Below are 121,896 nucleotides of genomic sequence, written 5' to 3' on the forward strand. Positions count from 1 at the left end.
GTACTTTTTGAGAATTGTCAATTTAAAATTTGTTAAGCTATACCTGAATTTTCCCACAGCGAATCAAGTCGTGCCAATAGCCAGCCGTTTGAAACAGCGGCGACCTTGAACGTTGAATTTAGCTAAACTTTTGTGCTACTCATTCACGATGATGGATTTACTGAGCTCACGCGCTAGCAGAAAATAAATTATGAGCCATTTTTCCGGCAGTAACAAAGGCTATTTTTTTCCATTGCCCATTCATGCAAGTCAGTGTGAAACAAATCAATGAAAAAAGTCAAAGTTGAGGCGGTGAACGCCTTACTATTGACTGAATAGACTAGTACGGCTTTTTTTAATCTCAACTCCACAACAAAATGTTAATATGTAATTGTTATGCAAAAAGGATATACAGCGCTGAAAAAAATAAATAAATTAATTAAGCTAAAATAAAACTGAAAATAAAGAAATCAATTGATTTAAGCTTTTTAAGTCGAGTCAGGCCAGGTATGTAGCGATAACCTCAGCAGCCAAACGGCAAAGCAAATGCGGTAAGTTCGAAAAAAAGTACGCCATGATTCAATAGCAGAAAAACACAGTAATAACAAGTCGAACGTGCACCTTAGCCACAGCGACTCCGCTTGAGCTGGGGTACCACCGTTTGCGTTCGCGTTTGTGTTTGTGTTTGTTTGGCGTTGGCGTTGGCGTACTCAGCCTCCTATGGCCAGCTTCGTTGGCTTGCTGTTTCGTTGCTTGGGTGGCTGTTTAACTGCCTGTGACTTTAAAGGTTGTTTGCCTTCCATATTTTTTATTTTCATTTGTCCCGTTTGTTGTTAGTATTACGTGCTAGCTTCTTGTCTTGTTGTACGACTACGTTTGCTTTAGCCAAAGCGGTTGTCACAGTAAATGTTGGGCACTGTGGCAGTGGGTTTTCATGCCATATGCCATGCCATGCACTTCGTGTCGCTTATTTGATTTATAAGAAGCGATTACAAACAACAAGCAAATGCTCAAATGCATCACAACAACGAAGTTACAGTAAAAAGATTAAAAAAATTTCAACTACATGGACAGTTTAGATTGGTCACAAAATTTTTTAAAGAAAATCGAAGTATATTTTCGTCACTTAGCTAAAGAATCGAGTAAAGGGCTGAGGAAATGTGCTGGTGCTTTTCTTGATATCTGAATATTCTTTTTTATTATTGCATCAGTTTCATATATTTCTTAATTATAAATCGATAAACGCAAGATCATACAAAAAAAATTAGATTTTTCTAATAATTTACTTCAGGTACAAAATATTACTTATAACTAAACCTAATTTGAATGAATCGACTCTTCCAGACCCACCAATTAAGCAACTGTGTAGCTCACAAATTATGGCGAAAGTCATAAGAAATGGCTGACAAGTGCGCGAAACATTTTTAAACAATTTCTAAAAAATATTAATAATAAGAGAACAAACATTGTTTTTTAATTAAAGCAAATTAAACCTAAATCACAATGGAACAAAATAAAAAAAAATTACAATTTGCATTCTACTCATCGCTAGTTTTAGGAAATTTTTCTAAAATCTTTTTCACGAAGGGAGTTTGAGTCTCCCAGTAATTTAATTATCTTCTTTTCCGAATGGTTGTTTTAAATTCAAATATATTTCTTATCTTTGAAAGTGATACGATTTGATTAACTTGATTAAGACCACAGAGGCAAACATTATGGTAAAAATACGTTTTGTTTGTAGGACTAAAATGTTTTTTGTTTTATTTAGTAATTTGTGTGACCATTATTCTTTATACTTATTTAATTGAATTTCATAAGAAGGCGCTGACCATTTCGCTATACATCTTCAAAAAGTCCTTAAGAGCAATTTTTCGCGTTTTCTTTGAATGAAGTTGGATATGAAATATCGAATTATATTAAAGCGTTGATTTTGAGTTAATGTATGTAGAATAAAATATAGACTCACTCTCAGTTATCAGTAAAAAATCGCAAACAAAATATGTTAAGAGAAAAGTAAATGTATGATTCCAGCTCTCATTCCGTTGAAGATCAATTTAGTATAACAAACGTAGTCGTAAACATTCGACTTAGAGAGCCGTTTGGTACAGTGGCGAAATTTCGCTAGAGGGACCTTCAGGCAGATCATCTTCAATGTGGTTTTTCTTTCCTCTTGGCGCATTGTCTTCAGAAGTGCTAGAAAATGCTTTGAAACAAATGCCCATAATTACTCTAATAACAAGAAAAATATGGGGTAAATATGAACACTCTTCCGTGAATCTGGCAAAAGTTAATCCTGATAGTGCATTAATAACCGAATGTGAAATTGTTGAGAACAACATCATGCCGGGATTTTCTGTGATGAGGCAGTCACAAAATTGAACACACAACGAAATTATTTTTACCTTTCGCAGATATGAACTTTGATAATAACTGGAGGGGCGTAAGTAGTGTTATTAAACTGACAGAAAACAGCTGTTAGTTTTCAGTCGAGTGATGCACCATCACGTTTTAATACTTTTTGGTTTCGCTCATAGGAGCGATAACGGCGTTTGCTCGGAATTACCCAATGTCCATATTTACGACAGCTGATCCTACCCATCTGGGTTTCTGGCTTTCATAAGTCGAAGAGAAACCTGTGGCAGTTACAGAGAACCCAGTGTGTAGTTGCAGCAGGTGTATTAATATAGGCACCTACAAGACATCGATTATCCTTTGCTCAACTTTCGACCAGTGTGCTTCTTTTCCAAGAACGCAAAACAAGCGAGAATTTAGCAGCCCTTACAATAATTCCAAATTAATAAATGTTAACTATGCTTTGGTTATCATTGTCTACTTCGCGAGATAAGAGCAAAACAATCCAGTTAGCATTACTGTTTCTTAATAGAGCATTTAGCTAGGATATACAAACTGTGTTGAGGTTTTGTCAATCGAAAGAAGCACAACTTAAATGCCTTAATGAGTATTTTTATTATTTTAAAATCTTCTATTTCTCGACACTCGATAAGTTTTTTGAAGAATTCACATACCATTGATTAACTATCGATATTCAAATTACATTAAAATTAATTCACAAATTGAATTGAATCCCCTCAGTACCGCAAGTTTGTGCCATAAGTCTTTTGTTTAGCACGAAATTACCATAATTGGCATTTAAAACGGTCAGTTAAGCACCGCCAATTAAGCAAATCAGCAATAACAAGACGTGACCATCACATTTCGCTCACAGTATCAAAAGTGTTCCAAAGGAAACCCTAAGCACCGCCCACGGCTGACGCCCCAGCTTTTGGCCACACCAACAACAAGCGCAACCTTCAAATCACAAAATGATTTAAGTAAAACAACAGATTACATACATATAAACAAATGTATATATTTGTAAGCTATAATACAAGAGCACGTAATTTGTAAATCAACAATAATTGCCATTGATTATGGCTAATTTCGCTTTCGCAGAGGCACCGGTGGGCATGGTCGCCACACTACTTACCAGCGAAGGCAATGGTGGGGGCAAAGGTGCAGACATAAATACCAGTAAGTTATGGTGTATTGGCTGGCGGTTTGTTATGGCTTATTATTTAACAGGTAATGATTTGTGGATATTGCAAAATATAGCAAAATGTAACAAATTCCGTCTGGTGTTAGATTTGTATCCGGCACTGGGTTGAACGGCAATGTATCAGTTGAACGGTGTTAAGTGTTCGCCAGAGTGTGTGGTTGAATGGTTGAAGTTATAGAATAGCAGAAAAGTTGTGCTTTAAATTTAATCGTTGGTTTTTTCGTTCAACCAATTATGCAATTTTTATATTCTGCGCAGGCTGCTTGAGGACAAATTACGGAGCATTCAAGTTTTGATGGTGCTAGTAATTTTACATGGCTGCCAATGGCGAGGCTATTAAAAGCACGCACCAAGTACGATACAAGCGGCTGCTAGCAATACCTCAGTTATTGGTAAGCGCAAAGTAGCAGTAGCGGCGAATTTCTTTGAGTTGTATTTGAAAATAAAATAAATAAAAATCGTTAACTAAACCATGAAGTTAATGTGACTGCAACATGTAATTTGTGGATGGGATGTGTTGCAAATACTTATTTTTTAATAGGGCTTTTTACAAGTGAAAAGAATTTTTGGCGCCATACTTTGGAGACGGCATGAAATCGATACAAGAGTCCCGCATTGCCATACTGAGATCTAATTATGACGTTTAGCTGTAAATAATTTGGATTTGCTGCAAAATTCTTGCTAAATTTTGTACAGAGATCGGAAAATGCGTTTCAAGAAGAAAATTCGGCTGAGTTTTGTATTAAGATTTGTAAATCTTTACCGAAATGCACAAATGTACAGTAGATTATACCGAAAAACGAGAAATAAGTGCATTATAATACATGTTTCTATATAAAAAATTCACAAGAACTTAAATAATTACGAAGAAAGTATCATCAACATTTTCAAAATTTTAATGAGATTGTTTAGAAAACTACAACAAATTGTAAGTTTGAAGCCACTTAGAAATCGCTTTGATTTGTAACAAGTTTTTTTTCATACGATGCAAGAAAATGGTCACCCTACCAGATGAAAGTTTTATAAACACGTGCTTTGGTTGGATTTTAATTTGATTTTAATTTTTTTTAATTTGATACAATTTTGTGAATTTCGTATGTATTTAAAAAAAATGTACCAAAAAATTTATAAAAAAATTTTTGCACGAAAAATTCTGCGAATATTATGAAAAGATTAGGAAACTTAATTTAGTGACAAGTGCACTCGTAAGGACAGTTTATTCGTAGATCGAACAAAATTTTATGTGGACTTCTTGAAAGGAGAGTTGGTAAGAATATTCAGTATTCAGGTATCGATAATTCTGAGTATCGATAAAATAGAAACTGATTACTTGCGCATTACAATATACCATCTTATCTATCAAGAGTTGCGAATGAGTTTACGACAAAAAGGCAAACTTTTTCTTTACATCATTCGCTATATTCGCCTAATGTGGCATCTTGTGACTATTATCAATTCCTGCACTGTATTTGTCTGCGAAAGGAAAGTGTTATGAGTCGGTTGAAGGCATTCAAGTCGCTGTGTTCATTATCCCCATCCCCTAGAATATTAATTCTTAGGATAATATGTCTTTCCTGAAAAGCGTGTAAAAGTGGTAATCGAAGCAGAAAGTGAATTTTGTATTAACCGGAAATATTGAGAAATAAGTAGCAACACAAAATATATGTATAGAGGTTGTTTCTATTCGAAAAAGATGCATTTTTTGTAGAGAGGGTGAAAGTATTAAATATTTTGAAAAAATCTGGACGTGTTTGCTTCTAGTTTTCCGCCTTTACTTATGGAATTTGAGTAAAATATATGCTGTACAGAAATCAACCTAAGCACACAATTACAACAGGTAAATCAAATTGTAAAACATATAATACCGGAATGAAAGATCCCGAATTGCGGGGCTGCCACGCGTTTTTCCATTTTCTCAAGCTTAGAAGTTTTCTCAGGTTTATGTTATAGAATTTCAATTAGAGTGTTTTTTTATTGAATATTATTGATATAAATTACATTTTATGTTATTACACCTAGTTATATAACTAACAAGCAATTTTAGTTTGTGAATTTATGAATCTACTTATTAGTAACCACTAGGTCCAGTGGTTTCGTCCCTTCAGCCTCCTATGTAGTATATATTGCTTCATCGTAAAGAGATGAGGCTTCAGCATTGATGTGTTGCTCAATCCTATTGTCATGCTTGACAGCGTAGAGATTTATCATTTCATTGACTGGATGCAATTTTATGTCTCTATGTAGGTCGTCATTCCAGGAGGCTTTTACGATGTCCCGGATTACCTTGTTTTGAAAACGTTGAATGATTTCTACATTATTTTTTTGCGGTGCATTCTCACAGTTGAGCTCCATAAGTCCACACTGGCCTAAGGATTTGTTTGTAAATTAACAATTTATTTTCAATGCGTCATTTAGACGTTCTGCCGATAGCCAGTACAATTTTCTATATTTTAAATTGTAGTTCAGCGACTTTAGTTTTGACATGTTCCTTCCACCTGAGCTTAGTGTCTAATTTCATGCCCAAGTACTTTGCTGTACAAGCATACGGAACGTTTGCGGGGTTTGAATGGGTTTGTAGATCACTTTTTTGTTTGTAAAGTTTACGTGTACCAATTTAGTGTCGTTAAGTTTCACATTCCACAAACTAGTCCAGTTTGTTATTACAGTAATCGATTCCTGTAGCTTCGTAGTAGATTCATCCACGTTTTCGCCAACAGCGAGGATGCACGTATCGTCCGCAAACGTCGCTATTTTGCAAGATTTAGGAACAGGCAAATCGGAAGTATACAACAAGTACAATACAGGTCCAAGTATGCTGCCCTGCGGAACGCCTGCATTGATTTTTCTAAGGCTGGGATATATATGCCTGTCCATGTTTTCCGCAAAAATATCGATCTTCAATATAAGAAGTCAATAATTCGGTAAATTGCATCGGAAGTAACTTCTTAAATTTATAGATCAGCCCATCATGCCAGACTTTATCAAAAGCTTGAGCTACATCTAGGAAAATCGCAGATCAGATTACTTTTTTCCAGAGACTCTTTTATTGTGTGAACTTTTCGATGAACTTCGTCAAGTGTTTTTCTCTGAAGCCAAATTGATTTGTTGGAATTAATTGCTTGAGTGAAATTATTTCTTTTAGGCGCAAGACGAATAGTTTCTCGAAAAGTTTTCCCATGAGTGGTAATGAAATTGGGCGATATGAGGCTGCCTCGATTGCATTTTTTTCTGCTTTAGGAATCATTATGATCTCTGATATTTTCCAATGTAATGGGATATATTTCAGGCTGATGCACGCATTTATAATCGTTGCTAGTTTAATTAATGTCTTGTATGTTAGGTTTTTAAGAACAGCCGAAGGTACTCTTCTCTGGTTTCAATTTAGATACTTGTGATGATACTTTTTCTGGTGTAAATAGTTCAATTTCGCAAAATTCTTGAACCGCTGGAGGTGGGGTGAAGCTATCATATCATTTGGCAAAATTCTTGAACCAATTAGAGTGAGTTAAGTATATTTACCTTAAAATTAATGTACTTATGTTTAAAATATGCGATGCAAAAAACCATTCGCAATAAATTTTGATGTGTTTGTATTTTAGAATTTTTTTTAGCAAATTTTTAAAAGAATTTTACTTATTCGTAAAAAATGAAGCGCTGCAGTTTTAAAGATAATCTGTTAAAACTTTGCATAGGACTTATTTTTTTATACTTATAGATAACATCAGGTATTGGATTTAGAAGTCTCTCCACTTTTACCAAATAAGGGGTTGAAAATCCGAGTACAGTATGCGTATAATTTGGAAATTAAAAAAGAATAGTTATGCAAAGAATAGTGAAGTCAGTTATGCATGAAACATTTCGGTTTATTTAAAGTTTTTTTTTTTTTTTTTTGTTTTGCATTAAATTCAGATTACCCACACCTATTTTCAATTAAAATTGATGGCAAAAATATCCCGAAGACCGCGGAAAGTCCCGAAAAAATTTCGAACTTTCGGGACTTATATGTAAACGCTGCGATTTACTAAATGGTGCGAGTTAGGACGCAATCGCACGCAAACGCTGTAAAAACAGTAGTAATAGCAAATGAAAACCTAAATTTGTCACAATCAAATGATGTTGTAATGTAACCTTGTTGTATGTTGCAAAAATTTAGCGCAAAAAATAAACAACAACAAAAAAAGTATTTCTTTCATATTTAGTCATAAGCACTTTTAGTAGTTAATTAAATTAACTGTTAATGCTCATGTGGTTTTATAGCCACTCGAGTGCTTAACTACTTATAAAAAAGTGCATGGCTGCTAGCGCTGTTTTTGTTGTTTTACGCTCTCAATTGATGAATTGAGTTTGGTGGGTTTTATTTGGATGATAAGTAACTATGTAATACATTTCTTAAGCAACCAGTAAAATGCCCAATATAAGTAACATTTTTGCTCTTTAATGCAACGACATCAACCACAGGAGATTTATGAAATCTTGCCATTTTAAATATTAACTTTTACTAAGCAATTAACTTTATTTGAGTAATACTTTGACATTGAATTAGATAATTTACTTAACTATGATATAGTAATTTCATGGATTAAGCACATGAGGTGGCAGAAATCTTTGTTGAATGCTGCAGCATTCCACATCGGCGGTTACTCCCAAAAATGTTGGACCGACTTCTTTTCCATATACCAAAACTCACAAGTACACAGCCCGTGAAATAAGAGCACTTCAATATTTTGGCAACTTTTGACTATTTTATCTATTTTTGAATTTAAATAATTTTTTTATTCAAATGTAACTCCTTCTGTAACAAAAAACTCTATTCATTCAAATTGCAAGCTGTGCAACAGATTTGTAAAAATCGACATATGTTTTTAAAAATTTCCAAAAATGTGATCGGAATTAAAAAAAAATTGAGTACACAGTTCTACAGCAAATTTTAGTGTAATAAAGAGGAAGGTTGCAGAGGCTCAAAATTCTCATTGATTTTTGATAAGCCTTTTTCAATGACGCTGCTCCATATCAACAAAAAATATGTAAATTTTTATAGTTTATATATACAATTATAAACAATCAACAAAAATTTCTGAACAACTTTGAAATTGTAATTTATTATATTAGAATTGAATAGACTATAAAACTGAGTACTCGAGATTTTTTTAATCCTGAATGAAAAATTTGATGAAAACTTGCCTAATTTTTCACATTTTTTTATAAGTTTTGAAATTTCATTTCATGGGATTGGGATTTTGTTGGACACTGAGCTATGTATACTTAAAAAATTATTATAATATGTACTAATGGATCTTAGAAAAGTAATTAGTTATACTGGTTGTTGTGCCATATAGTTTTCACAGTTTGTTAATACATTTTTTTTTTCTGAAAGTAATTTCGCCATAGAAGAACCACTGAAAAAACTCTTCTTTTGAGTGAAGGCTGCATAATAAGACATTCTAAGATATTATATTGCTAGATAATATCGCCTAAGCTCCTGAAAGTTGCATGCGCCTACAAACTTTGTTGGATTCTTCAGGAGGTCATGGCCTCTGCGTAGATGTGACACTTTTTTCTGTTTTCTCTAGACGCTAGCCACGTTTCTAGCACTATTTAATTTTTAATTCATTAAGATACAATCAAAGTATAACAAGTTAATAGAATTAAAGAAAAAAAAAGATTTTCAAAGTTATAATTAGATAAAATGAATTTAAGGCGATACAGGCGTAGACGAGGCATTAAATAAAATTTTTTCCTCAGACATAAGCTACCACCATTCATTTGTTTAATTACTCGTGCAAGTTCTAAGTTGGTTGATTTTGAGTTGCTCGAGTTTTTAATTGGGATCTTCTAATATAGTTAAACAAAGTCTAACATTTTGTCAGATTGACTTCTGTTTTCGAGTTAGCGTAATTCAAAACGTTCATTGGGAGCGCTGAGATTCAAAAAATATTATCACACGGTAATCTCACCATTTAGGAATCGTTCCGTTTGAGCTTCTAGTGTAAGTGAACCTATTTAAATTTTTCAGGAATGACTGAGGTTATACTAAAAAAATCCTATGCAACATTTTTGCAGAAAAAGGCAAAATTTAATCAAATTTGCTAAATAAAAAAAATTAAATACTTAAAAATTTATTATAAATAGCTTTATTTTAATTTTATTATGTACACAATACGACTTAAACCGGTTTTCATTTGAAAATTGGTGATGCAAGTTTGCTTCGAAATGAGCTTTCAGCGACACTAAAGAAAATATTCAATTACCGTTCCATTAACAACTGAATTCAATCTGACAAAACATAGTATGCCTTTATGCCATGAAATAAGATTAACTATCAAAACTTTTTCTTCAAAATAAAAATAAAAATAAAATAGTAGTTGAAATCACAACATTACATTCCATTCTAAATATTAAATTTATACCCATTCCTTTGTTCAAAACTTTGTTAATTACCAAATATTTTATTTCTTCTCTCTTCTTTCAGATACTATGTCTCAACTATACTGCAATTCCAAATTTACCGTGGCATGTGTCGCGTTAGCGGCCAGTATGTACCCGGGGACCCTCGGAAGCCACTGCATCGTTGCGATATTTACCGACATCCTGAGGCAGGAAATCTACTGAAGTAAGAATAACTTAATTTAGATATATTTCTGAAATATATTTTCTTATTTATGTATTTATTTCACTCAATGAAAACGAAATTCTTATTGGCTATACACAGGTAGTACGCAGGTGCCCTTAGGTAGGTAGGCACTCTCCAAGTAGCATTAAAGCGCCGTTTTGATACCATTTTAAGACCTCCAACAGGCAGATATCTACAGTCAGCTAGAACTCTTGATAGACTGAAGATGAATGGTGGTATTTGGGTTGGCGTAGTGCCCCAGGCTGGCGAAAAAAGGCCCCCACAGCTTATGAAATGGAAGTTAAATCGTAAAACTAGTTTTTCCGCGTGTATGTCGATCAACCAATGATCCGGAAACACAGCTAAGAGCTTGGAAACTGAATGTCGTGGAGGACTTTCTGAGACCTCCGTCTATACTGAGATTAAAGGGTTTTCGAAATAACACAAGTAAAAATGGAGCTCCATATTTTCTGGGCTTTCCTGAGTAATAAGTTGTGCAATTCTCTTTCAACGACAGTTGGGGGGATACAAATGACCAGGTAGGAGGTCTTTAAGACCAATTTAGCCATCTTCCTGGCAAGCTCATCAGCAGTTTCATTTAACCTATGTTCCTATACCCTGCAGCTCGGATCAAAGGAATGTTACTTGCACACCCAAGAGATTTGATCTCCACCTTATAGGAGTAGACTAGTTTGGATTGGCGCAATCAGAGCCTTGATCGCGGTTTGACTATCGAAAAAATGGCAATATCTTCCTCGCGCTTACTTTTCCTAAGCATTTTGCATGCATAAAATTCGCAAAGACGTCTGCTTGAAAAACACTAGCAGTATTCCGCAGTTTAAAAGAGATAGATAAATTGGCTGATCTAGAGAAAGTCCTTGCTTCGACTCTCCATTCTATTTTTGAGCCGTCACTGAAGACAGAGGTACCAGCTTCGGTGCAGGTTTTCCCTCGTTCCAATTCTACATACTTAAAAAGATTGCCTTGACACAATCCTCAAACTCTAGTTTGCGGATAGTGAGATCTATCCGAATTTCAGAGAAATACGGTCTTAACTGCCTAAAAATGCTAAGATGTCCCTTCACTGACTTCAATCATAATTTTATGCTTGACGTCCATTGTAATATAGATTAAAGCCTACCATAGACGGCCTCGGTTTGGCTAAAGATTTTTGGTCAATCTCCCATCGAACTTTAACAAATTCACTAGCATCTTAGTATGATTACCACATATCCTCTGCTCCGTTAATACACCAAAGCACGAAGGATTAAAAGCTATGTCAGAATTCAGCGCTCTTGCTTTAATTGCCCGGAAAAGTATAATTCGCAACTGGTTTAAATTTTCAGATATCTCCATATATTTCTCACTTTACGATACGTAGGCGATAACCTCGCAATAAGTTGAAGACCCATAAAATCAAAAAGAATTTTGAGTCTCATAATTGTCCTGTATTTCTTAACCAAATAATAAAAATAGGAAAACAGATTTTAACTATTTAACAAATATTTGAAATATATATTTAAGTATAATATCCACTAAAACTTTTTTAAGCCTCAAAAGAATTTATTTCTGGTTTTATCTCTCTCTTATAGACGCATCATGGCCAAAGGTGCCTCCCAACCTTGGCAGCAAGTGCTTGAGGAAACACTAGGTGAGGGCCGCCTAGACGGCACAGCACTGCGGGAGTACTTCGCTCCATTGGAAGAGTGGTTGCGGCTGGAGTCATTGCGCACAAATGAATACGTGGGCTGGAACTACGACGGGGACTATTGCAAGCGAAGCATCGAAACAGCGAATCTGCAAGTCACAGGTGGCTTCTATAATGGAGCTCCTCGATCAGGTGCTACGAAATCGACAACACTTTTGCTAATGGGATGGCTTGTGGTTTTAATGCGGCGTCGAAACTGAAAAAATATTTGAAAAATATTGAGGGAAATATAAATTTAGTGTGACGACCATTCTTAGTTTTATTTAGGGTAAAAACAACATTTGTAAGAGAAATGTGTAAATATGCAATGAGAAATGCTTTTTTTTGGTGCAACTAACTGAGCGTCACTTGTTCCATGTACCATTTTATTAATTTTGTTTGAATCAGCAAATATCGGGATATCCATAAAATACTTGAGCAATTTCATGCCTGGTAATCCAAGTATTTTGGATATTGTCGTAAATTTTTACAAAAATTGGTTTATTTGTAGGATTCAGTATAATAAAAAGTGAGTTGAAAAAATTTCAATAAAAAATATATTGGGAGGTTGAATTAGTTTTAAAGGTTTTTTTCGAAGATTTGGGGCTTTATTGTGAAAAAACGGTACAAAATATTTTATTCGAAGTATTGGCCATCGCTAGCTACAACTTTCGCCCATCTTTCGGGCAATTTCCGGATGCCGTTTCTCCAAAATTCTGGCCGCTGCTTGGCTATCCATGACTCAACCCATATTTTGGTAGCCTCGTACGAGGAGAACCGCTGGTCCGCCAAATCGAGACTCATATGCCGGAACAAATGATAATCGGAGGGAGCTATGTCTGGACTATACGGCGGGTGGGGTAACACTTCCCAGCCAAGCGTTCCAAGGTATTTTTTGACAGGTTGAGCAACATGCGGCCGAGCGTTGTCATGTTGCAAAATAACCTTGTCGTGCCTTTTTACCGTTTTGGGTTATCGTAGTGGATCCACTTTTCGTCGCCAGTCACCACCCGATGCAAAAAACCCTTCCGATTTTGTCGCTCGATCAGCAATTCGCACGTAAAAAGTCGCCGTTCGACGTCGCGCAGCTTCAACTCGTACGGGACCCAATGTCCTTGCTTTTGGATCATTCCCATCGCTTTTAGACGCTTGCAAACGGTTGATTTATCAACGCCCAATGATTCAGCAAGCTCTTCTTGGGTTTGGCACGAGTCCTCGTTTACCAATTCCCCCAATTCCGCGTCCTCGAACTTTTTGGGCTGGCCAAGACGCTCCTTGTCTTCGGTGTGAAAATCACCACTTTTGAATCGTCGAAACCAGTACTCACATGTTGAAATCGACGGAGTATGGTCTGGGTAGGCCTCCTGCAGCAATTCACGGGCTTGGGCTGTATTTTTTTTCAAATTAAAGCAGAAAAGCAAAGCTTCCCGCAAATTGCGTTTCGACGGCACGAAAGTTGACATACTCGGAGCACGAAAACACTGCGTTGTTTATACTTCAGCGAAATGACAGATACTGATAAACTAAGCCTAGAGATGAGGCTTTGTCATGAATATATATTCAGTATTGCCAACGCGATAAAGTGATAAATAGCGCCATCTGTGTGTCACCTTCAAAACTAATTCAACCTCCCAATAATAATCCTTAAATTTATTCAATATAGAAAATTTTGATATAGATTTGCTTAAAATCAAAGAACTTTGATTGCTTTTAACACTAAACGTTTTTTTCAGAATAAAATACAATATAATTTGAAAGAAACTTTTTCAAATGACAAAAAAAAATTTCCAAAAATTTTTCTAAAACAAAATTCTTTAAAAGTATATTTTATCCTAAAAAATTAAAAAAAAAACATTTGCAAAATGTTGCATGTTTCGCTATGCAAAACTCTGCCAAAAGACTATACATTAAATAAATCTAAAATCTATTGAATTTTTTTATTTTTTTACTGCACATTACATTTTACTGCATATTGCAATCAACCCTACGACAATTTCCAAAATACTTGGATCGTTTGACATGGAAGCCATTATTTGTAGCACAAATTGAAGAATCTATTTTACGAACTCACTCACTTCCATATTTTATTCCACTTCTTTATGCAAATCACAAATGTTGTGAATACCCTTATTGTATATGTGTATATTTATTTTTTATACAGTTTTAATTACTAATTTTAAGTGTAAAATATATCATTTATGGATTGTTAGAAATAAATATTTACTTAATGTTAATTCACAATAAAGAGTTATTTTATTTCTCGGAGGGAAACAGGTGCGCCCAACTAGTTTTTGTAGGAAATGTTTGAGAGGACCGATTTTAGCCTTCAAATAAATACTTGTAGGAATACTATTTGAAACTAGGAGGATGTACTCGCTTGACATACTTAGACACATCTGCTGTATTGGATATTTTTCGATATCCTTCTCATGAAGTTTTTCAATTAACGCTCTCTCCGAGACACCAGAGCACTTTGCTGCTTATAAACCATTCATATGCCACTTGGTAGTAACTTGGGTACATAGGACCTTATTTTTTTTACCAAAGATCAACAAAGGTCTTACCACAAGGTGTAGTTCAGCATGTTTTTTACTATTAAACTCACAGCCATTAGGTGAACATAAGCCATTTTTACCTATTTCTACGCGTTAACAAATCGGTCCCTGAAAATAACGATGAAAAATACGATTAACGTTTGCGCAATGGCTATTCTGCACATTTTCAATTATTTCTTGATGCTGTTTTCGTCAGTGTTTTAGGAATTCTTATCAGCCTACAGGAGACAGCTCCCATGACGAAATATAGACCATAACGGCGATATGACTTACGGGGCGCTAATTCTCAACCACATTGTATAAGATGTGAATGGAGCACAAAAAGGCGATAAAAATGGTGTATAGAGAGTTATATTAAATAAATTCTTTATGGTCGTGTGTTTTTTGCAGCGGGACTATGCTAATTTTTCACAAAAAAAAACATCTTGTATGAAAACACATTTATCACATCATTGTCTGTTAATGTTTGCCATTTATTACTTATAAATATATGAAAATTCTCAAAATTTTTAAGAAAATTGCAAATCGGTAGTCAATACAAAGTAAATAGCAAAAATTAAGTTTCTTATGTTCACTCATTTGTAATAATTTTTTTAATATTTTTTCAATTTGCCTTCTTTTGATTTCGTTACATTTCCCACCACACATCGTTCTCAAACCCAAATGAACTACCAGCAAACAGAAAAAAATTAATAATCCACATGCCCACCCTGCATACATATATTCCAAACATGCGTGGTTGTTTAATGATCTGCGTGTACGCAAGCATTTTGCCTAGACCTAGACATTCGAGTTGCGCGTTCGTTCAAAAAAACAGAAACAGGGGAAAAAATGATTTCAGCGCATTTAACTTTGCTTCTACAAATGGGTTTCACATACGCACAGGTGGTCCCATTTGCGAACACACATGCAAACATAAACATGCCCACTCTCGAGATTGGCTCTGGGCCGGTACTGCGGCGACATGCCGCCTGCCGATTTGCTGTACCTCTGACAAATTGCCTAACTGGTTTCTGGCATTCGAATTGCAAAGTTTTTTCTACACTTTTCAGTGATTATTCGCACTTTTTTTATAAGCATTATTTTTTATTGTGAAAACAAAACATAAAATTGAGTTGTCTGTGAGCGGGTGCAGCCCGTCCATTTATTTGCCGTTGGCACGTGTGCATATGTGCGTGTATATCACTTCAAATCACCAAACGCCAGACGCCAATTGGCATTGACTCAAGTTCAATTGCAACTGTTTGTTATAATTTTTTATTTTTTTTCGAAATTCAATTTTTTTCAGCTGACTAAACCATTTCGTGCCGATAATCCACATATAGTTTTTATGTCTGTGGGTATAGGTACATGAGCATTTTCATATAACTTAGAATAGTATAAATTGTATTAATATTGACGGAAGTGGAAGTTGGAAACTTTTATTGCATTTAAATTACGGCAATAAATTATTTCATTAAATTAAGAAAACATTTACATAAATTATTGAATTATAAGGGAGTGTTGATTGGTAGGTGGCATATCAATGGCTTGTAAATTCATCATTATTGACAAAACGCAATTATACAGGGTGGCGCAAGTGCAAATATCTTTTTAAAAATGTATTTGTTTATTTATCAACAAATAATGTATTATACGTTGCTGGCAGCGAGGTCTTCAAAAACTAAATTTCTTTGGATTAAGGTATGTTAGCGATGTACAAGTACTACGTCGAGGTAATAAGAATCGCCTAACAGCAATTGTCATGAGCTTTTTACATAAATGTACGGTGGTTGTTTCATTTAAGATTAGGTTTTATTTTCAATAGAATTTTGCGCACCTCTTTTGAAATAAGTTTGAAATATTTCGAAAGGTTTTTCCAACGTAAAATTGTTTCGTTTCGTGAAGCTGTGTTACGGACTGGCACTTAAGATTCTGAGCGGTAACAAGATGTGAGTATAACGAATGAAATTTTTTATGGGAAAAATGTGCAAAACCATCAGGGGGCCAATTCGTATGTTAAAGTTGAATGGTCTAAAAAACTGCATATCAGTTTTTTGTTTTAAATTCAGATTTAAAATTTTTAGAGTTTGATGAAAATTTGTCGGGTTTTTACAAATCTTGTGCAAAGTTTATATCTTGGATTATTATATTTTGGTACAAATATGATATCCCTATCACCTAACGTGATTTTGTTATCATACTTTCTTCCTTCTTGTAACCCCTAAGTAGGTAGGTAGGTAGGTAAAGTGGCAAGAATGCCACAGTGCTTCCAGTGCTACTGATGTAGTGGAGGAGAGAAAAGGGATCTAGGCTGGAGAATTTCTTCAAGTCATCCGCCGCCAGAGCCGGACATTTGCAGAGAAAGTCTTCCACAGTCTCTTTCTCTGCAGGATCCCCACAGCTTCTGCAATAGGGGTTGTACGGATTTCCAAGTTTCTCCGCATGAGTACCGTTCATCCAGTGACCAGTGAACATCGCAATGAGTTCGGAAATAGAATGGCGGGGGATTCCCATCACCTTAAGCGTTCTGCTTCTGTCGTATTGGGGCCATAGTGTTTTCGAAGTAGCACACGATGAGCAGACCTCCATCTGTCTTGTGCTTTTTTAAGAAACAAATTGTGTAGTTTCCCTTTAACAACGGTCAAGGAGACACCGATGTTTGAGAGGTGGACAGATGAAACCGGTTCTGTCGACCCCTTCCTGGCAAGCTCGTCGGCAATTTCATTTCGAACGAAATTTTTGCCAGAAAAGGTCAATGGGAGTATGAAATCGCATTCTTTCCTCTGAATGATGCGTGATGCCTTTTATTAATTAATATCGATTTTGTAGATTTAACGGATTATATAATTGCAGTTTCTCACAAATTTTTGTACAATAAAGACACAACTACAATAAAATATTAACAGCTTTAAAATCACGAAGTTTTTCCTACATTATTTCGCAAGCAGAATTCGGTTTTTTGAACAGCCTAGCTAATAAAAGAAATATGAAGTGAGAGCTACGCATTAGCTTTTTATTTTATCGCTCTGATTTTTTTGTTGGCTGTCTTTTGTTTCCATGTAATAAGTTTTTAACCTTTTTATGTGGAAGAAACTTGAGTAACGACAGAAAATAAGGCACTTAAGACTTGCACTTTATTATATCGAAATTAAATGAGCTATACAACTTCGTATTCGAAATTTTTCAAAAAGATCTGATTGAAATGTGTAAACTTTTGATAAGAGTTTTTTGATTTTTTTAAAATAGTGTGACTTAGGTGCATACGGCTTTTGTAGGAGAATGATTTATATTTCCATGTACAATTATTTAAATTAAGTTTTTTTCTCATTACATAAATAGGCCGTACTTTTCAATAAGTCCCTATGATACGACTATTTAATGCATTGAATACTTGTATTTTTATGAAAAACGTAAACTTTGTGCACTGGTTCACTCAATCAAAAATGTATTGCATTTCCGCACATATTTGTCTAGTTATAAATTGTTTATGTCACATTTATCATACATTGGAATAGCAACCGCAGCAACGCAAAGTGGGGTATACCCTGCGGGAAAACCAGAACTAATTATTAGAAAAATCGATTGCAGAAACATTGAAGCTAACTGTAAGTCAAGGAATGTTTAGAATCGTATCCGTAAATTCAGGAATCATTCCCATCTCTACATATATTTTATGAATAAATTTATATTTTATATTATATTTATGCAATATAGAAATTTAATAGATTTTATGTAATATATATTAATATAATGAAACAAGAGCAAGTTTAAGGTAAAGCTGCACCAAAACAAACAAAATGCAAATGGTCTTTCGATGTTTTTAAAACTTTGGGAATTAATGAAATACTTTGAAATGTTGACAATCAGGGTTGCCTTTTGTTTCAAACATCGAAGTGGAATTTAACTCTTTCGAAAAGGTAAGATGGATTTTAATATATTGGGTATGAACTATGTAATTGCGTATTGTTTTTAGAAAATCAAAGACAACTTTTCCATGGAACTAAATAGCTCTGTTTTGTAATGTATTGCCCATTTTGATCAATAAAATTTTGCCATTTTTCAGGCGGCATCATAATCCCACGTTTATAAAACTTCTGGTTTTTATTAGCAAAAACCTGAATTAGGTACGATTTGACATCATCATCATTATTGAAATTTTTACCATTCAAGGAGATACTTTTTCGACTTATCAATTCAGGCCGCTTTTCTTGAACCGCCTTGTTTAATTTCCTTAGTGGTTCAATGTAGACATCAGAATTGATCGGTTACTTGGGTGGTAAGAGTTCAAAGTAGACAATTCCTTTGTAATGCATCCAAACTGATAACGAAACATTCTTTTGATGAATATCCACTCCAAGATCTTTTTCGTTTGATTTTGTTGTAAACAATCCATTTTTCATCGCAAGTTACCAGTCGTTTTCACTACGTTTCTTTAGCAAATTGCAGCTGTTAGTGCGTTGCGTTAAGTGCGTTTCTTTCAGTTCGTGAGGAACCCATGTATCGAGGCTTTGAACATAGCCAAGTGGTTTTAAGTGATTTTCAATGCATGTATGTGATTTTCAATGCATGTTTGTGATACATGAAGCTTCTCTGCAATCTCACGTGTTATACTTTGACGATCCGAGTCTATTATTGCTTTGATTAGGGCATCATGAACTGCAACTGGATGTCCAGAGCGTTTTTCATATTTGAACGAAAAATCACCAGAACGAAATTTGGCAAACCAATTTTGACACTGCCGTTCTTTTAAGGCGTCGTCACCATAAACAGCAAATAACTTTTCATGAGGTTGCGATGCGGTTTTCCCTTTGTGGAAATAAAAAGTAAAGTATGACGAAAATATTCCTTTTGATTTTCCATTTTTCAACGAACGCCAAACGAAAACTACGCAACCGATCAAAAAACCTTTTTACTGATTGGCAGCAGAACTGCCAACTCTCAAATAGCAAAATGAGTGTTACATTTGGACTACGTCTGCAAACCTAAAAATTCAACTGAAGCCATCTATGAGTGAAATCCGCAATTACTTAGTTGCCAACCCAATATATCATAAAATACTTAGTGAACTAAATTGTTGGAATCCCTTGCTGTTGTATGCGCTAAATATTGGGTTCATACCTACAAAATTATACGAGTATAGGTATGTCATGTCCAAAACTTTAAAGTAATCTAGCGTTTTTTCGCTACTCCAAGTTCCTTCGCTTTGTGCTCCAATCATTAAAATTTGAAGACCCACAGAAAAAGAATCACTAATGCTTCCTTATGCTTTCATAGCTAAATAAATCGACATGTACTCTCATTTCCTACAGGGAACTATTTCTCCATGCTAATCTGTAATGGTTTATAACTTTTAAAAGCGAAAACTACATCTCATTAGATTATTGAGTTGTCTAAATTTACTTATGCACTTTAGAATATGAAAGACAAGAAATAGTGACGTTAAATTCTGAATGTAAATTATATAACTACATGCGCCTGTATATAGTAGTGCGCATACTTTTTTTTGCGTTTTTGGGTGCGGAACAAAGCGTTCGATGTTAATAAATTAACGACGCTCTCCTGTGTGCCAAGACACTACTGGCACAAAGTGAAATACTCAGTACAAACACACTTACCCTAACATATAAATATTGAACTCTTTAGTGCGAATGAACGTTTGTATGTACAAGTGTTGTGTGAATTACTTTTATTGTGAGTATTTGCTTGAAGCCGCATTCAGAATAGTCTAAAGAAATATTTTTATTTTTCACTTTATTTGACTCGGGGGTTTGTAGGTAGTTGCTGATCTTGGGAAACAGTCGCAGAGACAAATGTAAAATTCTCCTTTTAATTTAATTACATAGACACACACACACATACATACTTACAAACGTATTGAATAAAGAAAACGCGACTTGTATGTATGCATGTGTGATGCTTGTAAAACACAAATGTGTGTTCGTATTGGTTAACGCCTTAATTTGATGAAATTTACGATCATTTGCTATGATCTACTGCCAGTGGGCGATGACTTTGCGAAAAACGACTTTATGGAAATTATAAGCAAATATATTTATTTAGTGGGATAATAAGATTATGAGCATTAAATGTTTTTGCGAATGCAGTGGCGTACAAACTTTAATTCTTACGAATAAAAAAATCGTAAAGCATAAAAAAAGCAATAAAAATCATTTAAAGAGCTAACAGTGTGGACTTAGAGAAGGCAAAAGTATGCTAACCCGTTTGGTGATATCACGAGTTATTATTTTTCCACAGCTCCTTTTTTAATTCCCTGTTTTATTACTCCTATTTTACTTCAAAACTGGCTGATGTTTAGATAAATTATATTTTTCTAATAGGAAGAAAATTATCCGATATCGTGAGTACTAGGCGCACCCGTCATCGATAAGGGTTTTAAGTGCTCTTCCAGTTTTTATCCACCATACGAAACATAACTTAAAATTCAACAAGTCAATCAGTTTTCCGTTGCTATGACAGTTTATTTTAACGCCGACTCATCGGCATGCATTTCATGTATTGTCGTGCTAATGGCATTTCCACCCATGCACGACATTTTCATGCTGAAAACCATCCAAATAGGTCCTAAACTTTCTGCAGAGCACAATGATTAATATTTTGGGTCACACTCCTTAGAATCGAAGGCAATATGGTTCCACCACAGTATACCAGCTCTTGTAATGATTTCCGAATTTATTTCTGCCACAGACACGCTCCTCATAAAAAAGCCTCAAAACTGTATACAAAAGTATAGTAGTTTCCAAATACCCATTTTCGGAAACATGCTTCAGTTAAAAATACTGCACGCCACTGTCATACTCCAAGTGGCATGGAAATTTGAGCACCAAGCCTTATTCTTCCGCCTCCACTTGACAAGAAGTAGCTGTCAAAAGTAATTTTATAATACAGGCTGAGTCTGCAACCGATCACGCTAAATTTGTATACACTCTTACGCACATACATACACATGTAAACACATTACAGGCAAGTAAATACGTGCTTAAAAAATGCGCATGCGGTCGTTGCCATATTATTCAAACAAACACACATTCTAACAACTTAATGAGGGTCAGCAATCGTAATGCAGGGTGCCGAATAGCATACAGTGCCAAGGGGGTGGGTGGAAAATAAAGTGTTTCTAGTTGTTGTAAAACAAAAACAGGTATAAACTAAACTCAGTCTTTAAATTGAGCGAAAAACACTCAAATAGGGTAGGAGTTCTGTGCAATTCACAACAAATCTTTATATGCTGCGACATAAACAATAACAACAAACGCAATAGTAAAAATACAGCTGGCGGAATAAAAATAGTATCTCAACCCTTTCACAAGTAAAAACTTGCTTATTTTACTTATTTTTTAATTCATTAAATTTTTTTAAAATAAAAATATAGTTCATTCTATAACAAGAATCATAACAGGTGGCGCTAAAGTAATCCTCTTATCAGAAAATGCTATTAATTTTGTGATTGGCCCCTAATGTCAGTTCTGTTTTGACATTTGTGTAGTAAATACATGCGAAATACACGTTAATAAACAATGTTATGCTACACTGTTCCAGAACGCGGAATATTGCTGACTATTTATTTGACCAATAATCGGTCGGTGACTTTGGCACAACGTGAATTTCGTCGCAGATTTCCTCGCCGTCCAACGCCTACTGGTGAAACACTGCAACGTTTAGCCGCTCGCCTCGAAGAGACTGGCACTACACGAGATGCTGCCAGGCGAGGCAGACCCCGGAATAGCCGTTCTGCAGAGAATATTGCTGCTGTAGCCGAGGATGTCATGGGAGCGCCGTCGACATCGACCACACGACGTGCCACGCAAATGGGTATCAGTCGACGGTCTTTACAGTGAATTTTGGTACAAGATTTGAAGATGTTTCCCTACAAAGTCCAGACGGTGCATCAGCTGTTAGCTGCTGACCGCCAATCGCGTCCAACATACGCTCAAGCCATCCTTAATCACCACCAAGAGGAAGATGATTTTTCATCAAAAATAATCATGAGTGGTGAGGCCCATTTCCATCTTAGCGGGTACGTAAATAAGCAAAATTTACGCTTCTGGGGCACTGAAAATCCGCGTGTAACCCACGAAGAGCCATTACACCCGCTCAAAGTCACTGTATGGTGTGCTGTTTTCGCTGAAGGAGTCATCGGACCTTTTTTCTTCGAAGACGTCGCGGACCAAACGGTTACTGTGAATGGTGAGCGCTACAGAGCAATGATCAACGAGTTCTTTTTGCCGCAACTTGATGAATTGGGATTGGAAAACATGTGGTTCCAACAGGACGGTGCAACGGCACACACTGCACGTGCCACAACCGATATGCTGAAGGATGCATTTCCCGGGCGCCTAGCCTCCCGTTTTGGCGATTTGCACTGGCCAGCAAGAGCGCCTCATTTGACCGCTCCAGACTTCTTTTGGTGGGGCTTTTTGAAGTCGCGGGTTTATGTCAACAAGCCTCAGACTCTTGCAGCTCTTAAAGACAATATCCGTCAATAATGCGAGGACCTTTCGCCGGAAGTTTTGGCCAAAGTGATGGAAAATGCCATAAAAAGGGCTCAAATGGCAATCAACTGTGGCGGCAGCCATTTACATGACATCATATTCTCGACTATGTAAAAAAAATTAAAAGACCAAATAAAAATAATCCACAAGAAGAATCAAAGTTTTTCATTTTTTTTCAAATTACAGCCAAAAAACATTGCAAGGTTACTTTTGCGCCACCTTGTATTAATCCAAACTTACAATTTTGCTTCAAGCTTTATGAAAATTTGGAAAAGAATTTATCAGAATTGAAGAAAACAAGTGGATACGCAGTTTTATAGCCCATTAAATTTTAGTACCACCAGTGATTATCTCGTTGATGTTTGATAAAATGTTTTCCTATCGTACTTCCTTCTATAAAAAAATATGTCGCGCCTTCGTTATACGGATAAAATGCCCAACACCATGAAGGAAAAAATTATAAAAAGTCAACTAGATTTTTTAGTAGCTTCAACCCTGCACTTTATTATGTTAGAATTGAAAGGCCTATAAAACTGTGTATCCAATATTTTTCTACAAATTATGAAAGTTTTTCGAATCTTTGTGAAATTTTTTGGAATTTTCATATAAAGTGTAAAATTTGGAACTATGTTATATTTCTAGTTAACAAAAAAAAGTTAAGCCTGATTAAAACGTGCTAAAGAGGTGCTATATTTTTTCGCCAGCTGTATGTGATGAATGAGTAGGTTTGTATGCATGTGACAGCGCACACACAAGCACAAAAACAAAGCGAGCTAAGGACATCATCAGTTCAATTAAATAATTTTCTACTGATTTATGTTGAGCATTTGTTGTTGTTGCTGGCTGACAATTTGACTTGTTGTTCGTCTGACGTTGTTGTTTGATTTCAGTGCGTTCGCAATGCGATAATTCAATTGCAATTTGTTTACGCAAGTGCGTGCGCCTGTGTGTGTGTGTGTATGCTTATGCACGGAGACTTTCAATTTAGTTGATGTTGGAGAATTCAACTTATTATTGTTTTTGCTTTATTTGTGAATTTCACCGTTTTGTACGATGTTACAATGAAATAATATTTTGTTTTTGTTGTTTTACATAAGCTTCTAGAATTATTTCCGTGCAAGTTGGCGACAGTCGTTACATCGCGTTTAGAACGAACACACCGAGTGTCTGCGAACGAAAAAGTGAGCGATATGGCAGTGAATTAAAATGAAAGTGCTGAAAGTGATAATATACGAATATAAGATGCAAGTGGAAAATTTCAAATATCTTTGAAAAAGTGCAAAAATAAGCCAGTAAAGACGCTACTTCTATATAAAAATTACCAAAACTTGAAAACAAAAAAGGTCGGCATAAAGTGAAAAAATCAGAAAAAATATTCAAAGAAAAAATAATAATAATAAATAAAAAATGCCACTAAAAAATTCTGTTTAGTTCGCACACGAAAAAATAAAGTGTATATAAATATTTTTATATCCACAACACACACCCTAATGCTTTGTGCGTGCGCCTAAACAAAAGACTAAGGCAATAAAATGAAGCGTGTGAAATTCAAAATACCGAAAACTAACATTTTATGTTGCAATCCTCTGCTCCTTTTCATTATTATTTCCATACACATCTGCGGCGGCGCACAAGAAAAGCTGCTGCGTATCAATACCGACTTAACGGCGTCCTCCACTGCATCTTGGCTGGGCAGTAGCGCTACTTCTTCCCCTTCTAGTGATGCGAGTAAACAAAGTTCCGTTTCGGATGGCGCTTCGCATATCTGTGTGCGTGAAGAAACGTATGTGGAACAGCTGAAGCTGCCCTCGATGCAGCCAGTGCGCGTACGCAGCTCTCAATGGTGTTTGGAATTTCCGCCACGCTGCTCCAACTACAAGACTGAAATGCGTGAGGTGGTGCAGATTAAGGTGAGTGAAGGCTGTCAAATAAATATGCATTTCGCTTAGACATATTTAATATAAGAATGCAAACAAATAAATAGAAAATATAGAGCGAATAGGTTGTTCATTATTAACGATTACCGAGTGACTACTCAGGAGCCAATCAATGTGTCGAGTCGCTAGTTTTTTGCACTTCTCATGGATAATACTCCACTTCTACTAACTTGAGGCTTGCTAGTCAAATTAACTTAAGTCATGCAGTTCAAAAATCAGGTTTGAGGTCTTTGGTGCTGATGTGTTAAGAAGCGACCACCTTGGCTCCTTGGCATCACAAGATCTACTCAGATTTCTTCGGAGATCGGGTAGATTTAAAGAAAATTAAAAGGGAATCCAAGTGTAGTAGGACTTAATGTCTGAAGGCTGCACTTGCTAGTTGTCCCGACAAAAAAAACAAAACGTATGTCATATCTCACCAAACTACGGACATTTGCAATGAAAATGCTGCTCAGTTTCCACAATATCACCCAGATAATAGCTGTGGAAAGTTTCCGCATTTTCCCAGCGTTCTTTACCTTGTTCCGTAATTTAGTTCTTACAATTTTAAGAGTGCCTGTATTTAGTGTAATTATTTTTTTATCCTTTACTAAGTTTATGATAACAAATATCTTGCTGACAAGACGTTACAGAAAGTTCCTAAAAGCTGAAGTAATCCTTGCAGCGAAAAGAGATCTTAGCATGGCAAAATCAAAATCTAGTTTTCTATAGATTTCATTAGTTAAAAAAATAAATAATTATATTTAACTGCTGAACAACATGAAAGGGGTAATGGAAAGTGATGATGGATAGTCAGTTAAGCCACTAATAACATCGAAATGTTAGTGTCTATAAAGCCTACTTGCAAGAGAGTTCTAATCTATCAGGAAGCAGCGAGCATTGTAAGATAGTTAGGGATCAACAAAATGAAGCGGTTGAAGACCTGTTGTTTTCATTCTGTTCTCAAACTGTTTTACACTTTTAGATGTCTGATCACCTCCTTTTTTATTTGTAATAGACACACTTCTGCCCTTACATGCCTTAGTGACTTGCAAATTGTATAAATATTTCTTTAAATTACGCTGTCCAAAAGTTAGTTCCTATCAATTATAAGTAAACACTTATATTGCCGGCATTTGTGCCGTCGAAAACCACCATTGAAAGTTTTGGCAAATATTTTCGTTGAATATCTTAGTCATCAATGTTCTGTTTGAAAGAACTTTCTAAGTTTTTCTTCTAAAAGTGCTGGAATTAACATAAAAGAAAGAAGCTAAAATAACATTAAACAATAAAACTTAAAAAGAAATCTAAAACAAACAAAAAAAATAAAATAAAATAAAGAAACACATTGGAAACTTTGGAATCTTTGGGCCACCGTATGAAAACTGGATATGCTGGACTAAAAATTTGTCCAACCAAGACTTACTTTAAGAAGTACGTCGCCTTTCAATAATAAACTTCAAATAGATGCGGCTTATGCGGATGTTTGCAAGGTTTTTGATAAAGTCTGCCACTCAACCTTAATCTCCAAACTAATAAGTTTTGAGTTTTACTCAACTCTCCATAAATGGATAAAGTTGTACTTTTTCAATCGTGAATGTGTAGTCGTTATCGGTAACGTGTCTTTTAATGGTGCCATTGTCTGCTGAGGGGCAACCGCCATTAAAAAACACTTTTTCTTCATTTTGGTGTTGGTTGGTTGGTGACTACCACTCAAAAATGCCCAGGTTCGAGTCTCCGAGTATGAAACATCAAACGAACCAACAGTTTATGTCGGGCCAAAAACAATAATAGCAAGTTATTAGATCAAAACGCCTTCTAAACAACACTACATAAACACCCTGAAGCGCGTTAGATGCTATGGTTTTTTTCGGGTTCTAGGGACAGTAGTCTAGCTCTGGATTGATAATGTATGCGGTGGCAGCCTATTTATCTTTCAGCAAGACTCTGCTCCTTCACACAAAGCGATGGCCACACAAGATTGGTTGGCTGAAAATTTCCATGACCACACAATACCGAAACCCAAAAAGCATCCTCATAACCTTCTCTAAAGATTGAAATTAATGCCGTTATGGTCAATATGGAGTATTTGATTGGGACATGCAACCGTTTCCGGACCCGGTTCGAGGAGGTTAAATTAGATTATATTAGATTTGTGGGTGGTTGGAGGTTATTGCAGCTAATGCAAATTTTATTAAAGGATTTTATAGGTATATAATAAGTTAATTCTTGAAGGTTCATTAAATTTTATTGAGAACAAAAGCTTATTAGTTTTAGTTTGAAGCCATCATCAAATACCGTACGCACTCTGTATGTATACATATACTGCATATCACTGCACTAATAATTGAATACAGCTCGAGATACCTATATTTTCTTACAATAAACACTTCTTTACAAAGAACTACTGTATTTCGCAAAAATAATTACTCGTTTCTTATTAAAAAGCTGAGAAAATTCATTCACGACGTAGCCCTGATTAAACTTAATATTTCCTACTGAGTGCAAACGGCAAATTCCCATTTCCCCGCGTAAATTTTACTCATATTCGTCATCGTTCAAAATGTTGAAAACAAAAATGAAATCTATTTGCGGCTGTAATAGTGGACGCACTTATTTCACGCGCTCCAAATGTAATTTTCTATTTTTTGTTTAATCGGCTGAACGAAAGTCAGGCGACTGCACAGATGCTTGGGCATTTCCTGCTTTCAATTGCGCTGCATTATTACATATGCACTTCATTTCGCACATATATACTTGTATGCTTGCATCTATATACATACAAATGTATGTATGTGTGTGCATGTGGACAAGCACATTCAATAAATATTAGCTGGGATCCGTGGAATTGGTTGCTGACCAGCACACACCCGTAGAACCAGTTTAATTTGTATTTTGTTGCAAAACTTGCTGAAAAATAGAAACACAAATAAAAAAGTCAAACATTTATGCGCATTTAATACGCGAAAACATTACAAGATTTATATTATATACGTAACATTTGTCTGCTAACAGCTAAGTTGTAAGACTTTTGGCAGTAGTAAAAGTGGCTGAAATGAAAATAAAAACGAAAATGAAAATGTTTTTAGAAAAACAAAAGCACAACTAAAAAAGCCAAATGCAACTCAATTGGTGCACCACAATCGAATTTGCGCATGCGCCGTTGATCAGCGTTGGCTGTGCAAAGCTGCTTCACTGGAGTAGAGCAAACTTTCAGGATGCCACGCAACGACGAACAAACTAAACCGTTTAAATGGGCAGTAGTTAATGCCTTGTCTATTTCTTCGTCTCTCTGTCTGTCCGTCTGTCTGTGTGTCTGTCAACGACGTTGTGCCATTATGACGTAAGCGCAAGGCGCTGCCTTCCATTGGCCGCCAGCTTCTTAGCAATCGCATGTGGCACAGTTTGCTTGCTAATCCAGTGCAATGTCCAGCAGCTGGTTGCGTCCAAAGACCAACTTCAAAAACAAAAACAATTGCATTTAGGCGTGCGCTGTTTATGTTTATGTATTTTATATGTGATGTGCGTGTGTGTGTGCATTGTTGTTATGCTAAAGACAATCTCCGGCTCGGGTTACATGCGCGCCCACCGCTGGGTTGGTTGAGGTTAATAACATCAGAAAGTGGAATTGTAGGTGAAAATTTGCAATAATGAAAATTTGATTGCTTTAGCTTTTACGGCATGGCTTTATTTTGGTGTGCGTTTGTGCATGTGTGTGTGTGCACTAAGACCGAGGGCGAATAAGTATGAATGAGATATGAACTAATTTCTGGTATTTTATGTTGCATAAACATTTTTAATTTGTGCTTTTGAATTCATAATTAATATTCAGTACGTAAACTGAAGTAACATAGATTCTGGGTAATTTATTTATTAGTTTGTTTTTTGATAATTTAATTAGTGGAATAAACTGTCTTTACTCGCGTGCTATAATCAGGGAATATGTCAACACTCAACGGTGCTAACAGATTTTCTGGGTGCATAAAATTGCACAGTTTACAAATTTTAAAGAAATTTCTGACCTGCAGCATTTTAGTGGCATTTCTTGTGTAACTGTCTCAAGTATGTTTTTCTGGTAATTTCTATTGTACTGAAAGAATCTGCTCTTTAGAGCTCTGAAAAAAATAAGCTATTGAGATTATTCTTTTTGGTGGACCGCAACCACCAAAATGTTATTTCTCACATAAACTCACTTCAACTCATCTCAATCCACCTCTCCTCAAGTTTCCATATAAAGGGTGGCGCAACATTAATCGGGTGGCGCAAAATTAACCATTCAAATTTAAAAAAAAAAAAAAATTATTTTGAATGACGGAAATCTTTATTTTGACACTTACGTTCTCCATTGCTTGTCTGTTTGTATGCTGCAGCTGTCTAGCTCACAAGTGTCAAATATGATTCCCGTAGGACGATATTTGCAAATATTATAAATCTTTCCATAATTGATTAATTTTTCGCCACCTATTATGTTTGCATGTACATAAAATGCGTTTTATGATTAGATCACATGAACTTATTGGTCAGCCTTATTTAGTTTATTTGTTTCTTATTCAACTTTAAAGACTTTTATATGGAAACATCGCTTATTCTACTACAAACACCATGTAACTCCAAGTTTCAAACTTTATGTAAATTAAAAACAATTAACCAATTCTAATAAATATTTCAAACTTTTTATTGGGGTTCTCAAAAGTTTTCAACTATGCAGTTTTATTGCCCATTGAAGTCTGGTATAATAAAGTGCAAGCTTGAAGGGCCTCAAAATCGTGTTAAATTTTGCTAATTTTGACGTGATAACGTCTTATAATTGGATGTAGCCGGCTGCACGCACCAAAAAATGCATCGTTGTCTTGCTCATGCGTTGTTATCTTGCTCATGCGTCGTTACCTTCCTTGAACTGCAGGCGAGAGCGCGGAACGAACGACAAAGAGGCCCAATCGGCCCAAGCGTTCGGGAATGTTCGACATCTGGCTCTCTCCTACTTGAGTGAGCATATATACGTATGTATATGTATGTATATGCGCATATGAATATAAATTCACTTATTTGTATTTGCATATGCCTTTTTCCTGTGCGCATGGTAATGAACCATTTCTCTGTTGAGAATAGGAGATGATAGGAAAAGTAGGAAATGAAAGGGAGTGTTTCGAGTGTAAAGTGTCTTGAAAAAGGCAAATCGATGATGGTGCCTCTTAGTGTTGTTGACTTATCAAGGTTTGATTCACAATCGAAATTGAAAATATCTTTCATGAATTTGATAAATGTTTCGTCATTTTTCACGTTTGTGTAAATGTAACTTGACCTATTCCATTGCGATTCCATTTCCAGGGAAGGGGCCCTATATCCATACAAAATATCTATCAAACAAATAAAATTAAAATTTTCTTTTGAAAAATGCAAGCATTCCATCAGTATTTTCTTATGACGTTGTCACGGTAAACTATCTTCAGTAAACCAACTTTACAGACAACCTGTTTGTTTTCGGGGTTTCGCTTTTCACACCATTAAAAAATGTGTTTTCTATGGACACTACTTTGCAAACTATTGCACAAACAAGTATGTCTCTTAAGGCACCTTTCTGGTCTAGAGACGTGAAAATTGAAGGCGTTGAAAATTGAAGAAAAACAATCGGTATCAATTGCAAATCGCTTTATTCATTAGATCAATTCTTTATTTACCAAAAACAAAAAATAGTTTTTCCAATGACAATAATAAAAAAATTGCTTCCCCTGACGTAACAAATGCCAATAGCGTAACTCATTGGGCTGCTCAGGTACGTCTGAAAAAAAAAATTCGGTGCATTATTCATCAGGAGATATGGCGCTATGGAGGGTAGCAGATTTACAAAAAAATATTGTTTCTAGATATTTTATCTGTTTATTGGAAAAACAAAAAAAAGGATTTTTTCACGTTCTCGCTCTTAAAAAAAATAGAAAAATAGATTATAAAATTATAATTCGCTACCCGCGAGAGTCACAAGTCTACTCAAGAACATATTAAAAATTCAAGTATAGTTTTGAAAGTATAAACTCTCATAGCGAAAATAAAATCGATTTTTTCTAGAATTTCGAAAGGTGCCTTAAGCAATTTAGGACGATCTTCCTAGAACCCATGTGTAGACGTCTAGAGAACGTCTTCTGATGAAAACAACCATTGCAGATGCTTCGGACATCACATAGTCAATATGTTTGCTGAGGAATAACACCAAGATCGTTCATTTCTCATTTCCAACTTAAGAAGTAATAGTTTAATCTGTAGCTTAGAGAAAAGAAATTTCACTTCCTGATAAATGTTAAAAATAAAAAAATTATTGACATTCAGAAATAAATGGTTTGATGAGCTCCAATTTTGAAAGACATCGGGAGTCGATTGAAAGTTTTGACTATCTGTTGTGTTATGCACCTCTTAAAGGAATTTTATTTGATGACTTAAAAGGGCTTAAGTCGTTTATTAAGAGTGTGAACGGCATTGCTGTGTTCCTTGCGGCATACCTATCTGACCATGCATTGACTAAGGTTTTAGACGCAATAGGCCCAATTTTCTCCAACCTTTTCAGAAACTGGCAAAAAACCTCAAGAGGTTTCCTCTAATCCCATGGTGTTCCAACTTATGCAAAAGTATTGAGTGGTCCACCTTGTCGAAGGCTTTCGAAAAGTCTGTATAAATTGCGTCTAATTAGGAACAGTTTTTAAACGCACATACTATTTGATTTGTAGTTAAAACGTAATTGGAGAAGGTCGACCTGTTGGGGGAAAATCGATGCTGGCAGTGAGGTATAACATTATTTATGCGATCGAATCATTTGTAGTGCTCTGCTTGTCAATAGGCCTATAGTTACAGACGTCGTTCCGATCACCTGATTTATAAAGTGGTTCAAAGTTTCCACGAATCTATGAAAATTCTGCTATTTGAATACATTTTGAAAATTAATCATAAAGGTCAGCGCAAATTTTGAAAACATGTGGTGAAAGCCCCTCACTGTCTGATTTAGCGCTGGGCTTAAGTTTAGAAATCGCTAGAGGCACACCCATCATGACGAAAATAAACGGATAGTTTGCACGGGTACAACGGTTAGGGTAGGAAATGTGTGGTTCCATGAAAAAATGGCCGACAAGATTTTGCGATTTGGCTGTATTGAGCTACTTCTTCTAGGACCACGTGAAAAATATTGTCTATGCCAATAAGTCTGAGATGATTCCAGAGCTGAGAAACAAAATTATATGGTGCGCGTTATAAATGGCTGAATGCAGGAACTATGCCAAAAAGTCTTGTACAAGTTTCATATGCGCGTGCGGTGTTGCTACAATAGTCTTGATGGCCACTTATTGGATACTGTATTTTACACAAAAATATTTTATTTGCAACAGAAAATCTGCGGTATTATTGAATCATTAATTGTTTTCAAGATTTTTCTGATATAAAAAACTGACGTATTAAGAACACCACAATTTATTGACATAAAAAAGGCCCCCAGGCGGACACACTGCGGAAATAAAACATCAATAAGACGTTTCTCTTTAATAGCGATCGCCCAATGGCAAACCACTTAGTGCTGTGCAATGCACTCCTGAGAAAATGTACTCGCAAAAACCATCAGCCATTCTGAGGCTGTACTCTTTTAATTACATCTCTTTCTGCGCGCCTGTAGTCCACAGACAAAAATTGTAACCAAATCAGACCGTGCGAATATTCAAGCTTTGGGGGGAAAAAACAAAAACCATTAATAAGTGCTAAATACTTTGCAGCTCCTAGCAATTTTATTGGCTTAATGCTGGTCAAGAGTTTGCCAATTTGTTTTTCATAATGGCTTTATGTTTCTTTTTTTATGTGAACAAACAATAACGACTGGCAGCTTCCGTTCAACATTCAACTAGCAAATGACTTATTTACTTAACACCGAGGCATGCACGAGTATGTGGCTTACCCTGCTATGAACATAAATTATAAGGAAATTTCATCACCTGCACGCTTGCGACGGAAATCGCCTTTGGCTGCGATGGAATTACGTAAAGAAAAAAAAGCGCACAGGTGGTGGCTACTGGCGGCAACTGCGCGTCACCCGATCGCTTTGCATGCTTTGAAGTGTTGTTTTTGTTTATATCTTGAAATGTCTCATGTGTTCTACTTTCATTTTTTTGAATTTGTAGTTACAAAGAATCTTGTATCTGAGTTATATTTTCGCTTTTTTTATTGCGGGTGACGACGCCGACTGCGAAGCGATTGACACAGCGCAGGTTTGTAGACTTGACTCTTCAAATTATTGAATTTCAAAGAGTTGGTATTTTGTTAGAATAGTTGTGCATATTATTTGTTGCCACAATAGCACTTGAGGTTTCTGACCGCAGATCTTTGCACAAGTGCCGCCAGCACCGTTAACGTTGAGCCATTGAGTTGCCGAAACGGAAGTGGCAAGTGTAAGAGAATCGCATGCAACTTTTTCGTATGTGACAATAGAACTTATAAGTGCAATACATAACGGTAGTAGTTGTGTTGCAAAATAAGTTCCAAATAAAAAATAAACAAAATGTATCAAAAGCGTAATTAAACACCATATTTCTGATTGTTGAATGTGGTTTGAATTAGTCGTTCTTTTTTCAACTCATACACAGCCACTATTGACAGTTACTCGCTTGCTTGTTTGCTCGTTTGCTCGTCAATTGCGAAAAGTTGTTTGGTGACACTGGCGGCGTTATTAATACCGAAATCAAATATAAGACTTTTATGGTTAATAAATATGAAGCAATATTTATGTATGCGTGCGTGTGGCAACCAACGATTGGTATCATAACTTTTCAAGTGTCATAACTTTTCAAATGAAGTAACAGAATTGCATGCAGCGATGTGAAGGGTGAGCCGCACAAAATACCTACATATATTTGCATTCACCAAATCATTGAAATTGTAATTGAATTCGTAAGAAAATTCACAGTTTGTTTCAAAAGTTTGTATAGTTGGAAATCTCTACTGCGGGTCTCCTAAATTTAGCTACAATTCTGTCGAATGAGTTCTTACACACGAATAGCTTTACCAGATACTTAATAGGTTTACCTTTCACCCACTTTACATGCTCAGTGACCCATTAAACTTTGCTTTACTGGGTCCGACTAGTACATTTTTGTAGTAAAACTACAAACATTTTTGTCGTAAAAGTGTATTCCCTCTAACTTTCAAGTGCGGAATGAGGCTTGAATTATCCTTGACCAACCGCCCATTTATCTACTAATAAGTCGAGTAATGATATTTTCGAATGCATTTCACATTCAAGGTTGCTCCTTATCGAAAGATTTATACTTTTTTCAAATGCTGTCGTGCGTCGATCATATTTGATACGTGTAAACATTATACAAACACAATGGAGTGCGTAAATGTTAAAATAAAGCTGTCCGTCATTCAAAACTATTTTCTTTTATTTAGTGAAAAAAAAAAAATATTTAAAACCCAAATTGAGTGATTAATTTCGCACCACCTTGTACTTGAAAATATGATCAGTTATGTGGACACTTTAAGCGCTCCATTTCAAGTGATTCAAGTATTAAGGACATTGTCGTAAATTTTTCCGAAAATTGGTTCACTTATAGCCTGAAGTAAAGTGAAAAATGGAAGAAAAAAATTAATGATTTTGAATTTTATTCAATGCTGAAAAATGGGTATGGAGGTTTCAAAGTGAAATATATTCGGTTTCTTCAAACACTTAACATTTGTTTTCTTTTTTTGTTTTTTTTTTTTTTTGATGAAATAAAATTGTATGTTTTTGTTTGGGAAAATATTTCTGTTTTACCATTTTTGAAAAAAAAACACGCCTACTCAAATATTTGAATTTTTGTCCATTAATAGCTGAGATTATGCCTACCAATCTCTGAAAGTTTCACAGTAGGACCCTATTAACTTTCAATACGTGGAGTGGCAGTGAAAAGTCAATGCAATATACTGCATTTGGAAGCTCTAGAATCCATACTCGAATATATGGGTAGCAGTAGGTCGTTTGGCAAATCGCTCGAAGCGTTGCTGCGTACAGCAGTAAGCAGATACGCGGAAGTTTTCCATTGGTTGTGGAAATCCCACTGTGAAACTTTTAGGGATTACCGAGCATAGTATCAGCTATAACAAAAGAGCAAGGAAACAACTTAAAAAGAGGTGTTTTGCAAAAATAAAAAAAAAATAAAAAATGTTCGCAAACATTTTTAACTACAAGTTTTTTTAATCTGTTTTCTTGACAAAAAATTTGGTTTTGAAATTTTTAACTAAAATTGTTTTGAAACTTTATTCTTGACGAAATTTTCGAATTTTTGTGAAAAAAAATTTTTTGTGAGTATTTTATTTTATAAATTAAACAAAAAAATATTTTTAGATGTTAAAAGGGACTGAAGATATATCACTTAAAAAAGTAATACCAAAATTTTTCACAAATTTGAATACATCTTAAGATTATAATTTTGTTTTTAATTTTCTTTCACTTTAATTCTTATACTACAGCCTTGAAATAAACAAAGTTTTAGAAAAACTAACTGCAATGTCCAAAGTACTTGGTTCACTTCACATGAAATAGCTCAAATAGTTTTAATCGATGTAGCCACACACAGGTTCGGAGCTTTGCATACCAATTTTTGTAGGAGTTTGAGTGCCCGCATTTCAACAAACGCTCAGCAGATTTCTGATGAACGGCTTACTCAAGCGCAGATTGTATCATCACACCTGCGCTGGAAGTACTGATCGGATTCGCTCAAGACATTCGTATTCCCTCATTATTTCGCACTGACATATGAGGAGTGAGAAAATTTTTTCTATACGAAAGAATCGGTTATTGTAACAACATAGCGAAAGCTTCTTAAGAATCAGGTCTGTCAGTCACACAACATAACCTTAACATTTTAGTTTGCCTATTATTTTTGTATTTTCTATAGACATTGTCTCAACTAAATGAGTTAGTCGCTATCGAAAGGTATGAAAATTAGTTTTTATATTACCAACCATACCACTGGGTAGCTTATTTTGATTACGCATTTCACAACATGTCATAAAATTAAAATTCTATGTCAAACATAGAGTGGCTGGGTACTTAATCTGAGTTCAATAAATGTATTAATGCTCCATTGAAAATATCTGCAGCAGATTACTTACTGGCAGCTGGAGTAGTGCTAAAATGCAATTATGTAAGCGCTTTAAATGTGGCACTTTTAATCGCGTTTTAAATGAATTTTTGGCGATGCGTAGAATAACTGACCACTTGGCAGCCGCATGACATGCGCGGTGCGCAAAAGTACGCTTAAGGTTGGCTGCCTCGTCGACGCCAAAAAAAATTATCAAAATTGATTAAAATCAGCAACGAAAAGTGTTACCAATTCAACGAATATAGACAGTTTTTGCTACCAATCGGCAGATAAGCTACACTGCTGTGCAATTCAAAAAATGCGTTACTTTGTGTAGCAAAGCTTTTTAAATGTTCCACAAAACAAAAAAAAAAAATAGAAAAATAAATTAAACCATCATTTCGCAAATATACAAAAATCACAGAAATGCCAAAACAACTCTTTTGGAAGTGAAAAACATAACCAGTTTGCGGTTACACGATTCCGATAGACTTTTTAGTTTGAGTTTTGCGTTAAAAATGGTGCCTCATTACAGCTGCTCTCCTAAACCAAAAGAAGTGTACGCACCAAATGAGCAAATGAATGAGAAATTAAATAAACTAATAAGTAACTGCAGTGATAATCTGAGAAAAAAAAACATTTTTTTACAAAATGGAAAAAAGTATTCCACCAGGGTGCTTGCTGGGTTACAATTGGAAACCACCTACCATTTTGTCCTTGTTGCGCTGTGTTTTAATGCGCGATATCACTTAATTGAGTTTGCTTGAATTAATTAATTTTTCTAATTGCACATTATAAAATGTTTGTACAACAAGCCGTTTTGACCGAAAAAGTAGGCCGCGCTAAATCAATGCGAACCACGAAATTAAACTCACACCAAACTGTAATTTATTGCTGTACTACATACGAGTACTTTATTGCAGATACAAGTTTGTAAAATTTTATTGGCCATAATGCATCAAAGATCAGTATTTTAATTAACACTCGCTCAGCATACCAGTGCAATTGTGTATGCTCTACAAACGAACGGACTGTCAATCGATGGCATCGAGTCTGTGGGTCAGCGTTACATGTTGCAATGTGGTTGAGGAAGTACAAAGCTGACAAGAGGATATCACTTTGTCTTTGCTTTACTTCTTGTACATTTTGTCTCGATTAAGGAAACTAATTAAGAAAATATAGGCAGCCTTGTAAGGAAATGAGTAGGTGGGTGTTGGTATTAAGTGAGTTAGGAGGTATAAGCGGTAAAAGTAGGCAGTTGTGAGAACTACCGGCCGAAGCGAAAACTGGAACTGCAAAATAACAGTGAGTTATCGAATTAATTGTGATACACAAAATTGAAGTTTTATAGTAAAAAATTAAATAAAAAAATAATAAAAATGTGGCATGGAAAAAAGTTCAAGCTACTGATGAATTTAATGAGTTGCGTGTGATTTTTAAAGGTATAAAAAGAAGGAAAGATAAAATAAGAAGAAGCAATAAATTTTAGTTTTGAAGATGCAGTTATTACTAAGATGTTTTTCTACAATAACAACAAAAAAAGGTTTAATAAGATTAGAATCATTATTTAAAAATGCTAACATTTTTCTGATATTTGTTTTAAAATTAATTAAATTAAATTGCCCCTTTCCGACATTAAAATTTCATGAAATAATCGATAGTTCAACTTTTCGCGCTTTAATTGGACTGTTTCACGTGTTATGCGCCCCAAAGCCCCAACTTACTAAATTCAGACGACTTCAAAATTTTTTCCTCTTAATTTCGTTACTAAAAAATTGATTCTCAGCGATCTACGCCACTCTCCATTGACAGAGACGGTGTCAGCAGCGTCAGTTTTGAAAAAATGTGTGTAAACGCTGTAATGTAAATGACCTGTGCTGGTACATAGATTGCTGGAGAGCACCTGATGGCATGGGGGTGTGTGCCGATGGGTGGTATTCCCAGCATCTTCCAGGCGGAATTGTATGCCATCTGTCCTCATGCAGAGATCAACTTAGAGAAGAACCTCCAGTATGAACGAATTGCCATTCCAAGCGACAGTCAGACGGCACTCAAGGCCTTGTCCCCTTTGAGGTTGAGCACTAATTAGACCTTGAGTGTACCGAGAAATTGAGCTTGGTAGGAATGCAGAGTCGTATCCGACTTATATGGGTGTCGGTGCATAGAAATATATATGAGAAGCTAGAAAAGCATCAGTCTCGTTATTATTGTGAACTTAAGAAACAGAGCTTATTATTGAACAGAGCTTAAGAAAGGTAAGTTGGCACAAAACTATGCTTACTGGGATTCTTACAGGTTACTACAGATTGCGCAGCCACCTGCAAAGGCTCGGAATATGGTCCACCAATCCTCGGAATCTTCAACCCGGGGGAAAAAAGTACTCATTTGTTTTTGTTTTGTTTTTTCGCACTGAGAGTGAACGACCCTAATGTACAATAACACGGGATGACATACATTTTTAGCCAGATTTTATTTTTCCGACTGTTTTTGATGAACTTAATCTGAATTTCAACTTCGAGTAGCTTCGTTACGAGAAATGTGCTATAATGAGGATCTGTCGCTGTATTTGAGGTTATGTAGCATAATTAGTAATTCTTTTTTTGTTAGTGTTGTAACAATATGTCGAGGTACAAATCTTTAAAGTTGTCACTGAGATATCAGCCGATGAGTTTACAATTTTACTTACTTACTTAAGTAACTAAACGGCTTTGCAAGATGACGTTGCTCAATACCAGCAGCGCCATCAAAATTGGAAGGGATCTCTCCGAGCCGTTTGATACCAAACGAAGTTCCAGACAGGGTGACTCGCTGCAGTGTGACTTCTTTTACCTGATGTTGGAGAGCATCGTACGAGCCGCAGAACTTAATCGCTCAGGCACAATATTTTATAAGAGCGTACAATTGTTGGCGTATGCCGATGATATCGATATAATCGGCCTTAACAACTGCGCTGTTAGTTCTGCCTTCTCCAAACTAGATAAAGAGACAAAGCGAATAGGTCTGGTGGTGAACGAGGACAAAACAAAGTGCCTCCTGTCTACAAACAAACAGTCGGCGCACTCGCGTATCGGCACCCACGTCACTGTTGATAGTTATAATTTCGAGGTTGTAAAGGACTTCGTTTATTTAGGAACCAGCATTAACATCGACAACAATGTCAGCCTTGAAATCCAACGTAGAATCTCTCTTGCCAACAAGTGCTACTTTGGACTAAGTAGGCAACTGAGCAGTAAAGTCCTCTCTCGACGAACAAAACTAACACTCTACAAGACTCTCATCATGCCCGTCCTAACGTACGGCGCAGAAGCTTGATCGATGACAACATCCGATGAAGCGACGCTTGGAGTGTCTGAGAGAAAGATTCTGCGTAAGATTTTTGGATCTTTGCACATTGGCAACGGCGAATATCTCAGGCGGTGGAACGATGAGCTGTATGAGCTTTGCGACGACATAGACATAGCGCAGCGAATAAAGATCCAGCGGCTACGTTGGCTGGGTTACGTCATCCGAATGGATACAAATGCTCCGGCTTTGAAAGTATTCGATGCGGTACCAGCTGGTGGTAGCAGAGGAAGAGGAAGGACTCCTCTGAGTTGGAAAGATCAGGTGGAGAAGAACTTGGCTTCACTTGGTGTGTCCAAATGGCGCCGGTTAGCACGAGAAATAAAGCGGTTGTGGCACCAATTAAGAAGAAGAATACTTATGTATGTACTGCTTTCCTGATCTTCTCGTGGACCATAGGTCCTGTAAAGGTTAAGTGCGTTTAAAGTAACACAAAAAAAAAATACAAAAAAAACTGTGAACGAGTAGTACTTAAAAAAAATCTCATGATATTACTTTACTTCAATAATAGTAAAAAAATCATTTTCTCTGCAGCATTCGAATCGGATTCTTCCATACTAATTTGTTAGTGAGCACCAATAGTTTTTCATCACTTTAAAGTTATTATCATTATAATTCAAAAAATTCCAAAAATTGTTCAACGAATGTATGCCTCTCCTCTTTGCTCATTTTGAAGTTATATTTTGAAAAACATTTTCCTGGTAAAATTGTGGATCGTACTTAATTAAAATTAAAAAATTACGGCTTCAGAATGTTCTCTATATATTAACGGATTTTTTTTTTTAATTCTGAAAAATATTGTCCGAGACTTCTGGAGCTTTACTTACAAAGCTGTTTAGGAGTATTTCATAATTATTTCATAAAGTATGTAATAGCAAAAAAAAAACTTGCAATGGAACCCACCGGAGCTTGCCACTAATAGTGAGCTGAAGTTATTAAAATTCTTATTAATCCTAGTCTAAAAAAGGATCTTACTTTTAACCTTAACTTACTTTACCTTAGGGGCAATCGTAATTAACAAGGGTAGGAGGGGATGACGTTTATAATTTTTAATTTTTGTAAAAGTCAAAGATATTTATTAAAACCAAATCTCTAAATTATAAATTAAACTAATTCATGTGAATTTTAATAAAAAGATTTGGATTACGTCAGAATCCGATTTAAATAGAATTAAACAAACGAAGACAAGCGAATTTGAAGAAATGTGCAAAGTATTGGAACAACTTACGTATCCCCGCAACAGATGAGCTTATTTCAATTTATTAGCCAAACAACTTCCCCTATTTCACTTTTAATCAATTGCAGAGAGAAATTCGCGTTAACCGAAAATACCACATACGCACACACTCACATACACGAAGAAGCATTAAAATACTCATACAAATCAGTTAAATCCGTTTCGAGTGGGATTAACATCTTTCTTGACTTCTTGACAGACTATATTTTGGTGTTGGTGAATTAGTTGCTTATCTGCGTAAGTGCCTGCATAACCATTACCGTAGACCAGTGGTCGCCAACCCGTCGATCGCGAGCTACCGGTAGCTCGCAAAGGCAATTCTGGTAGTTCGCGCTGCTCACGTTGCAAAAAATCCAAAAGTCTGAAAATCATACCAGTATTAGCAAATTTCAGAAATTTTCATAATAAATAGGTAAACAGCGGCAACACTGCGGTTAGCGATTTCGCGCCGGCAAACAAGACGCGAAGTCGCGTCTCCGTTCTAGGATCGGCTGGAACCGATTAGCGTGTTCGAGAATTTTTTGGCTTTATATATACGCAATGCACGTCGGCATTGCGCTCAGTTTAATACTGAACGGCATTATCAACGTTCTGCGTGCAGCGGTTGGGTTAGAGTTCTAAACATTATGGCAAGCAGTAGTAAGAAGGCGAAGACATACCATTGCCATTCGGAATGGGAAGAACAATACTTCTTCACAGAAGTTAAAGGCAAAAGAGTTTGTTTGCTATGTAATACATCTGTGTCAGTTCCTAAAAAAGGAAATATTGAGAGGCATTATAAAACTGTACATTCGAATTTTGAGAAGGCATTCCCGTTAAATTCTGCCACCAGAAAAGAAAAACTGAAACATTTAAAAATCCAGTTAATTGGACAACAGTCAATATTTTTGAAAACAATCGACAAAAATAAGGCTGCAACTGAAGCATCTTATCGTGTTTCCCAGATAATTGCACAAAAGAAAAACCTTATGACGACGGGGAAATCATAAAACAAGCATTTTTGGAAGCTGCAGATTCTTTATTCGCCAACTTTAGAAATAAAGATGAAATAGTGTCTGCTATAAAATCTATGCAACTTTCTGCTAATACAGTGATGAGGCGAGTAGAAGTAATGAGCAATGATATTTTTTTACAGTTAAGAAGTGACTTAGATAACCGTATTTATTTTTCACTGCAACTGGATGAATCAACAGATGTAGTTGACACCTCACAGATGGCCATATTTGTCAGGATGGCTTTTCGTGATTTTACAATTAAAGAAGATCTTTTGAAGTTTATTCCACTCAAAGGACATACTACTGGGCTAGAGCTGTTTTCTCATTTAAAAAATCTCATCTCTTCTGAGAAAATTCCAATATCAAAAATGGTAGGCCTGACAACTGACGGTGCTCCAGCTATGGTGGGTTGTGATAAGGGGCTCGTGGCGCTATGTCATAAGGATGAAAGTTCTCCACAATTTCTTAGTTACCACTGTATTATACATCAGCAAGCATTATGTGGAAATTTTCTAAACTTGAACAACGTTATGAAACTGGTGGTGAAAATTGTGAACAAGATTAGAGCTCAAGCGTTACAAAGAAGATTATTTAAAACCTTGGCTGATGAAATTGAGAGTCAATACGGAGAGCTACTTCTTCACTCTGAAGTGCGATGGTTAAGCAGAGGACGAGTGCTCAAACGTTTCAATGATGTCCTGCCTGCTATACTCCAATTTTTCAAAGATCGCGATGAACCGATTCCTGAACTGGAAAATTCGACTTGGCTCAGAGATTTTGGTTTTATTGTGGACATTACAGAGAAATTAAATGAGCTTAACTTGCAGCTTCAAGGCATTATTAAAAATAAATACCGCAATCGGCTTACAGATATACATTTGGATAACTGTATTCGAATGACTGTATCAAATTATACTGCAAATATTAAAAAAATGATCGATGAGTCAGAATGTCAACCTTCTCATTAAATATGATCTTTTTATCTGCCCATATTTTATTTATATAATAATGTACTAGTACTGTTTTGTTGTTTTTTTAAGTCGCTTGTGATTTGCCATTATGACTGCAAAAAATTTTGTTACGATTGATAGGTGTGAACATGGATGTAGTTATGCAGAAGTATAATCACTATAAGTCATAAGTTTATTATATATATATAACGTATATTAGTAAAATAAATACATGTATTTTATGTCGAATATAACTGTGTATTATTTAATTTATGTTGGCTTGTGCAAGTAGCTCACTGTTTATTTCAAAATCTTGAAAGTAGCACAACACGTTGAAAAGGTTGGCGACCACTGCCGTAGACTTTACTCGCACTCACCTTCTCATACTCACTAATCACTTTCGCCTTGGTCACTCTCAGTGAAAACGTAATCGCTACCGTAATCAGAAATTGGTGTTTGTGACGGGTCCAAAGTGTTAATTATGTCATAATGCCAGCATACCACGCATACTTACATACACGCGTACCATCACATGTTTTACTACTCGTTACTTGCTATTAATTGGGAAGAGAGTTGTACTAAAGTGTTTGCATAGCAATACAATTCGCCTGTGCGTTTGTATGTATGTGTTGCAAGAGGCAGTTAGCTCAAGCTGCTCAATGCGAATGATACCAATTCACGTGCCCGAGATATCCGCTAATTTTAATAATTTCATTTCAGATAGGGTAGTTTGATATAATATCTGACACTCAATAAACTACTACTTAAATATGTACACATTCAAGTAATATGAATGTTTGTGTGTAGGTAGTTACACATCTGCTTGATGGCTTGAGTTTGCACTGACTTACAATTCCATTTCATGTGGCTAAAAAACGATGTAGGAAAATGGTTAAAGAAGCAGCTTCACGGTGTATATTAAGAGGCTTAAACTATAGCCTCAGATCGCTTGGGAGTAGATAATCTTCTCTGAGCGATGAACTAAGTTTCATGATAGAAGGTCTTATTTGGTCGCTGAAAGTCTAAGAATGGCCTTCAGCTTTAGCTCAGAAGTAACCAGATGATCGCCAAACCAGGCCTGACACAAATTTCAACGAAAATTCATATAAAGTGCCCCAAATTGAACATCAAACTACTGAAGATATTGAAGGCCACAATTTTCATTTCTTCCCAAGCAAGGCCCAAGTGCCAAGCGCCAACAATTGCATAATGATACTCTTAGTGACTGAACTGCGGAGAGTACTCTTGCCAGCTAACCCCGATATTAACCCATATCCTTGACTTATAAGCCTTGCAGGGGCATCTATAGTCGACAAATATCTGAAGGTGAAGGGACTGGAAATAGTTCAGCAAGAATTGTACTCAAAACGTTTATCCTGGACCTCCTTATATATGCTTTTCTTTAACTCCTAGTGGAGCATAGAGCGTCAAACGATCCGTTAGCTGCCTATAGCAGAGAAGTAACGACTTGTATGTGGGAAAAAGTTGTATAGAAGAAAATGGGTCAACTAATTGACCATGTAGAAGATTGAGTGCTTTAGGTACGAAATTCCAAGGAAATCTCAAGTGGAGTGATTTCGAAGTGAGGTGAGTATGCAGACTTGCCTAGCAGAGTAGTAATGAGTAGACCCGAAGAGAGAGTAGAGTTAGTGGTGCTGCCAATTAGCGTTTTTGAAGCTGCACACATTTTACAGAAAATTCTAGGGTTTCTAGTGCCCATGAAATAATTATAATTGAATACATTTTAAGGAAATTTGGGTAAGAATTATTGATAAAAAATAAAAATATTTGATTTTTTTAGTTTCCTAATGAGAAATCATACCTCAGTCAGCATAAGCAGTTCAACTGTAATTGACGGTATTTAGTGTTTTCCCATGTTTTTTAAAAAAAGAAAAATATTCGATCATTCGTTATATACTACAAAAATCGCCAGCAGAAAAAATGTCAAAAATCAACCACAAACCTTCAGCTTGTTTTTTATTATACCAAAATCCAATGAACTTTAAAACTGCATACCTGAAATGTCTCTAGAAAATTTAATAAATATCTGTGAAATTATGATGAAAAGTTTGTGAAATTTTTATAATTTTGTATTAAGGGGTTACATACCTTTTGAGCCCGAAAAAATGGACGATTGTCATAATTTTTTTCAAATATGTTTTAGAACTTTTATTCAAATGAGGCATAAATCATACTGAAGGGTGACTCTCGAAAAATACATTTTGGGGTTTTTATTTTAAAAAATGTTACTATTTATTGTTGGTATCGCCCCTCCCCCGCGCCGTTTTTTAGAATAGGCTTGGGGTGATCACGGTAGCGCATGAGCAGCTCAACTGAAATCAAAAAAATCAAATGATTATTGTAGAAAAATGTTTTTTAGTGAATCTGAACGGTTTATTTACCCAAAGAAAATTTTGCTCGATATAAAACCGCTTTGCACCAAACAAACGAGTTTTGAAGGATTGAAAAATTAAAAAAAAAAAAAATAATTCGAACGATTCACGAGGTTCGTTCAGATTCCCGAGGTTGTAACCTCGAATAATTAAAAAAAAAAGTTTATGCAAATCGGTCAAAAAGTTTTTGATAAATAATGATCACCACGACGGTAATTTTCAAAAAACACGTCTTCGAGATAATCGCGTCTAAGTTTTACGTGCACTTCTCGTTCCAAGATAGGTCGCGCGCATCCACGGTCTGTAACTTTCGTTCTAGTGCTCCGATCTTTATGATTTTTTGAATTTATATATCTAGGATAATGTACTTTTAGAATATGCTATAAAAAGATTTTGATTTTTTAGTCCAACACAAGGTATATAACCCCTTAAATTTGAATATTGGATTTATGCAGTTATTTAAAGATAATAAACCCTACTTTTAGAAAAAATAACACTGCCCTGCATCGGTTTTGCGAATAAGATGGGACCTAGTGATCCCGAAGGGAATTTTCGCGCTAAGCACGAATCCAAGTTCAAAAATTTTCCATCACGTCAGGTTTTCGAGAAAAAGGGGGTTGAAACCCCTAAAAATAGCGTATTTGGCCATTTTTCAAAAATTGTGGAGCAGAACCCTAACGTGCTACGATCTTCGTTATTGTCAGTAATTGAAGGTTGAACTTTGCTCTTTGAAATAAGCCCAAATCCAAATTGTTCGCATGCACCCTTAGAGTACTTATGTCTTATCAGAAAAGTTGAAATTTGCAGGGCAGTGTGATTAGTACTCAAACAGAGAGAAAAAATTTCAAAACTGGTCAAAATTTTGAGATATTTTAGCTGTTTTGCGGGTTGATTCTCTTCAATTGCTTATGCCAATAACAGTAGTGTGATTTCTCTATTAAAAAAATTAAATTTTTCTAAAGCTGTACTTATTTTTTATTAATAATTCTTGCCCAAATTTCTTCAGAATGTTTTAAGTATTTTGATGAAAATTAGTTGAGTTTTTCTTAATTTGCATAAAGTTTGATAATTTCATTTATATGGACTTTATATGAAAATGAACTATAGTATATATTGCGCCTTGTATCAATAAGGCACAAATAATTTGTCAAAACTGGTCATAAAGTGATCATAGGGCCAATGTATACAAAATTAAAAAAAATCTGTTCCTATCCCCGAGCCTGAATTTTCTTTTGGTAGCTCTCGTAAGGAAGGATATCAAATTGGCTGTATATCAATACCTGTTAAGTTTTAAGTTTTTCCTAACTCAGGAAAACTATTAGGAAATTTGTGCCAAATATTCCTGAAAATAATTTTACTGTAAAATATTCATGCATTTCTTTTATTGCATTTGTATATTCATTCAAATAAGTATTTCATACAAAATTATTATTATTATTTGTAGGGGATATATACTTATACAACATAACCCTATCTTAATTAGCAGACCATAATAAATATTTTCTAAGGACTTTGCTAAAGTGAGTAGTTTTTAAGCGTATCCGCTCCTGATTTAGCTGCCATCAAAGCTTTCAATGAAACGAGGCATACTTCTCTGGGCGATTCATATGCATAATTATATTTATTTGCATTTCCTTCTCCACTACATCGCTTTCCTTATTACGCATGCACTCACACTGCTCCAATATCTACATAACTCAGTTCTTCAATTTCATAACTCCAGCAACACTTTCGTTCGCAGTGTTGCGAGTTGATTCGCAGATGAGATATCAAATAGCAGAGGTGGTGACATCACAAAATAAAGCACAGTAAACTAGAGAAAGACAAAGAAAAAGAAAGCAAAGCGTGGAAAATATTACAAAATTATTAACAAATAAACAGCATTCACCTTTTACTTAACACCTACACACCCACACATATGCACGTATCACTAGAGTCTGACATGCATCTATAAGTAAATATATGCGCATTTCTATTCCCTACTCCACTTTCAAGTGTTGCAACAACAAAGAAATATATGGAAAAGAGAGTACGCATGTACGCATTTAACGGTATTGCACATTTTTCCTGAAACTTGGAAATTAAAAACCTTGCAAAATACATACCTTTCCACTGTTTTTTCTTTCAAATCGCTTGCAGCTTTTTCGAAAGTTCAATTTCATTTTCTGCGCTATATTTGTAATGAAATGCAATGCTGATAGAGTGGGTATATGCATACATACATGCAGATGTATAAATTTGTATCTGGGGATGAGCTAATGCGGAATTCCATAGAAAAATTAATTTCAGCTGCAACAGTGCCTTGTAATCGAAACCCTTTAACTACATTTTTACAGGTGAATGCTTGATTGTTATTGCCTATCAAATTTGAGCTCGTTATAGTGCATATACACACACATTTGCAGCATAGTTGTACGCTAGTATTGACTTGAATTACTCGACTTGGTGAACATTAACGATATTTGAAGTTTGATAGTTCATAGCATTTGCGTTATTAAACCGCTGGGAATTCGAGAAGATATTAGCAGCCGAATGGATTGGATTTTACTTGTATTGAGGAATAGTTCGCAAGTGTCCATGAACGCTTCCGTTACATATCTTATCACATGAAGAGATATAATGCAGTTTTCCGCATTGGAATAATGAAATAGTTGGATATTTTCGTTTGCACAATCACAGCGAAGTCAATCACAGTCAGTAGTTGTTGAAAGAAAAATTGTACCATTAATAGTACAATGTAAAAAAAAAAAACTGAATAGAGCGTTGATGAAAATCAATTGCGCTTTCAGTTCATGGGGCACTGGGCTTACGCATATTCATTGGCATGCCACTAGTAGAGACTAAGAAAATGCGGTTTTGCTTTGCCATGCAAAACACCCTACGGCAGGTAACGGGAATCTGTGAGCGCATATCTGTTATAAAAAACTTATCGTAAAAGCGAGCTGCCATTCGTAGAAGTCACAATTCTGCGGACAAACATAACCAGAAGCCTAGCAGAATGAGGCGTGTGATAATTATGTGCCCGTTGGTACTGACTGATTAAAAATTATAGGAAGCAAGCAGTTCTTAAAATACCAACATGACGTATGAGTAACACATTCCAAGGTCTCTGAAATATATGAAAACCAGACGGATTGGCGATTTGAACTAATGACTTGGTTGATAGATAGCTGAGTTTGTGAAGTGCCGGAATCCCGAGGCCATATGGATTATATATAGATTATAAATTATAGAAAATTCACAACAAAGTCGTAAAAGAAATTTAAATTTCATAAAATAAACAAAAAATAATTCATTTATACAAAATCATTATTTGTTGGGTGTGTGGCCGAGCTCCTCCTCCTATTTGTGGTGTGTTTCTTAATTTTTTCTCACAAATGGAGGGTTTTATCGACTCTCCCTTCTGCTCTCAGAAAATATTACCCAACAATACGGCTCGTGCGTGATCATCGGAACAACATTTCTTGTCCTTTACGTAACGCCGCCCAAGAAGAAATCGGATTTCGGGGAGCCCGTAAAAACAATTGGTACACCGAGGAATGCCACACTGCCGAGGAAGAACAGAATACTGTCTATAGGGCCACGCTGCAATCGGGCGCAACGCGAGTCATTTGCGATCAGTACTGCGAGCTGAGAAAGGAAGAGAGATGCATTAGCAGAAGGAAGAAATGGGAGTGCGGGGAACTTGAGATGCTGACCAATAAGAAAAATGCCTGAAAATTCTATCAAAGCAGCGCTATTTTGTTAAATTAGTTTTTGTTTTGTTTTATTCTACGGCACATACCTACAGTCATACTGATTACAAATTTTTTTGGTTTTTGTGTTTAAGATAAATAGAGGAGCAGATAATAGAAGAGATGGACAACACCGTCCAGGTCCAATTTTTCGGGAGGGTCAACTTCAGCGCCATTTTTAAATAAAAAGCCTAAAAAATTTGAATATCGTTTTTCATTTTTTTTATTGAAAAAAACATTCCCGAAAATACCCTAAATTTTCTGGCCCTAGAATGTTTTTGAATGTTGCATATTTCGAGACGGAATGTACTGAGACACAGTGCTACCAAATCACATCCAACGTTTCATTCAAGGAAAATGTTTTGCTTTAGTCACTACTCCCCAGGTTCGGTTTTCCAGCTCAGTATCACTACTAATTCCCACTGGAACGATCCGGATCAATTTGATGGGTGTTGGCAGCACTGCTTCAGAACTTCTACTTTTTTAGTATTTTTAGTATGAAGAGTCTTAAACAATTATTTAATTTCTCCCACAAGAATTGTTCTAGGGAATGTATTCCGGATTCATATTCTTTACCTCATTTCATCGAAAATACATTTGTGTAGAGATATGCGGATGTATTCTACATAACATTTGGAGTACATCAATGGAGTACATTTAAATTCAGCAGAAGCTTGCCGAATGCATTTGAATCAGTTTTCCCACAGAAAACTTAAAAATTCTCCACTGATGCCTTAGTTGTTCTAAACCAAAAATATCAAAAGTTCATCAATCAAATTCAAGCCAAATAAAATGTATTTTATTCTAAAAGTTCCTTAAAACCTGAAACATTCTCACACAAACCTCCCACGCATGGCAACAATGCAGCAATGAATGCACAGGAGGTCACAGACATGCACTAGAACTCCATTTAAATCATTCTTTACAAAGATCTGCGAGTACAGAGCTACCAACAGTTAAAGTTCATTGCTTTTACAATTGATGCAACTCATACATTCCCATTTAAATCAACAGAAGCTCAAAAATAAGAAAATATTAAGCAATTCGCGTCTACGGATAACTAACATCAGAATTTCTCAGCAGAACGACACAACAATAAAAAAAACTACAGCTAAAGGCGGCGAAAAGTCAGACAGCACTGGGTCGTCACTTTGGCTGGCCACGCAGAACAAACCAGCAACAACAATGAACAACAGCTCACAAAAGTGACGGAAAAAAATCGAAAAAACAACCTGAAAATTCGTTGCATACTCATACATAATTTAGTGAAGAATGTGGAGATGCACGACAGACAATGTAGAAACAGCGGGTGGAGCTGGTGGTGACGTCGCGACGTTAATTGAGCAGCCACAAGCAACGACGGAAGGCAATGGCTATCGGTGGATAGCTGGGCACTGGTGGTGTGGTGCAACGGTGATGGTGGTGGTAAGTCGAGAGAGTGGCGTTGATTGTATTGAATTAATAAAAGCAGGAAATTTCAATGGAGACACATGAATGGCATGCGCGGACGGACACTAACTCCGAAATACAAACATATCTCTTGACTGGGTTGTTGGGGTGGCTGACGTTTTTCATAATTATATTATACTGTTGCATTTTTGTTGCACTTGCGGATTATTTGCTGATGGAATTTAATTAAACAATACATAAATTTCTTAGTCTTTCACTAAATGTGTGTGAGTCACTGCTTACAGTGATTGCTCTTGCGGTAATGCATATGAAACAAATTCAAAATCAGTCAATACAACTTTTTTTCTATTGATAGCTTCACGAAAAGCACCAGTGATCTGGTAAGGTAAATGCGACCGCAGTAAGACGCAAATTTTTACTTATATATTTTAAAATAAAAGCAAGAAATGGAATTGTGGGCAATCGGAATGTTCCAAGCCCTCCACTGCCCACTGTGCTTAAGGGGTTATATATAGTTAGAATTTTCAAAAAATAGATTTGTGTGTACACTAGGCCGGGTCACTAGGCCGGGTCACTAGGCCGGGTCGATTTGTGGGGAGGCAAAAGAATCACCCATTGCTCTGTGAAAATCATATTCTAGGGATCAGAATAAGAAACTTTGCCGAAGGAACCATACCTCTAAAACGAATTCTGATGTCCCCCAATTTGGGTCGAACTTTTTAGTTTCTTCTCTCATGTAAAGGCCATGATTGTATGGGGAACCCCCCAGGGGAGTTCCAGGGGGTGTGCCACTGGCATTAGTGGCTCGGCCGTCCAAAGTTAGTGGGGGTCGGTCATACATTTGGACTCGATTGGAGCACTCTAAATGGGTCAAAGTGGGATTTTTCGTTCGACCCAAATTGGTGGACATCAGAATTCGTTTTAGAGATATGGTTCCTTCGGCAAAGTTTCTTATTTTGATCCCTAGAATACAATTTTCACAAAGCAATGAGCGATTTTTAAATCGACCCGTGCTAGTGTACACCCTTTTAGGGTGTTTGGCCGAGCTCCTCCTCTTATTTGTGATGTGCGTCTTGATGTTGTTCCACAAATGGAGGGATCTACAGGTTTAAGCCGACTCCGAACGCCAAATATTTTTGATGAGGAGCTTTTTCATGGCAGAAATACCATTGCCTGCCGAGGGGCGACCGCTATTAGAAAAAACTTTTTCCTAATTTTGGTGTTTCATCGAGATTCGAACCTACGTTCTCTCTGTGAATTCCGAATGGTAATCACGCACCAACCCACTAGGCTACGGCGGTCGCCGTACATATATTTAAGAATACACACAGAAAATTTAATACCGTTCCGGTGAATATTTTCGATATTACACGCACATTTGGAAAGGCGTTTCAGAGTGCTTGAAAGTACGAGGCCGGAGCGGCAGCGCGTTTTTCTCAAAATGGTGTTTGCAAAGTCGGTGACCAACATTACTCGAGAACGGCTCAACCGATTAGTCTCAAATTTTAACACGAGCTTCTTAAATATATTTTTTAGTAATTTATCGAAGATTTTTTCTCACCGATAAGTATTTTTTATATAAACAATTTAAGACCGAAATTTTGGTCAAAAATCGATTTTTTTTTATTGAGAAACCGCCGTTTTGTATAAAAAGGTATTTTACTTATTCCTTCGATTAATTACTAGATTTAACATTACTTTAATGAAATCTGTTTGGGTTTTTAATTTCAGAGGATACAGCTCAGAGATATAGTGGTCATTGCAAAATGTCGTTTTTGAGAGGAGCTCCAAATAAACATTTTTACTAATACTGAGTCTTAAAATATAGTTAGAAGATAACACAATATGTGTACTAATTTCTAGATCAATAAATGTAAAAGTTATCTCAGAAAACATTCTGGAAAATTCGCTTTTTTCGGCCTTCTAACAGTATATAGCCCCTTAAGGTCTAGAGACGGACAGGTGGGGTGGAAATTCATTGCTACTCTGTGTACTTCTCAGAATCCTTTTTGAATTATGAATGAAGTTCTTCGAGTTTAAGAAACGTAGTTCGTCTATTCTCAATAAATCCGACTCAAAGATATAGCATCTTCTTCTTCTTAGTTGGAACTATATAACATCTAAGTATGATAAAGGCCGCTCAGCGGCAAGGCAGATATTTTGTACTATCGTCATCCCCCAAACAAGATAGACACACCGGATCGCCGTTGGTGCCCATGGATAGTGCGCCGTAATAAGTCTTATATGGGCTCGTAGCTCAGTTATTCTTTTTGTTGCATTTATAGTGGCTTTTCCTTTGACTGTCTTTCATCAATTCACATTCTCTTAGCATTCTCTCCATATTCTTACTTAGCTTTGAAATTATCTTCTAAACTTTCTTGATAGTATAAACAGAATCAAGTCTCTGAGCGAACTTCGTCAGGCGCAATTTCGCTATCAAAATTAGGACACACCGTAGTATATGAGATTGCACACAACCAAAGCGTTGAGGAAGTTGATGAAGAATATGTACATTTTTTCCAGTTTTCCGCTGTCTCCAACTATCAGTGAAAAACTGTAAGCAAAGTCGCCTCATTTGCCGAAATGTTTTGCCTATTATAAACATGTTTTAAGAACTTTGATAAATTAAATTAACCGAAAATTTTGGTTTCATTTTTTAATTAATTTTTGAAGCGAATTTCGTTTTGGGTCTGTTTAACTGGGCGAGAAGTTCCGACGAATATTACCCAACAGCATCGCTCCGCATGACGGAGTTCGCTCAGTAATTTGATTGTGTTTAAACTATAGAATATACAGGGATAGATGAATTTACGATTTGTAAAACAAATAATAGGCGAATTGTGTAGAAAATAGAGCAAACTCGGATACCGGGCTCCGACACTTTTAATGACCACCAGTGAATTTTTATTAGAGGTGCCCTCGTTTCGCCATATCTCTGCCCGCTTGGCCAAAATTTGAATGTAAAAGCAACAACAAAGTTAACTAACTATTTTCTTCTTATATAAGGCAAGTTTCATTAGACCGCGTTCCCACAGAGCAAATTTTGTTGCTTGAACTTTGCGAATTCACTTTTGTTGGTGTCTATCGTGTTCATATATTCTGTTTTGATTTGCTATACAGTCAATAACAAAATTGAGAAGAAAGAGAACACAAAGGTTGTGGACAGAGTGCGAGCATTACAAGTAACGAGTTGGAGCAATAATTTTGCATCTGTATGATCGGGGTCCTACTCAGAATCATCAAGTGATTCCAAAGAAAAGTAACTTTGGCACCTCTTTTCCAGCGCTAGTACGACGATTCGACTCTTAGTAATATTTATTTATTGGAAAAAATTATTTTAATTTTGTTTTTATACCAAAAACCATTTTTTTTTCTTGTTCACTCCGCTCAGGAGCAAAGGGCCTCGACAAGAGTCAGTCTTGCGTTGGTTTCGTTAATCTATTTTTGCTTTCTGACAGGGTAGGTGATTAGCCTGCCGCTACCAGTTCTAAGTGGTGGGAATACCCACCTGTCGTAGCTTAGTAACAACGCCTTCTTACAGCTTGAGGCGCCATCTGTGTGTGACATTTTTCTGGCAGAAGGATCACCCAGATGGTTGAGCACTTTGCTAAATTTGCTGTGTCTGCGCTATTATCGCGATTGCCTGCTTCCCTCTGCTGGGGTCACTGATGCAATGTGTAACTGTGTGTTTTTCTTTATTTTTTTTTACTTGTTGTGTGGGTGTAAGGATTGGAAGGATAAGGTTGTTGCGGTTGAGGAATTCATTTTTTTTTATTGAAACTAGGAAAGTAGGTATGTTTGGAAAAGTGCGAGAACCGTGCTTTACGTAGGATTCGAACCCACAACCTCTGGGATGACAGGCTAGTGCACTTACGCTAGACTACCGAGGCCGCCATAAACCATATTTTAAGCTTTTTACAAAATTTGAAAAAATTCCAAAAATTTCAAACTCTTAGTCAGAATTTTTAGAAAAATGTCGAGTATACAGTTTCATAGCTCATTGAATTTTAGAGCGTTAAAGTTCAAGTTTAAGTAGTTTAAAATCCGTTTTGATTATCGACATTTTTTCTCGCTGACTGTCTTGTACATTTTCTTTATATAGGAAAAATATCGACGTTCATTGTTATATTTTTATAAAAACAAAACAACAAGTAAATAAAAAAATAATAAATAAATGAATTTGGAATGTGTAACTCTGCTATGTGAACACAGGTGTTTATCATGCATGAGTTTCGAAAAAAATCATTAATTCATTTCAACGAAATGGTGATAACAAACAATTTCTGTGGCAAGTAAACATGTAAAACAAGGAAAAATTATGGAATGATATTATTTTAAACATGAATTTTGAAAAAACTAAGTTTTTTTTTTCTGATGTATTGTGAAAAATATACTGTAAAATAAAAAAATTCCTTATTCGCCGAAAATTACATGATTTAAACGTATACATCAATTGAAATAATCTTTACCCAAAAGAAAAAAATCCACTTAGCAACAAAAATATTTTAGAAATCCTATGACGATGGTTTTAACGAGATCTTCAAACTTATTGCTCTGGCAATTCTAAGCATATTGAACTAGGGATCTTAATTGAGAAGATCACACCATTCCTCTAGACGCTCACCGCTGGTATGCATTATTTTAATGCTATGTAAGTGGTTTGATAGCAAATTTCGTAGTTCGCTGGGATTTTCATTTATTTTCCGTATTTTGTGCTTTTAGTTTCATGTCTCACTGTGTTTTGCTACTTAAACCAAACGAAATTCGTTGCATACCTCTAGGCACTCAAGTTTAACGGCTAGTTTTTCTACTTCACAGAATGTCACAAAAACTCGCACGATTCGTTTCTGCTGCGTTGGATATGAGGGCAACATCTCCATTAATGACACAGTTTGCAAGCCCGTCTGCCGTGGCGGTTGTGGACGTGGCTACTGTCAGACGCCGGATGTGTGCAGCTGTGAGGCGGGATATACAGGAACGCATTGCACGCAAAGTGAGTTGGTTTAGAGCAATTTCGTTAAATACTTTTTACTTAGTTGAACATTTTTTAGTAAAATTGCAAAGAATTTTGTCTTGATAAAATTTTTTAATTTTGTAAATTAAAAAAAAAATTTTGTTTTCAGGATGTGACCACGACCACTGGGGTGACGAGTGCAAACAAAAGTGCAAATGTCAAAATGGCGCCGTTTGTGACAATAAATCGGGCATTTGCCACTGCACCACCGGCTGGACTGGAGAGTTGTAAGCATCCAAACTGAAGCCAGACTTTTCCTTGTTCTTTGTCAACATTTTTTTGTATTTTCCCTTCTATGCAGCTGTGAATTACCTTGTCCCAGCGGTACGTATGGCGTCATGTGCCACAAGGAGTGCGAATGCGCGGACAAGCGTTGCCACCCGCAAACGGGTGCCTGTGGAGATGTGGCAAGCGCCGTGATGCCCAACGCCACGCATGTCATGATCCAGACACTCAACTCCACCATCGCCAACATAACGCACAAACTCGATCGTATAGCCAAAAAAATTGTAACCATAGCAACCAGCACCACTGTACCACCGCATCTCACCGTCGCGCCTGAGGTAATTGTCATCAAGCAAGAGGATCAGCATGCGCCGAAAATTATTGTACATCAACCAGGCGTCGCCGGTGGCTTATTGGGCGACTTACATGGCGCGGTAGGGAAGACACCAGAGGTGATACATGTAATCACCGCTGCCGCAGCAGGTGCCGATTGGCCAATGCATCCAAATGGTTCACTTATGGGTGCGGCACATGATGGCAAATTGAGTTTGGCCGGCATTGGGGGGATGGCTGAGCTGCCCGTGCACACCTTGGCGCCCACACCCACACCCACCGCAGCTGAACATGACGCCAACTTGCTCAGCACGCTGCTCATCATACTGCTAATCATTATTATTGCCATTGGGATCAGTTGGCTCTACATATACAGGCGCTATCATTGGCAAAAGCAGCGCGCCGAGGCAGCGTTGGCGGCGCGCAATGCCAGTTTCGGCGGGCAATCAGCGGAACTGGGTGTTGGCAGTGGCAGCGCGGGGGATGCTACGGCAATGGCTGGCGTGGGCGGCAAGAGTTTTCTCAAACCATTGCCCGACTTGCCGGCCTTCACGCAAATGGTGCGCAACAAAATCGAGGGTATGTAAGTGTCCACGTCGCATAAATAAAGCCGAGGTGCTGTACTAATTCACTTTAATTTTCTTCATCCGCAGGACCCGAATTCTATGATGCACCCAGCAACAATTCATCCGTCAATACCACCGCTTATGATTACGCACGCAAACTTTCGCTCTATTCAGTGGTGTCGCCGAAGTCGCGCAAAGGCAGTCCAGATTCTCATCTTTACGACGAGATTCGCTATCCCTCGGCACATCAGCACCAGCAACAGCAACACATCTTTGACACTCAACAAAAACAACAGCAACACAGTCAGCCACAGCAGCAACTACACAGCCACCAACAACAACACATGCTTAAAGCTCATGCTGTGGCGCCACCAATACCACCACATACGCAACAACCGCCGAAACCAGTACAACATCCTCAGCTGGCTGCTTATATCGTCCAGCAGCCTTTGACCACTGCCGCCACTCCTCACCAGCAGCATCACATCACCCACCTGATTATTCCACCGCAGAATGCCAATTTCCTTCAAGTGCCATCATCAGTTGTCGCCAATTCAAATTCTACCAACAACAGGGTTGCACGAAAAGTGGCGCTCATTTAAAATTTGAGGTATCTTCGTGTACTTGTACGTTTTGAATTTTTTATAAAAGTATTGTAAATGCACCAAATATTTTTTTCTATAATCGTCATCATGTCATTCATTTTATTTTTGTAAAATATTCTTAAAATGCATACATCTGTATTTGTATACTCTATTTGTTATGAAGAATAAATAAAAAAACACAATTTTTGAAATTTGAACTTTTTTTTAACATCGTCGCACTTGTCGCACAATGGGTTGAAGAAAAATACCAGGATGGGTTACAGCAATTATAAAGGATGGTTAAATTTTAAGGGCCGATGTTGAATGTGAATCACATCTAAACTTTAAGTTTTCTTCCGCATTTTATTTGACATTTTTCAATTTCGGACTAACTCAATTTGAACCATGGAAAGATATATAATCGACCAACGCGTTAAAGTTATTCGGGCTAATTATGAAAACGGGCGTTCAAATCAAAATGCATATCGCGCACATCGTAAAGAAAATCGTCTTCAGTGATGAGGCACATTTTCACCTCAGTGGATTCGTCAATAAGCAGAATTGTCGCTTTTGGGCGAATGGTAATCCAAAAGTGATTGCCGAAAAACCAATGCACCCTCAAAGAGTGACTGTTTGGTGCGGTTTATGGGCCGGCGGCATCATTCGGCCGTATTTTTTCCAAAATGAAGCCGGTCAGGCAGTTACTGTGCAGTTACAATAGTGTTCGCTATCGTGAGATGATAACGAACTTTTTATGGTCCGAATTGGAAGATATGGATGTGGACGATATGTGGTTTCAACAGGACGGTGCCACTTGTCCCACAGCTAACGAAGCAATGGCTCTTTTGCGCGAAAAATTTGATGGCCGAATAATCTCACGTCGCGGCGATGTCAATTGGCCGCCAAGATCATGTGATTTGACACCGTTGGACTTCTTTCTTTGGGGTTATTTGAAAGAAAAGGTGTACGTCGATGAGCCAGCAACAATTCAAGAGCTAAAAGATGGAGGTGTGCTGCCGAGGCCGCGGCGGCCATTTGGCCGATATTTTCATACATAATTGAGCCATACCAATATTATCATAATGAAGAGAAATGACAATAATTTCTTAAAAAAATTGTATTTTATTCAAAATCAACACCAGTCCTTGAAACTTAACCATCCTTTAAAAGAGAAAAGTCGTTGGAGTATTGGGCCTCCTGCTGTTTTGTCTTTCAGCTTCATTTTTACAGCTTATTACAACTTTTTCTAATCTATTCTCTAGTTGATCTAATTATTTGAAAAAAAAAAAACTCCTATGAACTAAATTTCTAACACATTGGTGTTATTTTAGCTGCCTCCGTTAAAAAAAATGTTACAATAATTCAAATTCCAAGCGCTAAACGGGCCAACCTGTATATACTAAGTCTCGTAGAAATATCTAATCACGAACAAAATATAGAATAAAATTTAATGGCGCAATTTTTATGGAACCTTTTAACCCAACATTTGGCTCATTTGACGCTTATGTTTAAAAATATTAAAGTTGAAATATTGAAGTTTGTATTGTCAAATAAGGGTTCAAATGTTCCACAAAAATGTGTATGCCTCGAAATTTTTCAGAAATAGACGAAAACAGCGTGCGATCACCGTGAAAAGGTACCCCATTAATTTGCTTATATTTTGATGTCATACGACGTCAAGGCGTGCATATGTAGGTGTAATTCGGTATAGGTCCAAATTGAGTGTTTGCCTACTAGGAGTAGCTCTAGCGCATGACCTCTTGCAATCCCCTAAGGGTACAGCTTGGCTGTTCCTCTGAGTGTAACAATCATTGTGGCCAGCTCAGCGCGATCATTTTCGGACGCTGCTCATTTTTTATCAATTTTGTCCAAAAGATTGATGTGGCTCCCATACATCGAATTTTTCTTAAGTCCTGCCCTAGTAAATGGTTTCAAATGGTTTTCTGGCTATCTTCTGTGCCAAGCAAATCATTACTCAAGAGATGAAATGCCATTCCCGCTCCATTTTTTATGATTCTATTGACATTTTCGGTTATTGGCGGCTATTGAAGGGTGATTTGGCTTTGACGATCATATTATTAGAGCGCAATTGTTGAAACCATGGATTTGGTATTACATTCGGTGTTTGCTGTTGGATCCATAAAAAAATATAATACAAGTTTTTTGGTCGACTGCAACGACTTTTCATATTGGTTGTAGTGGTGCTAAAGAATTTATTCATTTCCTATTTGTTTTTTTTTTTATAACGCAGATTCGAATCCGAGCACTATTTTCTAATGGTAGTCACGCACTAACCTATTCAAGTATGGCCACACTTATGCAGATATTAAAAAAAAAATTAACAAGGCTTTACTAGAGTTTTAAGCTTATTAATAAAAATTTCCATAGATATTTTTGAATGCACTCTTTTAGCCAATAACATTTTTTTTAATAGAAACATTTTCACAACAGTGTCTGCAAAAAAATTACCAAAAACTAACGTATTTCTTAGCAACTTGGAATTTTTTTTTCGATGATCAATCGAAGCACAACACGCACAAAAATAGCATTACAAAATTCATATGTTGAATAAGAAATGGTAGCCATTATCGACAACTACACCAATCCCCGATTTTAAAAATAGGCCATAAAAACTAACAAATTCCAAAACACGTATTGCAAAAAGGAACGTTCCTAATCTAAATGTGTTGTGTCGATGTTCCTAACTAAACGAAGTCTCTTAAAACCTTGAAATAATAACTGTCAACAGTGACTTGGGTGTCGATACGCGACCACCTGATCCATTCACTTTGCTTCTTTATGGCAGAACTAAAAGTGTTATAACTCCTTCAATTTTGCAAAGATTGGCCTGAAATTCTGACATGGTTATGTGTGTAGAAGTCCACGCAAGAGATGGAAATCCCTGATTGCCATTCATTGGGAGTGGTTAGAACTATTCCTCGGGATACGGTCCAAGCAGCTCATAACTTCCGGGCTTCGTCCCAGTATTCTCTGGGTAGCTCCCGAGCATCCGTGAGAAGGTGAAGCATCCCAGGATATCTGGTTGTGCGCTGGGTTTGAGACCCGCCACGTAAACATCGTTCCCCAATGAAAACAACAACAAAGCCTAGGAAGGATTTCACGCAGTTGAAAATTCTCAGACCAACTTTCATTCATGTAACTTTTTCAATACAAATGAGATATATATTTTATAAATGCTTTCATGGAAACAATTGGAAGTAGGGAAATCTTATTTAATATTTAGCAACACCAAAGAGTGGGTCATTGAATCGCGTCGTTGCAGCTCCTCAGTTCCTTTTATTCGTAGTAAGAATGCATTTATATTTGCAACAATGTATGTACAATGAATTTATTTGCATATCTACAGCAAATAAATTCACCCCATATGTATTGGTGCAATTGTAGAGTTTTATCAGCAGTAAGGCCTATATTTATATGCAAACAAATTTCAAATTGTATTACACTCGCATAATACGCCTACTCATTATTTTTTTTCATTAAATTTTGTGGAACTAAAAGTGGGTAGTAACAGCCGAAGTAGAATCGTTGGTGGAAATGTGTGGTCCATTTGACATTGCAAAGTAGAAATATATTTTTTTATACATTTTTTAACCATAAAATAAAAAGACCAATGGTGATAATGGATTCTAATACATTTTTTTGTTTTTGTAATTTACTTTGAATTGCTGTAAATATTTTTTGTTGCAACGTAAGTAAAAGTTTGCGGTCATTTTTGCTTTGCAATGCCTGCGCATTTTTTATCGCTCATTGCATGGCTGTTGGAAGGTTTTTATTCATAAAATTGTGGTTGTGTGTGTAGCAAAGATACGAAATACGTATGTCTGTATGTATGATCAAACAGAGTAAATTTGGTACACATACATACATATAGGAATATGCCTTATAGCACAATTCGCGCCATGAATGACCTTGACCTTAACCTTCGGTCTATCGGCCGGTTCCAATGTACCCGAATTAGATTTTGTTATATTCCTTTACCAATATATGACACGTCTCTACTCTGTGACTCTTTTGCTTTCTATATTTCTATGCAATCAGTGATATTCTAACAAGAAGAAAAAGGAAAGAAAGAAAAATTATACTCGGCTACGAAAAGTCTAATTTCTTCCAACCAACATGGCTTTCTAATAGGTAGATCCACTGTTTCCAATCTGCCCACTTTCAGTAAATATTGTATTGCATCAATTACATCTGGACTTCACGTTGATTGTATCTACACTGATTTCTCCACGGCCTTCGACACTGTGCCGCATAGAATTATTTTTTGTAAATTGGGCTCTATTGGCTTTCCTTGGTTTTCCTTCAGTGGATAAAATCTTATCTAAGTGAAAGGAGTTGTTTTGTTACAATTGAGGGCGAATCTTTTGGAATCCTCAGTGCCACAAGGTAATGTTTCGGGCCTCTCACTTTTCGTCCTATTTATAAATGATATAAGTAGACGCTTTTCATTTGCCAGGCTCCTTTTATATACAGAAGACTTGAAAAGGTTTGCCTCAAAACCCAAAGGGTGTGCTTAGGCTCCAGGCTGACCTTAGTGATCAGATCCTAGATCCAAACTGAGTTGATATTTTATTTTTTTTTAATTTAGTTCCTACTAAATAAGAAATTGAAAAAAATTTATTTACATAATTTTTTCTACAAATTTTTTTTTATTTTTATAATTTTTATTTCTATAATTTTTTCTACAAAATTTTGTTAGAAATAACCTTTAATTGCGTTAAAGTTTTATTTATAATGACAAAAAAAAACAATGATTTACTAAGTGGTTACTTTTTTTCAATGACTACACAGAAAGTACTCACTCAAAGAAATTTTGGCACCACCTTTTTTTGATTAAAATTTAACGTTTAAGAAAATGTGTACTTGTCTATTAAAAAATTGGTGTTAGACAAAAGAATAAGAAAGGTATAGCCAACTTCTTTGCTTCTTTAAATTGGCTTGAGATTAAAGAATAATTTTTATACTATCGTCACCTGTGTGGGACTCAGTGTTTTATTTATTGAGATTCAAAAATGAGGTATTAAACTGGATTAAAATTTGAGTAAGAAAAAAATAGTTATAGTAAGGTTAAAACTGAAACATGGACTTTTAACTTCAGTAAAAATTATTCATTTGGTCAACACATTTAATGTACTTTTATTTATACTACTTCTTTCGGAACGTTCTACTAAAACTGGCGCATCGTTTTCCCGATCCATTGGACCGCACTTCTGTTCACCTTGACTTTATTATAACCAGCACTTTACAAAGTTATTTAATAGCACAAAAAAATGTGTCGCATGTGACGCACCGGGAACTGAAAGCTTGAAACTATTTGCAGAAGGCGCTCTGTATTTAACGTATTTTTGTCAAACTCCATTTTTAGATGACTGATGCTCAAACTGACACTATTCGATTACTGATAAGAGTTCTCATTAATGACAATTGATGGACTGACACTCACACTATTCAAACAGCTTTGACATTTCGCTCAGTGCATCAAAATAAACAACATCTATCAGAGGTCTTAAAACTAAAATAGAACTGCAGCGCTTTGAATTCATTGTAAATATTTGAACATTGGCTGCTTAAAAGTTTGAAAAATATCTGCTCGTCATGTCTTTACGCTCCGCCAGTGCACTCACCGCGCTAGTACTTGCAACAATTAGCTGCGCTGCTACTCAGGACCAGAATACCGAGCAATTATTCGGCGATATTTACTACGAGATCGGCAGCTTCTCCTTCCGGCATACCGATCCAAGTGTCAGCGGCAACAAGTGCCAGCGTGAAGTGCCGTAAGTAATGACATTCAGTTCAATCCTTTAAATTCTACCTCAGTCACTAACGATCTTCCTTTCCCTCTCTGCAACAGCGCGCGCTTCTTTAAAACCGCTCCAGATGCTCCTATACGCGGCAATGGCTCCACCATTCACTGGCAGCGCATCGAAGTCTGTTGTGAGGGTTACGTGCGATCCCGTTACGATAGCGATCAGTGCGTACCAGACTGTTCAGCTGTCTCACCAAATAACTGCCGCAATGGTTTCTGTCACGCACCCAATCAATGCGAGTGCTTTGCGGAGTTCGTGCGCAATGAACGCGGCGAATGTGTACAGACCTGCCCGATTGCCTGTGAACATGGGCGTTGCTACTTAAATGGCACCTGCCTGTGTGATCCTGGTTATAGTTTGGATTTGGAGACTAGAAAATTTTGTCGCGCCCAATGCCCCCATGGTTGTGGCACACATCAGGATTGCATTGCGCCGGGACAGTGCGCTTGTGCGGAGGGTTACAAAATGACACAGGACTTGGGTTGTCAGCCGGTCTGCATACCCGATTGTGGGCATGGCAAATGTGTTGGTCCGAATAAGTGCGAGTGCTTTCAGGGTTATATTAAGCGGCCCATGCGGAATGTGTGCGAGGCTGAGTGCTATATGTGAGTAAATTTAGGGAAACAATTTTCAGTTTAAATGACCTTCGCATACGAAATATTGCTTTTGTAGAAGCTGCGAAAATGGTTTCTGTGAATCGCGTTCTAATTGTCAGTGTCGCAATGGCTACAAATACGATGCAGATACGACCAGCTGCTTGCCTGATTGTGGCGACAACTGTCAGGATGGTATATGCGTTGGATCTGGAGTGTGTAAATGCTTCGAAGGCTATGAGTACAGGGAGTCAAATTGTGAGGCGATATGTAACAGGTTAGTGAATCAAATGGATTTTTAATGGTTTCCTTAAAATATACCTTCAAAATTCGTCGGATTGCATAGTGAGACAAAATAATTGAAGTACAGGTATATATGAATCTAAGCAAGAGTTTCGATTAGAGTTGAAATAAAGTTTTATAGAGACATCAGAAAAATTTTAAAAGATTTGAACGCTCATTTCTTCAACTGAAGATCATGTTCCTTATCTACACTGCCCACTATCTTCAAGACCACGCAATATTTTACGTTCTTTGCTAATTGCCTTCCAGGGCCATGGGTTTCAAATCCACTGTATGAGCCTCCTAAGTGAACTTCATACTTTGCGCGAACCTTCAGTAAACGAAAATTGAGGAAAATACCTTCCCAATAAACCGATGACTAAAACATTGTTTTTTTGTAGAAGGTTTTCAAGTTGGGCCATCAACCCAAGTGAATGAACTAAAATATGAAGTTACTCGCACTTTGCTGCATGCAGCGTCAAATCAACTGAGAGGTAGTTACGGAGGCGCTGGTAATTTCTGCAATTGCAAAACTTGAAGATGACTTGGACGGCATTGCGCTTTGGACCGTGAGCCCCAATACGAATATAATGATGAATACGATTAGAAAAATTAGTACGAATGAGTGAAATCGTGTCAAATGATTTAACTGTTTTGAAAGTGAAGACACTTCAACAAACGATTTTGAATATTTGGCAGGATTTAATCATAAAAAAATTACGAGGATCAATTGTTTGGGGCAACCTTTTTCATTTTTCGACATAATCTCCGCTTAGGTTTACACACTTCGACCAACACTGCTCTAGTTTGTTGATCATTTCCGAAATACGATTTATCCAAGTCTGAAAAATAGCCATTAATTTCTACAATCCCCTCCTTGTTTCAATAAAATCTTTTCCCGCCAGCCATTTCTTTAAATTGGCGAACAAATAGTAGTCCAGGGGATCCGAAGGAGCCAAGTCTGGAGAATAGGGGGGTGTGCGACCACTACTGTTGGGTCGCGAACTGGTGCGCTGTTCGATGGAAAAGGGAGATCACTCAGCTTCTTCGATTCAAACGAAAGCCAAACCCAAAAAAATAGATTGATTTGGCTGAAACATAGAATGTGTTCTTCCAAGAGATGCCACTAACTAAACATAACCTCGGTATGCACCAGTAGTTCCATCTCTCTAACTTTGCACGGGCTTTTGAAACGACCCTCGTGCACTTAAGTGGCCAAATATCAAATGCAACTACATGGAATTGGCTCGATCAATTGGATTGGGCTGTTTTAAAACAACTAAAATTATATAAATTTTATGTTTGGAAAAAAATTTTAAATTAAAGAATCTTCCCAATTTAAATGAATATCTATTAGTGAGAAGTCGAAATATACCTTTAATGGGGAAACCAGGAATTGTTTTTAAAAGAGAGAAGAAACTCTAATCCCAGCAGATACGTAAAAACCGCTAATAAATAAAAAAAAAAAAAAATTATAATATAAAATAAATTATGCCTTAAAAGCTTATGCAGATTTTGATTGAGTCTCATTGCTGCAGTGATCATTTATGGGTTAAGGTGATGTAAACAAGCTTTTTTACTTTGACTTAATGAGAAGTAAACTGAAAAATGTTAGATGTACTCAATGCTGAAAATTTTGGTATAAAATAAAAAAGTATGTAAGTGGAGCGTACACTTCTGTTAGGGACTTGGCCGAACTCCTCTTCTATTTGTGTTGTTACACAATGGAGGGACCTAGAGTTTTAAGCCAACTCTGAAGGGTGAATGGTTTTTTATGAAAAGCTTCTTCATGGCAGAAATACACTCTGAGCCTTGCCATTGCCTCAGTTATTAATGAAAAGTATAAGAAAACAATCTGAGGAGTGCGTTGTTTTCAAAAATGACAAAAAGTATTTGTTAGCCAAAAATTTTAACGAAACAAAAAAAAAAATATTTCTAAAGAATTATTTTCTAAAAAATGTATTTGAACAAAATTATTTTTTAAAAAAATTAATTTATAAAAAATTAGTTTCTAAAATCTTTTTCAAAGTATGTTTCATTCTGACAAATTAAAAAAAAACAGTTTTAGATGTTAAAAAGCACCGGAAATATTTCTCTTTAAGAAACTGTACTAATTTTTTTTTAATTTTCCAGCTATTACCGAAATCTTGAAAAGCTTACCTTTATTCCGTTAACGATTTTCTTATATAACGCTTTTCACTATTGAATTTTTTACCAGAGACTGCGGCTATTATGGCCAGTGCTTAGAACCGGGCGCATGCGGCTGCAAACTAACAAAACAGCTCTGTCGGACAGGACTCTGCGACCGAAATGGGCGCTGTGTGTGTCCAATTGGAATGACACATTTCGTCGATAGATGCGTCAAGGCAATGCAACTGAACGAGCTTTTGAATAGCAATCAGCAAAGAGAGTATTTTAATCGACAGCTGAGACGTGAATTTGAGACACTGATTGGCGACAGGTTCCATTTTATGCAACAAGCAAAATAAAAATGTAATACTTTTATTAATCCCTATTTATAAATTCGTTGACACTTTTTATTGAGAATAATTCGAAAACACAATTTTTAAATAAATTCGTATAAAAACCTAGAAAGCCGTGCAGGTTTGACGTCCCTTGATGCCGGATTTGCGGTAACCCGGTTTGCAGACACAAAAGTTTGGTGAGGTACAATAGCCATTGGGGCAGCCTTGCGGACAGTGTGGCTGACAAATATTCTTCTGTATTGGATCTAACACATAGCCTGGGTTGCACGTGCAGCTGTTGGCGCCATCGCAGACGCCATTAAGGCAGGGTTGATCACAGTGTGGCACACACTTGGTTCCGGTGCGGTCCAGCTCGAAACCTTTGGGACATTCACAGATATCCGGTGCAACGCAACGACCCTTATCACAGCCACTGTGAAGCAGATAAATAAATATAAAATAAATTAAAAGTCTACATAAGGGCACACAAGAACGAGCGAGAGCGTTTTCTGCGTTCACCTCTAATGGTACTCACAGTGTGCACACGGGCTCGCAAACACCGCCCACTTTCAGATAACCCTTTTTGCAGGTACACAAGCCGGGGGCTGTACACTGGCCATTCTCACAGTTGTCACATTTTGGCTCACACACTCCACCAGCCGTCAAGCGGTACCCGTCGAAACAATCGCACTTGTTGGGCGCCACACATTTGCCATATTCGCAGGGTTTATCGCAGTGCGGTATGCAATATTGGCGGGTGATGGGTTCAAGCGTGAAGCCTGTTTTGCATTGGCATTGATTTTGGGCATCGCAAACGCCATTGCCGCAACCGATGGGGCAGGTCGAGATGCATTTGTCCTCGTGATTGCGCACGTGGCCGGGAATGCATACGCAGGTGTTGGGCGCCGTGCAAATGCCATTCGGGCAGTCGTCGAGGCAGATCGGATCGCAGCGTGAGTAGACGTGTGGATTGCGTACATAGCCTTCACAGCAAATTTGGATTTTGCTCTTGTCTGAGCTGGTGCCATTGCCAGCTGGGATCATTGTTTTGTCGCGCACCAGTGATAAGGTGCTGCAGAGAAACGAGAAAATAGTTGAGAATTAGTTCATTTGCTAATATACAATATATGAGGAAATCAGATGTTTCCTATAAAAATATGAAAGACTGATTAAGTAATAACTCATTTGATATAGAGTTTGGAGAAGCCGAAATAAATGTTTAAGAAACAATTCAGGAGGTTAATGTTAGGTTCATGATAGCATAAATGATAATAGAATATGTGCAAATGTCTTATATATGTATGTTAGGGCGGGTCGATTTAAAAATCGCTCATTGCTCTGTGAAAACCGTATTCTAGGGATCAAAATAAGAAACTTTGCCGAAGGAACCATACCTCTAAAACGAATTCTGATGTCCCCCAATTTGGGTCGAACGAAAAATCCCACTTTGACCCATTTAGAGTGCTCCAATCGAGTCCAAATGTATGACCGACCCCCAATAACTTTAGACGGCCGATCCACCCATGCCAGTGGCACTCCCCCTGGAACTCCCCTTGGGGGTTTCCCATACAATATTTTCAAAATATCACCATTTTTGGCCTTTACATGAGAAAAGAAACTAAAAAGTTCGACCCAAATTGGGGGACATCAGAATTCGTTTTAGAGGTTCCTTCGGCAAAGTTTCTTATTTTGATCCCTAGAATATGATTTTCACAGAGCAATGGGCGATTTTTTTGCCTCACCACAAATCGACCCGGCCTACTGTGTGTATATGTCTTAGCTCTTAAATTTACTAATTACTAACGCAACGTATTTCTGAAGCACTTTTTAACAAACCGAAAGCAAATTCCCCTTTGTCAAAATTATTGCATCCCTAAAAGCGCTTGCAGGTCACGACCATATGATTCTCAGTGCCTGCTGCTCGCACTAAAGCAAAAATATATCAGTATAACATGCGCCTGTAACATCTATTTCGGGGGAGTTGATCCATATTTGGAACCAAAAAATGGGTGACGAGTGAGTGATGTAATTAAATATTTTTATCGAAAAGTTTGGTATCTTTTAACGTAAATTTACATATAACTTTTTCACTTACTGGTTTTACTCATTCTTTTTTCAGTAAGTTGAAAATTCATATCGCCCAAAAGGTAGAATTAACTTGTGAAAATTCTCGTGCGATTATTTACTATGATTCGGCCTGGGTTATCGAGACAGAAGTGCATTGATCAACTTATTTGTTTGACATTGAAGCACTACTCTAAGTCACTGTGAAACGGTGATACAACGAGTTCCAACAAGGTCGTCGATCCTTGCAGGATGAATTTCGTTAAGGCTGTCCAAAAACGGTTGATGTAGCAAAAACAATCGATGTTGTGCGTTTATCGACGCGAGTAACACAAGTTCGTCATGTGTCATATCGCGAGATAGAGGCATCTTTGGGCATTATTGGATCAGCGCTCATTCTATGTTGCATGAAAAATTGGTCATCAAGAAGATTTGGATACCTCATAACTTCCAATTGTCCAAAACAGGACAGGAGTAAAGAAATGTTGAAGAAATTCAGTTGCGATGGTTCAAAGCACGTCTGTGACAACTAATAGCTGACGAATTTTAGATCTATGCATACGAGTATGAGCTGAAAACAAAGCACCAATGGGTGTTTCAAGACAAACTTAATTCAACAAAATTTGTTCCCGGAAGAAGCACCTCAAAGAAAATGGTGTCTTTCCGAAGATTTAAGGAAAACCAACCGCAGAAGATGAATCATTCTTCACCAAGGCAATGTGATCTCTCACGTATCAGCTCACACGAGAGTGTTTTTGAGCACTCAAAAGATCGAATTAATAGGTCATCTGCCTTACAGCTCTGATTTGACACTTAATGATTTCTTTTTGTTACCGAACATAAAAATAAAATGAGAGTAAACGTTTGCAACCCCTGAAGAAGCTGTTGACGCCTATAAACAATTCGTTACTCTGGGTGGCCAAAGTGCTTTGAAAATTGGTGGAAGCGCACGCAGAAGTTTAGGAGCTTCCACGGAGAAAATTTGAAAAAAATGAAGCCAATTTCATTATTATTTTACTGTGCCTTCCTTATTTGGCGCAAACTATAAAGAGCAAAGAAATTCATTATTTCCTCGGTAGATGATTGTACTTATCGAGATCGGTATCTTGTAAAGTATCGATCAAACAATTTGTAGTTTTTGCTCGTTGTCAAGATGATATTTCACACAAAACAAATTTGATTGCTGTTTTTTGTTTGTTTGACTGCGTTGTGAGGTCCATCCAGGGTGCTTACAATGGATCTGAACAAAGAGATTTACCGTTTTTCGTTGATAAAGGCGAAAATGCAAGCCAGACCGCTGAAATTGTCAATGATGTTTAAGGGGCCGATACTGCAACAGCTAATTATGCGCAATTTTGGTTTCGTCGATTCCGTTCAGACATTTTTAATCGTAAGGATGTACCTCGCACAGTTAAGCCCGTTGTCGAAAATGTCGATAAAATCACTGAAATAATCGAAGCTGACCGGCATGTTAGTAGTCGCAGCATCGCCCAGTAGCTAAAAATTTAGCATGAAACAGCTTTAAACCATCTGCGCAAAAATTTTACGCAAAAATAATGGATTTCTTTTTTCCCAACTTAAAAAAATTTTTTTTACTAAATATTTATATGACTTATCTGGATTTATCTCGACGACCCTGTATAAAATTACTAGCGGTCTATTTCCGACTACTGGGCGAGATACTATTAAAATTTAATTAGTATCAAACCTAAGATGGCAGTCGATTTCTCACGCCTTTCTTAAAAACCTAACACATTTTTAGTATAAAAATTTTCTAACAGTAAAATATGTAAATAAAAAATTATTTATCACACACATATGCTAAAAACCTGTTTTGCAAAGCCAGTAATAAAGAAATAAAGAAGCAAAACAAAAAACATATTTATAAAATTCCTCAACAGATGAAGCTATGACTCAATTGAAATGTCTCGTAATAAATTTAAAGAAGGAACTAAGTAGATAATGTCGTCGTGACTTGTTTGCATAAGTGAATGAATGAATAAAGTTAACAAGTCCGGCCGACTAAATACATTTATCATTATGTATCTACATACATACATACATACATGCATACATACATACGTATATATTAAAGACTCTAGTGTGTGATGCTAATGAATTATTAATTTCGCAATTTAGTGTATTGAATTTCGAGATTTATCGATATGAATTGAAAAAATTGCAATTGTAGTAAAAATAATATTCCAATACGAGTATTTTGAACACCTATAATTTCACTCTTTTATATAACAAATGTATTTTCCATATATTTCTTTTCAATCGTATTAGTTCACATTCTCTTTTAGTACTTTTGCGCTGTGAAATTTGGAATGAAAGAAAATAGAAATCAAAAAACAAAGCATGCCAGTGAAATTCTAAATAGTTTTCGATTGCCTTATCACCACAATGAGGATGCTGGTGTCAACAGTTCAATATTACTTAAAGCTTGAAAAATACAATGCATATTCATTAAACAATTAGACCTGCGTTTGCGTATCTGTAAGCAGATGAGCAGATGGGTTTTTCTTAATTATATTTATTCGAAATAAAAATATTTTTGATTGTGGTAGAAAATGAGTTCACACACTACTTTTTGTTTACTTATTTCTTATTACCAAGAAAACATTTGGCACAAAATTATCGCGAGAAGTTGAAAAATACAATATGTTGTTCTTAAAACAGGCAGAATCAAATATTATTCAAACTTTCTGACTCTTATTTTTTATTACTTCAATAAAAAGGGTAGAAATTGCGCAGTTCTTCTCATGGAAAAATAAAACTTATTTTTTTCATAAGTACAGCACTCAATATCACTCTATATACGTAGGTATATAAAAATTGAGGAGCGAACAAATCTTCTACTTTCTAGAGGTTTAAGATTTACGGCGGTATTCTGGTCTAGTAATTTGAAAAAAAACGATTTTTTTTGCACATTTTCAAAGTTTAGACCTTAAAAAATATTTTTCAAATTTCGAATTATTTTCAGAGATACAGCGGATTTTCTGACGTGGCGTCTAAGCCGGCCGAGTGGAGCGAATCGCACAATGAACGGCAGATGTTACCGGACGACTTGAGGACTCGTTCTTTTCAGAAAATGTTTTGCATCCCACACAATCTTTATTTATTCTATACATATATATATATACTTTATACTTCTATAATATTTATATACCTGGAAATATATCGCCGATCCAGAGTGAGTAGTAAATATTATGATCTAAGTTATTCTATTGGAATTGTTTCTCAAACTTCAAACGCGATTTTCTCAAAACTACTTTTTTTGAGATGGTCGTCATGCTATCTCAAGTTCTACTTGACCAATCGCTTTGAAGTTTGATAAGAATTTTTTGTTATATATCTGTCTACCGCGCCTGCACGGAATTTTGAAAAATTTAAGTTTGAAGTATTTTTAAAAAATTTTAAAAGGTAAGAAAAGAGGGTAAAAAAAAATTTTTTTGTTGACGCCATTTTGTGGGTTTTTTTTCTTTGATTTGGCGTAATCCGATAGCGACATCCCAACTAATGAAGAATTTTTTTAATTTGTTTGTTTTAGATCACTTCAAGGGTGGGAATCATGTCACCCATGGAGCACGGTTTTTTATGTAGCCCCCACTCCGTCGGCCTGTAATTCCACGATTTTTTTATGTTTTTTTATATATTTTTTTATACTCTTCCAATATTAATAAAACCCAAAAAAAATGGATAGTAAAATGTTTTGCATTTCTTTAATCTTAGTTTTAAAAATACCTAAAGTTAAGGCGTCTATACCAGAATACTCCCTTAATAGAAGGTTCAGTAACTTGTAAACACCGTAAGTCATACAAAAAAGCAATCAAATTGTTTTCGTCGATTAAAAGATGTTTATTACAAAGTGGCGCACAATTAATCACTCTATCGGAAATTTTTTTTTTTTTTTGGCAACCATTTACGTTCTGGGCATTTAAGTTAAATGAAGCGGGTCGATGGAAGGAAACAACTTATGGTCATGCCAGTCTTTTATTGCGACAAACTCAGTACACCTTGAAGAGGACTGATTACATCGCCCCGACGGTAACATTAAACATTAACTTCGCCACTCTCTTGCCATCTCAGTGGGAATGGAGTAAGGGAATCTCACTTAACAACTTCGACATTACAATCAATACAGATGGCTCTAAAATGGATTGTGGTGTTGGGCAGGTATATATTCTCATAGATTTAAAATTGAAAAACGTTTGCGTCTTCATAATCCCTTTAGTGCTTTCCAGGCGGAAGTACTGGCAATTGGGGAAGCTTGTAGGCTAATAATCGCAGGCTTCTCTTTTAAGGGCAATATCGCTATTCTTTCGGATAGCCAGCTGCAATCCAGGCACTGGGTTCGGCTTAATCTGGGTCCCGGGACATCGGAATATTCAAGGTGACGAAAAAGCAGATGAAGTGGCGAGAAAGCGATCTGCCATGAGTAACGTTCTTACAGAATCGGTATTCACACCATTAGTTGCAGTCAAGAAAGCAATTTCCCTAAAATACCTCCGAATCGCAGATTGTAGATGGAGAGACCAGACGAAATGCAAAATCAGCAGGACGTTATGGCCCACCTACAACCTCAAACAAACGTCAATATTGATAAATAAGAAACGACGGGACGCCTGGAGACTCCCGCAGTCTTAATTGGCGTTTGACCTGTCGGGGAACAAACAACAAAAATGTGCAATTTATAATTTTTGCGAATGGCGTTATACATCAATCGTAATTGACACTTCTGAACTAGACAGCTGTAGTATACAAACAGGCACGCATTGGTGGGAGTAAACGTCAAAATAAAGATTTTCACTGTGCAAAATCACTAAATCAAAAAACAAAAATTGGATGATTAATTTTGCGCCACCTTGTAAATCTACCTTAGGATGGCCTAAAAAAAGAATATTTTTTCCTTAATGCTTCCTTTGCTTAGGGAACTTGTTCTATGTATGTATGTCTAAAGAAAGATACGTACATTTTTTTTTTAATATTTACCAGTGTCACGAACCAATGAATTCGGTTGAGAAAACTGCACTTTTCCTTAAAATTGGCATACAATTATTTCAAAGCGATGCTATTTAATCTTCTCCCTTAACAAATGTTCAAAAAGTTATGCCTCATGCTTTGTTCAATAAAAAAGAAATTAAAATAGAAGATTTACATATAATATTAATTGTTGACCTTTTTTGTAGTTTCATAGTGCTTTCAGAGTATCTATCAAAAACTGTGTGGACATCCTAGGTTTTACTGAGGATAAGGTATAACTTTATTAACATTTGTGAAGCGAAGAGGAGATTCGAAAATACCGATCCATAAACTTTGTATACTAACAAATTTACGGAAAAGTGGTTTTTGCCCATAGGAGTTCAATGGTAACTTTAACGGCACGGCATATAATATTATGATAGGACAAAATATTAAAAAGAAAATGCAAAGTGTATTTTATGGCACTTGTAAATATTAAAAAATTAGGCGTCTCTTTTTTCGAACATAGAAAAAATATAAGGGGTAGCATTAAGAAAAAAGACTCATTTTTGTTTGTTTTGGATCACCCTAATGTGCCTTCGAGAGTTTTTTACAGTTCGTGGCATATTTAAGCACAATCAATACCATTTTTCAGAATTTTGTTTTATTTTATGACCCCGCTGAATATATGCTAATTGCTGCTCAAGATCAGTGACTTGACCTCAGAACTTCTAAAAGCCTTATTCTAATCTGCGAGTATTCAGATCACTCAGTACTTGATTTTGGAAATATAACCTACTGACATTTTTAGCTGATATTTTTCCTCTACAATTTCACTCATTCATTTCGAAAAATTTCTCATAATTTTTGCACTCACAACACTCACTCAACTCTTCTAAATACGAGTACTTTTCTACAACACTTACGGCACTTCCGTGTAACAAATGCCAGATGCCATTTGTGAGCGCGTCTTATTGATGAACTCCGCCGTGGCGTCCAGAAACTGTGGCGCACGGGTAGGCACGCGTTGTTGGGCATAACCACCACTGCCATAACCTTGACTGCCATACCCTTGACTGCCATACCCTTGACTGCCATATTCATAACTGCTGCCACTGTTGATGCTGCTGCTGCTACCGCCAGCTCCATAGTAGTGATACTCCTCGCCGGCAGCTAAATGACTGCCGCTGGCCAAATGACTGCCGCCCGCCAAATTCGTTGAACTGTTTTGATCCGCGGTATTCACACTATAAACACCCACATTGCCACCCTGATAGGTGTCCGCTGGCACAAAGGTGCGATTGTATTGTGCGGTGTAGTTGTGTTCATTATATATTAAATTACCCGAATTCGGTGCGACCGGGTAATGCGTCTTGATACCAGATGTTTTGATTTGCGCCTGTGCACCGACTGCCAGTAGCAGCAGTGCGCTTGAAAAAACGCCAAGCGGATGCATTGGATGTGGTAGTTGGTGATGAGGTCACTTTGTTTGTGATTTTTTAAATATTTTCTTCGTTTTTTTTTTTTGTTATTACTGGGTACTTATTCGAACAAGACACGTCTGTCGGTGGCAAAAGCTATGCTTCAACTGAGCTTTGAATCGCCGCAAAATTATTTGAGTAGTGCAGAAATAATTAAATCGCCTGTTTGAAAAGATTTGCTTGCATGCGCCTACGGAATATTTCTGCTTCTGAGCTTAGCTGCGAATATCAAATTCACTCACACACTGATGAATATGAGTTTAGTTACTTTTTATTATTCTTTTCTTTTTCTATACAAAGTATATAAAATTTGCGATTAATGTTTTTGTTATGTTGTTATGTAAGACCACAAAAAAGACATACAAAATGCATTGAAAACATTTAAGCGATGACTTCAACTCCTTGAAATTTGAGTTTTTCGTAAATATTAAAAAACAGATGTTCTATGATTTTAATACAAATTGTAAGTTATTAATACATTTTCTAATGTGTGGCCGCCGCTATAGCCGAATGAGTTGTTGCATGACTACCATTCGAGAGTGCGTAGATTCGAGTCTCCGTGCATGAACATCAAATAATGGACGACGTTTTTTCTAATAGCTGTCGCAATATTTTTGGACAGGGACAGGCCGAGAAACACCTGACGTCTTACTGTCAGTAATGAGACGAGAAAATTCTTAATGAGCTTACATATATCGAAGAAAACCTCAAAAGCTGGAAAAATTATGTGAAATCACTCGTCGCTTGATTCCCGTTTTGTTTCTTTTTGTTTTGCAATTGAAGTTCTTACCTTATTTTTCTTTTTCTGAAATAACAATGTTTATGCAATTATCAATAGTAATAATAATATTAATAATGATAATATTTTTATTGCAAATAATACAAATTTTATTATTGACACTTGTTGCATCTTCCAAATTTTCGCTTTCAATTCAATACTCGCTTTGGGTGTAGGAGAATTCTTCGCTCATCTCGCTCTTGTCAGGTGCGCAATCACTCAGCATTACTAATATATTTTATGAGGCTGTAAATCTGTCTGAGTTGTTTGCGTTTTGTTTTTGTTTTTGCGTTTGCTTATTCTTCTACGAAATATTGATAACGTCATTTTTGAAATTTGACTCAACACCGGTCTTGGCCACAACGCGCACAGTGCACGTACATATGGATGTACACACGCACACAGACATTTGCTGCCATATTTAGCCTCTGTATGAACCTCGCCTTGTTGTTGATTTCTATCATACCAACAACAATTACCGCACACAATATGCTCTCATTGTTATTATTATTGTTTAATATATATTTTTTTGTTGTTGTTCATAAGTTCTTTAACTCTTATCTCGTTAACCCTAAGTCGGGCATATTGTTTTAAGCACATCTACATATGTGGATACAGTTACGGATATGCAAGTAAGGACGAGTGCTAGTAGTAGAACAATATTGTAGGGTAAAGTTGTTTCAGGAAGAGAACATAAAATCTCTGGAGAAGTGCTGCAGGGATGCTCTAAAACCCTATGTATGATGGTGCACTTCGATTGCGGTTACCTAAGGGGCGAGGCTTATTGGATCTGCAGATTATATAGCGCTAGCCGTGGTGGCCAAATACAAAAGAGAAATGGCTAAAATAACAAATACATAATTCAATTCGAAGTATACAACTATGGCTGGAAAAAGCAAATTCAAACTGGCTCATCACACGATCAAGGCTGTTACAGACGTAGCCAATGTCAATGTTGGTGGACATGAAATACGATATTCGACGCTAGGCTGGCATTTAATTCCCCCCCGGTTTAAATCGATCAAAAAATCGATTTTTTGTATTGCATAAATCGTTCGTTTAACTACTCAAGAATGTGTGGTAAAAATTTTTAAGCGAAATTCGCATTATTCCCGATTCTATGAGCACTTAAGTGACTGCCTGTCGGTTCCGCACCGTAGCGCGCGTTAGTTAGAACGACGTTTTTCTCTCCAACTACTTTTTTTCAACTGGTGGGAATTCTAGCTTAAAAAGTTATCGACCAATCGTTCTAAACTTTTTCGGGATTTTTTCTTTATTCACTTCTAATCCATATGAACCTAGTTCTGGGATTATGTTATTATTTAAAATATGGGTTTTTAAGCAAAATAGATGAAAAAATATGGTATAAAAAAACTCTTTTGTGTTCAAGCGCCTCACAAGGATGCAATTTTCAATATTTTTTTACCACAATTAGGTTCATATTCTTAGGAAATACGTTGTTAATAAACAAAAAATTGCTGTTGATTTCAGAGAAAAATTGCAACTTCAGAAATTCCCACCAGCAAAACACTCGGATGGCGATCGTCCATGGACAGACGCTCTAACGCCACTATCTTCCGCGGAAATAGCTTAAAAAAATTTAAAAGTGTTCTTAAAAATATGAATAAAATATCCTCTAAACTTAAAGAATTTCTGATTATTCCTTCTTTGTTCAAAAAATTCGCGAAAAACACCAAAATTTCGGCCTCCTAAACCGGTTTACCCCCTTAAAAGACACATGAAATATACAGTTAAGACAGCCAATAACGTTGCAGAGGCCCTGACAAGGGTGCTACTGAATGTCCTGAAGTTTCCAAAACACAACGTAGGCAACTTTACGTATACAGCGCCTTCCTATATAAAGCGCAAATCTGGTCTGAGGCTCTTAAAAAACCAGAAGTACCCAGCCCGTTCCCAGCAATCTTAGAAGAAGCAGAACTAGTAATCGGGGGCTTTGCGCCATTGACATATTGGTAAGCGAAACAAGCTAAGATCAGATGATACAGAAATGTTGTATGTTATGGCAAGAGCGGTGGGACCGCACACTTAGTGGTGCGTTGAACACATTGTCTGATTTCTTCGAAAAAGACGTGGACCCAAATACTGCCGGGTCATCGTTTCCTCAACATCGAGATATTGTAAATGATATCGAATATTGTTTCTTTGTCAGGATATAGTTTGGAAATTAAATGAACGCCTTAAGTACTAAGGTGCAGAGGCTTTTAAATGTAGAAAATCTGGTTTTTAATATGATTGAATTAATAGAAAGTCGGACCATTTTTTGCTCCATGGCAAATACTATCTTACCTAAGGCAAGTTCCACACTTTTGGCCTTCAATACTTTATGACACCTCTACAATAATAAAAGGAAACGGGAGTTAATATTTAACTTAAAGGGTTGTGATAATCTTGAATGGGTATAAAAACTGTTGGGTTATCTATGTTCTTCATACAAATATTTTAGATACCTTCTTGAAATTGGTTTTGCTGAATGTAAAAGTGTACCAAACTTTAAGATAGTTGTAAAAAATGTTAAAATTTGGCAAGTCCGCTTTTGGATATTTCTTGAAGTCTTCTAAGTGTATCCGCCCTTTGAAGAGAGACTCCGCTAAGGACGTGTGAGAAATATTAGCCCGAAGGGGACCTATAGCTGGAATGCGTGAGTCTACAAAAAATTCGTAGAAGAGCGCGACGCTGAAATTTCAACGAGAGCAGTTCATCGAAGGTTTCAAGCGGCTGATTTAACCGCTCGGCATTCTGCTGAAAAATAACTTTTGATCACGAAAATGCTTTAAAGATGTATTCACCAACCTAAGGAACATCCAGACCCCTTAAATTTATTTAAAAAAATATTAATTGAAGTTCTTAGTTCGTTCTAACGGTAGGCCATGCAAAAGAAGCAAGAATATCGAGTGATGGATTCGCGGTACGTCCCTCGAGTAGAGTACGGCAAGATGTAATGGTAATTTTCCTATTAAGGAGAAAGAAAGCAGGGTCGCTCCCATTGATTGAATTGATTATTCAGACAAATTAGCTTTTTTTTAAAACGATTGTGCGCCCAATGGCTGCACGTTTTGCAGCTCCATTATTCAGTACTTACTTAAGTATTTGATGGTTACGTGACGCTACAGGATGATCTTATGTGTAAGTAAAGTATACTCAAAATGGGTAAAAGTGGAATGTGTATATGTAAACAGACCTTTATGAAAGCCAAAGCAGAAAAATTGAATAATTTTGCTCAGAAAACTCGCGAATGCACCACAATTATAATTGTACATCAAAGATAACGAATATTAAAAATTTAATATTTTAAGCAAAAATATATTGCATTATGAACGTTAAGTTGTAAAAAAATCGCATTTATTTGTCCCAAACAAACAAATTTTCAAAGATTAGTTTGAGAATTTCGCTATTTTGTTGTCCGTATTTTTGTGTTTGCAACTGTATTTGTTTATATGCATAATAAGCTAGCAATTCTTACAGTGCCTGAGTGTTTGAGCTTGTCTCGTATGACAAAAAAATGTTCAATAGTCAACTCGTTTGCTGGCACAAATTCATGAGATCAAACAGTGGAAGTAAACATAAGCGGCAGCGATTCGTTTGCTTTTGTCGCCAAAGATTTGCAAACCCAACAGCCGACACACGTATAATAATTTTTTCAAATTATATGACATCTCTATGGTTAGCTTCCTTTATTCCGTAGGTTTTACAGGTAAGTGATTGTAAAAAGTGCTTGAGAACTTCAAATGATGATAAAAAACAAAAGTATTGTTGCAATGAATATTTTTTTTATTAGGTATAATCTGGTAGATAGTTTCATGGCGTTTATTTTTTGAATATGGTATCCTGCATATATCTGCCATGGCTACGCCTTACTTGGCCCATTCGATTAGTCTAATAAATCTATTGTTAATTAATCAAGTTGGAACCAAATGTCGTCGCCCTTTAGTGATTAATTTTTGGAAATAAAAATTCAGTTGGCATGGCCTGATAACGCTCGCCATTCACCGTAACGAAAGCTCCTTCCTCCTTTCGAAAGAAATAAGAACCGATGATGCCACCAGTGCTCCCTGAACTTCGCAAAAAGACGTTTTTTTTAAAGTAAATTTTTACTATTTGGAAGCGTTGTTCTGGTGCTCCATCCGAGCTGTCATAGTTATCGATATCAATAGTTAACATGCAGCTAAAAAACCCTCGACAAGTTTATGTGGTTTTGGGTAGGTTTGATGACAAGCTATTCGGCGTATATCAAGTGGTTCTGGTGAAAAAGTTAAGTCAAAACCCGAAAAAAACTATTAACTGAATATGAGCCATATATTTTGTGTGGTTTTAAAAGAAGTGATGTAAAGTGGCTTAAAGCATCTAAAGCACTATTGAGACCGTCAACTGCTCTAGAATTTCCAAAAAATCGAAATTTTTTATTCGAAAAAAAATGGCATGGGCAAAATTTGTACGCAGGCAAAGTCTGCAAGAATTTATGTGGCAGAAATTCACTCCGAGGTTTGCATTGCCCGGCGTGGGGCGATCGCTATTAGAAATAACTTTTTCTATCAATTGCTGTTCATGCCCAAGGTTTCAAACTCGGGCATTCCGAATGGTGATCAGACACCACCCCGTGCGGACACGGCGGTCAGTAAATTTTGTATTATGGCGTAAACGGACTTCAAATTTAACAACTTTAAGAAAAACGCATTAGGGTCGAGTAAGTGCAGCAGCCCAGCCTAGAGTAACTGACGCTCAAATAGTCATAACTTAATCACCTTTGCTAGCCTCGACTTAAAGTATAAAAATATTCTTGAGAAATTATGCATTCTAACTAAAGAAAAGTTTTTTACAACAGAAAATGTGGGTTTTCGATTGCTACACTCAAATATTTCGTAAACTGAAAGTTCATACAATTTTTGAACAAAGATAAATTTGAAAAATTATGCATTCTAACTAAAGAAAATTTTTGATGAAAGATAAATTGGAGAAATGCTTGGAAAAAATTGGGGTTTTTTTTGTCGCAGCAGAACCGAGACTAAACTTTTGTGGCCAAACATGACGGAGGCCGAAACCGGAGCCGACCTTCAGTTGTTAGCTGCATTTACCATTAAATGTTTTCATACTTACTTCAAGATGAAATTTAAATGGCAGTAGCTGTAGAGGGCTTTGAGATGTTTACTATAAAATATTTGAAAAATAAAGACTTTTTCGTTTCTTGCGTTTGGCTCCCATATGAGATTTCAGTTACCGTATCTATTAAAATGAATTAACCATATTTTGAAATGAGTGGCCACCATCTTCAAAATTTTTTCTAAAATATACTCTTTAAAATTTCCTGCATGTAATACCCACACTAAATATTTATGATTAATCATTTAATTTACAGAATTCAGTTCTCCCTCAACAAAAATATTTTCGAAATTAAGCTTTTTAAACATTTTGTTCGTTCCCCACCTGTATTACAATACTTGATTATTATTTCAAATTAATTTTACTTTTTAACAGGTGAAAACTCTCTTATTTTAGATTTTAATTCAAATAAAATGATGCCGTATTTTGTTTTTTGTCGGAACAACTAGCAAGTGCAGCACTCAGACATTAATTAAGTCCATTGTACTACACTTGGATTCCCTTTTAATTTTCTTTAAATCTACCCGATCTCCGAAGAAATCTGAGTAGATCTTGTGGTGACAAGGAGCCAAGGTGGACGCTTCTTAGCACATCAGTGCTAAAGACGTCAAACCTGATTCAAGCGAAGGCGGGGCAGACGCACAGGAAGTGGTCCGCCGTCTCATCCTCCTCTTCACAAGCTGGGCAGAGTACACTGTCTGGGATGCCCAACCTTTCCATGTACTTTGCCCACAGAAAGTGGCCCTTCATTAGTCCAACTAGCCGTCTGCACTCCCCTCTGCTTAATGGCAGAAGGGTTTGCACAGTCGATCGGACATGACAGGTAACATCAGTTAAGTCCATCTGCAGCCTCTCTCAGCCTACCAAGCTCGCTTGTGGGTGGTAGTTACCCATTTGCTAACCGTGGCTTTGATGGCCGCAGAAGGAAGTTGCAAAACAGGCTCTGGGCCAAAGAAGCTTAGCTAAGGAATCAGAGGTCTCGCTACCCAAGATACCCACGTGTCCCGAGACCCTTGTAGCATCTGGCTATTATGTCTAACGACATAGTTTAGCCTGGATTTACAGGAATCGACTACCCTGATGTGGTTAGGGGGCTGTCTGAGGCCATGAGCTTAGCTTGGCTGTCGCTGCAGACACATATAGATCTGCCTCTCCATCGCTTTTGCACAACAAAGTTCATCGCTTCTTGAACTGCATACACCTCCGCTTGAAACACAGATGCATGCTTTCCAAGAGCAATGTGCAGTTTTGTCCTGCTAGATTCCACGTAGACCCCAGAGCCGGAGCCGTGCTTGGTCCTGGAGCCATCCGCATTCTAACCAGAGGAAGAAATTATGTAATAAAAAGAAGATCGATACAGTTTCCAAATTCCTTTTTTGCATTCATCGCTTAAAAAAGTATACAATAAAAAAGTGTGCATCTATATTTTACTGCCTTAATGATGTACCTAGTTTCTGATGCCACGCAGCTTCAATTCAAAGTGTATTTAGCGACTCCCTTTTCATTTGAATGCCCTAAGAATAAGTGGCGTGCACCCTTTGCTAATCGAAATAAATTTGACTATTTTCAAAATTATTCATTTATTATTCACAGTCAATGCCTCTACGTCTACAATTCCTCACAGCGTCCGCCGGCGCGCGTATATCCGGGGTAACATTCACACACATCTGGCGCCGTGCAAATCCCATTGGAACAATCCTCCGTGCAAATCGGCTCACAGTGCACGGACGAGGAGTGAGCGTTGCGTCGGTAACCAGGGCAACAATACGAGATGGTTTGCATTTTTAAGGTGGGTTCGTTGGCTTCGCTGCTGCAAAGTGGAAAAATTTTATATTTTTAGAATTTTTAAGGCAATTAGTTCAGTGGATGACAAAAGTTTCGGGAAATAATTTAAGTGATGCAATAAAAGACAAACTTAAATATAACTTAAAAAAAAAATAATGTAAGTTAATTCAACGAAATTAATGGTATTTGAATCTTGTATTAACTTTTCAGCATATGCAAATATATTTTTTTAATAAAAATTCAAAACAAAAAATTAAAATCTAACAATTAACTTCTTAAAGGCCCACCCATTCGATATCCACTTACAGCACTTCTTTATAGCATATCCCGGATGGCATTAGTGATCTCGTCTCCAAAATGAACAGATCTCGCTCACTTGGGCTATTCAGTTTCCAAAATTGGCCATTTACCGCGCTCAAATTTAACCCAATGCACAAAGCCAGAAGCAGCTTCATTGAATAAGAAACGATACACATATTTGAATATTGCACTTTAGTTATAAAACTTCTACAACAATGCAAATTTTTCTATAAATAATTTCGATAATCCGTTGCGCGTGGCGCACTTTTTACAACTGAAACGCCGAAGCGTTTTTGCCTCATGTCTCCTGTAGCTTGTAGACGCTTGCCATATTTCCCTTTCTTCACTTCCTTTTCTTTAAATCTTTCTACGCTTACCTTTTATTTTGATTTTCCTTTCCTTTCTTTCTTTGCATAATTTGTATTGTTGTTGCAAAGAAAGTCAATACACTGTTGTTGGTATCGCTTAAACGACGAACTGATAAGACAGAAGCTGATATAAAATTTCTCTATTCGACTGTGCTTATGGAAAATGACATCCGTGCATACATATTAGTGCCTGAGCTGTTGAGAGAGTGCGCTGTGCAAAGAAGAATGCTGGTAATAATTAAAATCTTACAAACTCGAAAGCATAATTGAGCATAAAATCATTCGCCCGACTAACCTAATTTTGGTTCACGCGATGCTGTAACGTAGTTCATGTGTTATAGTTGATAACTCTAAATATATGTGCACAGAGCTATTTTTATGCACTGAACCATTGTTGTTATACTCATTATAGGTCACTTACTTAAGAATAGAAAACCCCTCCAACCATAATCCACGTAATATTTACATACATACATACGTATGCGCTCTCTTACTCTCATGCATTTATTATTAGTAATTAAACATGCATGCACTAATATGCGTATGTAAATGTATGCGCAACAAGTTCAGATCATCAGCCTAAAACACACTCATCACAGCTTTTGTTGTTACTTTATTTACTGTAGCCTAAATGTAGATCTTAAAACTGGCAGTTGCCCTGGTGTAAGAGAGTATTGTATTGACAAACAAAGTGCTCAGCGCGAACTGTGTGTGTGTAGTTTTGTTATTTTAGTTACAAACACCTTTATGGATGATCGTGATTTACGAAATCCTAGGAAATGCCACTCAGAGCTGAATGTTGAATTGTAGAGAAAACAAAATGTCACGGTAGTTAACACGTTGGCTGCCACGTATCACCGGTGATCACAAAAAAAATCTACCCCCAGGTGCCAAGCAAAAAAAGTCATGTTCCCGTTTGAATTTTAACGAGATATTTTTACCAGGAATAAAAGTCACGCTCCTGACGCGTAGAGCACGTTCTTGTGTTGTGTTCACCGGTGACCACTTGCCGTTTTTTTAAAACTATTCTTATTTTTTTTTAAATGTGATCACCGGTGATCACATTTCGAAGAAGTAAATCAAAATAAATCAGTATCGAACTTGAGTTCATAGCGAGCAGTTGGTTGAAAATTACAGTGAAATATAGTGTTGTTGTTAGTGGTACAAATGTTAATAATACTGCTGATGAAGAACAGATGGAAACTACGACAGCATGGACCTCGCCTGCTACCGGAGAGACTTTGAAGAATTTAGAAGAATTTACCAATCCACCACAGGTTTTGCAATATGATGCCGGTACGCCATTTCAATATTACAGGAAGTTTTTGACCGATGAGATATTGGATATTATTGTTGAAGAGACAAATAGGAATGCAAACTCTCAAGTAACTGGCATCGGTACTCGCAGCAGCAGTAGGATGAATATGTGGAAAGATACTGATCGCCAGAAGATCATGGAGTTTCTGGCCATAGTCATGTATATGGGAATGGTAAAATACCCTGCAATAACCGACTATTGGAAACCAAGCACATTGTTCAAAAACGCATTCGTCCCACAAGTTATGGCTCGTAACCGGTTCCAGATCTTGCTCAAATTCATTCACTTCGCAGATAATGCCCAGTCCTCTGAAACAGTGTCAAAAACTTATAAAATGCAAATATCTGACTTTCGTCAAAGCATTATCCTTTTCATGAGTGGAAAAGATAGCCCTTGAATAGCGCGCTCACCTCCGCAGGGACAACACTTTTTAATAACGTCGACAGAAGCAACAAAGGATGGTAGGCGCAAGAAACATCGTTGCGGCATGTGCTATTCAGAATTAAAGACGACAAACTCGTCGTCAGTCGCCAGGAAGAAGGCCAAACTAGTGGCAACATACTGCGCCCAATGTCGGAGGTCACCATACCTATGTCTTAAACATTTTCAACAACTACATTAAAATTAAAAACAAAAAATATAGTTTTTTCTGTTTCCAGAATTGAATTGAATTTTCTCATTTTTAATTTCGTATTATTTCAAAACTTTGTATTTTACTATGAAATAAAATATTTTTTCTTTTAAAATAAACTTTCAATTTTCCCAAAACTCCTTCCGTTAGGGTCCCAGCCCCTAAAATCTCGGGGCCTAAGCGTGTATCACTGGTGATACATTGGCACCTGGGGATAGGTTTTTGAAATGATCACCAGTGATACATTGGTAGCCAACGTGTTAATGATGCTAGAGTGGCGGCGTAACTTAAAACTTAATTACAACAAATATTAAAGCTATGCTTGCCGTGGCCTTAAGCTAATCAATCAATTTTACCTTCTGTTTTTTCGTAAAAACCAAATCCAACCCTTAATATGATTTTTCCAAATACGAGGTGTGTTTTTGTGTGAGAATTTGGCCGAAATGGGATGTCAGGCGCTCAAAGGCATTCCCTAATCGGTCAAGGAAGAACTTCTCTATGATGGTTGCTTTGATCACAGACCTTTGTCTCCTAGGTCGGCATGCTCAGATATTGAATGTACCTCCGGTCGACAATTGTGCACGTTGCAAGAATGAGGAGAAAGAGGAGTCGGTCAGACATCTTCTCTGTCACTGCCCTGCGTGGCATGCCACTATGTTTAAGCACTTCGGCTCATCTTTCTTGAATAATAATAATGATGACCTTAGGGATATAAGTGTAAGCCAGAACTATCTGTTTGCACTCAAAATGAAATGGTTTAACGAGAAATAGCGATAAACTGTTACTGCGTTAACACAATGGATCGGCAAAGGTCTAAGTACGTTGGTTTCAGGACCGACCGCTACATCTACCTGCCTACCTAAGTCAAAATTCAGTCAATTGTCGATCTCGGTGGACTTAGTAATCACACCAACGGTCAGGTCGAACCTGATTCTTCTTCTTCTTAATTGGCGCAATAACCGCTTACGCGATTTTTGCCGAGTTTAACAAAGCGCGCCAGTCGTTTCTCTCTCGTTTACCTCTCCTCTGCTACCAACAGCTGGTACCGCATCGAATACTTTCAAAGCCGGAGTGTTTGAATCCATTCGGACGACATGACCCAGCCAACGAAGCCGCTGGATCTTTATTCGCTGCGCTATGTCTATGTCGTCGTAAAGCTCATACAGCTTATCGTTCCATCGTCTGCGATATTCGCCGTTGCCAACGTGCAAAGGTCCAAAAATCTTACGCAGAATCTTTCTCTCGAACACTCCAAGCGTCCCTTCATCGGATGTTGTCATCGTCCAAGTTTCTGCGCCATACGTTAGGACAGGCATGATGAGAGTCTTGTAAAGTGTTAGTTTTGTTCGTCGAGAGAGGACTTTACTGCTCAATTGCCTACTTAGTCCAAAGTAGCACTTGTTGGCAAGAGAGATTCTACGTTGGATTTCAAGGCTGGTATTGTTATCGGTGTTAATGCTGGTTCCTAAATAAACGAAGTCTTTTACAACCTCGAAATTATAACTGTCAACAGTGACGTGGGTGCTGATACGCGAGTGCGCCGACTGTTTGTTTGAAGACAGAGGTACTTCGTTTTGTCTTCGTTCACCACCAGACCCATTCGCTTTGCCTCTTTATCCAATTTGGAAAAGGCAGAACTAACAGCACGGTTGTTAAGGGCGATGATGTCAATATTAACCTCGAACCTGATAAGCAATTTTATATTTAAAATTTTCTCAGACACATTACAAGTGGATAACCCACACAAAAATACATAAACGCAAAATTCATTAATAGCCATATTTTTGGCTTCTTCAAACGTTTATCATATTCCTGATATTCCTCATATTTGAATGTTCTTAAGGGAGTTGACATTTTCACTCGTTGGCACGCAAACTTCTACACTGTAAACGACGTGACTATTTTGTTGTTCAAAGGAGAGGTAATTTTTCCATGAAAATAAAATAAGAGGTTTAGCGCATTTACTGCTGTATAAATTTCTTCTAAGTATTTGTGAAATTGGAAAAAAATTCAATTGTTAAAAAGAGAGAAAAAAATTAAAAAAAAAATAATTCTATTCGCTGTTAAAAAATCTTAAGATTCGGTTGAATTGTTGCTGAATTATTGTGGCTACACGAACATTTGTAGATACTCGTGGAAAAATTAAAATTAACGCAAACAAAATCGGCCAATGGCATAAAAGAAAACACGAAAAGCCAACTTAGGGTAACCCACTTGCGTAAATCTGGCTCATAGGTAAAAAAAAAAAACAATGTTAGTGTGCGCGGTCTTATAGAACGTGCAACGTTTTATATGTCACTTAGAGAGATGCGCCCTTGGCCAACTAGAGCATTTGTGGTTCACACCAAAGAAAAAAAGTTAAATTCAAAGAAATTTGTAGGTATTCTTAGATTATCCAAACCATTAACTCTTTACTATTTTTCTATACAACTACAATTGGCCCTAATAGTAGAAAGGCACAATTGGATAATTAAACATGAAATGTCTACCGATCAGCATATTGAACTCCTGCACCAAAGTCTCATTCAATTTGCTGGGCCACGTTGATGCATAAGTGGTCACCTTGTCTGGCTCCATACATTGATCAATGAAACGCACATAGCCCTCCTTGCAGCGACAACGTCCCTTGGCATTGCAATTTCCATTAGCGCAGCGTTGATAGATGCGGACCGGACCCTCAACGATAGAACAGCCGCAAGCATTCGGAGCAATGCACTTGCCATAGAACCCACAGCCACTGGCAGACATACGAAGAATTTTGTATCTGTATTAGTAGATATTGACATTAGAATATTGTTCACCTACCTCTCGCATACGCCTTCACACTTAGGTCCACGACGCAAATAGCCGTTGAAACAACGACACACGCCCGGTGAAAGGCAAATGCCGTTTTCACAATCCTCGTCACAAACTGGCAGACACGAGGTCGTATTCTGGTCGAAACGATAGCCATTCTGACAAACGCAGGTGGTGCGATTAGCACAAAAGCCGTTCTCGCAGCGCCTAGTAGCGAATGGAGTTCGGAAAAAATTATTACGAAATTGTGCTCATATCTCGAATATATGAATACTTAAAATCTTACATCCCATCTCCTCACTTACATGTAGCAATTACTCTCGCAACTGCTGCCATTCAAGCGCTTCTGATAGCCGTGGAAGCACTCGCACTGATTCGGCGCCACGCAATGTCCAAATCCACAATCCGGTATGCAAATGGGTTGGCAGCCCATGGTGCTGGGCGGCAGCGCAGGTGTATAGCCCTCGGCGCATTCGCATTTATTCGGCGCGACGCATATCTCATTGTGCGCACAACTAAACTCGCAGTGGGGCATGCAAAATTTGCGCGTCGGATCCAACTCATAGCCCTCCTGGCAAATGCAGGTGCCATTTAAGTAGCACTGACCATGCGGACAGCCCAGCGGACAAGTCGGTATGCAGACGTTACGGTGATTGAGCACAAATTCGTCGAAGCAACGACAGATGCCGCCATCTAAGCAAAAGCCATTGGCTTGGCATTTGTTGCCACAATCCGGCACACAGCGGTTCCAGTCGAAATCATAGCGTTTGTAACCTTTGCAACAGACCTCAATGAGATTGAAGTAGGGACTGAGTGTGCTATTTCCCACGACTTGCACGCCCTTCTCGAATTGGAAAAACACGGCGCTGTAGGGACGTGAAAGATGTGAGTGAATTGTAAAGAAGTATTAATATTTTTGGATGTTTCTCGCACTTACGGCACTTCGCGCCAACACTTGGACGGATGGCTGTTGGGCAATGGCAGTGATAGGCCCGGCTGACGTATGTGCCACGGCTTGACGGTGGTTGTTGTGGTGGTCCAATACTTTTCAAAATGTACACAGCAGACAAAGCAAAACAGAAAGGCAAATGATAAGAGCGAATTGACAGCTAAAGCGCGCAAAAGTGACATAGTTTTCACAAAGCGGAACTACTACGAATTACAATAACAAAATATTGAAATGAAAGCACAAATGAAGAAAAGTTGTATATTTCACAATTATATTATTTTAAAACAGACGTCCTAAGCAACTGAGTAACTCTGCCATACTGAAAGCTAAGGGGGCATTCAGCATCAATTTTAGTACAAACGAACAGAAAACAAAAATTAACTGGCTGTACTAAGAGAATAGCGAATCAATAATCTTAAAAAGCTAAAGATTTGTGCTTTTGATTTTCAATTTAAGTTTGGTATAATGTACAATTTGTACAATAAATGCCCTGGCGTAGATGTGTGTGTGTGCGCAGATTTTATAAATCAGTTGATGATGAACCAGCGATGTGAAATCAAAGCTGATTCACAAGCCAAACGCCAGTATGTGTTTACCCTCAGTATAAAAAATGTTCCCTTATGAGCAGACCTTTGGGATTTAAACCGGGGAACGTAACTATTCTAGATTTTATCAAAAAACAATTATTTATAATTTTTATTTTTAGTTTTTTTAATTTCAATTTTAAATTTTTCTGTGCCAATGTGCAATTGCAATTAAGTTGGTTCTGCTTCAGCTAGTAAATCCGCGCTAAACTTTTGGTTGTTAACCAGTTGAACTGAGTATGTAATTAAAGGCATCGGTGATCTTAGATCCTCGTCCGAAACCGACGTAGATAGTCCCTCAGCTTTTTTGTTAAACAACTGCTTACGCCTAGCTGAGCCTCTTACCTTTATCTTCAATTGCTCTCTGGCCTCCGGTATATTTATTGACGATTGCAAACAAACGTCTGAAACCTCTGTCCTTAAAAGTGGCGATAAAAATGATGCCCGCAGTTACAAGCCGATATCAAAGTTGTCTTCAGTTTCTAAACTATTTAAGATTGCTGTAAATTGTAAATTGCCTTTGCCGTTAAAACCTCATTTCTACAAGTCAACATGGCTTCGCTCAACGATGACAAACCTAGCTATTTTCAGCGATTTCTACTTCTCTACTTTTTCTCAGCTCATCAGCCTTACAGCCCTGAGTTGGTGCCTAATTTCTTTTTATTCCCGAACATCAAAAATAAAACGTGAGGTCAGTGATTTTCCACGCCTGAAGAGGCTGTTGAAACCTATAAACAATTGGTAGCTCTGAGTGTCTAAAGGGTTTGAAAATAGCTTGAAGCGAGTGCAGAAGAGAATTGACTTCCAAGGAGAGTATCTCAAAAATCACTAAAGTCATTTCCATTAATATTTTACTGTGCTTTCATTATTGGGCGCAAAGTATATTTATTATATATAGGTAAGCCTCGCATTTGTGTAACATTTCCTTTATGTTTCTTAAGTGACCTACATGATTTTCTACTATTCAGAAAAGGCAGAGAGAAAGAGAAAAGATCACTGCCTATAAAAATAAAAATAAAATAAATTTATATCTAGAAATAATTAAATAATTGGCGCGTACACTTCTGTTAGGTGTTTGGTCATTTGGTCCACAAATGATCCCTCCAACAGTTTTAAGCCGACTCCGAACGCCAAATGCACTTTATGAGGAGTTTATTTCATGGCAGAAATGCACTCAGAGGGGCGATCGCTTTAGAAAAGACTTTTTCTATCATTTTGGTGTTTCATGCACGAGTTTTGAACCTATTCACACCCGAATGGTAGTCAGGATTGCATTAAAAAATGTTTTTATTTTTATTAATACGAGAAGACTTAGTTATACCTTCAATAATTTTTTTCAATTTATCTAATAAATAACTTTGCATGAATAGCCACTTAATGAAATTTTTAGCTTAAAATTATTTTTCCGCTTTCAATGACGCTGCTATAGTAACGCGCGGACTTTTTGGCAATCCGTTCCTTATTCGGACTCGTCAGATTCAAATAAAAGAGGCCAAACTTCTGGCTGTAATTTAATTGAGCAAAATTAAATTTTTTTGTAGAAAAATTGTTCAGAAGTGAAAAATTTCTAATTCCACTTACGTGTAGCCCATATTCCATTCGAAATTATCGATTAAGCTCCAGTGTGAGTAGTGAGTGACATTACAGCCGTCATTCACTGCGTTGAGTACTGCTTGCAAATGAGCCTGGAAAGTGGATACAAAAATTGACGATTTAGTAATTAAAGATTAAGCAAAGGAATTAGTACACAGGGTCGAAAGTGCTATAAAGAAATATTTATAAAAATATAATAATATTCCTGATTAAAAATATCTTCGCTTAATTTTTTCTTTATCAACTTCCTAGCTTTATAAAATTAGATCAACGCGATATTAGACTAAGGTAGCAAATATTTCAAATTATCTTTTATAGTACACATGCATAAGAAAACTTGTCAACAAACATTCTTTAGTATTCGTTGAGCAGACCCGTAGCGGCAACTTGCCTGAAATTATATGCCGCCCAGCGCGGTGAGACTCAGAGACATAGGAGGCGGGACAACAAGGTCGTACGGTCACAGTAAGATCCTCCTACAGGGACCCTCGTTGCTCAAAAACAGATCAGACTAAACAATCCCCGACCTTAGCTTCAAAAAAGGCTTTACGGTACGTTTTCCACCGAGAGCCGAATGAAGCAACGGGAAGGTGATTGAAAGATACGATATCGAAATGTACACCGATGGTTCTAAGATGAACTGTGGTGTGGGAGCTGACTTCCATTCGGAGCCACTCAACCCATCTCAGTCAATTCGTCTTCCTGACTATGCCAACGTGTTCCAGGCAGAACTGTTAGCGACCAGAGAAGCATGCAAATCACTAAAACTCTACAAGGAAGTTGGTACAAGAGTAGCTATCTTCTCAGACAGTCAAGCAGCTATAAAGGCCTTGGACTCCAGCTCCATTTCATCCAAACTAGTCTTACAGTGTAGAGAGGAGCTGGAATTGCTCAGTCATTGGCTTGAAGTCACTCTGATATGGGTTCCCGGTCACAGGAACATACTGGGTAATGAGATAGCGGATGAGCTAGCAAGAAAAGGCTCGACACTAAAAATAACAGAGGCGGTGGCAGTCTCCATCCCACTGAACACAATAAAAGCATTCATAGCTTCACACTATCATGCTTTAGCCGAAAGAAGATGGAAGCAACTAACTACATGTATTACAACAAAAAACACATGGTCGTCATACAAAATCCAGAGGACGAACGATCCGTTAGGATGCTCCCGGCCAAACATCACACGCATCACTGCAAACCTTACAGGCCATTGGAAAGTAGGGGATCACGCAGCTAGACTCAATTTACCCTTCAATTTTATCTGCAGAAGCTGTCAAGCGGATGGGACGAAGGAAAGTCTTTTCCACTACTTATGTGAATGTCCGGGGCTAGCTAGGGTACGACGCCGCTCCTTTGGTAAGCCTTTCTTGCAGCAAATTATTTAGATTTCAGGCATCAAGATAAAGAATTTGCTGCTATACTTGGACCTCACTAAAGGGATTTGACTTAGAACAACAAAACAAAAAAAAACATCATTATGCGAGGACGGTGGTACTTAAACTGTGCTGGTCACTAATTAGGATTCTTTCAGTGGAAATACTCAACCACTTCAACAACAACATTTTTAAATTAACTTAATAATAAAGCATGAACACCTTAGTGAAACACCCTGTATATGCACTGACATGCGAAAATATCTTGAACACTCGCTCAACGCCTACAAAAAACTCCGATCAGGAGCGACAAAGTGTGCAAAGAGATGTTTTTTATAGTATTTCTTTAGTTAAAAATGTGATCTAAATTTATACATTATATTATATATTAATCAAGGGATACAAAAAAAAACAAAATTAAAAAAAAAAAAAATTTGGTAAAATTCGATGGAAATAATATTAACACTGAGGAAAATAGAATTATTAAAAAAAGGTGCATGGCGGATGGCCGTATTTCAAATAAATGTGCGTGTGCCGTAAAATGTCTTAGTTTTCGCAGATATTGGCTTTTATTATTGTCCAAGCATTACTTTGATAGTTACTCCAGCCGAGCACTTGCCATATAACAGACATTTTGGCTTTCGTTCGTCCGCCGGTATGCACAACGCTCATATAGAAGTTGAAATGAGAAAGCTTGAGGAAAAGTTTTGAGAAAGCTTGTTATACTAGTCTATTTGGACCCAAGGGTCATTGTTGAAATGGGTGAAATTTGTCAACAACCGCTATAACCATCTCAAATAGCGGTGCTGTTTTATTGCTTTAATCATTTCCTCAATATTTGGTTCTCAGCCTGCACTCATCTTCTGAATCATGAGGCTGATGATAGGAATGATGATGAGGATGGCAATTTCTTTTTGGTAATGAGGAGTAGCACTATTTACTTTTGGCTTTAAGTATGTATTACCTAAACTTATTCCTCCAACTATAAGCACACATTACACTCGGTTACTTCTTGGCATGTTTTATAATCGAAATGCAAAGACCCTATATGAATACATATTATTGTAATATTGCATTTGAAAGGATTTGAAGGTTAAAAATATAAGCCTAATATGAATATCAGTGTGATATTTCATCAAAAGCAAACCAGTACTCAAATCCGTTCAAGTTTCGAACCTTATCCTACTTAGACCTGTACGATTAAAATGTACCTGTAAGTAATCCACCCGTTCGGAGTCCTCCAACTGTCCATTATCCGACCAACCATTTTCCGTCACAAAGACCTCGACATTGTCATAGTGATCACGAATCCATCTGAAGAGCAAAACAAAATATATGGGGTTATAAATTCAACAGCAAATACTTGAAAAGAAATATATGAGTTTTTTTTTTATGTTTTTGAAAACTTTATATAGCAGTGCTACTGATACGTGAATCATCCTCGGACATATTTGATACTATAAAAATATTAATTCTATTGTATTATAAATGCTTTCAGGCATTGCCTAGAGTCTTTATATGTTTTCTGAATATACCAGCAATCATTTCCATATACCTTTCAAGGTACTCACTTCAGAATATCCTCCAATCCCTGCGGCACGCAGTATAGCCAGTCTGATTTACCCTGTTTCCACTTCTCGTCTACCGAATATTGCAATTGTGAATCATACTCCCAAGAAGGTATCTCACCATCAGCCGGATCTGCCAACTCCGCATACCGCGAGGTATAGTAATTGAGACCCAAAAAGTCACCAGAACCTTTAATTACTTTCGACCAGAATTCATCAAAGGCGGGTAAACGCGACCAAGATAAGCCCTCGCGCATACTGTTATTCCAAATATCATCTAAAATAAGTTGCGGATAGTTGCCGGTTTTTCCAAAAATCGGATTAGCCAGCCAACCGAGCTACAAGAGATATTTGCTAGTAAAAAACCAAAACAAAAGCATTTTCGTTTCTCACCGAATACTGCATAGCGCGCTCGACGATGCTCTCATCTCCACCGTTCTGCTGATTGTAGTAGAAACGACTGCTGATGGTGATGCCCACTTTGCCGCCTTGTGCACTGAAATATTTCGCTTTGTAAGCGCGATAGGCAGCGGCGTGAGCGCGCAGTGTATTATCCATGCAGAGGTAATCGGCCACACCGGGTGAATGTACCAAGGGCGGGAAGTACGCTCGGCCATAGCCCAGTACGCAGTAGTCGAAGGGTTCATTGAAGGTAATCCATTTCTTGACGCGATCTCCAAATGTTTCGTACAAGAATTCTGCATAGTAGTGGAAGTATTTAATTATGATGTCATTGGTGAAGCCACCGAACTTGTTGAGCGCATCTGGCAAGTCGCAGTGGAACATTGTCACCATGGGTTCAATGTTATTTGCCAACAACTTATCAATCATCATATTGTAATAGTCAATGCCCTTTTGATTAATCACCGTCGTGTCGGCGTTTGGCAGCAGGCGTGGCCAGGAAAACGAGAAGCGATAGAAGTTGACCTGAAATGCCACACAGCACGTGCGTGAAATGAAATTATGATTTCTTTTTGTTTTTCTTTTGTTTTGTCTTATAACTGCTCTTGTGATAAACGTTTCAATGTACCTTGAGTTCCTTCAGTGCCACCAAATCCTGCTCGAAACGATGATAGGACTCTGCCGCTGCATCCCCATTTGTGCGATCGCGTATCCTCTCCGGATTCGTGTGTGTATATGTGTCCCAAATAGAGAGCCCTTTGCCATCTTCGTTCCAAGCGCCTTCTATCTGGTAGGCCGCGGTTGAGGCGCCAAAGGAGAAATTCGCTGGAAACTCCCTATTTCCGCCTTTGTGTTTTAGTTGGCATTTCTCGGTCGCTGCTTTGCTGCACAAATGCAAACTGCAAAAAATCAGAATTCACATGAATTTCTTATTAACACTTTTTACTCTGTCAAATTTACCACAGTGCAAGGATTAAATGAGCTCTCATAGCACAAATGTTTTTTAAAATTAATTGATGAGGAAAATTTAATTTGGTTTGTTCTCTACACTTTGGGGTGATAGAATGGACTGTGTTCAATTCTTTGCAATAACCGATAAGCGAATGTTCGGCAATTTCGGCAGCGACAACGTTCTTAAATAGGCTCTGAAGTGCCAAATTCATTAATATGTAGGAAAAGAGATAAACACTGCAAAAATAATGAAAAAATAAAGGTGATAATAATTATTCCGTTTCGAAATTCCGTTTGATAAATTCTTGAATGTCTGATTAATACATTCGTCAAAAAAAAAACGCTGCACTTCTTGTGTTTATGAATATTGCCATAACATTGTTTTTTTTTTAATTTCATTTTAAATAATTTTCAGTGGAAAGGCAGGTCAATCTGTACCACAAACACAGAGTTTCAAAGATTGCAAAAAATTCAGTAAATATCATGAAATTTTCACTAAAATCTTCAGCTGGCATAGCAAACACATGAAAGCCAAGATACTTAAATCTTAGCCCCGCGAAAGCAGGGCAGCTAAAGACAAGATGCTGAGATGATTCCGCCTCATCCTCCATACCGATAATGCAAAAAGGATTCGAAGTAATGCCGAATCTCACAGCACGCACACTTGGCGGATAATGCCCTGTAAGGGCACCCACGAAATTCGAAAACTGTGATTTTGTTAACCTCAGAAGCTCTATTGAGCGGCTCCAATCCAGAAAGTTTTCGTGACCTTACACGTTTCTGTACCTGCCCAGCGCTCGCTGATTTGATGCGAAGGCCACGTTTCTAGGAGCAGACTGCAGGTAGACAACGGGATCCCAATCCTCTCATTTCGCGGGGAAACTACCTCGCAGGTCCTTTGGCTGGTTAGCTCATCCTTCTCGCAGTTTGAAGCCATGACGATATGACCAGACACACAGGCACACTTCACATAAAAGTGAAGTCAGTTCAAGTGTACCCTCATCGAACTCAGAGCCCTTTTGTCGCTTGGCTGTAGAAGTTGATATTTACCTTTATCACAATTATTACACAAGTGGAAAGCCATTCCGCTATTGTTTAATTGCTTCTACCTCTATTTCGAATAAACTGCCGTAATTCGGTGACCTGAACTTGAGTCTGATGAGGAGCTTCTCGCCGAATACTCCTTCGGCAATCTTTCCATCCTGCTTCGAGCCTTCCTTGAACAGATTTACCAGGCCCTGCCTCTAAATGCTGCACCCCGCCCATTCTCCCCTGAAGGAATGTGAGTGGAATAAGCGAGGGTGTGCATTGATTAGTCGCCAAGGGGATAAACCCAAAGTTTCTAAAGATACTTGAGTGGCTATCAAGTGACGTCAAGCCTGGAGCCCGAGCCTCGTATCTGGCGTTCATCACAGAGAATGGTGTGGTTTAAATGGGCCCTAGCATAGAGGCGGCATGCCTTAAGCAGGGGATTGAGTGTTTAAAGTGTGTTGCTGTCAAATAGACAGTCCTCCTACCTATTCACGATGCTGAAACGTTTTGAGTATGTTTTATCAAGGACATCACCAGTTAGAGGAAACACCAGAAACAGTCATTTCAAAAGCAACATTGTACCCCCATTTTTTTCTTCCTCCAGGGCTTGGGAGAAAGCATTTGGAAATTTGAAATAAACTATTGGACCCACTAAGGTATTCCTGCAGTCAGGCTGATGCTCTTTTGGATGTATTTGCCCTTAGACTAAACGCGCATTGAGTGAATGCCATATCGGATAAAGATGCTTCTGCTTCTTTAGCGTAGTTGTCAGCAAACTCATTGCTATCGATTCCCACGTGCGCTTTAAGCCAGCAAAGCTTTGTAAAGTGTGTTAGTCGACGTTTGAGAATACCTTTGTGAATAGATACAAAGTGGGACATGGACGATCTATTGCTTTAAGGCACGTTTGACTGTCGCAAAATATGTGAAGCTCTGTTTCGGGGCGACTTTTCTTGGACCGATTGCACTTTCAGATAGAGAGAAAGAGAAAGGGATATAAGGTACACAGATCTACATGGTTTATTCTTGATAATACAGTGGTCTCGGTACCGTTTTTTTTTGCGCTAAAAATGATTCTGGCCTATCTCATCATGATTTTGAGAAAAGTTGAGGCTAACAACTCCTAAAAACAAGGAATCGTATTTTGCGTAGGTCGGAAACCAGTCTAATAAAATTAAAAAATAAAAAAGCAATAAGCAGAATTTCGAAAACGTTTGGTTGGTAATTTTTTAAGCAATGGAACAGGTAAATAATTCAAATGTAGTAGGAACTGAGAAGCTAATTTATTTAAAAAATGTAAAAGTCTTTAAATTAAAAAAAGTGCTTGTAGCGCAGTACACATAACAGAAGGCAGACAAAGAAAGAGGGAGAGACCCGAGAGAGAATGAGAGAGAGAGAGAGAAAGAATATATATCTAAATAAATTCACAACATTTGCAGAGAATACAGATAGACAAAATTTACAAAAAACGGATAAGTGTCAACCTTTGTAGGTAAACGCCGGACACAAACCGTGGCAACAACGCGCACTACTCCGAATGTTTATCACCCGCACAAACTCAGCGATTCCAGGACCGCAGCAGCGGTACAAATTACCGCAAGGCACTACCAATATATCCGACCCCACTTTATAGTACGCACAAGCACTAGCCAGGAAACGGAAATAAGTGCCAAAAAGTAGGCACAAAAAAAAAACGGCAAAAAATTGGGACCAAAAAACGCCCCAAACAGTAGGCACCAAAAATATATTTCCTAGAAGTTTGCACCAACAAACAAGCGCCAAAAAGTGGGCATTGTTATTTCTCACTAGAAATTAGCAACCACAAGCAAAAACTCGGGGAAAATAGCCTAAAGCGTATCTAAGATATATATAAGGTATAGCTCTCTCTCCTTTTCTTCTACGATATTTGTTTTTTTCTCCCTCGCGGAACGAAAATTCCCAAAACGTTGCATAGCCTTGAAATTTTACTCTCCATTCTCGCTCGTCTATCGACGCCTAAGAAGTTTCACTTCAAAATTAATTTATTTCCATTTTCAAATTTGTCATATTTTGCTAGTTTTATGAAATTAAAAATTCTTTCGATGTAAAAAAAAATCTAAAACTTTTTTGCAAAAAATTTTAAAATTGCCTTAAACTTTCTGGCTTGTAATTTTCATTGAGAATATGCACGAGGCACATTTTTTTAAATAATCAATTTTTGCAATATTAAAATAGGGTGTTTTATTAAAAAACATTGGAAAAATTTTATATTAGAAGCCTTTTTGCTAGTTTTTGTTTAAGTAAATTATCCAAGTACAACAGTAAAATAGTTTATTTGTTTCAGAAAATTGAAGATACCATTCAAAAGAATGTCTTACCAAGAAAATTGTTCCAAAAATGTAAAAATATCTGAAACTTAAAACTTGCATTGAATTTATAGATAAAAGAAATTTTTGGGGATTATTATAGTTTTTAACCTGTACACACTAACACAAGGTGGCGCAAAATTAATCATCCAATTTTTTTCTTCAATAACCTTTTTACTAAATTAGAAAAAGTTATTTTAAGTGATGAAAATCTTTACATGTACCTTTGCGCGCTCTACTACTTGTCTGTTTGTGTACAGCAGCTATTTAGTTCACAAGTGTCAAATACCATTAACGTAGAACGCCATTTGTAAAAATTATAAATCTTTCCGATAGAGTGAATAATTTTGCGCCACCTGGTAATTTCAATAAAGATAAGAAAGCAATCAATTCAAAATAAAAATGTAGATTTTTTGAGATTAAGATCGTTTCACAAAATACTTTTACTACTTCTTAAAATTCACTTCTACTCTTAAAAGCTAATGCAAATTCATAAATTTCATATAATTTTTAGAAACTTATTCTTAAATTATCCATGCTCTGTGTAAGAACTGAATATTTAAAACTTAAACTCTCATATTAAAAAAATATGATCGAGTACTGGGAATTTACTGTTTTTTATTGCTTTTTTTTTATTAAAACCTCAGCAAAATTTTCAATGTTAATGTTCGATTAAAAATATAAAAAAAAATAATTCATAAACAACACAAATAAAAATAGGCTCTCGACACTGATAAGCGACGCTGTGAAAGACCTTTGAGAGGGCCAAAGGCAGCGCGCGAACGTGCACTTCCTACAAAAAAAACTTCATGCATCACTGCGGGGTGGGATAGGGGATTGGCCGAGCGGCAGACATGTGGGCAGAGACGGTTGAATGGCAACACTATTTATGAGCACTACGGCTTGTTCGGACTGCCAATTCGCACAAAATCTACTCATTTTATTTTCAGTATAGATTTAGCATGACAAGTGAGCACATAGGTCTCATTTCAGTTGCGAAATAGAGTGTTTAATGGAACGGGTATGACCTTCGAACGTTTGAAAGCCAAGTAAACATTTCGGAAGTAAAAGATTTGCGTGAAAACGAAAGAAATTTAATAATTGTGAGACAAGACTGAAAAGCGAAAATTAATAAAAGAAAAATAAAACAAGAAGTGAAAAATAGAAGAAATAAATTTATTTAAAAAGTTACAAAAATTTAATTAAATAGTTTCTACAAACCTCCTAAAAAATTTTTCGTGTTTCAAGTTAAATAAAAATAAAGCATTTGTCCAGCATCCGCCCCTTTTTCAAGTTAACATGACAACAAATTTAGCACTTAAGCCATTCACATTTTGTGTGCTCTTGTTGCTGTATCTACACTTTGTTGTAATTATTGTCAAAGCAGAGCCGCAGCAACATCGTCGACAACGTCAATCATACGCCGTTGCTGATGCTGTTGACCCCGCTGATATCGATGATGAATCAAATGAGGTGCCTCCAAATCAGCGATTTTCCCAGCGTCGGAGAAATGGACGTCAGCCGCATGTGGATGATGCAAATTATCAGTTCAATAATCGTCAGTTGGCAACATCGGGTTCACTGCAACTGACGCCTCGCCAACACCGTAAACAACAACAGCAGCAGCAGAAGCAGGATGGAAACAAGTGCTCCATTTGGGTGCCGTAAGTGTGCGGGAGGCTGATTTTTTGCGTTTGCGTTTCTGTGCAATTTATATTATTTCCGATTGCTTAACTCATTTTTTAACTGATGCTGGCTAATACGATTTGGCAAGCGATAAGAGGCTCACGAGATCAGTCGACTCGGCTATACAATTTTTTGATACGAGTGCTGACATTGAACTCCGTACTGTCGCTTTTTAGACGTACATATCTATTCAGGAGTGCGCTATAAAGCGCTAGTGCAGACAAGCTTTCATAATTTCGATTTAGTCTGTATGAAAATAGTATGAAAGTGTGTGTACAGAGCATGTATGTGATCGGCTCCTTTTCCGCAATTCACCGTGCATCGAACTAAAAAGTGTGGTTCATGGTAAAGGATCAACATGTTATTTCTATTATCAATTTGAGTTGAAATAGCTGCCTGAGATGGACGCGTGAGTCATTTTGGCTCACATTAACGTACGCTCGCGATGACGATAAATAGGCTTTTGAAACATAAGTACGAGTATTGCCGACGAATTGCCCAACCGTGGATCAGTGGTGCCCCCACAGGGGCCAGAGCCAATAATCGGAATCAGCTCCACAGGAATCAAGAATTGGGTCAGCGATTATGTAGGCAATCTACATAAAGAACGATGGTCCGGTCTAGAACGCCGCAGAACTGCAAAGTGTTTTGTGACAAGTCCGAACAGAAAACTCTCAAACTTTCTACTAAAACTTGGAAGGAAACACGTTCGTTTGATGGTCGGTATCATGGACACAACACATGTTTTGGGTTCCGATGTCATGAGAATGAGTAATATTCGTTCTCTAAAACTGGAGGATATTTACAGATTTGCCAAAGAATCTGGAAAATTCTCACGGGACTAACTATCTCTATCTCTGTCTCTATTCTTTCCTATCTCTTTCACGTGTTGCTCCCGCCCTCAGGCGGCCCCTGCCTCAACGGCGATACTGCCCTCACTGCCGGCACGTCAAACTGCCGCCACCAACAACATCTCAACGGTAAGGAGCCCCCACGTGCAACACAACCCTCCTGCTCCTATCCCAGTGCGGGGACAAACCAGCAGCTCTTGGTCCCCCGCACAGTCTGCTCCGTGTGTCAGACCGTAGTTCCTCGGAACTTGACAACTGTCCAATTCTTGCAGTGGCTGGTGCCATTTTCGGAGGTGCTTCCTCAAGTCGCTTGCCGGCAGCACTTGGGGCAAAGACAAAGGAATGTTGCTGTCGACTTTCAAAGCAATAGGCCGACCGGTTCTTAACTATGCTGCGCCTGTCTGGTCACCTGGAACCAGTGATACGCAGTGGACGAAGCTCCAGACCTGCCAAAATACTGCAATTAATACTGTCCCCCATACAATACCTGCACGACGAGGCTCACATGCTTCCTGTGAAGGAGCATAACAAACTGCTCAGCAAGCAGTTTCTGCTAGAGTGTCACCGTAGGCCTCACCCATGCAGACACCTGCTTGAGCCTGAGCCACCTCCCAGGCACATCAGGAGGCACTTCCTCAACTACGTGGACAAAACAGACAGACCACTCCAGGATCGGACAGTGTACAGACAGGCCATAAACGACATTCATCGGGAGACCCTTACCATCTTCTTAAGCTTCCTACCCCCGAATGCCGTTATCGGAGTCCAACCACCACCAATTGCAGACGAAGAGCTCCAGCTTCCCCGAGAGTCCCGCGTAACCTTGACACAATTACGTTCTGGATACTGTAGCAGGTTAAACTCCTACTTATCCAGAATCGACTCCGACATACTAAACATATGCCCGGTATGTGAAGGCACCCCGCACGACACTAACCACCTTTTCACATGCCCCATCAAACCCACTCATCTAACACCTCTCTCCCTCTGGACCCAACCCGTCGAAACAGATCGTTTCCTGGGCCTACCGTTAGATGAGCTAGACGAAGACGAACGGTGATTACACTACACTGACAGGGCAAAGATACTGATACAACAACAACAACAACAACAACAAATTCCTCACGTAAAATACTGGCATTGCTTTCAGTCAAATTAGCTACTGGATATAAAATTAACAATTGCGTGCCGAGATGTTGAGTAGTCCACATATTTAATCATCCTGATCATCATCATCATCATCAACCCTGTCATATGATTAGTGTTTAATTTTGGTTTTTTACATTCACTTCAAATAATGCTGACAAATTCTACTAATTCTTTCATTCATTACCCCTTGCAGTGCCGAGCTCGTTCAGAAGTATCCATACGCCGAACGCATCCAACTCGATCAACGGAATCAGCAACAAAAGATTGAAGTCTGCTGCACTGGATATACACCAATGCGTTGGCGTGGTAATACCATTTGCCGGCCGGTGTGTGAGAATTGTCGCAATGGCCGCTGCGTCGCACCTAATGAATGTGAATGCTTCGAGAACTTCACGGCTACTGATAATGGCGATTGTGTGTTCACCTGTCCGGTGAGTTGTCTGAACGGTCGCTGCTTTCTCGACGGCACCTGTCAATGTGATCCCGGCTTTAAGTTGGATGAGACGCGAAAGTTTTGTCGGCCCATTTGTAGCAGCGGCTGTGGCATGAATCCCCGACACAATTGCACCGAACCAGAAGTATGTGGCTGTGCGAAAGGATATCAGTTAACGGATGATGGCTGTCAGCCAGTATGCGAGCCGGGCTGTGGTGAGGGCGGTGAGTGCCGAGAGCCCAACGAATGTGACTGTGCGCCCGGCTATGAGCTCAAGGATGGTGTTTGTCAGCGCGAATGTTATCAGTGAGTGTTTGCCAAACATAAATGCCTTGCAATTGCATGGAATATTTCTGCTAAAACTATGTATTTTCTTTGTAGAAAATGTGACAATGGCATTTGCTACAGCAATAATCGTTGTATCTGTAATCCTGGTTACACATATCACGAACGTTCAACGCAGTGTGTGCCGAATTAGTGTTAGTTTTATATATTTCTGTAGGTGAATCTCTATTAATAAAGTAAAAATAAAAATATGTGTGATAATCATAATTGTATTGTGATAATAATTATAAAAAAATTAAACTTATGTGATTTAATTAAAATAGTTTTGTGAATTAAACCTGATTATATGATGCTAAATAGTTCTTCTGCATTTAGAATAAGAACCTAAATGATTTATAAAAAAAAATTTGGAAAAATGTAGTTTTTTAGAATATTTAACATTTCTTACGATCTTCACTGCTTGTACTTCTAAGTGTTTATCTACCTATTTGGGAGCAAAAATACTTAGAAGTAGCACTAACAAGCAAAGAATGCCATAAAATTACCTTTACATTGCATTAACAGCAAGAGCGTTTAGCTAATTCTGTGAACTTACAGTGGTTGAATGCTGTGAAACCTTGCATATTTCTAGGGAGTGCTGTTGAACTCAATGCAACAGTTTCAACGAGTAACGAGTAAGATTAGTAAAATAAGGCACATGCACTTGTCCTAACCACTATTACTTCAGATCAAATTATTCTCATATAAAAAAATTCGTGAATGCACATGGAAGAAAAAGTTGTACCTCAGCTTCTCCTTTCCTCTTCCAACAGAGTTTTGAGGCAATTTTTCTTCTGTCAATATATATTTCTTCAGTTCTACGGATTTTCCTAGTCGTCCAGTCCTTTTTTTCGTTTCTATGACTTCCGCATTCTTCAATACGATTTACAAGTACATAAGTAGACTTTTTTTAACTCTCAAAGTTCACATTACACCTCTGAAAATTATAGGAACCTACAGGGGAACAATTACTGTTGAAATAATTTTTTTATTAGGTGAGAAGTCGGACCCAAATCTGTAAGAATTTTTTCTTTTTTTTTTTACTTTTTCGTTACAATATTTAAACAGATTTTAGATCCACTTGGACATATCAGTGCTTAGTGCTTGATGAATTCGCTCTTTTGACCTAAGATTAAATCTCTGCAACAGCTTTATAACAAAATAAAGCACTAAATTGTATTTTCCCCATTATGCTTACCTCAGATATTAAAATCCATACGCTAAACAAGATTTTAATTTTTAAATTTTACTATTAAAATACTGCTCAATGCTTAGTTTATGGCATGACATAAATAATTCATTTAATTTAGAATCCACAATATCTCTTCTAGGCATAACAAAGCTTACAATTCAAAAAAACTCATCAATATCTGGTTTAGTACGATCCTTCTCTGGAGGAATGCAGAGATCGCCAAAAATTAGACCATTACAATTTCATAAGCAAGCGTATGGGAATATCGTGTGCGCCTGAAAATAAATTTAAAACATACTTTTAATATAGAATTTTTATTGCTTTTTTTGTGATGAGGATTTTTTCTATATGAACCTCCTTTTTATGTAAGCTGTAAGTACAAGTAAAAGGTACATGAAAAATATTGAAGAAAATTTTAGTTCTTTTATATCAAAAAACTCCTAAAGCCGCATGCTGTGTTGGCTTGCTCCAAGCTTTAAAATTTGTAAATGATTGAGTTGATATCGATCCACCAATCGCCTAGCGAGTAGTGAATAAAATAAAAAATTTTCTCTCGAACACAGCGTTGCATATAATTTGGCAGCACTGCTTAACTTTCGCTTTGATGAACTGCTATGTAATCCCATTACTTTTCTAGTTATCTCGCCTGAAAATATGCAAAATCTAATAGGAAGCACTGGACTGGAAGCATATTGCTCGTGAGCTAAGCGACTAAAAACAAAGTATCTGGAACTTCGCTTGGCGAGCAGCAGAATTCTGCTGTGAGCACAGAAGTGGCGAATCGAAGTATAGCAGAAAAATATTTTTTTACACTCGAAATATTTTTTTTCAATTGAAATATTTTTTTACATAACCCAAAACTACTAAGTTTACCACAGCCATACAAAATCAACTCATTTTAAAATCTTTTTGACGTCGACACTTGGCATAAAAGTTGACCCAAAACAAATTTGCTCAGCAGTTTTCCTGAATATTTCACAAGAAATATAGCTTTAATACTTAATTCAATGCCACTTTTTATATTAATTAGTTATTTGTGAAAAAATCATACAAACATTTTACTAAAATATTTTTTTAAAAGTTGCATGAAAAGTGCAAAAGGTCTTAAATGGGTTATCTTTGTTAAAAATTATTTTTGTTTTAAATTATAGTCTTCCTAATCAGATAAGCCTTGAATGTGTAGTAGCAACCTCTCGGCCGCTTCACTCACCGGTTTCGTGTCGCGTTTGGTATATACGAACGCACAGGTAAACAATTGCCATCAGCATTATTGCGATGAATATTGAACCGGCAATGAGCAACCACAGAGGCTCTTCATTGCCGTCAGCTCTATAGTGAATTGAGGTGGTCCTGTTTATTCCGCATGTAAAGGTTGTTATTGCCTCACCATCTGTGTATGCTATCTGTTTGTCTGCTTCATTACAATGAGAGAGCTTGGCATCAATGCACGTATCATTGTCCAAGCCACATATTTCAAAGCACAGATCCGAACCCTCCTTTTTCCAACAATAACACACTTCTGTACACCCCGCCAAGCTGTCTTGTGGCTCCGGCGTCTCTTCATTGGTTGTTGTTAAAGACTCTGCGGTTAGACTTTTGGTGAACCAGTCCGCGATATAGGCGGTAGAAGTTATTAATGACGTAGTTGTTTGTATATTTATTGTGGTTGTTTCTGGAGTTGTAAATGCAGTTTCCGTTGTTGTTCTACTTGTCATAATTGGTACACATTCATCCATTTCTGCCGTGGATTCCAACTCAAAGCCCTCTTCACACAAGCATGAACCCGGTGCTACGCATTTGCCCTGTTTACAGCTGCGTTCACAGTGTGGCTGGCATACGTGCGCTAGCGTTGCATTATCATGTGGTACGTAACCTTCATGGCAGCGGCACTGGTCCGGCGCATCGCAATCGGCGTGTACACACTCGGGTATGCACATCGGCTCGCATTCGTGTGCACTGAGCGCATCGCTGTGCGCATTGTGCTTAGGTTTGTATTTGTCACGGCAAAGACAAATTTCTGGTGCAGCGCAGTCCGCGTTGATGCAGGCTTTCGTGCAGATAGGTTCGCATTTGCTGTAGTCTGCCGCCGATAGGCGGTAGCCGTCATCGCAGGCACAAATTTCTGGTTCAATGCAGCGTCCGTGCTGGCAACTTTTTGTGCAGACGGGTTCACACACACCTTGAGCGCCCATTAAGTAACCGGGCTGGCAGACGCAAACTTCCGGTGCAAAGCAGATGCCATGCAGACAGCCATTCGTACATTTGGGCTGACAGTAAGGCTGTTGTGAGATCGTTGGCTCATTGTTGGTGTGTGTGTCATTCACGTGCTCGTAGCCATCAAAACATTCGCACACGTTCGGCGCCACACATTTACCATTGATACTGCAATTCTGCTGGCATTGCGCTTGGCAGTAGGGACGATGTTGTGGCAGATAACTCATTTCATAGCCGGGCGCGCACTCGCATTCGTTCGGACGCATGCAACTAGCGTGCAATGGGCAATGCTCCTCGCACACTGGTACACAAGTGCTGCTATTGGTTGACTCCACCCCGAGGGTGAGCATAGTGTAGCCCTTTTCACAGCGACACACTTCAGGTGCCACACAACTGCTTTGTGCAGGGCAACCGTCACTGCAAACTGGCACACACTCTTCACTGCTAACCTCTGTGGTCAGCTCAGCGCCACCCGTCTGTGTTGATTTCAAAGTGTATCCAGTGCGGCAAGCGCATAGACCTGGCGATTGGCAATACATGTTCAAAGGACAACCATTTTTACATACAGCTGCACATTCCGGCCTATCGGCGGTGAGTCGAGTTCGAGTTCGATAGCCTTCATTGCATGTGCACTCAGAAGGTTTGGTGCAAGTGCTATATGCCGGGCACTCTGGATGACATATCGGCTTGCAGACGATGGTAGCCTCATAGGAAGTGGTGGAGCTGTAACCGGAGTTACAACTACAACGGTTGGGATCGCTGCAGTGACTATTATCCGGACAAGCCGGTATGCAAATCGGTACACAGGTGGAGTCTCTCTCAGTGTAGCCAGGGCAGCAAACTGACACAATTTGGGGTTCAGAGTAATACTGTAAGAGAAAAGAGGAAATCTGTGATGAACATTTTGAAAAGGAGTAAAGAGTCTTGAAGGAAAGTATTTTTTATTATTATTTATTTTTTAATTTTGGCTACATCAACTAATGTAAAATAAAGCTGACTTTGTTTTGTACTGAGATAAAAATTTAGAATAAATGATATGAATTGGCAGCTCCTAACGCAATTGCGAAACTCGTTAAAATTAATTAGACACCGCTTAGTACAATGGCAACCGGATTCATGGACATTTTTCTAATGGCGGCCGCCCCTCAGCAATCCAAATGCTGAACCTCCGAGTGTATTTCCGCTTTGAAAAAGCTTCTAATAGAAAACCGGCTATCGTTGGGAGGCGGCGTAAAATTGTATGTTTCACCATTTTTGGAGCAGGAACTCACCATATCTCCAGCAAAGGATGTAGGTGCCAATTATATATGTACAGCCTTGGCCAAAAGGACTACACCCCATTAGTCTCGAATTTTCCGTTTTGAAGAATGAATTAATGATCTTTTATTAATAACTCAGTAGAAATAAAAGGAATTAGTGATAAGAACATAAATATTTAGTAGATCCACCCTCTGATTTGATAATAACAACAATCCTCTGTACTTATGTCGCTCCGCTCGTGAATGAAAGCATCTTTTAAGGCTGTTTGCGATGTTATGCTGTGTTTCTTTATCTTACGTTTTAAAATATCTCACGCGTGCTTTATGGAGTTTGGATCTGGATACTCTGCTGGCCAATCTAACAAAACAATGTTAGTGCTTGACTAAAGATTATTCACACTAGAATTCTGTGCGAAGTTAATTAATTACATCCTTATTTGGGGCATTATTTTAGAAGATGTATAGATGAAGTTCAGTGCGACAAACATTCCCCAAATATTCGCTTCGGTATCAATCAAACTGTGAATACCAATTTATACACCACCACCTTGGCTACTTAGCCCCACAAGATCTATTCGGGTAGATTTAAAGAAAATTAGAAAGGTAACCCGAGTGCAGTACAATGGACTTAATTGTGTCTGAGTGCTGTACTTGCTAGTCTGTCCCGATAAAAAACAAAATATATATATACACTGTGAAAATCGTATTCTAGGGATCAAAATAAGAAACTTCGCCGAAGGGACCATACCTCTAAAACGAATTCTGATGTCCCCCAAATTTGGTCGAACGAAAAATCCCACTTTTACCCATTTAGAGTGCTCCAATCGAGTCCAAATGTATGACCGACCCCCACTAACTTTGGACGGCCGATCCACCCATGCCAATGGCACACCCCCTGTAACTCCCCTGGGGGGTTCCCCATACAATCATTTCAAAATATCACCATTTTTGGCCTTTACATGAGAAAAGAAACTAAAAAGTTCGGCCCAAATTGGGGGACATCAGAATTCGTTTTAGAGGTATGGTTCCTTCGGCAAAGTTTCTTATTTTGATCCCTAGAATATGATTTTCACAGAGCAATGGGCGATTTTTTTGCCTCCCCACAAATCGACCCGGCCTAACACATTGCACAATTCTTTCTTTCATTGAAGGGCTAAAGTGACCTGGACCTACCCCGCTGTGTTAGAATCATAGTCCCGTTTCTTAGAAATTTAGAGCGCGCATTAGTCTGCCTTTGTTTTTTAATTTCCAAAGTTAAAATATTTAAAATTATATTAAATTTAATTCAATAATTGAGTAGAGCCACGCCGATTGCAATAGGACCAGCTCGTTTTTATTTTCTTTAGCTGGGCGATAAAAGTGATACATTTGTGGAACCCCATCAGGACGCACACCGCAAATAGAAGGAGGAGCTCGGCCAAACACCTAACAGAAGTGTACGCGCCAGCTTTTTTTTATTTTTTTATCTAGGAATGTCCAATAAACGCGGACACCCTATAGTAATATCAGTTTCACAGCCATTTCATAAAGTCATTACATGCTTTTATGTGGGCAGCCTTAAGATATACCAATGAACCTTCTCCAAAAATACAAGGCTTTCTCCTTCCAGAGAGCATAAATAATATGAACGTCGCAAACTCTTCAGTTCCCTTTTTCCTTTTAGAATGAGCAATATCGGTATTTTAAGTATTTATAGCGAGTTAATTGGAGATTAATCACTTAACAGTCAAAATGCCTAAAATCGCAAAAGCTAGCCAATAAATTTACTTTGAAAATTCAAGTCCTCTGTTCATGTTTTACTTTTATTTTAAGAATAGATTTTTTTTTTTGGAATTTATGGCTGAATGCAGGAAGAAGCGAATATTCCGCGGATTCACCGACCTTTTAAACACCCTCGGAAGCCCTAATATTTGGTTTATAAATCATAGTATTTTAGCAGATATGGGCACTTGTGGGGCACAGATACTAACATGTGGTTCGTAGTCCGTGCGGTATCTGGTTCGCTGCACTCGAAAATTTAACCAATTATAGGTCCAGTAAGTCTCTCGCTTTGGCACCTCCATCATACGAGATTTCGTTATATATTTACGTTGAGAACACCAATGTCCCGAGACAAGACCGATCCATGCTAGCAAAGCCGTTATCATTGTTAACTTGGTTAAATGCATTGCACTAACAAATAATTAAGAAGACGAAAAGGAAAGACGACGTTTTCCACAATATTTGACGTTTTGTAAATATTTTCATATATTAACTTTTCTACTAACGCGTTGGTTTTTTATGCCTCTTTCCGTTTTACAACAAGTTAGATCAAAGTTTTAATGTGAACTGAAGGGTCTGCATCACAAAACTAGGCATATAAACCGAAAAAGTGCTCTTGCGAAATTAAATAAAAGAAGAGAACTAATCTTTCATTAAAAATAAAATGCGAAACCGCTTAAATTCCTATTCACTATTGAGTCACAATAAAAATTTAATACAGTATTTAGTTCTTTATCGCTGTATGAGTTGCATCAAGTCGCAAGCGCCAGGCGCAATTTAAGCAAAGCAAAATGTACCAGTACAAATATTTCGTATTTAGTTCGAATACGTATGTATATGCATATATCAATGTATTAGGGATGCTAATGTACTTTACAGGTACCGAAAAATTTCGGTACTAATCCCGGGATCCCGAGATCCTTTTAACGTTGAATTTAAGGAAGTATGCGGATGGCATAGAGAAATAAAAACTTGTTTATAATACAATTTATTTATAATAAAAGTATTTCAAATTCCAAGAAATCTTTAAATATACTTTTTTACTCATATATCAACTCATTCAGTCGAGCTGAGCAAGCATTTCTCGTTTAAAGTTTTTAAAAATCAAGCTAAAAACTGAGCTTGTTGGAATAAATGGCATGCAGAGTTGCCAATATTCGACGGACCCATCTGGCAACCCTGTATCTTTTGACAGAGACGTCAGATCGCTTAATGGCATACCGCGTTGGAAGCGTCAATCCAAGCAGATTTTTATCATGGAACAGTACACGCCACGCGAGCGCTCCCAAATTGTTGAAATTTACATTCAACAAAAGAAGTGAATTGTGAAAACTCAACGTGAGTATAAAAAATTAAATAATGTGAAAAGTGCGCTTTCTAAGAACACCATTAAATGTTTGTACGAAAGGTGATGCTCTTTTTAAACCAAAGAGGCCAAATCAAAACCGACCAAGGCGTCGCCAAGGACATTCCAAAATCGCCGTTCTCAGCAGTTGGGCATTGCTCGGACCACTTTACAACGAATTATCCGCATTGATTTGCATTTATTCCCGCAGGTGTTTACACTAGTGCTCCATTTAAATGTAAAGTAGTGGATCTCCTCTACTTTTCTTATATGTAATAATAATAATAATATTCCCGCATAAGATTCACTTGACGCAAATATTGTTGCCTTGGAATGGGCCAAAGAGTCATCGAAATCCGTCGGCTCCGTCGAATATGGGCAACGCTGTACTTTAAACTACCAAAAACAAATAAATGAAAAAAATTTTGAAAATAATGAGAATTTGTATCAGAAATAGAGATGGGCATGTTAAGAACGAATTGCAATAAATAAAAAAGTTTAAATTATTAAGTTTTTGTTTTCTCCAAGTATTTTTACAATTCCTTCCTTATGACATTTTACGCTCCACTAGTTGAGCCTGGAATTGACTTACGGTCTACTTCTTTACTTTAAGTAGCACACCTCCTTGGATAGCTTAAAATACTTACTTATTCTTAAAAGTTTAGTTGTCTGTTTTTCCAGGATAGTTGCCATACAAATATTTCTATTTTTCCTGGCGTGGAGCAGGAAACACTTAGTGAAAAATCCTAAAATCAAACTTTATCACGCAGCCATCTTTAACTGTCAGGGCTTGGCTCAAATTTTATTACTAATTTTTATTAATTGGTATACTTCTTCTTCTTCTTAATTGGCGCGATAACCGCTTACGCGATTTTGGCCGAGATTAACAAAGCGCGCCAGTCGTTTCTTTCTCGTGCTAACCGGCGCCAATTGGACACACCAAGGGAAGCCAAGTCCTTCTCCACCTGATCTTTCCAACGCAGAAGAGGTCTTCCTCTTCCTCTGCTACCACCAGCTGGTACCGCATCGAATACTTTCAAAGCCGGAGCGTTGGTATCCATTCGGACGACATGACCCAGCCAACGAAGCCGCTGGATCTTTATTCGCTGCACTATGTCTATGTCGTCGTAAAGCTCATACAGCTCATCGTTCCATCGTCTGCGATATTCGCCGTTGCCAACGTGCAAAGGTCCAAAAATCTTACGCAGAATCTTTCTCTCGAACACTCCAAGCGTCGCTTCATCAGATGTTGTCATCGTCCAAGCTTCTGCGCCATACGTTAGGACGGGCATGATGAGAGTCTTGCAGAGTGTTAGTTTTGTTCGTCGTGAGAGGACTTTACTGCTCAGTTGCCTATTTAGTCCAAGGTAGCACTTGTTGGCAAGAGAGATTCTACGTTGGATTTCAAGGCTGACATTGTTATCGGTGTTAATGCTGGTTCCTAAATAGACGAAGTCTTTTACAACCTCAAAATTATAACTGTCAACAGTGACGTGGGTGCCGATACGCGAGTGCGCCGACTGTTTGTTTGAAGACAGGAGGTACTTCGTTTTGTCCTCGTTCACCACCAAACCCATTCGCTTTGCCTCTTTATCCAGTTTGGAGAAGGCAGAACTAACAGCGCGGTTGTTAAGGCCGATGATGTCAATATCATCGGCATACGCCAGCAATTGTACGCTCTTATAAAAAATTGTGCCTGAGCGATTAAGTTCTGCGGCTCGTACGATGCTCTCCAACATCAGGTTAAAGAAGTCACACGACAGCGAGTCACCCTGTCTGAAACCTCGTTTGGTATCAAACGGCTCGGAGAGGTCCTTCCCAATTCTGACGGCGCTGCTGGTGTTGAGCAACGTCATCTTACATAGCCGTATTAGTTTTGCGGGGATACCAAATTCAGACATAGCGGCATACAGGTAACTCCTTTCCGTACTGTCGAATGCAGCTTTGAAGTCGACGAAAAGATGGTGTGTGTCGATTCTCCTTTCATGGGTCTTTTCCAAGATTTGGCGTATTGTGAATATTTGGTCGATGGTAGACTTTCCAGGTCTGAAGCCACACTGATAAGGTCCAATCAGTTGGTTGACGGTGGGCTTCAGCCTTTCACACAATACGCTCGCTAGAACCTTATAGGCGATATTTAGAAGACTAATCCCGCGGTATTTGGCACAAATTGCAGGATCAGGGCGATTCTTATGGATTGAGCAGAGCACACTTAAATTCCAATCGGCAGGCATGCTTTCATCCGACCATATTTTGCATAGGAGCTGATGCATGCACCTTACCAGCTCCTCGCCGCCATGTTTGAATAGCTCAGCCGGCAGTCCGTCGGCGCCCGCGGCTTTGTTGTTCTTTGGCCGTGATATTGCTATTCTCACCTCGTCATGGTCGGGTAACGGAACGACAATTCCGTCGTCAACGATTGGGGTATCGGGATCTTCACATTCTCTATGACATGCGCAGCTGTCACCGTTTAACAGGTTCGAGAAGTGTTCCCTCCATAATTTAAGATTGCTCTGTACGTCAGTCACCAGATCGCCGTCTTTGTAATTAATTAATAAATAATTAATTTCGGCCTCTCGTTTCTTCTGTCGGATAATACGTCTCTCTTCCTTTTTTAGCTCTCTGTAGCGATCCCACATGGCTCGCGTTGCGCCCGATCGCAGCGTGGCTCTATAGGCGGCATCTTTTCTTTCGGCGGCAGCATGACATTCCTCGTCGTACCAATTGTTTTTTCGGGCTCGCCGGAATCCGATTTCTTCTTCGGCGGCGGTACGTAGGGAACGAGAAATGTTGCTCCATTGCTCGCGCATGCCGGTGTGTTGGGCAGTACTCTCCGAGAGCAGGAGTGAGAGTCGAGTGGCGAATCTTCTGGCTGTCTGTTGTGATTGCAGCTTTTCGGTGTCGAACATTCTTTGCGTAGGTAGATGTACGTTTTTTGCTGCACAGAGGCGTGTGCGCAGTTTGGCTGCAACAAGGTAATGATCCGAGTCGATGTTGGGTCCTCGGATCGTACGTACATCTAATACACTAGAAGCGTGTCTTCCATCTATCACAACATGATCGATCTGGTTTCGCGTTTTTCGATCTGGAGACAGCCAGGTAGCTTGGTGAATCTTCTTATGCTGGAATCTGGTACTGCAGAGTACCATGTTTCGGGCCCCGGCGAAGTCGATCAGCCTCTGTCCGTTACCGGATGTTTCGTTGTGCAGGCTGAATTTTCCGACTGTGGGACCAAAAATTCCCTCCTTGCCCACCCTGGCGTTGAAGTCGCCAAGCACGATTTTTATGTCGTGGCGGGGGCAGCGCTCATAGGAACGTTCCAATCGCTCATAGAAAGAATCCTTGGTCGCATCGTCCTTCTCTTCCGTCGGGGCGTGGGCGCAAATTAGCGAGATGTTAAAAAATCGCGCTTTGATGCGGATTGATTAATTGGTATACCCTTGAGCTAAAAACCGGAAAAAATTGGACCTTGAACTAACATAAAAGAAAGTGGACGCTTAAGCAAAAAAAAAGAAAACAAGTTTTATGTTCAAAATCGAATATCTCAAAAGTAGTTAGGTCTTGAAAATCGTGTCATGTAACCAAATTAATCAGAAATGCTCCAAAAATAGTCTCCTAAAATAGCTAGAATGGTTTTGCCGGTAACCATGCATATTACAATTGAAAGAATTGTGCTGTTCCATTGCACTTACTCGAATATAAAATTACCCCTTTTTGCCCTGCTAAAAACAAAGGCTGAGCAACATTAAATTTTCAGAAGCAGGATTGGCTCCTCACGAATCGACGAATAGCCCAGAAAAATTGTTCTAAGGAGTTTTGTTTTTATATTTTTTTGTTTTTTTTTTTGTTTGAACTGAAACTTCTTAGGCGTCGATGGACGAGCGAGAATGGAGAGTAAAATTTCAAGGCCATGCAACGTTTTGGTCATTTTCGTTCCGCGAGAGAGAAACGTTATAACGTAGAGGAAAAGGAGAGCGAGAGAGCTATACCTTATATATATCTTAGATCCACGTTACGGTATTTTTCCAAAGTTTTTCCTTGTGGTTGCTAATTTGAAGTGAGAAATAATACTGCCTATTTTTTGGCGCTTCTTTGTTGGTGCAAACTTGTAGGAAATATATTTTTGGTGCCTACTATTTGAGATGTTTTTTGGTCCCAATTTTTTTGGCGTTTTTGTTGCTGCCTACTTTTTGGCGCTTATTTCCGTTTTCTGGCTAGTGCTTGTGCGTACTATAAAGTGGGGTCGGATATATTGGTATTGCCTTGCGGCAATTTGAGCCGTTGCTGCGGTCCTGAAATCGCTGCGTTTGTGCGCGTTGTTGCGCGGTTTGTGTTCGGCGTTTACCTACACCGCTCGACCCTTCTCCGTTTTTTGTAAATTTTGTCTATTTGTATTCTCTGCAAATGTTGTGAATTTATTTAGATATATTCTTTCTCTCTCTCTTATTCTCTCTCGGGTCTCTCCCTCTTTCTTCGTCTGCCTTGAAGATGTTTCTGTATTAATTAACAGGTGATTTTTAAAGTCAGTTTATCTTAAATTTTAAATGGTTTTATTTCATGATAATGAAGATTTACTCATATTAAAAACATTATGTCCCTAGGCGAATCCCGGGATTCCGCTATTACTTTTAAAAAATCCCGAAATACTGGGATCCCGAGATTACTGTTCAAAAATCCCGAAATACCCAGATCAAATTTTTCCGCTAATATTGACATCCCTAGTATACATGTATATATTTACATAAATATTATTGTAAGTACAAATTGTGGCCATAGCCATAGAAAGTGTGCCATTATTCTTTGGTGTAAGTCAAAACAAAAAAGTAAAAAGAGAACAAACACAGAAGCAACAAAAACGCTACCACATATTTCAAATTCTAATGCATGTTTATACATATGTACATGTACACGTGCACAATAAATATGTGGATAAATACTCAGTGAACGCTTATTGTGAGTTTTCATAATTTGTTGCTTTCTTTTAAACTACTCTTCCAATTTTCTTGCATTTAAACAAGCAAAAACCTGGCTTGCTTTACTGCGCCGATATCGCTAAGTTTTTTTATGTATTTTGCGGATATTTTATTAATTTACTTCACAGAATATCATCTAAAAGGAACAGGGAAGCGGAAAAGTATTACTAGTTTACTTTATTTCTATTTGCGAAACTAAAATTACCTCTAAGCAAAAGTTTTTCATTTGTTTGAAGGCAGATATGAGGTCTGTTGAATCAATTAGGGGGTAGCCAGAATTTTCCAAAGAATTTGATTTTTTTGCATTTTCTTAAAGTATAATATCTGAAAATATTGTGTGAACATTTGAAGTGAATCCGACAAATACTTTTCGAGATATTCAACAATTAACAAAGGGCGCTCGGGCAAAAACAAAAACTTGAAATGCGGTTTTCTCAAAACTATGTTTCTTGAACGGGTGATCACTGTAACTTAAAAACCGTTACTGCTTTTGAAAAACATAAAAAACTCGTGCCTGATCGAAGGATTTTTTTTTAATTTCGATTTTTTTTTGACAATTAATTGTCGGCTTTTCTTTCGAAAATCTGAAAAATATTTCCTGAGAATTAAATTTTTAGTTTTTTTTTTAGTTTTTTTAATTTTATTTTGAAAAAAAGCTTCGATCAGGCACAAGATTATCTATTAATACAACTAATTTCTCCTGTCCGGCTGATTTTAAATGAATCTCCAAGGACTTGTGATGATCAGCGCAAGAGACTTCTGGAAAAATAGGCTCCACACATGCAGGGATAACTTTTGCAATTATTAATTGTTCTTTTTGAAATTTTGCGTCAAGTCAAAACATGATCTTTTAATGCTATGTTTTTAATTTTCTAAAATAAAGGTATTGACTAGCAAAAATAAAAAAAATGATGAATATCATAATTTTTTCGGGCCTCTGAAAACCTCTAACCGCTTAATAGACATGCCTCAATTAAAATGCGACGTAAGCTTAAGCGTAGATTGTATACCCTGTCAAGTGGCAACAAGAATGATATCAACGGTCGATGAACTTATAGGCTCAACAGTGCTCAACTGGGTGGCTAAGAGTTTCTACTACTTTAAGTAAATATTTACAAAAATAGTGTGCCGATCGTTGCGAACCAAACTGTCACGAACAGGAGAAAGTTTATTTTTTAATTGTTTTTTCTTTCATATAGAGAGATTAGATTAGGGGTTGGACAAGTCCAAGCACTCAGTCAGAAGACCATTGTACTATACCCGGATAGCTTTCAGTAGAAATAATAGAGATAGGAAAGATAAAAAGTGGGTGGCAAGAGGGATAAATTAGTTTGAGGTCACTCTTCCACAAATCCCTTAGATTCATTGCTGAATCTTAGGAGATCCGGTTGAGGAAGAATATGAACTTTATCCATATCGCAACTCAATATCCTAAGTCTGATTCTCGAAAACGCCGGATAGCTACAGAGATAATGCTCTGCAGTGTCGTCATCCCCAAAACAGGATAGGCATATCGAGTTGTCTACGACCCCCATGACAGCCATATGCTGACCACAGGCGTGGTGCCCTGTGATTACACCCACCAGTACTCTCAGGCCCTTTCTGTTGAGTTTTAGAAGAAAGGTCGCTATTTTTCTGTTTGGTTCTTCCACAAAGCACTTAGCTACTCTGCACGAGTTCAACCCTCACCAATGTCCTCTATGAGTATACCTCATGAAGTCGTCAATCCATAGTTGCATCGATGCGGTATTGACACCTAGAAAAGGTTCAGGACCTAGTGGCATACTTGCAGAGCCTTCATTAGCCAATTTTTTAGCTTACTCCTTCAAATGTCCAGACGTTTTCCAACACTGTTCAGTTTTGTCTTACATTCACCGACTAACTTCGTAGAGCAGCGTGGGTTAGCAAGGGCTTTCAGTGCAGCTTGACTGTCACTATAAATTCCAATACTGCTACCCCGCCACTTTTTCTCAATTAGCCCTACAAAGAGAAGTTCTTAACTAATACTGCAGAGTGTGGGACATATTGCGAGTTGCGATGCTGAGAGCGATTGAGATTAAATAAAGTAGCCACACTAGCTGTCATATGCCCTCGTTATAGCTGAATCAGCATTCTCAAGGAACACAAAGGCCTTGAGTAAATGTACGGCCTAGGTTCGCAGGATGCTGTTTTTCGATTTAAAAGTAAAAGTGTGGGAGCGTGTGGGTAGGTTAAGGGCTATGTCAAGTTGAACAGCATTAAGCCGGGAGCGCAGGATAGAGCTTTGTGCATAAATTCACCTTCCGATGAAAAAGAAAATGAAATTCCGAAGTGAAATACCATACAGTGGGCCGACCAAATAATCTAGTTATGATCGTTACGATTATAGTAGTTACGAACACTTTCTGAGCTAGATTTTCTAGAATGAGTATTTTTGGGATATTTCTTCATTTACTCTAATTACCCAGGAGCAATAAATTCCGGCGTGCCTGTTTTCTCGCAATTTTTTTTTAACTGAGGTTACATTGTATTTCGGCCTTACAGCAACTGCTTGGATTCATTAACTTCCATCGAAAATTTCACAATGTAATATTATACTTGCGCTGGTTTTATTTATTTGCACTATTTCTTCTCAAAAATTCATTCACACTAGAACTTATGAACACCAATCTCCTTCCATAGCCACCCTTAAATATCTACACGAAAGTATTCTCATCTACATCCCTCTTCGTCTGAGTTTGCAACGTCGTCTCTGGCACGGCTTTGTTCTGCTCCGCTTTTGTTTCATTCGCGTCTTCTTCTACCTTCTCTTCTTCTCCCTCTTCTTCATCATCCTCCACGGCAAAGTCATTCAATCCCTTTGCTAGACGTGCAGCCACCTTTCGCATTAGATCTTCCATACTCATCTCAATCTTCACGCATGCCCGCTGCTCGATATCGTAGCGCTGGTCCACCGCTGAACAGCGTATGCGTTCGCACTTCAACGGCATGAACCACCAATTGTTGGCATTCCTGAAACCTTCACGACATTCACAGCGATTCCGCGCCACACAGTGACTATGTGGCGGACAACCGTCCACACAAACGGGTCGACAGTCAAGTAATAGTTCATCCTTTTTATTCGGATGATGTTCCTCATAGCCAGGCAGGCATTCACACTGATTGGGCGTGGCGCAATAGCTGAAGCTTGGACAGGTCAAGTCACAGATGGGCTCGCAGAAACCGAATAGCAACGTGCGATAGCCTGAACAGCAGACATTGGTAGTCTCCCAACGCACGCGCGATTCGTATGTGATAAAGTTTTCGGTGACGGCATCTGAAGCGGTGTTTGTTGACGAGGCAACTTCATTTGTGTCTGCAGCACGTCGTATCGGCTGAGAGGTGTGCCTTACTGGCTCTTGATATTTGACGCTCACATTCTGTTTGCAATATCTGCCGGTAATGGTGAATGGTGTGACGGCGCTTATGCTGGGCAAACAACTGATCAGCAGCAAATAAATCTTAACAATTGCTACAACTTGAGTGAGATAGCTGGCGGGCAGGTGTGTTGGTGTCCATTCAACCATCGTCGTAGTGGTTGAGTTCGTTTGGCCAGCGTCCGTTTCCTGTTTAATATCAAGATCGTAATTTTCACTTGGACGAGTTGAACTATTCGTACCGCCCGCTTTAAACATTTCAGAGTAAATAATGCCATTCGTTGCTGATCAGGCGACAAATCCTCGCATGTTGCTCCGCGTATCTATTGTTATTGTCAGCATATATTCATGCGTTTTTTATATTTTTACTTTGTTATTATTTATATTGCATGTTTATTTTTATATTTTGCTTTTGTTCCGACGCTTTTGAGTTATCAGCACTCGCGCGCCATTGTAAGTTCAACTGATAATAACAGATCGCTATGTTCATACTTCCAATCGAGGGGAGCCATACTTTGTTCAGACAAGTGTGTACTTTAGGGAGACCTGTTTTGGTACGAAGTTTCATTAGCCCGCTGCTGAAAGTTTTCAGTTTAGTAACACAATTATCATACGTTCAAATATAAGTAGATGATCTACTTTTTCGCGCTTAACTCAAAATCCGTAATTAAAAAGCGCGATTTCCCATACAAAATTTCTCACCCAAAATCTGAGATTAAAACATAATCGTAGATAATAACGATACTTTTTGACACACAACCCTGTGTTTTCTGTGTTTTCGATAATTGTTATTACGAATGTAAGGAGAAACATCAAACTTAAAACTAAATAAATTGGGCGCCGGCAAAGAGAACAGGTCTGTAGACATAATACTAATAAAAAGTTGGTTAAATAATATTAATTATGGATTCATTTTATAGAAAAAACGTTTTGTCCTCTTATTACTTGTTATAAAAAGGAATATCGAATTTCGAATGCGTATTGTTGCCATAATTTTTTGCAACTTCAGTAAACGCCGCTTACGGATTTCCCCCAACTGTTTATTATTAGCAGCCAATTGCGCAATTAAATTAGCTATTCCTTCTCCTTGTATTTCCTTCATATCGTTAATAATAATAATTAAAGAAACCAAAATAACCGAAATATTCCACCAAAATAATTTCTTTGAAGAAAAACCTCTCAATGCAGTCAATTTCAGCTGATTGTCAATTGTGCAGGTAATCTGCCATATGTGAACGGGTAGATTAATTTGGTGGATTTATAGGTGATTAATGCATATGTGAACGTATTATTATTCTTAAAATTTGGGAACATTTGGGAAATACTGCAAAGAAGTATCGAAATTATTTACTTCGAGTAAAAAGTATTGACTATTTACTTGTAAGCGCAGCTATCGAAGAATCACTAGATAGGAGTATCATTTCGAAGGAGGATTATTTGAAGGCTATAGTTTATAAATATTTTGAGCTGTATGGACCAATTCCCGATATCTATTCGATAGAATGTATTTTGAAGCAAAACATCTTTCTTTTCTGCTTCGAACGAAGCAGAGGATGAATATGTACAAACAGGCTTGTTTACAATAGGTTTGTCGAGTTTTTCACTGAAGGAACGGCGACCTTTTCAATCGTGAAGCTAACAAAGTTATCGAACAAAGCGGCACGTGTGAGAACCTTTTACTTTACCAACATTACAAATAATTGCTTGGTATTGAAACGAAAAAATGGTTCAGGGCCACCCTAAAGCATAATATGACAAACTGATGGCCCCCACGAAAGCTCCAAACTAGGCAGTATCGTACGACCTGAACAGATAAGAGCGTAATTCAAAAAAGTCCACAAATATTATCGGATTTAATTTAGAATTAAAAGATTATTCTCCATGGCTAAATTTTTCCTTTTTGAAGTTAAATTCTCCGTCAGTTCTTTTAATTTTCAATTCAAAAAAAAAATTTTTCTTTTATAAAAAAATTAAGAAAAGGAAATTTAGGAAACAAAAATTTGTTTAACTCCCTTATGTATGAAGATAGGTTTTAAACGCTTGTAGGGTCAAAGTAATAAGTCTAAGGCTTGGTATGCATACACGAGATGTGGGATTCCAGCAACATCCATTAAACATCCCGAAAAAGCGTCCGCGCTTTTATTAGAAAAGAATGTGAGTATTTATATATCACGCGATCGATATTCATCTACATATTTATACACTACGTTCGCAAACGGAAAGGGACAATCAAATGCGCCTTAATGATTTTTCAGAGCAACGCCCTAAATAACCCACTTCAGCTGAGGATTCAGAGAAACAATGCTCTCGTATTAGAAATATGAAGGAAGGAAAAATAATTTAAAAACCTATAACATTTGCCTGTGTGGACAGAAATTTAGAGCAAGCGCCTGCTAAAAATCTATTTAATCGTGTCCTTTTTTTATCATGTCTTTTTTACTCCAGTAATTACAGTTAAGTATTTAAATTCTACTCAGCTTTGAACTTTTTTGAAATGCAATTTTTTTTTACTTTTAGCTTTTTTATGCATTTGCGGTTGAGAGCTCTCTGCCTTTGATTTCATATTTGCTTTCCCGCATATTTTTTTCTCTGTTTCCTTTTTTTGTTTTTTGTTTGTTTTACTAAAAAATATCCTTATCAGTGAAGCTTGATTTATAAAATAGAGGGCAAAAACACTACCGCTAGTGTTTTCATCACTCAAATGGGAACATTTCAAATAACTTAGGGAAGTTTAGGTCTTAGATAAATAAAAAAAATTACCTGGGTATGACCGCATTACTCCATGCTGATTGAATTAACCAGAATTTTTTTATTTACAAATATTTTTAATGGCCGCAGGCCTGTTTGAACTGCCTATGATCAATGCCTATTTGAATTCAACGCACACACGATACGAGTATGGGAGTACCACTATGAAATAGTTTAGCTCTTAATAAAAAAAATAAGACAAAAATCTTAGAAGGTGTATGTTGCACAGATACCAAAATATAAAATAATCAACAAGAATTTTTAATAAAAAAATAAAGCTTTTTGCAAAAATTTTCTTTTCCAAAATAATTTTTTTAAATTACATCCTATCCTAA

General features: G+C 37.5%; 9 protein-coding genes across 9 annotated transcripts; 4 read left to right on the plus strand and 5 right to left on the minus strand.

Moving 5' to 3' along the window:
* Positions 1-3,410: 3,410 nt before the first annotated feature.
* LOC128863363 (angiotensin-converting enzyme-related protein-like) lies at positions 3,411-12,945 on the plus strand. Its single transcript, XM_054102491.1, has 3 exons — positions 3,411-3,535; positions 10,005-10,145; positions 11,738-12,945. The coding sequence occupies exons 1-3, from the start codon at positions 3,411-3,413 to the stop codon at positions 12,051-12,053; spliced, it is 582 nt and encodes a 193-aa protein (XP_053958466.1). The 3' UTR covers positions 12,054-12,945.
* Positions 12,946-23,988: 11,043 nt separating this feature from the next.
* On the plus strand, positions 23,989-56,858 carry LOC128864336 (uncharacterized). Its single transcript, XM_054103950.1, has 5 exons — positions 23,989-24,789; positions 54,762-54,936; positions 55,067-55,184; positions 55,259-56,094; positions 56,169-56,858. The coding sequence occupies exons 1-5, from the start codon at positions 24,412-24,414 to the stop codon at positions 56,681-56,683; spliced, it is 2,022 nt and encodes a 673-aa protein (XP_053959925.1). The 5' UTR covers positions 23,989-24,411; the 3' UTR covers positions 56,684-56,858.
* Positions 56,859-62,086: 5,228 nt separating this feature from the next.
* LOC128864097 (epidermal growth factor-like protein) lies at positions 62,087-65,954 on the plus strand. Its single transcript, XM_054103595.1, has 4 exons — positions 62,087-62,460; positions 62,538-63,098; positions 63,166-63,363; positions 65,587-65,954. The coding sequence occupies exons 1-4, from the start codon at positions 62,282-62,284 to the stop codon at positions 65,855-65,857; spliced, it is 1,209 nt and encodes a 402-aa protein (XP_053959570.1). The 5' UTR covers positions 62,087-62,281; the 3' UTR covers positions 65,858-65,954.
* Positions 65,855-74,460, minus strand: LOC128864094 (epidermal growth factor-like protein). The gene is made up of 3 exons (XM_054103593.1): positions 73,789-74,460; positions 66,369-66,905; positions 65,855-66,266 (listed from the first exon to the last, which is right to left on the minus strand). Exons 1-3 carry the CDS (start codon positions 74,316-74,318, stop codon positions 65,957-65,959), a joined length of 1,377 nt encoding a protein of 458 aa, XP_053959568.1. The 5' UTR covers positions 74,319-74,460; the 3' UTR covers positions 65,855-65,956.
* Positions 74,461-81,599: 7,139 nt separating this feature from the next.
* On the minus strand, positions 81,600-109,676 carry LOC128863366 (uncharacterized). The gene is made up of 16 exons (XM_054102493.1): positions 109,310-109,676; positions 105,077-106,949; positions 104,105-104,141; positions 94,532-94,802; positions 93,895-94,428; positions 93,505-93,839; positions 93,145-93,247; positions 90,549-90,652; positions 90,387-90,471; positions 88,372-88,583; positions 87,740-88,300; positions 87,444-87,641; positions 87,128-87,402; positions 87,073-87,080; positions 82,328-82,548; positions 81,600-82,046 (listed from the first exon to the last, which is right to left on the minus strand). Exons 1-16 carry the CDS (start codon positions 109,505-109,507, stop codon positions 81,845-81,847), a joined length of 5,217 nt encoding a protein of 1,738 aa, XP_053958468.1. The 5' UTR covers positions 109,508-109,676; the 3' UTR covers positions 81,600-81,844.
* LOC128864095 (epidermal growth factor-like protein) lies at positions 87,022-88,689 on the minus strand. Its single transcript, XM_054103594.1, has 4 exons — positions 88,372-88,689; positions 87,740-88,300; positions 87,444-87,641; positions 87,022-87,375 (listed from the first exon to the last, which is right to left on the minus strand). Exons 1-4 carry the CDS (start codon positions 88,563-88,565, stop codon positions 87,081-87,083), a joined length of 1,248 nt encoding a protein of 415 aa, XP_053959569.1. The 5' UTR covers positions 88,566-88,689; the 3' UTR covers positions 87,022-87,080.
* LOC128864093 (myrosinase 1-like) lies at positions 90,348-94,990 on the minus strand. The gene is made up of 7 exons (XM_054103592.1): positions 94,864-94,990; positions 94,532-94,802; positions 93,895-94,428; positions 93,505-93,839; positions 93,145-93,247; positions 90,549-90,652; positions 90,348-90,471 (listed from the first exon to the last, which is right to left on the minus strand). The coding sequence occupies exons 1-7, from the start codon at positions 94,890-94,892 to the stop codon at positions 90,354-90,356; spliced, it is 1,494 nt and encodes a 497-aa protein (XP_053959567.1). The 5' UTR covers positions 94,893-94,990; the 3' UTR covers positions 90,348-90,353.
* Positions 99,167-102,963, plus strand: LOC128864098 (epidermal growth factor-like protein). The gene is made up of 3 exons (XM_054103596.1): positions 99,167-99,895; positions 102,111-102,656; positions 102,732-102,963. Exons 1-3 carry the CDS (start codon positions 99,531-99,533, stop codon positions 102,826-102,828), a joined length of 1,008 nt encoding a protein of 335 aa, XP_053959571.1. The 5' UTR covers positions 99,167-99,530; the 3' UTR covers positions 102,829-102,963.
* An 8,298-nt stretch (positions 109,677-117,974) lies between the features above and the next one.
* LOC128864099 (uncharacterized) lies at positions 117,975-119,135 on the minus strand. Its single transcript, XM_054103597.1, has one exon. It carries the CDS (start codon positions 119,069-119,071, stop codon positions 118,094-118,096), a length of 978 nt encoding a protein of 325 aa, XP_053959572.1. The 5' UTR covers positions 119,072-119,135; the 3' UTR covers positions 117,975-118,093.
* Positions 119,136-121,896: the final 2,761 nt, after the last annotated feature.

The sequence above is a fragment of the Anastrepha ludens genome, chromosome 5, assembly GCF_028408465.1.
Source record: "Anastrepha ludens isolate Willacy chromosome 5, idAnaLude1.1, whole genome shotgun sequence".
Lineage (NCBI taxonomy): Eukaryota > Metazoa > Arthropoda > Insecta > Diptera > Tephritidae > Anastrepha > Anastrepha ludens.

What these genes read in the sequence shown, in the direction of transcription:
- LOC128864095 (XM_054103594.1), bottom strand. Translation starts at nt 88,565, where the DNA reads ATGTCACTTTTGCGCGCTTTAGCTGTCAATTCGCTCTTATCATTTGCC. An exon ending in TGCGAGAGTAATTGCTACAT is followed by an intron (nt 87,642 to 87,739) that starts GTAAGTGAGGAG and finishes ATTCGCTACTAG; the next exon opens with GCGCTGCGAGAACGGCTTTT. An exon ending in TGTGAAGGCGTATGCGAGAG is followed by an intron (nt 87,376 to 87,443) that starts GTAGGTGAACAA and finishes TATGTCTGCCAG; the next exon opens with TGGCTGTGGGTTCTATGGCA.
- LOC128864094 (XM_054103593.1), bottom strand. Translation starts at nt 74,318, where the DNA reads ATGCATCCGCTTGGCGTTTTTTCAAGCGCACTGCTGCTACTGGCAGTC. An exon ending in ATTTGTTACACGGAAGTGCC is followed by an intron (nt 66,906 to 73,788) that starts GTAAGTGTTGTA and finishes GTTTCTCTGCAG; the next exon opens with CACCTTATCACTGGTGCGCG. An exon ending in TGCGAGCCCGTGTGCACACT is followed by an intron (nt 66,267 to 66,368) that starts GTGAGTACCATT and finishes TCTGCTTCACAG; the next exon opens with TGGCTGTGATAAGGGTCGTT.
- LOC128864336 (XM_054103950.1), top strand. Translation starts at nt 24,412, where the DNA reads ATGAAGCGTGTGAAATTCAAAATACCGAAAACTAACATTTTATGTTGC. An exon ending in ACCGGCTGGACTGGAGAGTT is followed by an intron (nt 55,185 to 55,258) that starts GTAAGCATCCAA and finishes CCTTCTATGCAG; the next exon opens with CTGTGAATTACCTTGTCCCA. An exon ending in GGTGCGCAACAAAATCGAGG is followed by an intron (nt 56,095 to 56,168) that starts GTATGTAAGTGT and finishes CTTCATCCGCAG; the next exon opens with GACCCGAATTCTATGATGCA.
- LOC128863363 (XM_054102491.1), top strand. Translation starts at nt 3,411, where the DNA reads ATGGCTAATTTCGCTTTCGCAGAGGCACCGGTGGGCATGGTCGCCACA. An exon ending in TTATGGTGTATTGGCTGGCG is followed by an intron (nt 3,536 to 10,004) that starts GTTTGTTATGGC and finishes CTCTTCTTTCAG; the next exon opens with ATACTATGTCTCAACTATAC. An exon ending in GAGGCAGGAAATCTACTGAA is followed by an intron (nt 10,146 to 11,737) that starts GTAAGAATAACT and finishes TCTCTCTTATAG; the next exon opens with ACGCATCATGGCCAAAGGTG.
- LOC128864093 (XM_054103592.1), bottom strand. Translation starts at nt 94,892, where the DNA reads ATGAGAGCTCATTTAATCCTTGCACTGTG. An exon ending in AGCGCGCTATGCAGTATTCG is followed by an intron (nt 93,840 to 93,894) that starts GTGAGAAACGAA and finishes TATCTCTTGTAG; the next exon opens with CTCGGTTGGCTGGCTAATCC. An exon ending in GAATGGAATATGGGCTACAC is followed by an intron (nt 90,472 to 90,548) that starts GTAAGTGGAATT and finishes ATTAAATTACAG; the next exon opens with CCAGAAGTTTGGCCTCTTTT.
- LOC128864098 (XM_054103596.1), top strand. Translation starts at nt 99,531, where the DNA reads ATGACAACAAATTTAGCACTTAAGCCATTCACATTTTGTGTGCTCTTG. An exon ending in AAGTGCTCCATTTGGGTGCC is followed by an intron (nt 99,896 to 102,110) that starts GTAAGTGTGCGG and finishes TACCCCTTGCAG; the next exon opens with TGCCGAGCTCGTTCAGAAGT. An exon ending in TGTCAGCGCGAATGTTATCA is followed by an intron (nt 102,657 to 102,731) that starts GTGAGTGTTTGC and finishes TTTTCTTTGTAG; the next exon opens with AAAATGTGACAATGGCATTT.
- LOC128863366 (XM_054102493.1), bottom strand. Translation starts at nt 109,507, where the DNA reads ATGCATTTAACCAAGTTAACAATGATAACGGCTTTGCTAGCATGGATC. An exon ending in ATACGCTTGCTTATGAAATT is followed by an intron (nt 94,803 to 104,104) that starts GTAATGGTCTAA and finishes GATTTTTTGCAG; the next exon opens with TTTGCATTTGTGCAGCAAAG. An exon ending in GAATGGAATATGGGCTACAC is followed by an intron (nt 90,472 to 90,548) that starts GTAAGTGGAATT and finishes ATTAAATTACAG; the next exon opens with CCAGAAGTTTGGCCTCTTTT.
- LOC128864097 (XM_054103595.1), top strand. Translation starts at nt 62,282, where the DNA reads ATGTCTTTACGCTCCGCCAGTGCACTCACCGCGCTAGTACTTGCAACA. An exon ending in AAGTGCCAGCGTGAAGTGCC is followed by an intron (nt 62,461 to 62,537) that starts GTAAGTAATGAC and finishes TCTCTGCAACAG; the next exon opens with CGCGCGCTTCTTTAAAACCG. An exon ending in TGCGAGGCTGAGTGCTATAT is followed by an intron (nt 63,099 to 63,165) that starts GTGAGTAAATTT and finishes TTGCTTTTGTAG; the next exon opens with AAGCTGCGAAAATGGTTTCT.
- LOC128864099 (XM_054103597.1), bottom strand. Translation starts at nt 119,071, where the DNA reads ATGTTTAAAGCGGGCGGTACGAATAGTTCAACTCGTCCAAGTGAAAAT.